Here is a 144,179-nt window from a genome sequence, read left to right as displayed (position 1 = left end):
ACTGGTGCCAAAAAGTTAGACAGATTTGTAAATTACTTCTATTTAGAAATCTTAATCCTTCCAGTACTTATCAGCTGCTGTATGCTTCAGAGGAAGTTTTTTCTTTTTGAATTTATTTTCTGTCTGACCACAGTTCTCTCTGCTGACACCTCTGTTAACAATGGGAATTGTCCAGAGCAGGAGCAAATCCCCATAGCAAACCTCTCCTGCTCTGGACAGTTCCTGACATGGACAGAGGTGTCAGCAGAGATGTTAAAAAAGAAAAGAACATCCTGTGGAACATACAGCAGTTGATAAGTACTGGAAGGATTGAGATTTTTAAATAGAAGTAATTTACAAATCTATCTAAATTTTTTTTCCCCAACAAAGTACCCCTTTAAGATTTCTCCTTGCTGGCAATCAATCAGAATCATGATTGTTTACTTTCAGTGCATGAAAATCTGTTCTGGTCATCTGATCGGCACAAGCTGGTGCAAAGCTTGTCATAAAGATGTGTCCTTACTTTTCTTATCTCTCGTTTGGTAAACAACCTTAATCTCATATGAAAACAATTTAGTATAATATCACAACACGCTATCAAGAACCTAAAAGGGTTAGTTTACGTATCAATCACTGGGTGTCCACACATAGACCAACACAACATACAGTATACATCTGGTGACAGAGTGTCACAAAGTCACGCTGTTGTAAAAAGATGGTAATCTAAAACCATAAAGCTCAGGATTTGTTGAGTTCAGAGATAAATAAAAGGAAATGTATCACCTTGATTTGTTACAGAATTTTTTAGTCACAATTTTAATTTTTGTGACTGTAACTCAGATGCTGATGCATTAAATTCTATAGGAGAGTTTTTAGGCATGCTCAAAGACCTGTCCAGAGGTTGGTGTGAAGGTTTGAAGGGAGCTGTGACCATCACCTATGTTACCTATATAATGGATTTATCTAAGATTAACATTAAAAATCAAACACAGCACTTCATAGGCAGTAAATGTAGACAACATAAGAAAGATAGCATCAGTGGTTAAAACCCCCAATAGGGAAACTGCTCAGCTGAAGTTTTAAAGTGATTTCAAGACTAAGTTGATGTCAACTAACAGCTTGACCTAGCTGATTTTTAATGCTTAAATAAATGTGTATACAGTATTCCTATTTGTTGACAGATGCTTGCCTGTGTTCAAATGTACACAAAGGTATCTAAAGATGCAATGGCTTTTTTCCAGCGTTACAAAAATTCTGCCTTTTTGGAGTTACAAGTAGATTGGTGTCCTAAAATGGTAAAGAAGAAATATGTTTTGTATGAAAAGCAGCAGTAGCTGTAGATAACAGGCTGTGGTAGATTGGTTTTAGTTGTAGAAGCCAGCGGACAGTACCCAGTGGTGGACAAGTGACAGTTGTAGCCTGCAGACAGGAGGCGGTGGTTGGTGGACTGGTGATAGAAATTCAATTTGAGAAAAAACAGACATGGTCGCACATCCACAACATGCACCTTGATCTAATGCTTCTCAGCAACATTTATTAAACTAACAGGTCGTTAGTGTACTTTATAATCATGAAGTGCAAGCCCACTAGCCACGTCACGGCCACCTGTAAGTAGTGGGTCCCTAGCATCCCTAGCATAAAATGGCGCAGCACTGAGTGGCGACTACCACCAGTGCCCACAGGCCCACAGGGGGAACAACCCAACTGGCAGAGCAGCCCCAATGCCACTCAAACCAGTCCCTGTTTGCACTTCATGATAATAAAGTACACTAATGACCTATTAGTTTAATTAATGTTGCTGAGAAGCATTAGATCAAGGTGCATGTTGAGGATCTATACAATCACATTGTGTTTTTTATCCCCTCTTTTTTTTTGTCTTTGCTTGGTCTGCACTCTGCCCCTCCCATTAGCCCAGGCCTATATAATTGGCAGGAAGCTGCATTAGAGCCCTATGCCTGCTGGCAGCCTCCCAGTATCATACTGGGAGCACATGGTGAGTGAGCTTTTTACATCTGTTCCCCCTGGTGCCGTGCTGTTTGGCGTTCGTTGCTGCCCCCGATGCTGTGTCTGTGGGGTGGTGCGGCCCAGGGACTGGCTTCAGTGGATGCCAAGGTGCATGTTGTGGATGTGTGACCATGGCTATTTTTTCTCAAGTTGAATTCGGACTGGTGATATATGTAGCAGTGAACAGTAATAGTTATAGTCAGCAGATAGGCAGTGGTGGACTTGTAGAAATTGTAGAATCCAACGGACAGCAGGCAGTCAAGGGAGACTGGTAATAGTTGTAGTAGTAAGCAGAAAACAGGCAGTAGTGGACTGGTGGTAGTTGTAGTAGCCAGAGAACAGCAGGCAGTTATAAAATAGTGCTAGCTGTAGCCAGTGGACAGCAGGCAGTGATGGTAGTACTATCAAGTCAGTAGCATCAGGCACCAAAAGTTTTAAATTCCTCACTGATTCATACCTGATTTATTTGAGCAAACTTGAGGTTTCTTTCCCCTTGCTGGCAGACAATCTTGTACGCTTAGGCGTGATGACAACGCCGGCCATTCTGAAAACTCTCTCTGATGCTACACTGGAGAGTGGACAAGACATATTTCACATTAATAACTGAGAAAATTCTGGCCAATGGTCTAATCTGGAGACCCAGGTGCCCAGGGAGTCTGGGCTCATGATGTCAGTCAGAAAAAAAAGGCACAGCTTAGGTATGCAGGGCAAGTTTAGCTTAGCGTGGCCCTGGGCAAAATCAAAAGTTGGGCCCCAAAAGTCATAATAGTGCACTAACCACTAACCAGATTTGCAAATTTTTTGGTCACTTCAAATACCATAAAAAATATCTAAAAAGCAATTGAAAAGTCCCATGAAAACAAAAATGGTACAAATCACAGCACAAAAATGACCCTCATACATCCCCATATACAGAAAAATAAGAGTCATAGGGATCAGAATAGTATAATTTTATATTTTTGTATAGTTCTCCCACATTAGGTTAGCAGTATAGTCCCCCCACATTAGGTTGGCAGCATATGTCCCCCACATTAGGTTGGCAGTATAGGTCCCCCACATTAGGTTTTCAGCATAGTTCCCCCATATTAGGTTGGCACTATAGTCCCCCTACATTAGGTTGGCAGTATAGTTTCCCCACATTAGGTTGTAGTTCCCCCACATTAGGTTGGCAGTATAGGTCCCCCCACATAAGGTTGCCAGCATGGTTTCACCACATTAGGCAGAGTATAGTTCCCCCACATTAGGCGCAGTATAGTTCCCTCACATTAGGTGCAGTATAGTTCCCCCACATTAGGCGCAGTATAGTTCCCCCACATTAGGCGAAGTATAGTTCCCCCCCATTAGGTGCAGTATAGTTCCCCCACATTAGGTGCAGTATAGTTTCCCCACATTAGGTACAGTATAGTTCCCCCACATTAGGCGCAGTATAGTTCCCCCACATTAGGCGCAGTATAGTTCCCCCAAATTAGGCGCAGTATAGTTCCCCCACATTAGGCGAAGTATAGTTCCCCCACATTAGGTGCAGTATAGTTCCCCCACATTAGGTGCAGTATAGTTTCCCCACATTAGGTACAGTATAGTTCCCCCACATTAGGCGCAGTATAGTTCCCCCACATTAGGCGCAGTATAGTTCCCCCACATTAGGTGCAGTATAGTTCCCCCACATTAGGTGCAGTATAATTCCCCCACATTTGGTGCAGCATAGTTCCCCCACATTAGGTGCAGTAAAGTTCCCCCACATTAAGTGCAGTATAGTTCCCCAACATTAGGTACAGTATAGTTGCCCCACACTAGGCACAGTATAGTTCCCCCACATTAGGCGCAGTATAGTTTCCCCACATTAGGTTGGCAGTATAGTTTCCCCACATTAGGTTGGCAGTATAGTTCCCCCACATTAGGTTGGCAGTATAGTTCCCCCACATTAGGCACAGTATAGTTCCCCCACATTAGGTGCAGTATAGTTCCCCCACATTAGGTGCAGTATAGTTCCCCCATATTAAGTGCAGTATGGTTCCCCCACATTAGTTGCAGTATAGTTCCCCCACATTAGGTGCAGTATAGTTCCCCCACATTAAGTGCAGTATAGTTCCCCCACATTAAGTGCAGTATAGTTCCCCACATTATATGGTTTCCCCACATTAGGTGCAGTATAGTTCCCCACATAAGGTGCAATATAGTTTCCCCACATTAAGTTGGCAGTATAGTTTCCCCACATTAGGTTGGCAGTGTAGTTCCCCCACATTAGGTTGGCAGTATAGTTCCCCCACATTAGGTTGACAGTATAGTTCCCCCACATTAGGCACATTATAGTTCCCCCACATTAGGTGCAGTATAGTTCCCCCACATTAAGTGCAGTATGGTTCCCCCACATTAGTTGCAGTATAGTTCCCCCACATTAGGGGCAGTATAGTTCCCCCACATTAAGTGCAGTATAGTTCCCCCACATTAGGTGCAGTACAGTTCCCCCACATTAGGTGCAGTATAGTTCCCCCACATTAAGTGCAGTATAGTACCCCCACATTAGGTGCAGTATAGTTCCCCCACATTAGGTGCAGTAGGTGTATCCTGTATATAACTGTCAATATTGGTCCTATATACTGTATCTAGGGAAACTCATAAAGCAACATGTATACATATACAAAAATGAGTTTATACCTACACCATTAATGCATTTTTAAAAACCAACAGTTGTCAGAAGTTGAACTAAATCGATGCAACCGTGGAGGTGTCCCTCTTTCCTTGCCTAGCTGCCATGGAGCTTCGTACAACAAGCTATTGACCTAGTGGGCCATAAAAGACATGTACTGGTCCCGGCCATAGCTTTTACTCCAAATACCTACCATGGTATGCATTGTGCTGCACACCAACAAATGTATGGAGTGGCCAACACTCTCCCCCACTTGATTGTGTAAAGTGGTGGGGATTTTTGGCTATATAAGAGCTACTAGGTATGCCCCACCTGGGCTGAGAACACCCAATTAGTTGCTTAAAGCCTGTGGGGTCAACAAAATAGTACCCCAGAACCTGCACCATTAACAACTTGCCCATATGTAAATTAAGCCAGACTACAATAGGGAGAATACAGGTTTTTTTCTATGACATATATTCTCTGATAGATTGAGAGGAGGATATGACGGAGACTGTGCTGCCATGAACAAGGTTTGGCTGCTAGAAAGATGAGAGGTATTTGGAGGAGAAGCAGGGGAAAAGTTCTTTTCAACTTGTCAGGCATCTTGACTGTCCCACACAGCCTTGTAATAAAAATCTATGGGGGACATTTATCAATGTTGCTTTGGTAAGCGAGTTCTGTAGTAATTTTTTTTTTGCTTTGATTTTGCTTATGTGTTACAACTTTATCATACTATCACAGGAGACTGATAAATTTGGCTCTAATAAGCAAAAAAAAAAAAAAAAAAAAAAAAAACAATATATCACTTTGCAATATCAGTTTTTATCACACATAAGCAAAAAAATTTATATGTGTTTATTACATTTTTCTTTTCCCCCTAAATGTACTAACCCATTTTTTGTGTGCTTTTTTTCCTTGTCATTTCAGATCTGTGTATGTAGAGGACTAAATTGGATTCGGTGGACTATGATGACCAGCAGTTTTTTGGTTTAACCCCTTAGGGAGAAATGAAAAAAAAAAAAAGACACCTTATCTTTATTCTGTAGGTCCATATGGTTACAGGGATACCAAATTTATGTAGGTTTGATTTATTTTACTATTTAAAAAAAAAATTTATAACTACGTGCACCAAAATGAGTAAGTTTAAAATTGTCAAGTTCTGACCACTATAATGGGGCTATATGAGGGCTCATTTTTGGGCTGTGGTCTGTAGTTTTTATCTGTACCATTTTTGTTTTGATGGGACTTTTTGATTGCTTTTTAGTAATATTTTTATTGTATATGAAGTGACCAAAAATGCACAATTTTGGACTTTGGTATTTTTTTACATGTATGCCATCGACCGTGCGGTTTAGCTAACCCTACATTTAATAGTTCGAACATTTATGCACGCGGCAACACATATGATAATTTTTTTCATTATATTATTTTATTAAAAAAAATAGGAAAAGGGGGGGTGATTTTTACTTTTTTAAGGGGGGCTTATTTACATTTATTCTCTTATTTTTTTTAACCACTTTTTTTTTTGCCAACTTAGGGGGCTATACCATGCAATTTTTTTGATTGCATACACTAATCAATGCTATGCCATAGCATAGCATTGATCAGTGTTATCCACACTCTGCTGCTCCAGCCTGGAGTAGTAGATCGCCGATCAGATGACGAGGAAATAGGTGAGGACCTTCCCGTCATCCAGTAAACTGATTATGACATCACTGGTGTTGTGCTGGTGTGGACTTCAAACACACACACACACACACACATATATATATATATATATATATATATATATACAAATGTCATTAATTGCACATACCCTGCAGATGTGAGCTAGTTTGTATCCATGTGCTGTCAGTGGCCGGACGCAGAGACCATTTCCGGCCGGCCGGCCGGAAATGGCCTCGGCGTCTGGCCACTGACAGCACATGCATACAAACTGTCTAAAATCTGCAGGGTATGTGCAATTAATGACATTTGTATATATATATATATATATATATATATATATATATGTGTGTGTTTGAAGTCCACACCAGCACAACACCCCTGAGGAAGTTGCCAGCTTGGAAACGGAACGTGCGGGGTTCTCGGTGGCCCCGTCCTCCCACATATGGCGTACCATTCCTTTCTGCAGTCTGAGATGCTTGCTTCTGACTATAGGATTTCTGATATGCAATTATAGTTATATGTATTCTTAGTGTATGCAGTTGCTTTTGTACTGTATTTTCTATTTTACTAGGGTAATTTGGACTATTGCACTATTTCAGGCATTTGTCACTTTATCTTGGGTATTGCATTAACTACCTAGCCCTTTATAATATATGTCTAAGTACTGTGTTGCATACTCAAATTCAGACTGGAGCAGCTATTATTGTGTGTCTATTACTGGCTCCATTCATAGTGCCTTGAGGACGGGTGTTAATATCAGGTGAGGGGGTTCATGGCCGCTCTCCTGGGTTGTGCTATTGGTTCTTGTGAACCACTATTTTAATGTTTTTAATGTGCTTCTTGTCATTAATTACTGTGTGTGTATTTGATATTTTTTGTATAAGTTTTTTTTCTTCTAATAAAAATTGTAATAGAAGAAAGCTACTATGGAAGCTATTATTGTAAGCTACTATGCTTCAGTGTTGCTTTCTTGTTCTTGACATGTTGCCTTTTATAACTGAGTAGCACCCAGCTGTACATATTAGGTTGAGCCCCCTTACTCTCTTTTTTTTTTTTTTTTTTAAATGCTGTCAAAAGTCATTTTTGTAAGCCAGATCTGACCTGGCTTTGACTTGCGATTTATTTTTGCCTACGTGTGAAATTTGCACTTCATAAATTCCCGACCACTGCAATGTGAAAACTGAAAGTTGCTTAGGTAAGGCTGTTCACTACTTTAGGCGTACCCACAAAAGTGCAATCAGTCATCAGGGACTGCGAAGTCCATTAACCCCTTGCCGCATATGGACATTTATAAACATCCATAAGCGGCTCCCGAGGTATGACGCGCGCTCAGCAGGTGAGTGCGCATCATACCCGGTGGGTCCTGGTTGCTATAAGCAACCAGGACCCACGGCTAATGCCGAACATCGCTGATCGGGCTGATGTCCGGCATTAGCTCTTTAGATGCGGTGATCAAAGTTGATTGCTTCATCTAAAGTGAAAGTAAAAGTTTCCCGGCAGCTCAGTCGGGCTGATCGGGACCATCGCGGTAAAATCACAATGTCGCAATCAGCTAGAATGCAACAAGAGGGTGCCTTACCTGCCTGAAATCCAGGCTTGAGCAATCAACTGCTGATAACACTGATCCCTGCCATTGCATTGCAATGCATTGATCAGTGTATTGAATCAATGTACTGCATATTATAGTTCCCTATGGGAGCTATAACATTGCAAAAAAAAAAAAAGTGGAAAAATGGATCATTTAACCCCTTCCCTAATAAAAATTTGAATCCCCCCGACCCTTTTCCCATTAAAAAAAAATATATAAACATATGTGGTATCGCCGGGTGTGTAAATGTCCGAACTATAAAAGTATATTGTTAATTAAGCCACACGGTCAATGGTGTATGCGCCAAAAAATGCCAAAGTCAAAATAGCGTATTTTGGGTCACTTTTTATACCAAATTTTTTTTAATAAAAAGTGATTAAAAAGTCAGATAAAAAAATGGTGCAGATAAAAACTTCATATCACGGCACAAGAAAAATGAGCCCTCATACCACCCCCTACATGGAAAAATAAAAAAGTCATAGGGGTCAGAAGAGGACAATTTTAAAAGTATACATTTTCCTGAGTTATGATCTTTTTCAGAAGTACGACAAAATCAAACCTATATAAGTAGGGTATCATTTTACCTACAGAATAAATATAAGGTGTCATTTGTACTTAAAAATGTACTGAGTAAAAACGTAAGTCCCCAAAAGTTACAAAATGGTGTGTTTTTTTTCAATTTTGTCGCACAAGGATTTTTTTTTTTTTACATTTATTTGTAGATTTTTGGGTAAAATGACTGATGTCATTACAAAGTAGAATTGATGGCACAAAAAATAAGCCAGCATATGGATTTTTAGGTGCAAAACTGAAAGGGTTATGATTTTTAAAATGTAAGGAGGAAAAAACAAAGTGCAAAAACTGAAAAATGCTTGGTCCTCAAGGGGTTAACACCTGCACTACTGATTGATGATCGAGACTACCAAAAGAAATGGTACGCAATGTGTAATCACCACTCCCTTGATTTAGGCTAAGTTTCCACTTGTTTTTTAATTTTTTCTGGCAGTTTTTGGAAAACTGCCACTGCAATTTTTGAGCCAACGCCAGAAGTGTATTAAAAAGGAATAGGACATATAAAGGAAGGACTTACATTTCTCATCCCTTATGGGTCCACTTCTAACTTTGGCTTGAAAACTGCAGTGGCAGATATCCAAAAACTGCCAGAAAAAAATGCCAAGAGGAAACCTAGCCATAATGTTTCTGACGGTGCAACATCTTGAAATAGCAATACAAGGAATCCAGGCTGAGATTAAAACAATTGAAGACGATTTTAAATGTGTATCCACTATAGAAGCTATAGAAAAGGCACAGAAGGAGATTGAAGATAAGATTACTAAATTGCATGCTTCTATCCTATAAATGAAACTTAGAAAATCCGAGAGAGATGCTCGTGAGTATCAGTTGGACCGTGTCTACACTTGGACGGACGAAAGACGCACAACACGGATGAGGACTTGGAACACACCTAAAACAACGGTAAGTGATAACTACACCTCTGACAGGGATCGGAGTTCCATAGAGAAAGAAAGCACTATATCCAATAGAAGAAATTCTAAAGATTTTTTAGGGGCACGCCCAAAAGAGAGAAACTTTAAAAAAAGAAAAATTAAGATCTAAACCCAGCTGAAGGAAAAACAAGAAGTGTAAAGAAACAGGAGAAAAAGGAGGTGAGCATCTGATTAATATTTCACCTATAGAGCTATCGGACAGTCAAAAAGAAGTAATTGACAAAGGACTGGGCTTTGTGCTGACAAATAGATTTTTTTTTAAAGTTTTGCAGATCATTAAGACTTAAGATGTACTTCTATGATGTTAACAGAGCTAGAGATTTAAGGAATGATCATGGGGTGGATGAAATATCTGAGGCAGCCAATTTGATCCTAATGTGTATAACCCCCTCCTGGAAAGTTTCCAGAAGGTGGTTATTAATGAGGTTTGTGTACAATTGGATAATTTAAAAGGTGTGGGAGTCCCCAATCTTACATTCCCACAAAAAAAAATGCACTCTCTGAGTTAGAAAAAGGGGATAGCGTGGTCATAAAAAAGGCTGATAAAGGTGGGGCTACAGTCCTTTGGGATAAACGTTTGTATTTGCAAGAAGCAGAAAAACAGCTAAAAAATGAGAAGGTGTATAAAATATTGAGGGGAGATCCCACTGTTCAGTTTAAGAAAGAAATTGCTGTATTGTCGGAAGAGGCATTTAATATCCAGCGTGCCCTGATAAATAACTATCTTAGAACCCCAATTTGTACCTACTCCCAAAGGTGCATAAAGATATGGAGTCTCCCCCGGGACGTCCCATTGTCTCCGGGGTTCACTCCATTCTTTAACCCCTTGCCGTCTACGTAGATGGGATCCTACAGAAGGTTGTATGGTGGCTTAAAAACTGTCTCTGTGATACTAATGATTTCCTTGATTGTATAGAAGGTTATTACTGTGGATATTACTGAAGATACTTGGTTATGTACATTGAACATCAAAAGTCTATACACTAATATACCTATCCAAGACTTTGAAGTTCCTTATATTGTGGTGGTGCGAGCATGTTAGGGATACTTAAGAAAGGAGGCGTGTCCTCTGAAATGTTGTTAGTGTTGACGCTGTCTCCTTCATGAGAGGAATGAACCTCGACTGTGCAATGCCCAGAAGCGGGTGAAAAATGTTCCGGCAAGCGAGGAGTGTCTGAGCACCCTGGGTGAAATTTATGTATCGTCTACTTCATTTTTTGATATATGGACTGTGTCTATTTATATGAAGAAATAATACTAAAAATTGCATAATGAAAAAAAATATGGTGTGGTGTGAAGTTATTACTATATTTTCATACCCACAAAAGTCACACAAAAAAACTACTTAGGTGCACATGGGAAATTTTGATTGCCTGGAGTAAGTAAGAAAAAAGCTCTAAATGCAATGATAAGTTTCTCCCATAGGGTCTACACTTTCTTACTTCTTGTTTGCAGAAACGGCACTTTGCCACATTTTCAACATCTAGTAAGATAGAAAAAACATTCCAAATGGCAAAATACTGGACAAGTACACCACAACCTGACTTTAGTCACAACCTGGCTCATTACTTTAGAAGTTTTTTTTTTTCCCTCAGGCCTACAGATACAGCAGCATCTGCTTCACCTGCTCCTGAGCTGATCATTCGAGCAGGCCTACGTCTGGCACGTTTGACAGATGTTCTGGCCCTACCTCCGCTTCACTCTTCTTTACTGACAGTACTGCTATCCTCCTGCTCTGAACACGTCACCTCCTCATCACCTGGTTCCAACATGCTGTTCAAAACTACATCGTCATTATCGATTTCCTCCCCATCATCCCCACCATTCCTTTCAGCATGAACTTCTGAAGTTTGATTATGGGCTCTTTGTTCCACCAACTTCCACTTATCTGCAGACAATAAGAAATCCACTGACACCTAGCTCAACATTATGTCGTCAGACATGTTCTCCTCTTGAGATGACAGAAAAGGAGCCAACCAGTCCATAATGGCCATATTACCCTCCAAAACAGCACAACACCTGAAAGAAATTGACAACTTTTGCTTGCTGATGCTTCTACTACTTTACCCTGTCCTTTCCAACCAATCCTTTATCAGACGTTTTTTTAATTAAGATTTTGAGGTGATTTTTTCTGTTTTGTAATTTGTTACTCAATAACTATCCCAATGGGGGGAAATCTGCCAGTCAACTTTCACAGCTAGAAATACTGCTTTTTATTAAACCCAGATAGATATACTTTGTTTTTACTAAAACCCTGAAAATACAGGTAAAATCCAGATCAGCCCATCAGCGTCCCCCATACTGCCAGTGAGTACCTCTGGTTAGTGCAGGGGGGAGTTCAGTGACAGTTTTCCTTTAAACCTATCCTTATGCTGTCTCCTGATTGGCATGGGAGCTATATTCAAGCAATGATTAGCTAACCTGCGGTCATGTGATCTTGCTGATGAGAGGAATATATTTTTTACTCTTATTTAGTGACTTTAGTTATTTATTTAGTTATATCATGAAAGACAAGCTATAATTATGTAGTGCAACTAACTATAAAACAAAGGCACATTGTTCCATATATACAGATTATTAATAGCACAAATTGTAAGGAAAGGAAAAGGAAACTTTAAAGAAAACTTTTACTGAGCTCTGAACTTGAAGCTTCACAAACAAGCATGCCAGTAAAAAACAGGTATTGAATGGGTTGCTGGGAGATGTAGGCAAAGGGAAGGAAGGATGGCAAAGAATATCAAGCAGCCGAAGAAGACAAGAGATGCAACAGGAGCCATGTATATAAGGTAAAATGGTTTACAAGAAACATATCCAGGTAATGTGGTGACTTTGGAGCTTTTGAGATATATATATATATATATATATATATATATATATATATGACCCTGGAGAAACCCTTAAACCCCTTAAAGGGGTACTCCACCCCAGGACATCTTATCCCCTATCCAAAGTATAGGGGATAAGATACCAGATCGCGGGGGTCCTGCCGCTGGGGATCCCCGGGATCTCGGCTGAAGCACCCCACTTTCATTGCTGCACAGAGCAAACTCACTCTGTGCGTAATGACGGGCAATACAGGGGCTGGAGCATCGTGACGTCACAGCCCCGCCCCTCGTGACCTCACAACCCGCCCCCTCAATACAAGTCTATTGGTGGGGGTGTGACGGCCATCTATGCAATAATAACTCTAAGATGCTTTTACTTATGAATGTGATTCTGAGATAGTTTTTTTGTGACAAATTATACTTTAAGATAGTGGTAACTTTTGATCATGTCTTTGTGAAAAATTTAAAAATGTAATGAAAAAATGTAAAAAATAAGCATCTTTATAAATTTGAAATACTCTGTTTGTAAGGAAAATGATCGTGTCAATAAATGAACTTATTAGAGATGAGCGAATCGAAGCTGACGAATTCGAATTCGTTACGAATTTCATGAAAAATTCAGTTTGCAGCAAATGCGAATATTGCTGCTATTCTATAACGCAAATCAATTCATTAAATTCCATTTAGTGCGGTCCACACTCCAGAGCATCTTAAATGGCAGATCCACATGTGAGGACTTGGATGTCACAGCCCTATATAATCATCAGCCATATTGCAGCCAGTTACTTCATTCATTACACTGCAGAGAGATAGGACAGATAGCCTGTGTGTGTGTTACACAGAAAAGCTTTTTTCAGCAGCATTTCACCTCCTAGTCACATCAGTGTTCTGGTGGACAGAGAGCAGTGCTTTTTTTTCCCACTGAAAATGATTTTTACTGCAGCCAGTAACCTCCCAGACACTTTCTACAGCATTGTATTACAGAGAGGGGCAGAGAGCTGTGTATTGCCTCATACATTTCAACAAGCTGCCTCAACTTCATAAACCTTAGAAGAAGCAGATGTATTTTTCAGCACAATTCTGTGTCTTTGTTCCACAACAACTCATCTTCTGGTTATACTAGTCTATAGATGGTCTGCCCTCATAAGTGTATACCACATACGTACATATAAATCAGGGTCGGCAACCCCTGGCACGCGTGCCACTCATGGCACGCTGGGTGCTTTCAAGTGGCATGAAGGGCTCTGGGCGGAGAGGTGCTCACTCCACTAATGGGGATCAAGGACACTTGTTCCGGATCCCCAGGTGAGCAAGCGCTGCTTTAAGCTGTGTGCGCACACGCATACACAGCTTAAGCCTCTTCTCAGAGGGGTTTTTTCACATTTTTTACACTTTTTGGGGGGAAAATAGGGAAAATGGGACAATTTACATTTTTATTGGGGGAGGGGGTTTTTCACATTTTTTTTACTTCATTTTTTTACTTTTATTTTTACACTCTTATACTCCCCATAGGGGACTATTTATAGCAACCATTCAATTGCTAATGCTGTTCAGTGCTATGTATAGGACGCAGCACTGTTCAGCATTATCGGTCATCTTCTGCTCTTGCCTGTGGGAAGGCAGATCAGTGCAGAAGACTCCCGGAAGGCAGCGGAGCCAGGTGAGGGGACCTCCGTCTGCCGTGCAGGATGATAGGATCACCGCGGCAGCACTGCGGGCGATCCGATCATCCTGTTAAGTGACCGCGATGCTGCAGATGCCGTGATCTGTATTGATCACGGCATCTGAGGTGTTAATGGCGGACATCAGCGGGATCGCGGGTGTCCGCCATTACCGGCGGGTCCCTGGCTGCGATCCACAGCCGGGACCTGCTGCGCATGATGCCGGCATTGCTCCGATGCCTGCGGCTTTGCTCAGGACGTAAATGTACATCCTGGTGCGTTAAGTACCGCATCTCCAGGACGTACATTTACGTCCTGCGTCGTTAAGGGGTTAACATTACCTTCAGTCCCAAATAATAGATGTAGGCGCACGGCACGCTGATAAGCTGCTTAATCTTCTAATACCCGAGTGACTCACTGTGCGCTTGCGCAACAAACATCTGGACTTTGTTTACAAACACCGTGATGACGCTTATTGGTAGTCATGTGATCATCGAGCGCGATCACATGACCATTGCGTCATCACCCAGTAACACGAAGGAGCCCTTCATGATTATACAGCCGCTCCGGAACAAGTATCTCTGTTCCTGGCGGTGTTTCAATTGACGTCACATACAGGTGAGTCTCGGCGGCATTCAGCAAAGCCACTGGCCAATCTCACCGCCACTCATAGGTCCAATCTTGGACTGATTGGCAAGGTATGACCTAGGATGTGTATTTAAGGAGGGATGTTTGAGCACATTAACATGACTTGGGACAATCAGACAGCATTGTCATCTCCAGCCATCTGATTATCTACATTTATTATGAGCTCATCTACTGTCCCCTGATGAGCGGGGTAAGAAACACGTCGGGATGTTTCTGTTAATCTTTACTTGCCATATATGGGGTCCAGATAAGTACTTTTTTTTATCTACACTAGATGATACATTCTATCTGTCTCTGTCTATACATGTGGTTATCATCCACAGGTTTAATGGTGGGATTCTGTTTTTAAATATATACTGTTTTTGGATATGACCTTATTGATTCATCCAATATGATATAGAAATAAATATCACTTACATGTAATATCTTGATATGTAATATTATTGGCTACTCAAGATATATGAAGCTATATCCTAAGAGTTTTATTTGTCTCTGAAACTATAAATCATTAAGTTCGGTACATCAATAACAGAGATAGGGACATTACCTTCACCCTACATCTGAGGGTCATTGATAGAAGGATATTGGTATAATTGCAGAACATCTTCCCTTCTCCCATCCAACCTAGATTAGACAGAACCATCTAGTGATATAGAGAGCATCCTCTCTGTGATATAGACAGGGCTTCAATAGGCCATCACAGGGGTAGGTTCCTGTGCGAGACCGTCCTTATAAGGATGCCCACCCCACCTAGGTTTAGGGGTAGTGCCAGGGACATATTATCAGGGCAAGGAGGTAGAGGCTGTTCATCTATAAGGTCAATCACCCCCCTAGGCCCTTTCCCCCCTTACCAACCTACCTTATCCCCATCCTATCCTTTAGTGCATTATTTGTGCTCCAACTATGGCAAGTCTCCAGATTGGTGGAGCATAATAAAATTACAAATTTATTTTGACAAGCCAAAGTTGCTTTCATATTGGTATTGTGTCTTGATATATCTGGGAATTATCGATCCCAAGATTATTATTTTTAATTCACATTGTTTTTTGGGCAGTCACATATTTTGTTGATACTATCATTATTTTTGATTTTTTGGCTCTTAGTGTAAAAACAAATAAAAGTTATGTTTTAGTGTCCTTTCAGTGATTTCAATTTGGCCGACACTATTTATAGACACTGTCTTCTGTGATTTCTTCTCAGTGTGAGCTGCAGGACCTGTGGCTTTACTGAGAGGAGACCTGTGAACTCTGCCCCGCAGTGCAGGCACCAATGATCTCACTCAAGAGGTGAGGGTGGGTGATGATGGGGAAGAGGTGAGAGGGGGGTGATGATGTGGAGGAGGTGGGGGGAGGTTGTGGAAGAGGTGAGAGGGGGGATGTTGATGTGGAGGAGGTGAGAGGTTGAGAGGTGGGATGATGATGTGGAGGAGGTGAGAGGGGGGTGACGATGTGGAGGGGGTGAGGGGGGTGATTATGTGGAGGAGGTGAGAGGGGGGTGATGATCTGGAGGAGGTGAGAGGGGGTGACAATGTGGATGGGGTAAGGGGGGTGATTATGTGGAGGAAGTGAGAGGGGGGTGATGATGTGGAGTAGGTGAGAGGGGGGTGATTATGTGGAATAGGTGAGAGAGGGTTGATGATGTGGAGGATGTGAGAGGGGGTGATGATGTGGAGGAGGTGATAGGGGAGTGATGATGGGGAGGAGGTGAGGGGGGTTATGATGTGGAAAAGGTGAGGGGGTGATGATGTGGAAGAGGTGAGAGGGGGGTGATGATGTGGAGGAGGTTTGGGTAGGTTGTGGAGGAGGTGAGAGGGGGATGTTGATGTGGAGGAGGTGAGAGGGGGTGATGATGTGGAGGAGGTGAGAGGGGGGGTGATGATGTGGAGGGTCTCAGGAGGGTTATGATGTGGAAGAGGTGAGGGTGGGTAATGATGTGGAAGAGGTGATAAGGGGTGATGATGTGGAGGAGGTGGGGGGGAGGTTGTGGAGGAGGTGAGAGGGGGGATGTTGATGTGGAGGAGGTGAGAGGTGGGGTGATGATGTGGAGGAGGTGAGAGGGGGGGTGACGATGTGGAGGGGGTGAGGGGGTTGATTATGTGGAGGAGGTGAGAGGGGGGTGATGATGTGGACGAGGTGAGAGGGGGGTGATGATGTGGAGGAGATGAGAGGGGGGGTGATTATGTGGAGGAGGTGAGAAGGGGGGTGATGATGTGAAGGAGGTGAGGGGGGGTGATTATGTGGAGTAGGTGATAGGGGGGTGATTATGTGGAGAAGGTGAGAGGGGGGTGATGATGTGGAGGAGGTGAGGGGGGGGTTATGATGTGGAAGAGGTGAGGGGGGGTGATGATGTGGAAGAGGTGAGAGGGGGTGATAATGTGGAAGAGGTGAGAGGGGGTGATGATGTGGAGGAGGTGGGGGTCGATGATGTGGAGGAGGTGAGAGGGGGGATGATGGTGTGTGTGCAGGTGAGAGGGTGGTGATGATGTGGAGGAGGTGAGAGGGTGGTGATGATGTGGAGGAGGGGAGAGGGGGGGTGATGATGTGTGTGCAGGTGAGAGGGTGGTGATGATGTGGAGGAGGTGAGAGGGTGGTGATGATGTGGAGGAGGGGAGAGGGGGGGTGATGATGTGGAGAAGGTGAGAGGGGGCATGATGATGTGGAGGAGGGGAGAGGGGGGTGATGATGTGTGTGCAGGTGAGAGGGAGGTGATGATGTGGAGGAGGTGAGAGGGGGGGTGATGATGTGGAGGAGGTGAGAGGGGGCATGATGATGTGGATGAGGTGAGGGGGGTGCAGGTGAGAGGGGGCGATGATGTGGAGGAGGTGAGGGGTGATGATGTGAAGGAGGTGAAGGGGGTGTAGATGAGAGAAGGGGTGATGATGTGGAGGAAATGTGGGGTGTGTGTGCGGGTGAGGGGGGGGGGGTGATTATGTGGAGGAGCACTGGTTACTTCCCTACCTGGCAACCTAGCCAATTACCTGCTTGGCTACTTCCACACCTGGCAACCTACCTAGTTACCTGTTTGGCTATTGCCCTTCCTGGCAACCTACCTAGTTACCTACCTAGCTACTTCCCTACCTGTCAACCTACCTAGTTACTTGCCTGGCTATTTCCCTACCTGGTTACCTACCTAGTTACTTGCCAGGCTATTTCCCTACCTTTAACCTCCCTAATTACCTGCCTGGCTACTTCCCTACCTGGCTTCCAACCTTACCACTTACCTACCATTTACCTACCTGGCTACCTACTTAGCTACCTAGCTACCTACCTATGAACTTACATGTCTACATAGCTACCTACCTAATTGGCTGCCTACCAACCTAGCTAGCAACCTATATCCAAGGAAAATCGCAGCACACCAAATTATAAAGTTCAGTTCAGCAGAGTTTATTCCATTCCAAACAGTGTTACAGAGCAGGCTACGATTCGTCACTTCTAGTGCAAAGGCGAAGTGACAAAGTGACAAAGGCGAAGACAGGTCACTGAAACGCAGCCTGCTGTGTACCACTGTTTGGAATGGAATAAACTCCACTGAATTCTGCACTTCTGGGGACTGCACTGGAAAAATGCAGAACTAAGATGTTTGTCTTGCAGATGCTGCAGTGATGGGCTTTGGCAGGAAGAAGTTGTCCTGTCGGTCTGAGCCAGATGGAGAACAGAAGGAAAGAGGATGCCGACCATAAAACATGTGAATTGTGAGTCAGTTAATGTAACTGTATTTATATTATTGAGCAACACGACTGGGATCTGTATTATTTGTGTGTGTGTGTGGGGGGGGGGGGGGGTCTGTATTATGGAGGGATCTGATTCTGGGGTCTGTATTATGGTGAGTGGTTCTTCTGGGGTCTGTATTATGGTGGGGTCTGATTCTGGGGTCTGTATTATGGTGGTGTCTGATTCTGAGGTCTGTATTATGGTGGGGTCTGATTCTGGGGTCTCTATTATGGTGGGTGGTGATTCTGGGGTCTGTATTATGGTGGGTGGTGATTCTGGGGTCTGTATTATGGTGGGGTCTGATTCTAGGGTCTGTATTAGGGTGGGTGGTGATTCTGGGGACTGTATTATGGTGGAGGTCTGATTCTAGGGTCTGTATTATGGCGGAGGTCTGATTCTGGGGTCTGTATTATGGTGGGGTCTGATTCTGTATTATGGTGGCGTCTGATATGGTGGGCAGTGATACTGGGGTCTGTATTATGGTGGGTGGTGATTCTGGGGTTTATATTATGGTGGGTGGTGATTCTGGGGTGTGTATTATGGTGGGGTCTGATTCTGGGGTCTGTATTATTGTGGGGTCTGATTCTGGTGTCTGTATATGGGGGGGGGCAGATTCTGGGGTTTGTATTATGGTGGTGTCTGTATTATGGTGGGTGATGATTCTGGGGTGTGTATTATGGTGGGGTCTGATTCTGGGGTCTGTATTATTGTGGGGTCTGATTCTGGTGTCTTTATATGGGGGGGGGGGGTGATTCTGGGGTTTGTATTATGGTGGTGTCTGTATTATGGTGGGTGGTGATTCTTGGGTCTGTATTACGGTGGGTGGTGATTCTGGGGTCTGTATTATGGTGGGGTCTGATTCTGGGGTCTGTATTATGGTGGGATGTGATTCTGGTGTCTGTAGTATGTTGGGTGGTGATTCTGGGGTCTGTATTATGTTGGGTGGTGATTCTGAGGTCTGTATTATGGTGGGTGGTGATTCTGTGGTCTGTATTATGGTGGGCGGTGATTCTGGGGTCTGTATTATGGTGGGGTCTGATTCTAGGATCTGTATTATGATGGGTGGTGATTCTGGGGTATGTATTATGGTGGGTGGTGATTCTGGGGTCTGTATTATGGTGGGTGGTGATTTTGGGATGTGTATTAGTGTGGGGTCTGATTCTGGGGTCTGTATTATGGTGGGGTCTGCTTTAGGGGTCTGTATTATGGTGGGGTCTGATTCTGTGGTCTGTAATGGGGGGTCTGATTCTGGGGTCTGTATTATGGTGGTGTCTGTATTATGGTGGGTGGTAATTCTGGGGGTCTGTATTATGGTGGTTGGTGATTCTGGGGTCTGCATTATGGTGGGTGGTATTCTGGGGTGCGTATTATGGTGGGTGGTGATTCTGGGGTATGTATTATGGTGGGTGGTGATTCTGGGGTATGTATTATGGTGGGTGGTCATTCTGGGGTGTGTATTATGGTGGGTGGTGATTCTGGGGTATGTATTATGGTGGGTGGTGATTCTGGGGGTCTGTATTATAGTGAGGTCGCCTACCCCTGATCTAAGTAGTGTACTATTTTGTAGCTGTTAATCTGTCAAGGGCCTAGATAGTGTGAAAGTCCAGTCAAAAGTAATCACCGGCTGGTGTTTTACTGCAAAACATTTTTTTAAGTGTACTATAGCACATTTTTCTGCCCGCATAAGCGCATACCACATACCTACATCTAAGTAATGTACTATTTTGTACCTGTTAATCTGTCAAGGGCCTACATGCTGTGAAAGGACAGCCAATAGTACACACCTGCTGCTGTTCAGATAAATACTTCTAGACCATGGCTGCTGGGGAGGGGTGGAGTGGCAGGAGCAGTATCAGCTCCATCAGCAGCAGCCTGGGTCTACAGTCGCTGATGAGTAGCTTTCTTCACCTGCATAGTGAAGCAACTCATCAGCAGCAGGTAGACATGGAGCAGGACCTGAACCAGCAGGTGGTGGCATACCTTGACATGGCCATGCCAACAAACCTTGAAGATCCGCTGGACTTCTGGGCAGCCAAACTTGATTTATGGCCGCAACTAGCAAAATTTGCCCTGGAAAAGCTGTCCTGCCCGGTCAGAGCGGGTGTTTAGTGCGGTCGGGGCCATAGTCACCCCAAGGAGAACTCGTCTGTCCACAAAAAATGTGGAGAGACTGACCTTTGTGAAGAGGAATCAGGCATGGATCAGCCAGGATTTCCACCCACCAATGCCAGATGCATCAGAGTACATTGACCATGGTGCCACACCAACACTTCACAAATATGGATAGTGCAAAACATATTTAAGGTGCTGCTCCCCAGTTACAGAAATTCCTCCGCATCAGACCACAAATTGGTATTGAGGATATTCATTAGCTAAAACTTAACTTTTCTTAAGATAAAATATATGAACCCCAATTTTTTTTGATATCCAAGAAAAGGAAAGGTGTGCAAAAAATGTGCCACTACACCACGTATTGATGTGATGCAAAGACCTCTGAAAGGTGGAAGGGAACAGGGTGAAAGCTAAAATGTGAAAGGCTCCATTGTAACCAGTGGGGGGGTAAAAACTTTCCCTGTAAGGCCCCCTTATAAATTACCTTCTTGGCAAGTGTTACTCGCCCTAAAAACAGTGGCCCCACACAGGAACCGCTCCCTATTTTCACCTACAAACACTGCCATTTTCCAGGGTTTCTAGGTGGAAATAGGGAGAGCTTCCTGTGTGGGGCTGCCCTTTTTTAGGGAGAGTAACACTTGCCAAGCAGGGAATTAATAGGGCTAGAGTAGGGCCTTACAGGGGAAGTTTTCACCCCTAACTGCTACAATGGACAATACATTGTTCCCTTCCACCATTTCAAGGAATGTGTTATCTGTCTTAAAAACGGCAGACCCATACAGGAACCTCTCCTTATTTCCACCTAAAAACCCTCGGAACAGGCAGTGTTTGTAGGTGGATATAGGGAGAGGTTCCTGTGTGGGGCTGCCCTTTTTAGGATGAGTAACACTTGCCAAGAAGGGAATTAATAGTGCGAGATTAGGGCCTTACAGGGGAGGTTTTTACCCCCACCGATTCCACTGGACCATACGTTGTTCCCTTCAACCTTTTAGAGGTCTTTGCATCACATTAATTCTTGGTGGTGTAGGTGGCACATGGTGTTTTTTGCACACCTTTCCTTTTGTTAAATAAAAAAATAAAAATTAGGTACATATATTTTATCATAAGAATATTATTAAAAGTTAAGTTTTACATAATGCATATCCTGAATACTTACTAACACTTTTACATAAGAGACCGTTTTCTTCTGTCTACCTGCCTTAGCTACTATTCTGATCCTGCCACCCACATGATGTTACACATCTGATGCCAAGTTCTACTTTTTTCACCCACCTTCGTCACCGGGTATTGGTATTGCCACCCATTGCCCCACTCTTTCACCGGGTCACTTTCAGGACTCCTGATGCTGTTGTTGCCCCCTCCAGACTGTCTCTTTCTACCACCATATGTTCTCCTTATGCTGATGCCATCTCCAGGCTGTCTCATTCTGCCACCATATGTTTTCCTCATGCTGATGCCAGCCCCAGGCTGTCTCATACTGCCACCATACGTTCTTCTCATGCTGATGCCACCTCCAGGCTGTCTCATTCTGTCACCATATGTACTCCTCATGCTGATGCCAGCTCCAGGTTGTCTCATTCTGCCACAATATGTTCTCCTGATGCTGCTGTTGCCCCCTCCAGGCTGTCTCTTTCTACCACCATATATTCTCCTCATGCTTATGACAGCTCCAGGCTGTCTCATTCTGCCACCATATGTTCTCCACATGCTGATGCCACCTCCAGGCTGTCTCATTCTGCCTCCATATGGTCTACTCATGCTTCTGCCACCTCCAGGCTGTGTCATTCAGCCACTATATGGTCTCATCTTGCTCTTGCCAACTTCAGGCTGTTTCATTCAGCCACTATATAGTTTCCTCATGCTTCTGCCACCTCCAGGCTGTGCCATTCAGCCACTATATTGTCTTCTCTTGCTGCCGCCAACTCCAGGCTGTGTCCTTCAGGCACTATAAGGTCTCCTCTTGCTGCCGTCAACTTCAGGCTTTGTCATTCTGCCAGATTATGGTTTGTCTAAGTAACTTTGTACATCCACATGAACATGTGGTAGCTGCATTGCACTATTGGTTGGTGCTAGAATTTTGAGCACTGATGTATTTTTTTTGGTGGATTTTAGTGTATATCCCCCCCCCCCCCCCCACTCAACATGATATGGTTGTTGATCTCTTAGTTTATAATTTTCCGGGAATATTTGGCTCCATGCAGGCCCTGTGTTAATACTATGTTGCATTAGTGGCTAGATTATGGTTTTCTCATGCTGCTTCCACCTCCAGGCAGTGTCACTGTGCCACCATGTGGTCTCCTCATGCTGCTGGCACATTAAATAAAACTTTTTAGGTTCATTGATTTAAGATCTTCGATTTAAATGTTAAAAAATATCTTTAATCTTTCCAATTGTGAGGCCCTATGGTCTCGTCAGGCTGTTGCCACCTCCAGGCTGGGTCATTCAGCCACTATATGGTCTCCTCATGCTGCCACCAACTCCAGGCTGTGTCATTCAGACACTGTATGGTCTCATCTTGCTGCTGCTAACTCCAGGCTTTGTCATTCTGCCACGTTATGGTCTCCTCATGCCTCTTACACCTACAGGCTGTGTCACTGTGCTGCCATGTGGTCTCTTCATGCTGCTGGCACATTTAATAAAACATTTTTGGTTCATCTATTTGAAATCTTTAATTTAAATGTTAAAAAATATCTTTAATCTTTTCATTTGTGAGGCCCTATGGTCTCGTCAGGCTGTTGCTATCTCCAGTCTGGGTCATTCAGCCACTATATGGTATCCTCATGCTGCCGCCACCTCCATGCTGTGTCATTCAGGCACCATATGGTCTCCTTATGCTGCCAACACCACCACGCTGTGCCATTCGGCCACTATATGGTCTCCTCATACTGATGCCACCTCCAGGCTCTGTCATTGTGCCACTCTGCGACAGTGATTCTAAATGCAACGCCTCTAATCTGCATGTCCTACTGAATAAAAGTATTATTTCACTAACACAGCACACTTTCTATGAGTGTTGCGGCAAGGTAAAGTGTTCTACTCTATAGGCCAGAAATATTGTTTAACAAAATATTAATTGATGGACAAATAAAAAAAAAATCGAATCTCAGAATATGGTAATTATTTTTATTAAAAAGTTATTTTGTTTAAGTGCTAAAACATACCAAAAAGGATTAAATGTTAATGGGGTAATTTTTCCCCCCAATTTTATTCTGCTAATAAAACAGACTGCAAATGGGTGAGAAGGTTTTTAACATTTATTAATGAATTAATGGTATAAAATAGATAAATAGATAGATAAATATGTTTAAATAAATAACATTTCAAATTTAAATCCAGAAAGAAATACATGTCTTGGTTTGGTCGTAAAATAGTTTTTTTTTTGTTAAATAAAACTATCACTGACATTCTGGCAGATGTACGCACGTTATTATATGTATTCTGCCTTGGTGTATAAATTAAATATGCATGCAAATAGAATTCTATTTTACATATTGTATGTGGGAATTATTCTCATTATAATAAATCAACTACTTGTTTTTATGATGAAAGAAAATTAGTGCTGCTCATCTCATTCATTTACCTAAATATACGTTATTCAATTGTGGTGGTAATTGATTTTTTATATCCATAAATGTAATAACTGGGTCACTGCACCCAGAAAAATAACAACAAATTGCAGATTCTCATCCTTCATGGATGGAATTGTCAAAATATTCTCATCATTGGAGTAAATTTGTGCCCACAGCAAAGACTGTGGAGTGGAAAGCACCAGTGCCCTGCAAGCTATCAATTAGCCTCAGCAGCGGGAGAAGTCTTGTGTCAACTAGGCATAGCTGCTATCGAATGGACAAAAATAATAACCAATGTATAGTAAGGCTCAATTTACAATATAGTGCATGTTGTGAACATATACTGCACAAATAGTAATCAATGACATAATCCCTGAAATAGTCAGACACACGGGGTAATACTGAACTGGGCATGATAAATGACAGCACTCCAATGTCTGTTTTGAGACCCATTATTTATTAGTGTCATTTTTTGTCATTCTATTATCACTGGAATGAATCTTTAATTGATTTTTATTGCCCAAAAAATGACTTAGTTGTACAATTAAAGGGATACTCTGTATTTAAATTAAAAAATAAAATAAAAGGTTTTAAATAGACTGGTGCCGCAAAGTTATAGAGATTTGTAAATTACTTTCATTTAAAATAAAATAAAAAAAACAAACAAGCATTTAGGTATTTATCAGCTGCTATATGCCCTGGAATAGGAAATGTTGTCTTTACAGTCAGATACTTTGCTCTTTGCTGCCACCACAGTCCATGTCAGGAACTGTCTAGAGAAGTAGCAAATCCCCATAGCAAACCTCTCTTGCTCTGGATGATTCCTGACATGGACAGAGGTGGCAGCAGAGACCACTGTATCTGACTGGAAATTCTACATGTCTACATAGTACTCATACATTTCGACATTGACTGCTAGATTTTATTTTTACTAGTGCAATACACAAAGCAGGACCAAGATCAACAAAGGTCCCTGGGCAAAACATTTGGTGTGGGGGGTGTGGGTTTCTCCCCTGAGCAACAATGTCATATGATACATACACAGTCAAAAGAGGTGCTCTGCTGCTAGATATGTTATTCCCTATTGAAAGGATAGGGGATAACATGCCTGATACCATAGACATGTATGAAGGGGGAGTTACTGCTGTGTTTGCCAGTCATCCGGCACTGCATGGAGTTCGCTTCATGCACCGGATGACTGGGGTGCCGCTGCAGAGATCACGGGGGTCCCCAGCAGTCGGACCCCCACGAGCTCTGCAGCGGCACCCCAGTCATCTGGTGCACAGAGCGAACTCAGCTGTCATGCCCCTTTCATTCACGTCTATGGTTGGAGGCTGATGCCGCAGTGCTGACCCGGCGATCGTTGGGGGTCCCTTTGGATAAGGGATAACATGTATAGGGGCAGAGTACCCCTTGAAGACCACCCCTTATCTAAATTGATTTGTGTGGGGGGTTTTCAGCCCACCATGCCATAGGCACAGCAGCCATTTTCATTAACAAGACAACCCACTTTTGAGTGGTTTTCTCAATGAACTTTTACTGTATGAACAATTATTGGAGGTTTCTTATATATGTGAAAAATTATTATTTTTGTGCAAAATCCAAAAATAAGAATTGTTTGGAGGTGTTTACTTAATCAATTTCTCTGCAGGTGTCCAATATCTCTCTGTCCTGACATCTCACTTAAAGGACCCGTGCTGCTTCATGTTTATTTCCAAGAAAATACTGTATGATCTATTAGCATCATGTCATAGAGAAAGAGGAGCTGAGTAGATTGGTATATGGTTTATAGGGAAAAGATTCAGTTTGACCTGTAACTTGTTGATTTTAGGAGTCCAGTGGGCAGTGTTATTTGTTGATTGACTGATGTCCATCACTGATTGGGACCACACGCTGGACTACTAAGGCCAGAATGATGTTGGGGTACAACTAAAGTTTCTATGTTCTGTGTCTAAGGCCACATGGCATAAAATGTGTGGAATGTCAGCACTGAAAACACGTTCAGATATTCCACACATTTGAAATATCCGGCGGGTGCTTGTAGCGCTCAGAAATGCACCGTCTCATAAACTTGAATGCATTCTGAAATCTGCAAAAAGAATAGACAAGTCTATTCTTTTTGCAGATGCCGGAATATGGATTTCCACAGCAGAAACATCTGCCGCGGAAATTCCACTGTGTGAACAATGCAGCAGAATCCCATTGAAATCAATGGGACTCTGCTGCAACAGAATGTCCATGAGGAACATGCCTGCAGAATTACCCACGAACATTCTGCTGTGTGTACATGGCTTAAAAGCCACTGGAAAGGACGAGGAATTAAAGGCCCTAGGTGACACATGATAAGTTGCCTTTTCCCACCTACTGTATTTATAATTTGGAGATACACATATGAATGTCTTGGGATGTATTAACCCAAATTTAAAGTTATTAACGGGGTACTTCGCTATCCAAAGGATAGGGGATAAAATGTCTGATCGGTGGGTCCCGCTCTCCTGCGTTACGGCCACACCACTTATGACTGTTACGCCGAGCGCTCCGGGTCCCCGCTCCTCCCCGGAGCGCTCGCTTCACTCTCCCCGCTGCAGCGCTCCGGTCACTTCCTCTGACCCGGGGCGCTGCGATTCCGCTGCCAGCCGGGATGCGATTCGCGATGCGGGTAGCGCCCGCTCGCGATGCGCACCCTGGCTCCCGTACCTGACTCGCTCTCCGTCTGTTCTGTCCCGGCGCGCGCGGCCCCGCTCCCTAGGGCGCGCGCGCGCCGGGTCTCTGCGATTTAAAGGGCCACTGCGCCGCTGATTGGCGCAGTGGTTCCAATTAGTGTGTTCACCTGTGCACTTCCCTATATCACCTCACTTCCCCTGCACTCCCTTGCCGGATCTTGTTGCCATTGTGCCAGTGAAAGCGTTCCTTGTGTGTTCCTAGCCTGTGTTCCAGACCTTCTGCCGTTGCCCCTGACTACGATCCTTGCTGCCTGCCCCGACCTTCTGCTACGTCCGACCTTGCTTCTGCCTACTCCCTTGTACCGCGCCTATCTTCAGCAGCCAGAGAGGTGAGCCGTTGCTAGTGGATACGACCTGGTCACTACCGCCGCAGCAAGACCATCCCGCTTTGCGGCGGGCTCTGGTGAAAACCAGTAGTGGCTTAGAACCGGTCCACTAGCACGGTCCACGCCAATCCCTCTCTGGCACAGAGGATCCACTACCTGCCAGCCGGCATCGTGACAGTAGATCCGGCCATGGATCCCGCTGAAGTTCCTCTGCCAGTTGTCGCTGACCTCACCACGGTGGTCGCCCAGCAGTCACAACAGATAGCGCAACAAGGCCAACAGCTGTCTCAACTGACCGTTATGCTACAACAGTTACTACCACAGCTTCAGCAGTCATCTCCTCCGCCAGCTCCTGCACCTCCTCCGCAGCGAGTGGCCGCTCCTGGGCTACGCCTATCCTTGCCGGATAAATTTGATGGGGACTCTAAGTTTTGCCGTGGCTTTCTTTCCCAATGTTCCCTGCATCTGGAGATGATGTCGGACCTGTTTCCCACTGAAAGGTCTAAGGTGGCTTTCGTAGTCAGCCTTCTGTCCGGAAAAGCCCTGTCATGGGCCACACCGCTCTGGGACCGCAATGACCCCGTCACTGCCTCTGTACACTCCTTCTTCTCGGAAATCCGAAGTGTCTTTGAGGAACCTGCCCGAGCCTCTTCTGCTGAGACTGCCCTGTTGAACCTGGTCCAGGGTAATTCTTCCGTTGGCGAGTATGCCGTACAATTCCGTACTCTTGCTTCAGAATTGTCCTGGAATAATGAGGCCCTCTGCGCGACCTTCAAAAAAGGCCTATCCAGCAACATTAAAGATGTTCTGGCCGCACCAGAAATTCCTGCTAATCTACATGAACTTATTCACCTAGCCACTCGCATTGACATGCGTTTTTCCGAAAGGCGTCAGGAACTCCGCCAAGATATGGACTCTGTTCGCACGAGGCGTTTCTTCTCCTCGGCTCCTCTCTCCTCTGGTCCCCTGCAATCTGTTCCTGTGCCTCCCGCCGTGGAGGCTATGCAGGTCGACCGGTCTCGTCTGACACCTCAAGAGAGGACACGACGCCGTATGGAGAACCTCTGCCTGTACTGTGCTAGTACCGAACACTTCCTGAGGGATTGTCCTATCCGTCCTCCCCGCCTGGAAAGACGTACGCTGACTCCGCACAAAGGTGAGACAGTCCTTGATGTCTACTCTGCTTCTCCACGTCTTACTGTGCCTGTGCGGATGTCTGCCTCTGCCTTCTCCTTCTCTACTGTGGCCTTCTTGGACTCTGGATCTGCAGGAAATTTTATTTTGGCCTCTCTCGTCAACAAGTTCAACATCCCGGTGACCAGTCTCGCCAGACCCCTCTACATCAATTGTGTAAATAATGAAAGATTGGACTGTACCATACGTTTCCGCACGGAGCCCCTTCTTATGAGCATCGGATCTCATCACGAGAGGATTGAACTTTTGGTCCTCCCCAATTGCACCTCGGAAATTCTCCTTGGACTTCCCTGGCTTCAACTTCATTCCCCAACCCTGGATTGGTCCACTGGGGAGATCAAGAGTTGGGGGTCCTCTTGTTCCAAGAACTGTCTAAAACCGGTTCCCAGTAACCCTTGCCGTAACTCTGTGGTTCCTCCAGTAACCGGTCTCCCTAAGGCCTATATGGACTTCGCGGATGTTTTCTGCAAAAAACAAGCTGAGACTCTACCTCCTCACAGGCCTTATGATTGTCCTATCGACCTCCTCCCGGGCACTACTCCACCCCGGGGCAGAATTTATCCTCTCTCTGCCCCAGAGACTCTTGCCATGTCTGAATACGTCCAGGAGAATCTAAAAAAGGGCTTTATCCGTAAATCCTCCTCTCCTGCCGGAGCCGGATTTTTCTTTGTGTCCAAAAAAGATGGCTCCCTACGTCCTTGCATTGACTACCGCGGTCTTAATAAAATCACGGTTAAGAACCGCTACCCCTTACCCCTCATCTCTGAACTCTTTGATCGCCTCCAAGGTGCCCACATCTTTACTAAATTGGACTTAAGAGGCGCCTATAACCTCATCCGCATCAGAGAGGGGGATGAGTGGAAAATGGCATTTAACACCAGAGATGGACACTTTGAGTATCTGGTCATGCCCTTTGGCCTGTGCAACGCCCCTGCCGTCTTCCAAGACTTTGTCAATGAAATTTTTCGTGATCTGTTATACTCCTGTGTTGTTGTATATCTGGACGATATCCTAATTTTTTCTGCCAATCTAGAAGAACACCGCCAGCATGTCCGTATGGTTCTTCAGAGACTTCGTGACAATCAACTCTATGCCAAAATTGAGAAATGTCTGTTTGAATGCCAATCTCTTCCTTTTCTAGGATATTTGGTCTCTGGCCAGGGACTACAGATGGATCCAGACAAACTCTCTGCCGTCTTAGATTGGCCACGCCCCTCCGGACTCCGTGCTATCCAACGCTTTTTGGGGTTCGCCAATTATTACAGGCAATTTATTCCACATTTTTCTACCATTGTGGCTCCTATCGTGGCTTTAACCAAAAAAAATGCTGATCCCAAGTCCTGGCCTCCTCAAGCAGAAGACGCCTTTAAACGACTCAAGTCTGCCTTTTCTTCGGCTCCCGTCCTCTCCAGACCTGACCCTTCCAAACGCTTCCTATTGGAGGTTGATGCCTCCTCAGTGGGAGCTGGAGCTGTTCTTCTACAAAAAAATTCCTCCGGGCATGCTGTCACTTGTGGTTTTTTCTCTAGGACCTTCTCTCCAGCGGAGAGGAACTACTCCATCGGGGATCGAGAGCTTCTAGCCATTAAATTAGCACTTGAGGAATGGAGGCATCTGCTGGAGGGATCAAGTTTTCCTGTTATTATCTACACCGACCACAAGAACCTCTCCTATCTCCAGTCTGCCCAACGGCTGAATCCTCGCCAGGCCCGGTGGTCTCTGTTCTTTGCCCGATTTAATTTTGAGATTCACTTTCGTCCTGCCGATAAGAACATTAGGGCCGATGCTCTCTCTCGTTCCTCGGATGCCTCAGAAGTTGAACTCTCTCCGCAACACATCATTCCACCTGACTGCCTGATCTCCACTTCTCCTGCCTCCATCAGGCAGACTCCTCCAGGAAAGACCTTTATTTCTCCACGCCAACGCCTCGGAATCCTCAAATGGGGTTACTCCTCCCATCTCGCAGGTCATGCGGGCATCAAGAAATCTGTGCAACTCATCTCCCGCTTCTATTGGTGGCCGACTCTGGAGACGGATGTTGTGGACTTTGTGCGAGCCTGCACTATCTGTGCCCGGGATAAGACTCCTCGCCAGAAGCCCGCTGGTTTTCTTCATCCTCTGCCTGTCCCCGAACAGCCTTGGTCTCTGATTGGTATGGATTTTATTACTGATTTACCCCCTTCCCGTGGCAACACTGTTATTTGGGTGGTCGTTGATCGATTCTCCAAAATGGCACATTTCATCCCTCTTCCTGGTCTTCCTTCTGCGCCTCAGTTGGCTAAACAATTTTTTGTACACATTTTTCGTCTTCACGGGTTGCCTACGCAGATTGTCTCGGATAGAGGCGTCCAATTCGTGTCTAAGTTCTGGAGGGCTCTCTGTAAACAACTCAAGATTAAATTAAATTTTTCTTCTGCATATCATCCCCAGTCCAATGGACAAGTAGAAAGAATTAACCAGATCTTGGGTGATTATTTGCGACATTTTGTTTCCTCCCGCCAGGATGACTGGGCAGATCTCCTCCCATGGGCCGAATTCTCGTATAACTTCAGGGTCTCTGAATCTTCCTCCAAATCCCCATTTTTCGTGGTGTACGGCCGTCACCCTCTTCCCCCCCTCCCTACTCCCTTGCCCTCTGGTCTGCCCGCTGTGGATGAAATTTCTCGTGACCTTTCCATCATATGGAGAGAGACCCAAAATTCTCTCTTACAGGCTTCATCACGCATGAAGAAGTTCGCGGATAAGAAAAGAAGAGCTCCTCCCATTTTTTCCCCTGGAGACAAGGTATGGCTCTCCGCTAAATATGTCCGCTTCCGTGTCCCTAGCTACAAGTTGGGACCACGCTATCTTGGTCCTTTCAAAATTTTGTGCCAAATTAATCCTGTCTCTTATAAACTTCTTCTTCCTCCTTCTCTTCGTATCCCTAATGCCTTTCACGTCTCTCTTCTCAAACCACTCGTCCTCAACCGTTTTTCTCCCAAATCTGTTCCTCCCACTCCTGTTTCCGGCTCCTCGGACATCTTCTCTGTCAAAGAGATCTTGGCTTCCAAGAAGGTCAGAGGGAAAACTTTTTTTTGGTGGACTGGGAGGGTTGTGGTCCTGAAGAGAGATCCTGGGAACCTGAGGACAACATCCTAGACAAAAGTCTGCTCCTCAGGTTCTCAGGCTCTAAGAAGAGGGGGAGACCCAAGGGGGGGGGGTACTGTTACGCCGAGCGCTCCGGGTCCCCGCTCCTCCCCGGAGCGCTCGCTTCACTCTCCCCGCTGCAGCGCTCCGGTCACTTCCTCTGACCCGGGGCGCTGCGATTCCGCTGCCAGCCGGGATGCGATTCGCGATGCGGGTAGCGCCCGCTCGCGATGCGCACCCCGGCTCCCGTACCTGACTCGCTCTCCGTCTGTTCTGTCCCGGCGCGCGCGGCCCCGCTCCCTAGGGCGCGCGCGCGCCGGGTCTCTGCGATTTAAAGGGCCACTGCGCCGCTGATTGGCGCAGTGGTTCCAATTAGTGTGTTCACCTGTGCACTTCCCTATATCACCTCACTTCCCCTGCACTCCCTTGCCGGATCTTGTTGCCATTGTGCCAGTGAAAGCGTTCCTTGTGTGTTCCTAGCCTGTGTTCCAGACCTTCTGCCGTTGCCCCTGACTACGATCCTTGCTGCCTGCCCCGACCTTCTGCTACGTCCGACCTTGCTTCTGCCTACTCCCTTGTACCGCGCCTATCTTCAGCAGCCAGAGAGGTGAGCCGTTGCTAGTGGATACGACCTGGTCACTACCGCCGCAGCAAGACCATCCCGCTTTGCGGCGGGCTCTGGTGAAAACCAGTAGTGGCTTAGAACCGGTCCACTAGCACGGTCCACGCCAATCCCTCTCTGGCACAGAGGATCCACTACCTGCCAGCCGGCATCGTGACAATGACGATCCATAGAAGACCAATCTATGGAGGGTTAATCCAAGCTATTCACCAAAAGATCACCGCAGTGATCCACTAATTCCCTAAATTCCCATATATTAAAAAGGTATAGCTTTATTGATTTGTATTAATTCACACACTAGATTAAAAGTCAGGGTGTCTCTCTTTCCATATGTGAGATTATCAATGAGTACTGATGTAACTCAATTATTAAGATACTGTATGCACCTGCAGTGTGCCATACAGGTAGGAAGGGACACCACTGTATTTTAAAATGTTTCACCGTTCACACGGCTTTGTCAAGAGGCAATGGGGCAACAGTGAAACATGTCGAGGGGGGCTGCTATTTGATTTTAAAATACAGCGGTGTCCCTTCCTACCTGTATGGCACACTGCAGGTGCATACAGTATCTTAATAATTGAGTTACATCAGTACTCATTGATAATCTCACATATGGAAAGAGAGACACCCTGACTTTTTAATCTAGTGTGTGAATTAATACAAATCAATAAAGTTATACCTTTTTAATATATGGGAAATTAGGGAATTAGTGGATCACTGCGGTGATCTTTTGGTGAATATACACCACTTATAACCTTGCACCACGCCCCCTCCATTCATGTCTAAAGGAGGGGGCGTGTCAGCCAACACGCCCCCTTCCATAGACATAAAGGGAGGGGCATAATGTGACATCAAAAGAGGCATGGCTGAGATGTCACAATAACAGCCTCCGACTCTGAGCATTCTGATCAAAATGTTCAGAAGGCTGGAGCACCAGAGTACCCCTTTAAGGTCACAATCTACTCTTTAGACAGTATGAGCAACAAACTTAAAACAACGTCCTATATAATAAAAAAAAATATATAGTTCAAAAGAAATTCCAAGATATTCTATTCAAACTAAAGTATCAAAAGTGCTCTCAAAAAACATTTACTACTTTCATGTCCTGACACCATCTACCACCTCCATGACCCTGTTACAGTGTACTTTTTCTAAGGTCAACCACAGTTTAAGCTGCTGAGATTTAATGCCATGTGAAAAATATGCATACCAATTAGCATTCCCATTGGACACAAAATGTTTTTTATTTTAATAATGCAGCTTTTTTGCACGCTAAAAGATTGGTGGAGAAAATAAAGGTCTAATCAAGTCAAATATATTTCCTTACTCCACTTAACGCAACTACCAAAAAGTAGAAACAATTGGGAAGATTTATCAATCTGTCTGTAACCCTAATTGTCTGGTTTTTCTCACAGCAACCAATCAATGCTCAACTTTCATATCTTAACGAGCTCCGGCAAAGTGGACGTTGAGCTGTGATTCAACACAAACGAATGTCCAGCACTAGGTATGCGAATAAAATATTTTTGTTTATTGAAGTTGCACAGGACAAACAGGTACAAGTAGTCTTTCTGACGCGTTTCGCGCTTAGATGCGCTTAGTCATAGAATAGTTTCTAAGCGCGAAACGCGTCAGAAAGACTACTTGTACCTGTTTGTCCTGTGCAACTTCAATAAACTAAAAGATTTTATTCGCATACCTAGTGCTGGACATTCGTTTGTGTTGGATCTATTGTGGAAGCCGGGGCGGTGCCGGCGGGTCCGAGACACAGGTGTGCGCACAGCAGGAGTGAGCTGTATCTTGCTTGGATACTTCGTTGAGCTGTGATTGGTCACTGTGAGTAAAACCAGACATTTAGGGTTTCAGGCAGTTTCATAAATCACGGCCAATATCTAAATAAAGCAGAGAAACAGCTTCTAACCTTCACTCCGCTACATATGAATGAAAGGACAAGAGCGTAAAATATGATGGTACCGTTTAACTTAGTGTCACATTGTGTTAATGGAGCCAATATTTTTACACTTTAAAAAGGCAACAGAAAATGGAAAGACTTGTAGGAAGATTATAAGAGCTTTATTGAAAATGGTTTCATAAATCTACACACTGAAAAATGTCCACTATCAAGCCAGCCTTTATTTTTGTGTTTATTAACAGAACATATAGTCATCCTAAAAATAATAAATAGCAACTACTGTAATAAAGTTTCTTATTTGTTTGTGGCATGGACGAACGCAGCTCATAAATATCAAAAATTACTAAAACATTTTAAATGTATCACAAACTACTGGTTGGGCCAACTAGTATAGTTGGGAAAAATATAGTACTATTATTATTTACAATCCTTTGTATAATGAGTACACTACATGAGGCCATTACAAGTGTCTTATTCCCCTGGTGACACTGTATTAGCAGTGAAGCATGTCAAAAGTTTGTTTTTAAAGTAACAGTGACACTTAAAGGGGTACTCCACCCCTAGACATCTTATCCTCTATCCAAAGGATAGGGGATAAGATGTCTGATCACGTGGGTCCCACCGCTGGGGACCCCCGCAATATAGCATGCGGCACCGACCTGTTTCTGCTCCGGAAGAGCTGGAGGGTCTGGGTGCCGACCACCGGAACGGAAGTCCGTGACGGTACACAGTGGCAGAGTCGTGACGTCACGGACTTCCGTTCGGGTGGTCGGGACTTAGACCCTCCAGCGCTTACGGAGCAGAAACAGGTCGGTGCTGCATGCTACATTGCGGGGGTCACCAGCAGCGGGACCCCTGCGATCAGACATCTTATCCCCTCTCCTTTGGATAGGGGATAAGATGTCTAGGGGTGGAGTACCCATTTAAAGTATGATGAAATTAATTTTACTCTACCTGTTAGTGATGGGAGCGTCCTTAAAGGGATAGTCCAGTTTAGGAAAATGTATCCCCTATCCAAAGTATAGGGCATAAGTGTCTGATCACGTGGAGTCCGACCCCTGGGACCCCCACGATCCCCTGCATGGAGCAGTGAAATACACTGCGTATATGCTACGTGTGACCCTGCCCTAACAGTTTTTTCCTTTCTTGTAATGGTCAACTTTTAGAAGGGACAAGTGCACTTTCTTCTCTGTTGCACAGTAAAAATATCTGTACTAAAGTGTGAGGGTCTCAGAGTGATATTACTAATATAGTGTTCAAGGTATTGTCTTTTGTGGCCATCACAGTCACCGTGGGAAAATGTAACAGGTTCCAAACACAGCACACTCACAACAGTGCCTACCCGTTACAGGTTTCATACCAAATAGACAACACTCAGCGATGCCAACACTTACTGTAGGTAGCCACCATAGCACTCAGGGCACATGGACCATACCATCTTCCTAACACCTGCTTCCTTGCCAATAAGATACTTGCATAGTTTTATTTTTGCTCATTCAAAATAGAGGGATCATTAAAGGTCAACTCCAGTCACAGCTCAGGCAGCAGGATCCGAGCTGTCTGAGCTCAAGACTACAGTGAGACTACAGGCCTCCAGTCTAAGGGTTAGGAAGAGGCTCCATAGACTTGCCTGAGACTTTCACAAAGTCTGTAGATTTAAAGGGGTTATCCAGTAATAGAAAAATAGAGCTAATTTCTTTCAAAAAACGCTCCCTGCCTGTCTCCAGGTTGGGTGAGGTTTTGCAGCTCAGTTCCATTGAAGTGAATGGAGCCAAGTTGTAATACCCCACACAACCTGTAGACAGATGTGAAATTAGCTCTGTTTTTCTATTCCAGGATAACCCCTTTAACACCAGTAGTCTAATTTAGTCTTGCTTTAGCCGTGACTAGAGTTTTCCTTTAATTCAAGAAATTGAACACATATATCAAGACACATATGAGGATTTTGGACAGGTATGGCAAATATTAAATGTTTTCTATCTAATTTTATATACCTTTTTTTTATTAAGTTGACCTATAAACATGTTAAAACTATGCAGTCTAAAGTGTCCTATCAAGTGCATCCGATCTGTTTATAGATACTGTAGCATTTTCAATAAACAAACTACCCTGTGATCTCCTGCATGATGCTTCCTGCACCCCCTATGATCTCCCAAACAGCATTTCACCTCTCCTTGTGCATGATGCGGGTTCGGCATGCACCCTCAATTCATCTCTATGGAAGAGCCTGAAATACACGAGCACTGTACTGGAACTTGGGACTTTCAGAAAAGGTATTTATAAGTAAACCTACAGTATACAGTGACCCCCTGACCTACGATGGCCCCGACATACGATCATTTCAACATACGATGGCCTCTCAGAGGCCATCACATGTTGAAGGCAGCATCAACATACGATGCTTTTGTATGTCGGGGCCATCGCATAAACGGCTATCCGGCAGCGCAGACTGCTTCAGCTGCCACCAGATAGCCGTTTACGGTGCCCCATGCGCTCCGGTGATGATCACTTACCTGTCCTCGGGGCTCCGGCGCGTCCTCTTCGGGATCCTCTGCATCGTCAGCGCTCTCCATCGTGGTCATCACGTCGCTGCGCACGCCGTCCCGTCATCCAATAGGAGCGGCGTGCGTAGCGACGTTATGGTGGCTACGGAGAGCGCGGATGCCGGGGAAGCAGAGGCCTTACCGGAGCGTCGGGGACACCTCGGGGACGCGGCGGCAGCGATGGACAGCGACATCCCGGGCAGCGGTGACGAGCAGTGACGGTCCGGAGCGGCGGGGACAGGTGAGTACAACTTCCTCTAACAGTGGTCTACAACCTGCGGACCTCCAGATGTTGCAAAACTACAACACCCAGCATGCCCGGACAGCCGTTGGCTGTCCGGGCATGCTGGGTGTTGTAGTTTTGCAACATCTGGAGGTCCGCAGGTTGTAGACCACTGTCCTATACTTTACATTGCACGGATCCTTCAACATGCGATGGTTTCAACAAACGATGGTCCATTTGGAACAGATTACCATCGTATGTTGAGGGACCACTGTATGTCCATTTATTAGTTATTGGACTGACCTGAGAACGGCACACGTGAGATCCAAGAATTCTTGTGTGAACCAGGCAGTAGCGTCATCCAGACCCTTTTTTCATATTTATAAACCCACTATAAGCAGATATTTTAAGGTTTTATCACACATCCCTTATTGTCTCTTTTCTAGGCCTCAAAGTCTGATTCTTTATTGTAATTATGTCTAATGCATTTAAATGACTCATTCCGAGGCTGTTTCAGTCGACTTTCTTGAAAAATGGCTTAGTGATAATTTAGCCATTTCCGTTCATTAGCAGATTGTCAGTATATTCTACTGTATGGCTTTATCTGACAACGTCCTCAGTTTATGTATCTTAGATTACGACGAACATCATGTGGAGACAAAGCTTTTCACCCACTGATGGCCAATGAAACTCTCCTCTTAGACAACCAGATAAATGTTGGCAAACTAGAAGCAAAGTGAGACTCTATTGTTGTGCCAGTAGTTTGCAAATACAACTTGGACAATTTTCTAGGTATGAAAAGAATTGTATGTTAGAATAAATTCAATACTGTTGAAAATGAAACTCCTTTGTTGTGCCAGCATGGGCATGTCTTTTTACAGAACACAGGAAAGGGTGACACACATATAACTTGGTTCCCACCAGCTACATATAAACTCATCCTATTGCAGTGAAAATATAGTATCATTTTTAACCTCTTAAGGACCAATGACGTTGTGGAACGTTATGGCACCCTGGGCTTTAAGGACCAATGACGTTCCACAACGTCATGGCATTTTCCGGTCCCTGCCGCTCGCCGGGCAGAGATCGGAACCGGATGCCTGCTGAAATGCTTCAGCAGGCATCCAGGGCAAACGCCGAGGGGGGCCATGTAGGCCCCCCATGTCGGCGATCGCCGCAAATCGCAAGGGAAATCGCCCTTGTGATCTGCGGCGATATCGGGCTGATCGGGTCTCTGGGACCCGACCGCCCGGTAATTTTGCATGATCCCGGCTGTCACAGACAGCCAGGACCATGCTAAAGCATAGGAGCGAGGTGGCAAGCCTGCCACCTCCTCCGATCCCTTCGATTCTTCGGTTAGTTAACCGACCAATCGCGGGGGGGGGGGGGGGGGGGGCGGTTACTTCCTCCCGTCCTGCCCGGCCCCTGGAAGTCCGGAGAGGACGGGAGGAAGACCAGAGGACGCGGCGGGGATGGGGGAGTGCTGGGGCCCAGCCCCGGTACTTACCTCGTCCCTGAAGACCCAGATCCCGGCGATGAAGACGGCGGCGGCGACAGGTGAGTTCCTCTTCAGCCGCGGTCGGGCCCTTTACAGCAATGCCATAAAGCGACATGCATTGCTGTATTGGGACCCTGTATATTACAACTCCCAGCATGCCCAGCCAGCCCTTGGTCATCTGGGCATGCTGTGAGTTGCAGTTTTGCAACATCTGGAGGTCCACAGTTTGGAGACCACTGTGCCCTTCCAGATGTTGCAAAACTACACATCCTCAGCATGCCCTTACTGTCCAGGCATGCTGGGAGTTGTAGTTCTGTAACATCTGGCCCTTCAGATGTTGCAGAACTACAACTCCCAGCATGCCTGGACAGTTTTGGCATACTGGGAGTTGTAGTTTTGCAACATCTGGAAGGGCACAGATTGGGAACCACTGTATTAGTGGTCTGCAAACTGTAGTCCTCCAGATGTTGCAAAACTACAACTCCAAGCACGCTGGGAGTTGTAGTTCGGCAACATCTGGCTCTAAAGATGTTGCTGAACTACTAGCTCCAGCATGCCTGAGAATGTTTGGGAGTTGTGGTTTTGCAACAACTGGAGGCACACTGGTTGGGAAACATTGTCTGTTTCCTAACTCAGTGTTTCCCAATCCGTGTGCCTCCAGCTGTTGCAAAACTATAACTACCAGCATGCACTGATGGATTGTGCATGCTGGGAGTTGTAGTTTTGCAACAGCTGGAGATCCCCCCCCCCCTGTGAATGTACAGGGTACACTCACATGGGCAGGGGGCTTACAGTGAGTATCAGGCTGCAAGTTTGCGATGCAGAAAATTTTGCGCGGCAGCTCAAACTCGCAGCGGGAAACTCGTTGTAACCCCCCGCCCGTGTGACTGTACCCTAAAACACTACACTAACACAAAATAAAATAAAAAGTAAAAAACACTACATATACACATACCCCTACACAGCCCCCCTCCCCAATAAAAATGAAAAACGTCTGGTACGCCACTGTTTTCAAAATGGAGCCTCCAGCTGTTGCAAAACAACAACTCCCAGTATTGCCGGACAGCCGTTGACTGTCCAGGCATGCTGGGAGTTTTGCAACAGCTGGAGGCACCCTGTTTGGGAATCACTGGCGTAGAATACCCCTATGTCCACCCCTATGCAAATCCCTAATTCAGGCCTCAAATGCGCATGGCGCTCTCACTTTGGAGCCCTGTCGTATTTCAAGGCAACAGTTTAGGGCCACATATGGGGTATCGCCGTACTCGGGAGAAATTGCCTAACAAATTTTGGGGGGCTTTTTCTCCTTTCACCCCTTATGAAAAGGTGAAGTTGGGGTCTACACCAGCATGTTAGTGTAAAAAAATAAATTTTTTACACTAACATGCTGGTGTTGCCCCATACTTTTCATTTTGACAAGAGGTAAAAGGGAAAAATGCCCCCCAAAATTTGTTATGCAATTTCTCCCGACTACGGAGATATCCCATATGTGGGCGCAAAGTGCTCTGGGCGCGCACAACAAGGCCCAGAAGGGAGAGTGCGCCATGTACATTTGAGGTGATTTGCACAGGGGTGGCTGATTGTTACAGCGGTTTTGACAAACGCAAAAAAACAAAACCCCACATGTGACCCCATTTCGGAAACTACACCCCTCACGGAATGTAATGAGGGGTGCAGTGAGAATTTACACCCCACTGGTGTCTGACAAATCTTTGGAACAGTGGGCTGTGCAAATTAAAAATTTTGTACAGCCCACTGTTCCAAAGATCTGAAAGACACCAGTGGGAGGTAAATGCTCACTGTACCCCTTGTTACGTTCCTCAAGGGGTCTAGTTTTCAAAATGGTATGCCATGTGTTTTTTTTTTTTTTTTTTTGCTGTCCCGGCACCATAGGGGCTTCCTAAATGCAACATGCCCCCCAAGCAAAATTTGCTCTCAAAAAGCCAAATATGACTCCTTCTCTTCTGAGCATTGTAGTTCGCCCGTAGTGCGCTTCAGGTCAACTTATGGGGTACCTCCATACTCAGAAGAGATGGGGTTACAAATTTTGGGGGGTATTTTCTGCTATTATCCCTTGCAAAAATGTGAAATTTGGGGAGGAAACACACATTTTAGTGAAAATTAATTTTTATTTTTTTACGTATGCAAAAGTTGTGAAACCCCTGTGGGGTATTAAGGCTCACTTTATTCCTTGTTACGTTCCCCAAGGGGTCTACTTTCCAAAATGGTATGCCATGTGGGTATTTTTTGCTGTCCTGGCACCATAGGGGCTTCCTAAATGCGACATGCCCCCGAGCAAAATTTGCTCTAAAAAAGCCAAATATCACTCCTTCTCTTCTGAGCATTGTAGTTCGCCCGTAGTGCACTTCAGGTCAACTTATGGGGTACCTCCATACTCAGAAGAGATGGGGTTACATATTTTGGGAGGTATTTTCTGCTATTAACCCTTGCATAAATGTGAAATTTGGGGGGAAACACACATTTTAGTGAAATTTAAATTTTTTTTTTTACATATGCAAAAGTCGGGAAACACCTGTGGGGTATTAAGGCTCACTTTATTCCTTGTTACGTTCCTCAAGGGGTCTAGTTTCCAAAATGGTATGCCATGTGTTTTTTTATTTCCTGTTCTGGCACCATAGAGGCTTCCTAAATGCAACATGCCCCCCAAAAACCATTTCACAAAAACGTACTCTCCAAAATCCCCTTGTCGCTCCTTCTCTTCTGAGCCCTCTACTGCGCCCGCCGAACAATTTACATAGACATATGAGGTATGTGCTTACTCGAGAGAAATTGGGCTACAAATATAAATATACATTTTCTCCTTTTACCCCTTGTAAAAATGTAAAAAAATTGGTCTACAAGAACATGCAAGTGTAAAAAATGAAGATTGTGAATGTTCTCCTTCACTTTGCTGCTATTCCTGTGAAACACCTAAAGGGTTAAAACGCTGACTGAATGTCATTTTGAATACTTTGGGTGCAGTTTTTATAATGGGGTCATTTATGGAGTATTTCTAAGGTGAAGACCCTTCAAATCCACTTCAAACCTTAACTGGTCCCTGAAAAATTGTGATTTTGGAAATTTTGTGAAAAATTGGAAAATTGCTGCTGAACTTTGAAGCCCTCTGGTGTCTTCGAAAAGTAAAAACATGTAAATTTTATGATGCAAACATAAAGTGGAGATATTGTATATGTGAATAAAAAAAATTATTTGGAATATCCATTTCCTTACAAGCAGAGAGCTTCAAAGCTAGAAAAATTCTAAATTTTCAATTTTTTTCATCAAATTTTGGAATTTTTCACTAAGAAACGATGCAAGTATCAACAAAATTTTACCAATAACATAAAGAAGAATATGTCACGAAAAAACAGTCTCGGAATCAGAATGATAACTAAAAGCATTCCAGAGTTATTAATGTTTAAAGTGACAGTGGTCAGATGTTCAAAAAACACTTTGGTCCTAAGGTGTAAAATGGCCTGGTCCTTAAGGGGTTAAAGTAGGGTTGAAACTGAAGTTTCAAATCCCTTGGGCCCATGTTCTCACTCACCAAAATCCAAATGTATGTCATATTTTAGCAGATATCCCAATAAAAAAAAGTTCTATTTATCTAGGATGCTGCTTAAAGGGGTACTCCATCACTAGACATGTTATCCCCTATCTAATGGATAGGGGATAGCATGTCTGATCACAGTGTTCTGGCCGTTAAGGGCCCCCACGATCTCTGCAGCAGCACCCCAGTCATCTGGTGCACGGAGCGAACTCTGCTCTGGGTCAGATGACTGGCGAACACAGCCGCCACACCCCCTCCATTCACATCTATGGGAGGAGGCGTGACAGCTGTGTACTAGCCATCATGCCTCCTTCCCATAGACATGAATGGAGGGGGCGTGATGTCAGAATTAACCGTAACGCTGCAGCACCGGCCCAAAGATTGCATCCCTGTCGGACCTCCCGCAATCAGACTTGCTATCCCCTATCCTTTGGATAGGGGGTAACATGTTTAATGGTGGAGTACCCATTTAAAGGGGTTATACAGGATTAGAAAAATATTGCTTCTTTTTGGCAAAAACAGCACCACTCCAGTCCACAGGTTGTGTGTAGTACTGCAGCTCAGCCCCATTCACTTCAGTGGAGATGAGTTGTAATACCACACACAACCTGTGAACAGAAATGGTGCTGTTTCATTTGGAAAAGAAAAAAGAAAAAAAAAAGGGGGGGTTATCCAGGATTAGAAAAAGAGAGCTGATTTCTTCATAAAACAATGCCACCAGTTGATTGTGGTATTGCAGCTCAGTTTTATTGAATTGAACTAAGCCAAGTTTCAATCCTGGATAAGCCCTTTAATGTCTGACCCCAAGGGGGAGTAACAATAGGATTCACATAACTCCATGGATCAAGTTTTAATGATTAATGCACAGAACTCTATTGGCAGACAGTCCCCAAATATGTGAGGGGAAAACCCATGAAGTAATGGAGGGAAAGTTACTTTGCTTGCTCTGTTTTTTCAATAAAAAGGATAATGCAATATCAAATCAGTTAATACATAAGACTTTACAACAAGTAAGTGGTATGTAATATATTCACAGATGACAACTTTTGTGGTTAAATTGCATCATCAGTTAGATATACACAGGTCTTACCCTTGCAGGTGAGTTTTCTTCTTATCTCTGGTCTCGTGCTTGCTCTTTGTTTGACTTTCTTTTCCTTTCTGTGCAGAAGTGTGTCCATGTAGTGTAGCATCTATTTCCGTTTTGCCTTTGTTTTAGAAACTACTGCTCCCAGCATGCCCTGTAGCCTCTCTCCTCTTTCAGTGCCCTGCCCAACTTGTTTTGCGTTGCCCCCAAGCCCTTTTTGTGGGCGGCTTCTTTTTCTTTCCCCTTTAGCACTCCAATCCCCGCCCTGCTCATTAGTATACTCATTCCACCCTCACTGTCCGCTTCTTACCCCACAGTCCCCACATCAGGGAATGAATTGTCACCAGGGGGAACTGATCATATGTGACCTGCAGGCGCTGCTCTCCTCCCCCCCATTGTCATCTGCAGTCGGCTGTCCCCACATCAAGGAGCTAATCATATGTGACCCGCGGGGACTGCTCTGCTTCCTGCCCCCCCCCATGTCCCCTCCCCCCCCAAAGTGATGTTCCCGCAAGGGTTAAAGGACATCTGTACTAATGAATTTTACATATTCCTGTGCCCAGGCTGCAAAAATAAACAAAATAAACTTTGACTCACCTTCCTGCCGGCTCCTTACATGACAGTGCACTCAGCCTATCACTGACCGAGGCGGGACATCGCTGCGGCCGGTGATACACTGACGGCTCTGTGAAGGTCCTCAGGAAGCAGTATGAGGATTGAAGCAGAGGACCGTGAGGCTGTTACCGTAGCAATGGGGAACACCGGAAGGTGAGTCAAAGTTTATTTTGTTTATTTTTGCAGCCGGCACAGGAATATGAAAAATTTATTAGTGCAGATGTCCTTTAACCCTTGCGGGGACATCGCTTTGGGGGGGGAGGGGGGAAGGGTAGGAAGCAGAGGGGCACCTGCGGGTCACATATGATTAGTTCCCTAATGTGGGGACAGCACGCTGCAGATGACAATTCATCCTCCCGCAACAATTTAATGAATATTCATTACAGGGGTGTGTAAAAGGGGCAAAACCGTTGCACGAGAAAAAAACGCCTGCAGCTCTGACGTCTTGTCCACAACAGTGAACAAACATGGCCTCAGGTGTGGATTTCCTTAACTTAGCAGAAGTGTGGTACCAATGTGACAGAAGATTATAGTTCTTCTCCTGAAAGGTGTTGAGAGATAGATGTCTTCTGAGTGAAAAAAAAGCGACTCTAGTCCAATGAGTCCAAGGACTCCTCCATCTTTCTCTTCCACGCACGAATCACTGTGTTCAATTTCCTTGTATTGTGTTTCTATTTTTATTATTTTTGTGCTGTATCATCACTGCAGTTATTATCCATTTGTCTCCATGATGTCATATTCATTCTGTTGCATTGTTATTATCCCTGTTTTGTGACATTACTTCTTGCATCATTCCTATACTGTAAAATCCATATGTTAAATGCATCTTTGTGTTTCTTGTTTCCACTAAGTAATCACGTTTAACATTAACCTTATGAAACTAGGGGAAAATCTGTTACAAATTTGCGTAAATAGTGACTAGAAAGTGAAGAAGCATTGGCTTTTTATAAACCAGAAAACATTATCACATTTTGGGACTAACAACAGAATTGGCATCCTAGAAAGTGTGCAAAAGTTGACACAAACACCTAATGCACTACTTTTTCACAACAATTAGTATGTATCCCCCAAAAAACTTGCACACTTAACTTGCAAAGAAACAGTTTGCGGTGCTGCTTTAACTGCAATCATTGTGTCTATCGGGTCCTACGCCTATCTGTGTTATTCACTGGTTACTGTCCCTCACAGAGATCTTCTCCTCACACTTGCTGTCTCTAAAATAGCTGCTGAAGCAATGTGCATAGGCTTTTATAGTGGCTTTGACATTACCCCTATGATTGCTTGGTAGAGCTGTTTGCTATGCATTATGGGTCATCTTCCTCCTTCCTTTTTCTGGCATGTCGCTGATGCTATTTTAGAAGGTTCAGTCAAAATGAACTGCCTGAGGCTCAAGTTCACAGCAAACCAATATTTTAACCCCTTAAGGACGCAGCTCATTTTCACCTTAAGGACGCAGCCCTTTTTCGCAATTCTGACCCCTGTCACTTTAAGCATTAATAACTCTAAGATGCTTTTACCGATTATTCTGATTCTGAGAATGTTTTTTCGTGACACATTCTACTTAATGTTAGTGGTAAATTTTCGTCATTACTTGCATCCTTTCTTCATGAAAAATCCCCAAATTTCATGAAAATGTAGAAAATGTTGCATTTTTCGAACTTTGAAACTCTCTGCTTGTAAGGAAAATGAATTTTCAAAATAAATTTTATATTGATTCACAAATACAATATGTCTACTTTATGTTGGTATCATAAAATGGACATATTTTTACTTTTTGAAAAAATTAGAGGGCTTCAAAGTAGAGCAGCAATTTTCAAAATTTTCATGAAAATTGCTAAATCTGAAGGGACAGATGTTACAGAACTACAACTCCCAGCATGCCTGGGAGTTGTAGTTTGGCAACATCTGGAGGGCCACCATTTGGGCACCACTGTAATAGTGGTCTCTAAACTGTGACCCTCCAGATTTTGCAAAACTACAACTCCCAGCATGCCCAGACAGCCTTTGGCTGTCTGGGCATGCTGGGAGTTGCAGTTTGGCAACCACTAGAAGGGCAGCAGTAAAGATCGCTTTACTGCCCCCTTCCTTCCCCCCCCCCACGTCACTTCCCTACCTGCGCCACTGATCTCCGCTGTCTCCACCGATGATCGACGGTCCCCACGACATCTTCTGATCAGGTACCCGCCGCCATCTTCTCCCCCCCCCCATTCTGCCCAACATCCAGGGGTGGGCAGAGCGGAGGGTTTCCATGGCAACCCATAATGCGCTGCCATTGATCAGAATTCATTTCTGACTAAGGGGAAAGGAGGGGAAAGGAGGAGATCGCAGCACTCCTATCCCTCAGGATGATCGAGGCTGTCACTGACAGCCCCGATCATCCCTATTTTCCGGGCGATCAGGTCACCAGAGACACGATCAGCCCGGAATAGCAGAAAATCGCATGTCTGAATTGACATGCGATTTTCTGCGATCGCCGACATGGGGGGTCCCAGGACCCCCCTCTGCGATGTGCCGGGATGCCTGCTGAATGATTTCAGCAGGCATCCTGGTCCGGTCCCCAACCGGCTAGCGGCGGGGACCAGAATTCCCAGGGGCGTATGATTACGCCATATGTCCTTAAGGACTCGGGATGCAGGGCGCATGCATACGCCCTACGTCCTGAAAAGTTTAAAGTATAGATTGTACTCGGGTTCTACAAGTTGGGCTCTCTCATCTTTCCCTTAACTTCAGACTGGACTGAAAGTTTACCTTCCAACAAGACCATGACCCTTTAGCACATAGCCTTGACAAAACAGGAGTGGCTTAGGGATAATTCTGTGAATGTCCTTGAGCGGCCCAGCCAGAGCTCTGACTTGAACTCAATCAAACATCTCTGTAGAGACCTAAAAAGTTCTGAGTAAAGGGTATGAATACTTATATCAATGCAAGACTTTTTCTTTGCAATAAAGTGGTAAAAATTTCTAATATTCTGTCTTCACTTTAGTATTACGGGGTACTGATTGCAGAATGATGGGGAGAGATTTTTTTAACATAAGGCTGCAACATAGCAAAATGTAAAAAAAAATAAAAAAGTAAAAGGGTCTGAATGCATTTTATATTAGGTGGCGATTCATATTTATGGACAGAATGATATTTCAACACAGTTCTGTGGTTTTGTAATTTAAAATGTATTCTTCACGGTTGTCTACTGCTTGCAGTCAATGATTTCTTTACACGTAACTAAACAATAAAAAAAAAGAGGAGAAATTAGTTCAAGGGCAAAACCATACTTACAGCTGCAGAAAAGTAGAAATGAAAACGTGTGCTATAAAACTTGCCATTAACATTAATATGTACACATAAACATTCCTCATACTCTTTTATTATGCGTACAATATGTTAAAAGATCATTAAGTTGAAACCCTAAGTTGCTTTATATAATAGAGAAACTAATAAGTTTTATACCTATAAGAGCAGAGGCTTAGTGAGTTTTGTTGGATGGCTGGAATACAAATGGTAAGTAATTGTCTGAAACAGGGCTACCATCTTGAAACAAACAGAACTGCTAGAAACCAATGCCCAGCTTGTTCCTCTTTAAAGGGGTACTCCGCTCCCAGACATATTATCCCCTATCCAAAGGATAGGCTATCTGATCATGGGAGTCCGGCCACTGGGACCCCCGTGATCTCTGTGCTGGCACCCCAGGGCTCTGTACATTATGTTCAGAACACTGGGTTTGGGCGGCCATGGTCGTGACAGCACGCCCCCTACATTCACGTCTATGGAAGGAGCTGTCACGCCCCCTCACATATAAACCAATTTATGGGGGTTTGGTGTGACATCACAGCCGCCCGCGCAAAGCGTTGTAAACATTATGTTCAGAATGCTGGGTGTTGCACAGAGATAGCAAGGGGCCCAAGAAGCCGAACCCCCACAATCAGACATCTTATCCCCTATCCTTTGGATAAGGGATAAGATGTCTAGGGGCGGAGTACCCCTTTAAGGCCATTTGTCCATCTTTACTGAGCTAAATTCCGACAGCAGAGAGATCCATCACTTATACCACAGGAAACAAAATTAAAAATTATCAAAACCTAAACCAAGGGATCAGATTCCAAACCCTTGCTTTAGACACATAAATTAGGTTCACTAAATCAAATCCTACACAGTACGCCTATCTATCAGAACCCCCAAAATTTTAAGATCTCAGACCATATCCATCCCCTTAATTATCAGTCTTAAGACCTGGCAAAAAAAATTCAGACCCCAGCATCAGAGCCTTGTGAGCTAGGATAGGCTCCACAGAGAACACCCCAATGCCTGCATGATAGTGAGGGTGGCTAGTTAGAGACCTGTTCCCTCTTATTTGGGCAATATAGAACAGGGCAAAACAGAGCAGTATGAGTCCATATCTGCATGGATTTATGACGAACCTGTCAAACTAACCTGATCAGCTTTTATGAGGAGCTGAGCTCAAAACTGGACAAGGAAGAATCACTCAATGCCGTATATCCTGATTTCTCCAAAGCATTTGATATACGGTGCCACATAAAAGGTTGGTACATAATATGAGAATGCTTGGGCGGGGGGAGAATGTGTGTGAGTGGGTAAGTAACTGGTAAAGGGTGGTTATTAAAGGTACATACTCTGAAGGGGTGACAGTTACTAGTGGTGTACCACAGTGGTCAGTTTTAGGTTCTATTCTTTTTAATATATTCATAAATGACCTTGTAGAAGGATTATATAGTAAAGTAGCAATCTTTGCAGATGATACTAAACTCTGTAAAGTGGCTAACACAATAGAGGACAGTGCACTGTTACAAATGTCACGCCCCCTCCCATAGGCTTGCATTGAGAGGGCGGAGCGTGACGTCACATGGGGGCAGGGCCATGATGTCACAATGCTCTGGCCCCCGTGATCGCCAGTAAAGATGAGCGAACTTTTCAAAAATTTGATTTGGCCGATTCGCTGAATTTTCCGAAAAAGTTTGTTTCGTTTCAAATTTTTTTGCGGAAAATCTATATTAAAAAAGGCTATTTCTAGCCTACATACAGCCTCTATAAGGGTATAGAGCACTTTGCTGTGTTCTAAAACGCATATAGAGTGTGCTGGGTTAGTGAAATAATACTGTTATTCAGAATAACATGCAGATTACTGGCCTCGCTTTTAGAATCACTGCCGCACAGCAGCACAATTACAGAGCCTGGTGGTGGCATCAGTGTCAAGAGACCATATAGTGACTGAATGACACAGCATGGAGGTGTTGGCAGCATGAGGACACCATATAGTGGCTGAATGACACAGCATGGACAGGTTGTCAGCATGAGGAGACCATATAGTGGCTGAATGGCACAGCGTGGATGTGTTGGCAGCATGGGAACACCATAAACTGGCTGAATGGCACAGTGTGGAGGTGTTGGCAGCATGAGGACACCATATAGTGGCTGAATGACACAGCTTGGATGAAGCTGAAGCATGAGGACACCATATAGTGGCTGAATGGCAGAGCGTGGAGGTGTTGGCAGCATGAGGACACCATATAGTGGCTGAATGACACAGCGTGGATGTGTTGGCAGCATGAGGACCCCATATAGTGGCTGAATGACACATCGTGGATGTGTTGGAAGCATGAGGACACCATATAGTGGCTCAATGGCACAGTGTGGAGGTGTTAGCAGCATGAGGACACCATATAGTGGCTGAATGACACAGCGTGGATGCGTTGGCAGCATGAGGACACCATATAGTGGCTTAATGACACAGCATGGATGTGTTGGAAGCATGAGGACACCATATAGTCGCTGAATGGCACAGTGTGGAGGTGTAGGCAGCATGAGGACACCATATAGTGGCTGAATGACACAGCGTGGAGGTGTTGGCAGCATGAGGACACCATATAGTGGGTGAATGGCACAGCGTGGAGGTGTTGGCAGCATGAGGAGACCATATAGTGGCTGAATGGCACAGCATGGAGGTGTTGGAAGCATGAGGACACCATATAGTGGCTGAATGACACAGCGTGGAGGTGTTGGCAGCATGAGGAGACCATATAGTGGCTGAATGGCACAGTGTGGAGGTGTTGGCAGCATGAGGACACCATACAGTGGATGAATGGCACAGCCCGGAGTTGCAAGCAGCACGAGTAGGCACTAGGCCTTCACAATCCCTAAGTTTAAAAAAAGAAAGGTAAACTGAAGATTTTGGATAGCGGGTGCTACCTATGAGAAAATTTGAAATTCCCAGACCCAGGCCCAACAGTGGCATCAGTAATCCATATATTGCCTGAATGACACAGCCTGGAGTTGCCTGATGCACGAGTACACACCAGGGCTTCACAATCCCCCCAAAAAAACACCACAATTTTACAAATTTTTGGTAAAGATTTTGGAAAGCGGGTGCTACCTTTGAGAAAATTTGAAATTCCCAGACCCAGGCCCAACAGTGGCATCAGTAACCCATATATTGCCTGAATGACACAGCCTGGAGTTGCCTCATGCACGAGTACACACCAGGGCTTCACAATCCCCCCAAAAAGCACCACAATTTTAGAAATTTTTTTAAAAGATTTTGAATAGCGGGTGCTACCTATGAGAAAATGTGAAATTCCCAGACCCAGGCCCAACAGCGGCATCAGTAACCCATATATTGCCTGAATGACACAGCCTGGAGTTGCCTGATGCACGAGTACACACCAGGGCTTCACAATCCCCCCAAAAACACCACAATTTTACAATTTTTTGGTAAAGATTTTTGAAAGCGGGTGCTACCTTTAAGAAAATTTGAAATTCCCAGACCCAGGCCCAACAGGGTTATCAGTAACCCATATATTGCCTGAATGACACAGCCTGGAGTTGCCTGATGCACGAGTACACACCAGGGCTTCACAATCCCCCCCAAAAACACCACAATTTTAGAATTTTTTAAAAAAGATTTTGGATAGCGGGTGCTACCTATGAGAAAATGTGAAATTCCCAGACCCAGGCCCAACAGCGGCATCAGTAACCCATATATTGCCTGAATGACACAGCCTGGAGTTGGCTGATTCACGAGTACACAGTGGGGCTTCACAATTCCCCCCCAAAAAACCCACAATTTTAGAAATTTTTGAAAAAGATTTTGGATAGCGGGTGCTACCTATGAGAAAATTTGAAATTTCCAGACCCAGGCTCAACAGCGGCATCAGTAAACCATATATTGGCTGAATGACACAGCCTGGAGTTGACTGATTCATGAGTACACAATAGGGCTTCACAATCCCCCCAAAAAACACAACATTTTTCGAAATTTTTGAAAAAGATTTTGGATAGCGGGTGCTACCTATGAGAAAATTTGAAATTCCCAGACCCAGGCCCAACAGCGGCATCAGTAACCCATATATTGCCTGAATGACACAGCCTGGAGTTGCTTGATGCACGAGTACACACTAGGGCTTCACAATCCCCCTCAAAAAGCACCACAATTTTAGAAATTTTTGAAAAAGATTTTGGATAGCGGGTGCTACCTATGAGAAAATGTTAACTTACCAGACCCAGGCCCCACCACAGCAGCTTCAGTAACCCATATATTGTCTCAAGCACACAGCCTGGAGTTGGCTGATGCACCAGTACACACAGGGCTTCACAATCCCCACCAAAATCAACAAAATTGTATTTTTTTTTTAAATGTATACCTTTGTGTAAAAAAAAGCGCATATCCAACAGTTCAGAAGACTCTATAATGGTGGACCAACCAAAGACTTTCTTCTTAAAAATAACAATGTTTGAAATAAAAAATAAAAAATTATGACATATGTGTGTAAGTGCATCTGTCTCCAAAAGATCAGATCACCAAAGGAGTTTTTTTGCCAAAAATGATTAAGCAGGGTTAATCCCTCTCCGTATTTTTTTTTTAAATTTTCATTAAAAAATCACACGCAACAAGCGTTCCGTTGTGTAACGGTTAGCATTCTGCAAAATTCAATTTTATTACTGATAAAATTATGAGTAAATTTAAAAATAACACTACCCAAGAGTGTTTAATTACCCCATACATTGCACCAGGAACAGTCAGGAGTAGACCTCAGCAGTAACCAAGAGGCTTTAATAACCCCTTACATTGCACAATAATTGCGAGATCGAGCAATAACAGGTGTGTTATGGCCTCAGATGTCTGGGCTGCACTAGCGCTCCACTGAACGGATTAATGTGTCTCTATCTTTCACCGACAGGTGCGGGTAACCCACTACCTCTCTGAAAGGTAATCTGCCTCGAAGCAGGTGGTCTCCCCCGGGCACGTTTGTCTCCTGAATTTTCACTACTGCCACAACCCGCTGACTGCCAACCGTGCTACCGCCTTGCTGACTCAGGGGCAACCTGCAACTCTCTTCTCCTGATGATGATTAAGCCCCTTCTGCACCCGGCCCCAGTTGGCGATAGGGATAATTTTTGCCAGGAAAGAAGAATCACAACTAAGTGTGGGTCATAAGCTAGGGTTCATTAAGTCCCTGCCCCTTGTACATACTGCATGTCTCTACTAACAATTGGATGGTTTTGTGAGGTCCTCGGATCGGTCCCGGCGGGGTAGGAGAAGGCCCTGGCAGAGCCCCGAGAATTTAACGATCATTGTTGAAATTTGCATTAAGCATGTATTTAGCTACTGCTAAACTTCAAAAAATTATAGGCCCAAGGCCTGAGGCGCCAGGGAAGCAAGTATTTCCTGAAAGACACAGAATGATTCTGGAGCAGTCATTCGCAGTACCCAAGAGGATTTCATAACCCCTTACATTTAAAGATCAATGTTGACATTTGCATTAAGCATGTGTTTAGCTATTGCTAAACTTCAAAAAATTATAGGCCCAAGGCCTGAGGCACCAGGGAGGCAAGTAATTCCTGAAAGACACAGAATGATTCTAGAGCAGTCATTCGCGGTACCCAAGAGGGTTTCATGACCCCTTACATTTAAAGATCAATGTTGACATTTGCATTAAGCATGTATTTAGCTACTGCTAAACTTCAAAAAATGATAGGCCCAAGGCCTGAGGCACCAGGGAGGCAAGTAGTTCCTGAAAGACACAGAATGATTCTAGAGCAGTCATTCGCAGTACCCAAGAGGGTTTCATAACTCCTTAGATTTAAAGATCAATGTTGACATTTGCATTACGCATGTATTTAGCTACTGCTAAACTTCAAAAAATTATAGGCCTAAGGCCAGAAGCATCAGTTTCCCACATATTAGGAGCATAGTTGTCCCCCAGATTAGGTAGCATAGATGTCCCCCAGATTAGGAGCATAGATGTCCCCCAGATTAGGAGCATACTTGTCCCCCAGATTAGGCAGCATAGATGTCCTCCAGATTAGGAGCATAGATGTCCCCCAGATTAGGAGAATACTTGTCCCCCAGATTAGGCATCATAGTTGTCCCCCAGATTAGGCAGCATAGATGTCCCCCAGATTAGGCAGCATAGATGTCCCCCAGATTAGGCAGCATAGATGTCCCCCAGATTAGGAGCATACTTGTCCCCCAGATTAGGCAGCATAGATGTCCCCCAGATTAGGAGCATAGTTGTCCCCCAGATTAGGCAGCATAGATGTCCCCCAGATTAGGGGCATAGTTGTCCCCAAGATTAGGCAGCATAGAAGTCCCCCAGATTAGGCAGCATAGATGTCCCCCAGATTAGGCAGCATAGATGTCCCCCAGATTAGGAGCATACTTGTCCCCCAGATTAGGCAGCATAGATGTCCCCCAGATTAGGAGCATAGATGTCCCCCAGATTAGGAGCATACTTGTCCCCCAGATTAGGCATCATAGATGTCCCCCAGATTAGGCAGCATAGATGTCCCCCAGATTAGGCAGCATAGATGTCCCCCAGATTAGGCAGCATAGATATCCCCCAGATTAGGAGCATACTTGTCCCCCAGATTAGGCAGCATAGATGTCCCCCAGATTAGGCAGCATAGATGTCCCCCAGATTAGGCAGCATAGATGTCCCCCAGATTAGGAGCATACTTGTTCCCCAGATTAGGCAGCATAGATGTCCCCCAGATTAGGCAGCATATTTGTCCCCCAGTCAGCGAGGGCCGGTCAGAGCCAATCAAAGGGCCGTATATGGCAAGCGGGCCATACAATGCCCAGGTCTGCCCCAGAGGGTTTCATAACCAACCATAATTAAGAAATTTTTGTTGTAGGAGCATGGTCAAACTACTCCGAGCCATCTGGCATTGGTGGCTGGAAATCCTGGCTGATCCATCCCTGATTCATCTTGACAAACGTCAGTCTCTCCACATTTTTAGTGGACAGACGAGATCGCCTTGGGGTGACTATGGCCCCGGCCGCACTAAACACCCGCTCTGATGGCACACTACTGGCTGGGCGGGACAGCTTTTCCAGGGCAAACGCTGCTAGTTATGGCCATAAATGAAGTTTGGCTGCCCAGAAGTTCAGCGGATCTTCAATGGTTGTTGGCAGGGTCATGTCAAGGTATGCCACCACCTGCTGGTTCAGGTCCTGCTCCATGTCTACCTGCTGCTGATGAGTTTCTTCACTATGCGGGTGAAGAAAGCTACTCATCAGCGACTGTAGACTCAGGCTGCTGCTGATTGAGCTGGTACTGCTCCTGCCACCCCTCCCCTCCCCAGCAGCCGTGGCAGTGGAAGGTGAGCGCAGAGGGCCCCCCGAGTCAGACCTGCGAGTGGATGGACCATGTGGCCGATAGGCATCAGCCAACTGACTACGTAGAAACTCTCTGTAGTAGGTCAGTTTGTCCTCCCTCTCAGTGGGTGTAAAAAAGGCCCCCATTTTGGGACGGTAGCGAGGGTCTAATAAGGTGGAGATCCAGAAGTCATCCCGCTTACGAATTTTGACAATTCGGGGGTCACTACGCAAGCAACTGAGCATGCATCGTGCCATTTGCGCCAGTTACTCGGAGGGACTACCTGCCTCCATCTCCACTGCATACTGCCACGGTGTGTCTGGGTCCTCTGTCTCAACTTCCTCATAACCCTCTAGCTCCTCTGGCTGCTCCTGCTCCTCCTCCTCCTCATCCAACCTAAACTGTGCTCGCTCTGCCCCTCATCATCCTCCTCCTCCAGTTCAGCCCCCACAGGGCCCATGTAGCCTTGAGATATAGGCGCAACGTCTCCATTGTTGTGACCAGCCATGGTTTCAATCATTTGTTGTAGGAAATGCAGGAGTGAAATTACGTCGTTCATGGCGTAATCTAGGCGACTTACAAATAATGTGGCTTCCTCAAAGGGCCTCAGCAAACGGGAGGTGTCCCGTATGAGCTGCCACTGGTTCACATTGAAGTTACACAGGGGAGTACTCCTATCTGCTTGGATCATCAAGAAATCGGTGATGGTTTTTCTTTGTTAGTATAGTCTGTTCAACATATGGAGGGTGGAATTCCAACGTATGGCAACGTCACAAATAAGACTATGTTGTGGGATACCTTTCTGACGCTGCAGCTCAAGGAAGGTGTGCTTGGCGGTGTACGAGTGGCTGAAGTGCATGCACAGTTTCCTTGCCATTTTCAGGATGTTTTGCAAATGGGGTGAAGACTTGAGGAAGCGCTTGACAACCAGATTCAACACGTGTGCCATGCAGGGCGCATGTTTCACACTTCCTTGTCGCAGCACGGACACAATGTTCTTCCCGTTGTGGGTCACCATGGTTCCCATTTCCAGATTTCGTGGAGTAAGCCATACTCGGATTTCTTTACAAATGAACTAGCAGTTCCTCCCCTGTGTGACTCCGTTCGCCAAAGCAAACCATGTGAAGAACAGCTTGACACCGCCGTGCCCTACATACATGATACGATGAAGGACCACCGAGATTTGGCCATGCAGTGGAGGCCGAGGACACGGTGGAGGATGAGAAGGCGGCGTTGCACACTGTAAGAGGACCAACTGCCTGTGAGCGAGAGCGTGGAGGAGGAAGCGGTGTGACCTGTCCAAGTTGCTGTTGTGGCTGTGCAGGAACCACATTTACCCAGTGAGCCATAAAAGACAAGTATTGTCCCTGCCCGTAGTTACAGCTCCACACGTCGGCGCTGCCGTGCACTTTTGAACACACCGACAGGCTCAAGGACTGGCCCATCTTCTCTTGTACAAACTTATGCAGGGCTGGTATTGGTTGGTTCTTCGCAAAGAAATGACGGCTTGGGACTCTCCACTAGTGTTGAGCGGCATAGGCCATATTCGAATTCGCGAATATTCGCGAATATATGGACGAATATTCGTCATATATTCGCGAATATTCGAACATTCTCGTTTTATTTTCGCATATGCGAAACTTCACGTATGCGAAAATTAACATATGTGAAAATTAGCATATGCGGAAGTTAGCATATGCGAATTTTCGCATATGCGAATTTTCGCACGCCAGTCTCACACAGTAGTATTAGAGCCTTCTTTACACCACACAAGCTGGAAGCAGAGAGGGGTGATCACTGTGATGTGTACTGTGAAAAAAAAAAAAAAAAAAAACGAATATTCGTAATTACGAATATATAGCGCTATATTCGCGAAATTCGCGAATTCGCGAATATGCGATATTCGCGAATAATATTCGAATTGCGAATATTCGCGAGCAACACTACTCTCCACCTCAGCTCTGCACAAGCCATCAATTCTCTGAAAGGTGCAGAGTTCACCACTTGAAAAGGGAGGGACTGCAACACCAGCAACTTGGACAGGAGCACATTCAACTTCTGCACCATTGGATGAGTGGGCGCATACTGTTGTTTCTTGGACATGGCTTCGCCGATGGATTGTTGGCGGAATGGCTGACTAAAAGCGGGAGAAGCAGGAGCGACAGAAGGAGGGTTTGACACAAAGCTCCCTTCGGCTGAGGTGGTGGAGCCATGGCTGGATGAATCAGGGAGCGGATGGCCACTGGGTGATGCAGCAGGTTGGACCACTACATTGGTGCCATGGTTCTACCAGGCCGCTTTATGGTGGCAAAGCATGTGTTGACGTAGGGCCATGGTGCCGACATTGGGACCCTGGCCACGCTTCACCTTCTGCCGACAGATCTTGCATGTGGCTACGTGAACCTCCTCCGGATGCCTTATGAAAAACTTCCACACCGCCGAGTAGCGAATTTTCCCACCCGCAGTCTGCACTAATGGACTGCTACTGGTGCCGTCTCCAGGATCCCCTGTTCCACTACCTCCCGGAAAGGTAGGCTGCCGCGAATCAGGTGGTCTCCCCCGGCACGTTTGGCTTCTGAATTTCCACTCCTGCCACCACGCTGACTGGCAACCGTGCTACCGCCTTGCTGCCTCAAGGGCAACCTGCAACTCTCTTCTCCTGATGATGATGAAGCCCCTTCTGCACCCGGCTCCCAATTGCGATCGGCTTCATCATCATCAACAGTTGTGTGCACGTCACTGATGTCCTCCTCAGGTTCCCCAACAGTGTCTGCTTCAGGACCCTGAACACTTGCAACACCGCCTCCCACGTCACTCTCCGCATCACTACTTGGCCGCCTAGTGGAGCAAGCAGCGCATGTCTCCTCCCCTTCTTGGCTGTCCAGTAGCTGACTGTGCTCTATTAGATCATCCTCAGTAAATAGTGGAGCTGAACCAACAGCTTAAGAAACTTCTTTAGGAGAGGGAACAGCATAGAACAAAGGCAATGGGAGGACAGGGACTGCTCCCGGGCCATGCCAACTGAGGGTTGTGTCTGAGGAACCCACCGACTGTTGACTGGGGGAGTCAGATGTCACTTGTGATGATGTGGATGAGCGTGTTAACCAATCCACGACAGCAGATGGGTTGCTGGTGGAGACACGACCGCTGGCTGATAAAGGGAGCTCAGGCCTCTTGCTGCGACTCCTGCTGCCACTCGCCCCAAGTCTGCTGCCAACTCTGCCTGAAGTATTTAGGCCTCTGCCACTCCTCTGTGCATGTCCTGGCACTTCTCTGCCTGACATACTTAGTGCGTTTATGGGGGTATTACAATATGCTACACTACTCTTTAAACAGTATTTGTCTAGAACAGCAGCAGATGATTACTTATGGCTGTCCTTTCACAGTATGTAGGCCCTTTACAGATTAACAGGTTAAAGATGGTACACTACTTAAATGTACCTATGCGGTATGCACTGATGAGGGCAGTAATGTGCCTAACTATACGCAGAAAAAAAACCTCTGTATTTTTGTAAAACACCAGCCGGTGGATACTATTGTTTGGACTTTTTGACGGTATGGAGCACCTTTACAGCTTAACAGGTGCTAAATGGTACAATACTTGGATGTACTTATGTGCTATGCACTGATGAGGGCAGTAATATGCCTAACTATTAGCAGAAAAAACTCTGTATTTTTGTAAAACACCAGCCGGTGGATACTATGGTTTGGACTTTGACCGTATGGAGCACCTTGACAGCTTAACAGGTACTAAATGGTGCAATACTTGGATGTACCTATGCTGTATGCACTGATGAGGGCAGTAATATGCCTAAATATTAGCAGAAAAAACTCTGTATTTTTGAAAAACACCAGCCGGTGGATACTATGGTTTGGACTTTGACGATATGGAGCACCTTGACAGCTTAACAGGTACTAAATGGTACAATACTTGGATGTACCTATGCGCTATGCACTGATGAGGGCAGTAATATGCCTAACTATTAGCAGAAAAAAAAATCCCTGTATTTTTGTAAAACACCAGCCGGTGGATACTATGGTTTGTACTTTGACAGTATGGAGCACCTGGACCGCTTAACAGGTACTAAATGGTACAATACTTGCATGTACCTATGCGGTATGCACTGATGAGGGCAGTTATATATGCATAACTATACGCAGAAAAAAACTATTTAAAAAAAAGACAGTGAATAGTATTGTTTGGACTTGCACAGTATGTAGCCAGCCCCTTGACAGATGAACTTCAAGGGATTAAACCCTAAATTGCACTCTGTCACACAATTCTGAGCAGCAGATGATTTGTGGAGCAAATAAAAATAAACTCAATTGGGCTGAACAATGAGGACATGATAAGATGCTTCAGAAAGTTCAGGCAGCTTGGAGATCTGTATGAGGAAGCTGACAGCTATCTGCCCCTCTCTGCTGCAATGCTCAATAATGTGAATAGGAGGTTTAGCTATCAATGATCCTTCTCAGAGTAACAGCACAGCACTCTGCACTCCTGTCTTTTCCTAATGCTGATGTGACTAGCAGTTGCAGTGTAACGCTGTGGTATGAGCTATTCACACACACACAGTCCCGTCCTCTCCATCTGAGTGCATAGATGAAATGAAGAGAGGCAAGATGGCCGCCGATTATATAGGGCCTGTGACATCACAGGGGTCAGTGAACACTGATAGGCTGCATCTCACATGTGATTCAGGGTCAGCCCGCCTACCTTCATTCCCGCCACTGTTTCCCACCCTCCCATAATCCCCTGCCCCATGTACTGACATGTGGATCCGCCATCTTAGCTCTCCAATAGCCTGGAATGCTGTAAAATGGAGTTTAATGAAGCGATTCACGCGATAGAATCGCGGCGATATTCGTATTCGTTGCGAATCGAATATTTCATGAAATTCGGAACGAATTTGGGTTCGTCAACTTCGATTCGCTCATCTCTAATCGCCAGTAATCAGACCCGGAGCGAATATGCTCCGGGGACTGATTATAACGGGGTGCTGCGTGCAAGATCACGGGGGTCCCCAGTGGCGGGACCCCCGCAATCAGGCATGTTATCCCCTATCCTTTTGATAGAATAGGGGATAAGATGTCTTAGCACTGGAGCACCCCTTTAACTTGATAGTTGATAGATTAACTTGATAGATTCTGGTCTTTTTTCAACCTTAAAGGGGTTGTGCGCTGCCCTAATTTTAGGAGCTCCGCTCACAGCGTCCGAAAGTTCATTACTCCGAACGCTGTGTGCGGGCTTCTGTGTTTGCAGCCACTGGGCATGACGTCACACCCGGCCCCTCGCCCGCCCCCTCGTGACGTCTCGCCCGCCCCCTCGGTCGCACCCCCTTCCCATAGACTTTCGTTGAGGGGGCGGGCGAGACGTCACGAGGGGATGGGCGACACGTCGTGAGGGGTCGGGTGTGACGTCACGCCCGGTGGCTGCGAACAAGGAAGCCTGCACACAGCGTTCGGAGTAATGAACTTCCGGACGCTGTGAGCGGAGCTCCGAAAGTCAGGGCAGCGCACAACCCCTTTAAGAACTATGCAACTATGAGTGCAGCGAGAGGATAAAAGGGACTGTGCAGCTAAAACTGTACAACCACAGAGTTCTCTTTGTGATCAGGCAGAGCAGTTCAAAAGTGCTCTGTCCAATCATAAAGGGATTGCTCAGGGAGTTTGCTCTGCACCAAACTATCCCTGAGTACGTGTAGTTTTTGAGCTGTAAAGCCAAGTCTGCAATGTAGCCTCGAACAGACAGTGGTGTCCAGCAGGGTTGCACAGACCCCACTTAACTACTAAGGCTGGGTTTGGGTTCCAACAACCATTTTGGATTGCCCTAGGTAAAGGAGAGTTTAGCTATGACTTTAAACAATGTTATATTAGAAATATAATATAAATAAAGTCTATAAGGTACATTTGTAGTCAGGATAAACATCCAGCACAGTTCTGCCACCAATCTAATGCCTTAAGGGGTCTCCAGACTGACCCATGAAGTCAGCTATTGGGATAACAAGTATCTAAAGCAGTGGTCTCCAAACTGTGGCCAACCAGCTGTTGCAAAACTCCCAGCAGGCCCCGGACAGCCATTGGGCATCCTAGCTTATGATGGGATCTGCTGGGAATTGTAGTTTGGCAAAAGCCGGAGGTTCACAGTTTGAAAACCACTGAACAAAACAGTTGTATTTTTATATTTTCACCCACAAATTCATAGCTATCTCATGTCTGTGCTTACATTCGGTAGGTCAACTAACTTAATGGTGCCACATTGGAGGTAAAAAGAAGGTCATGGAATGTGTGGCATATTAATGTGGGGAATATGATAAACCGTCTTTAATGTTTTATGCGGTTTTCTCTTTTTAGATTTAATGGATAATTCTGATCATCTGATTAGCAGCAGCTTTCTCTAGTTTTGCAGATCAAAGATGAGAATCATGCAAATTTCACAAACCACATCTAGAATAATTTACACACAATATGGAGAATAATTTATGCTCGCTGGGGAACCGGGCTGATCACAACATATTTCTGTGTTAAAATGCTATTAACTAGACATATAATGTAACTTGAAGGGGTTTCACACCATAGTAAGTTATGGCATCTTATCTGACTTGTCTTCATTCCGCATTTCCTTTGAAATTAAGAAGGAGCCTGAAACACAGAAATTCATCTGCCCATGATATTCATATTTAACCCCTTAATGTCTAGGCCAATTGGGTTTTCGTTTTATCATCCGCCTCTTCTAGGTCTTGATTCCCACATAGTATTTTGGTGAGTATTTTTAACCAAATTCAAAAGTGGAACAACACAACAAAACTATCATGGAAAGATTAACTTTTTCTGTGTTTGAAACTCCTGGTTTTGGTTAAAAAATACTAAGCAAAATAGTCACCAAATACTATTTGTGAATCCAGTCTCAGAGCCATAACTCACATAGAGAGGGCTTATTTTTTTACAGGACTAATTGTGCTTTGTAAAAGTGACATGTTATCTGTCATTTTGGGCAGGGATGAGTACAGCCCTGAGCTCACCCGCAGCCACTTTCCCAGCCTACTTAAGTATCAATCCTAAGAACGGATCCTCAACTAGATGGCAGTGCTTGTTCTCAGTAAGTTTCGGGGCATAACAAGGTCTAAAACAATAATAAAAAAAAAAAACACACACAATACAGATGTCAGGAAACAAAGAATTAGCAGGCAAGTGCAAGTAAAAAAAAAGGCAAGGAATAAACAGACAAACAAATAGAGAGTTGTCCAATAAGCTAGGGCCGAATCAAGATAGCAGCAACAGAGCCAAATCACTAAGCAGAAAATAAACATGTCACAGACCGAGAAAAGACTTTACAGGATTGGTCAAGCTAACTTAAAGAGAAGTATCTTTAAATCACTTTATTTTGACCACTATAACTTTTCTTTTTTGCCTACAGAGCTAGATGAAAGCCCATTTTATGCACTGTTTTTAGTACTTTTTAGTAATAGTACTTTTCTTATACCTTTCTATTCCATTGAAGCTGTTTTGTGTCTGGCAAGTGGAAAAGTTGCAATGGCTTTTTCCAAGCGTTCCAAAAATTTACCCTTAAAGGCTAAAATATCCCTTTCATACAAGTAATGCTGGTAAAAAAAAGAATAGTAAAAAAGACATTTTTGCATTTAGTGAAAGCCACAAAATGTAAGTCAGTACAATCTGAACTACAGTGTAGAAAGAATGAATATGAAATTTAGCAGGTATGTTTCCAATGGATTGCGAGCTATATAGTTCCCTTGTGCTAAAGAAGAGCAGCTGTGAAGCTGTATAGTTATGAAACACCCATTGTGATCATGTTTGCCTTTATCTATCAATCTTATTATGCCAGTAATTGTATTGAATTATATTGAATTTCTTCTTGATACAAATGACTTGCATACTAAACCAAATAAGCCTTACTGATAGGAAAACCATTTGGATTTCATTTAGATAAAGTTGCGTGGTCTTGGGAAACCGATTTATTATAGCCAAGGAAGTCCAAGACAATCCGTCCAAGTGAAATGTTCCGTTATTACATCTTGCGATGTTTCAGCATAGAAGCCATTCTGAAGCAATATTAAAGAAAGGCTTCTGTGCTGAAACAAGTGTAATAGAGGAACACTTCATTTGGATGTGCTTTCTTGAACTTTTTCTTCTTCTTCTTCGGCTTTGGAGTATATTGACTTGTATCTGGTCTGGTGAGGCATGTATGGCATACTATGGCTTTACATGCAACATGCATATTTTTAACATTATTTATTATCATGATTTATATGGTTTAAAAAATCTTTTACACCATTTTTTATTTTTTTTTGAATTAAGGCAATAAACAACACTTAGTAGCCCTGGACTGAAATACAGGCCACATTAGACCACTCTTTTGTGGTGGTGTTAGACTAAACCAGTATGTCAGTAGTCCAGCTTTGTATTAAAAATCTAAGATGCCGGAAACGATGTAAAGCTTCAAAGAACTTTAAATAGACCTCAATGTTTTCCTTCACTAAATGCTGTGTTTCTTTTATTAGATAGATTTGGGGATAGCTGTGCTATCGGAAAAATGCCGGGATGAAGAGGCGCAATCCGCTTGAACTTATGACGATACAAGTATGGTATTGTGCAAAGATCCCTTCATTCAGCCAGCATCAGACGTATTTCGGGACCGCACATCCCTTTCTCAATGAAAAATTGGCTTTGCCAATTTCTCATTGAGAAAGGGATGTGCGGTACCGGAACGCGTAAGATGAGAAACCTACTGTACAGTAAGTACGTAAGATGAGAAACCTACTGTACAGTAAGTACGTAAGATGAGAAACCTACTGTACTGTAAGTTTAGCATTACTCCTCCATTATTGACCTTATCTAAATCCCTGGTGCATTTGGATATCTTAACATACCACATTGCTGTGTTGGGTTTACACATTCACGATAACCATGGCTACATATGTACATGCCATTTATTTTAAGCTAATATAAAAGACGCATTGCAATACAAAGTGTTCCCAGTTCACTCAGTTATCCCATACCCATAGGATGAGGATTACAAGATAATTGGTAGAAGTCTAACTGCTAGGAACCCCACCGATCACAAAAAAATCTCTCCTCTCTCTCCACACATGCATAACCAGGACTCTATTCTCTATAGGGATTCTAAACATTGCCCACTTAATGTACTGAATAATGTTTAATTCAATGAGTTTTGTACATTTAGTTCAATGAATGCAATTGTTTAGTTGTTGGCCTTTAAATCGGTCAATTATAGCTCAATATCCTGTAACAAATGAATGAATTGCCAAGATACCTAGCAGTATCTCAGCTATTTACGCTGAAGCAGTCATGGATTCCCATAACTTGTGCCCCTACCCTCTCCTCCAACCTCCCAAAGCACTTCCCTGTCAAGCTGTTTCTGAAGTAAATACTACCTTTCTGTGCTAGCATTGACAAGGAGATGTTACCGTTCCCTCTGTCAAAGAGCTGTGTTCCTACACTTTGTCCAGCCATTGCTGACGGCATCAGTGTAGAGACAAGGCAAACAAGAACAATCATAAATCAGTTTGGGCTACATTTACATTTTTTTGTATACCGTCTGTGAAATAGGAGTATGTGTTTATAGAAAATGAACAGCTATGAGGTTCTCCATAAATCCAGTGACTCACAAGTGACATCTTCTCTGACAAAACCCAGAAGAAACACATATCTAAAACCAATCCCCCTAGACTCCCTAAACTGTTACAGCCCAGACCCACCCAAACAAATACAGACCTCAGGACAGACCCCCCAAAAAATAAAAAATAAAAAACTACCTAAGCGTACCGAATCAATTCACTCTGCAGACCAAACCTCCTAAAGTATATACAAACATCAAACTAGAACCCCTAAAATACAGATAACAAAAAGATATAGACCCCAAGACAGACCTTAGACACACTTACACACAGGGCTCACATTCTCTTTTGTAAAGCTTTGCTGCTCTGCTGTCTGTTTTTTCAGGATCTGGTCCTTCTACCATAATCCTGCAGACATTTGCTTCTGGGCAAATCATTTTACACATCGTTTTGTCTTCAGAGATCATAGTATGTCACAGTTTTGTCAGTTTTGTCACTATTTATATCAAATCTTTGGGCACCTTCGCGTGTGATAGTGCCCCTAGGGGCTTCTGACCTCGGTAGGCCTCCTAAATTACAGCACTGAGAAGGTTTATCAGAAAAAGAAAACAAAGGTGCGCTCCTAGTGTAGAGGTTTTAGGTAAGCGAGTGCCCCCAAAGGGTATGTAGTCTACTTACCAGAGATTGTTCTGCTGCGGGCACAACACCGTGAACTGCATGTAGAATCGTAGTAGAATTGGAGGTCAGCTGGCCACGGCGTCCTTCTCAAGTGGCTCTAGGTCACTTTAGTAATCAATAGACATCAGGTGGACAGGATCCAGGAAAACTGGACTTTACCAGATGCTTCTCCTCACAGAAATGACAGTCCAGACCCTGCTTGATGGGTTCAGGAACAGTGAATAAAATTGACTGTTCCTGTACCCATCAAGCATGCTCTAGACTGTCATTTCTGTGAGGAGAAGCGCCTGGTAAATTCCTGTTTTTCTGGATCCTATTAGCCTGATGTCTATTAATCTTGTATAAACATACATCTTCTATGGTGAAAATGCTTTTTGTGTTTACACATTTTATAACTGTACTTATTAATATGTTTTTATATCATATTTTGATATTAAATCTTCACCAAATTCTTCTCTATTTTAGCACAGGAAATGAGTTAAAGGGGTGCTCCCGTGGAAAACTTTTTTTTAAATCAACTGGTACCAGAAAGTTATACAGATTTGTAAATTACATCTATTAAAAAATCTTAATCCTTCCAGTACTGGTTATGGGCTATTTACTACAGAGGAAATGCTTTTCTTTTTGGATTTCTCTGACGTCAAGACCAGACCATAGTGCTCTCTGCTGACATCTCTGTCCATTTTTGGAACTATCCAGAGTAGGAGAAAATCCCCATAGCAAACATATTCTGCTTTAGACAGTTCCTAAAATGGATTGTAGAGGTCAGCAGAGAGCACTGTGGTCATGACAGAGAAATCCAAAAAGAAAAGCATTTCCTCTGTAGTATACAGCCCATAAAATGTATTGTAAGGATTAAGATTTTTTAATAGAAGTAATTTACAAATCTGTTTAACTTTCTAGCACCAGTTGTTTAAAAAAAAAAAAAAGAAAAGTTTTCCACGGGAGTACCCCTTTAATCCCTCCAGTACTTATTAGCTGATGTATGCTCCAGAGGAAGTTCTTTTCTTTTTGAATTTACTTTCTGTCTGACCACAGTGATCTCTGCTCACACCCCTGTCCATGTCAGAAACTGTCAGAAGCTAGAAGTAGCTAGAAGTAGCTTCTACTGAGGAAAGGGTCGTTGAAACGCATCTAAAAGTCTGCATTTAACTCATCAATAACGCACCACTGCTTTTGGAGACATCTAATAGTGAAAACCGCAAGTCCGACATTTGTTGTTTACAACAGCCGCAGTCTCCATCTTTTCAGCCCACCTTTCTGCCATTGACGTCAGATGCCAAGAAACTCCACGAGGTCCAGTCATCAGGAGTCTGTCAGCTGTGTTTCTCCTAACATAGAGGCATCCACCAGGTCTGCGGCAGGCAGACCAGCCGCAGAAGTGAACGCCAGCGCCTGTACTAAGCGCACACAGATCCCAATTCAGACGGGTGCTTGCCGGCACCAGTTTCTTTGGAGCGATCTATCTGTTAACTTCATCTGGCTGGTAAATATACATTCATCCTTAGTGTCTAACTCATGTACTCAGGTCTATATACCCATATTGCTTAAGTTTGCGGATTGTGAAAGTTCCATCTTCTGAACTTACAAATGCTGGACTAAAAATTATATTATACAACATTGCACACAGTGGTGTGATTTTAAACCTATTATTCATTTACATTTTGTGATATGTATTACATTTACCTCCTCACAAGGGCCCTGTGAAAGGACGTTTATTATTCATACAATTTCTGGTATATGCATTTTAATAAATTTCTTCATCATATATTTGAAGCACGGTTCTTTTGCATTCAACATGTATCTGTTTATCTGATATCGGCCTTGAGGTTTATGGTTACAATTTTTTCTACTTTCTACTTCTAATTTAACTTTCTTTCACCAGTTGATTTAATATAAATTGTTTTCTACTGGAGTACCCCTTTAAAGGGATATTCCAGTGGAAAAATATTTTTTTGCCCTAATCAACTGGTGCCAGAAAGTTAAACAGATTTGTAAATTATTTCTATAAAAAATCTTAATCTTTCCAGTACTTATCAGCTGCTGTATGCTGCAGAAAAAGTTGTGTAGTTATTTTCTGTCTGACTGCTCTCTGCTGACACCTCTGTCCATGTCAGGAACTGCCCAGAGCAGGAGAGGTTTGCTATGGGGATTTGTTCCTACGCTGGACATTTCCTGACACAGACAGAAGTGTCAGCAGAGAGCACTGTGGTCAAAGAAAATAACTATATAACTTCCTCTGGCGCATACAGCAGCTGATAAGTACTGGAAGGATTAAGATTTTTAAATAGAAGTAATTTAAAAATCTGTTTCACTTTATGGCACCAGTTGATTTAAAAAAAAAAATGTGTTTTCCACCAGAGAACCCCCTTTAAAGCCTTTTAAAAGAAGTCCAAGACATGTATTAAATGCACTGGAAATCTAGTTTAGCCTTAGATTAGAATGGAAATCTTACCCCGAGCTGTGTATAACATAAAGTGTGACACACATAGTACATACCACGCTCAGGCGTAAAAATCACAGTCTCCAGTAAATCTAACATATTTTACAGCACTTGCTTTCTGGGGCACTGTTTGTTTTATTTTATAATTATTGTGTTTTGTCATATCAGAACAAGCTGTAACTCAGTGTGACATGACCAGTATTCCCTAAAGCTTTCCTTTGTGTACCATGCTGATGAATGACACTGAATGTGCCACAAGAGAAAGCGTAGATTTCAAGAACATGTCTTATTGATGGTATGGAAGAATAGATGAACTCTTAATCTGCCGGCAAGGACTTGACAAATATGAAAGGATTAACTCAGTAAGCACGACGGGCAATTAAACTCGTTACAGCTGAAAGGAAAAAAAAAGCATAATTTGAGGACATTTCCACTAGTTGTAATGTCCGCTGTGACATAGTCACTACTGCATGGAGAAGAAAATGTAAGGTTTTCTAGTTACAGCAACAAAATGTGTGTGTTGGCCATAAAACTGAGTACTGTGTCAGGTTGGTTTCCTGCAAGAACTGGAACAAGGGTCTTGTTGCTGACGTGGGAAGAAAAGTATGAGCCACCATTCCGCCAGTGCAGGCCAGATCTTTTATTATCAAGTAAGTCCAATTATGCAGTAGGTGTGCATTTCTTTAAAAAAGGTGTTCAGGTTTCAATACTAATATTATTGATGGCATTTCCTCCATATTCAGCAGATAAAATAGGTATTGAACACATCACCATTTTTCTCACTTGATATATTTCCAAAGATGCTATTGACCTGAATTTTTAACCAGATGTTGGCAACAACCCAAGTAGATCATACATACAAAGAAACAAAAACAAATAAACTCAGAAATTAAGCAATGTACATGTTGTGGTCAGGTCATGTAGGGCAGGGAAGAAGTGTGCCCTAACTTTCTCTAAAGCCGCTTTACCTGACTACCCACAAAGCCCGCCTAAGCGGTGAATCACCACTTGGAGCCAGTCTATACACTGCGCTAATGTGCTGGGGCATTAGAGTCAAAATAACAAACAAACTGTGCAAGGTCAGGGTACACATCATACAGAGAAATTAATGGAAAAAGAGTTCCTCTCAATGATGGCGCTGGTCATTGAGAGGAACTCTTTTTCCATTCATTTCTCCGTATGCCTTGCTACCAGTGAGACTGACGTCACCCCGGGAAGTTCCTCGTGGCAGCTGTCCGGCTTCTCATTCACTTCAGACGCCACTGCAGGTGTTGTGCTCTGAGCGCAACACCCAAGGGTAAGGGCCCATCTTTTGTTTCACCCTGATTTATCTCCTCAAACGGTCCTCACTAGGGGCGCACCTCTTGTGTTTTTTATTCCTCTGCATAAGGGTACACGTCAAGAACACGAGGGGTTGACGCAATAACCAACAAACAAAACTAATGACCTAATACACAACAGGAATGCTAAATAGCAACAAACAGAAATATCAAAGCAAGATATAGCATACTGACAATCAGTTCAGGAACCAGATACAAGATAAATGGTAGATTTGGTAAAATTAACAAGACTGAATAACAGGATAAATATAATACAGCTAAACAGGACCAGGATATGCAGGGGATGAACAGGTGAACTGATGTCAGACACCATACAGGTCAGGATTTCTAGAACACAATTTACACTAGATAGATACAAGAAAAACTTCAAAAGCCAAACTCCAAAACATGGAGGAATACGGGTCAAGATTCTAAACAGGAATGACTGACTACAAGAACTTAACAGGACTGATAACAGAATATAATCTAAACACGAGTCTAAACAAGGTATACTAAATATATACAAAGCATAACACTAAAACCCTGAGAAAAGTACAAACATAACAAGGCTAAAATAAAGATACACGAACACAGGATAAGAAGCCATGGCTGAACTCAGGATACATGTGCACAGACTAAGGTGTTATGTGAAACATAGTGCAAACAGCAGACAGAAATTCCAGCAGATCTGTGGTCTAAATAACCCCACTTGGGAGCCTATTGGCAGGAAACATTAACACTATCTTGACCAAAGCACACAACATGCAAAAACTGGTCAAACAGGAAAAGCAGGTGTGAATACACATCAACACAGAAAAACATGGAATACAAACATTAAAGCATAATAATGGGAAATGACACAGGGAAAAAGTATTGAACACATGAAGAAAGAGAGGGACAAAAAGGGATGGAAAGCCAAAACAAACTGAAATCTATTCATTAATAGCAATCCATCCCCTTGTCAGTGCAAAGTAATATCAGCTTGTTCAGCCCCAACTGATGGCCTACAAAAAAGTGTTTAGGTGTATCACAAGACACATCTCATGATGGGTAAAAGCAAAGAGCTGTCTCAAGACCTCACATTTCAAAGCTTCTGAATGTTCCAGTGAGCACTGTTGGGGCCATAATATGGAAGTGGAAAGACAATTATTTAGCCATAAATTTTCCTCAACCAGGTGCTCCTAACAAAATTTCTGACAGTAGAGTGAAATTAATAACCAGTAGAGTTGTCCAAGGACACTTGTGGAGAGCTCCAAAAATACCTGCAATTAGCAAGTACTGTTAGTGAGAAATACTTTTTTTTAACTGCTCTAGGTAATCAATTACCCGGTTATTCTTCAGCCAGCAGCAGTATCTTCCATTCACTTAAAGTGGCCATTTCTAGTTACTTGAACATGACCTGAGCTGCAGTAACATCGCCTCACCACTAGAGGATATGCAAATACTACACCACTGCAAACAACAACAAAAAAGGGATGCAGGTACCTTGCAACTGCACATGCATTGAAAAAAAAAAAGTCAGAAAGAAAGGACAAACAACCACAAATAAATTCAGGAAAAAATATTGTTAGTAGATGGAATGACCAGACAATGACAATTAAAAAAACAGACAGACATAAAAATAGAGCAAAGTAGGCCTACCCTCCAAGGTATCCCTACCCTCCAAATTCTGACCACAATAGGTCCAGGGCTCTACCAGTATACAGTAAGGCTGAGGCCTGTATAGAATAAAAGACTAGATAACAATGCTTCAAAAAAACAGAGATAGGTAAGTAACCTCTACCTAAATATCCCAAAGATACAAGCTGTATGTCAAGTGTCGAGCGTCTGGCATTAATAAAAATAACATAAAGTAAATAGTATTTAGCACCAGTCCACTGCTATACGTCTTCTTCTCCTCCATACTTAATTGCCTTCTTATTGAGGATACTGTAATAAAACCTCACAGTTTTTTCCCTTACAATATTTTTATGGGAACCAAATATATTAACCCCTTAAGGACGTAGCCCATTTTGACCTTAAGGACGCAGCCGTTTTTTGAAAATCTGACCACTATCACTTTAAGCATTAATAACTCTGGGATGCTTTAACTTATGAATTTGATTCTGAGTTTGTTTTTTGTGACATATTCTACTTTATGTTATTGGTAAATTTTTGTCGATACTTGCATCATTTCTTGGTGAAAAAAAAAAAATGTCATGAAAAATTTGAAAATTTTGCATTTTTCGAACTTTGAAGCTCTCTGCTTGTAAGGAAAGTGGACATTCCAAAAAAATGATATGTTGATTAACATATACAATATGTCTAGATTGTGTTTGCATCATAATGTTGACATGTTTTTACTTTTTGAAGACATTATATGGCTTTTTAGTTAAACAGCAATTTTTAAATTTTTCATGAAAATTTCAAAATCTGAATTTTTCAGGGACCAGTTCAGTTTCGAAGTGAATTTGAGGGTCTTTATGTAATAAATACCATATAATGGACCCTATTATGAAAACTGCACCCCTTAAAGTATTCAAAATGACATTCAAAAGTGGAGAAGAAAATTAAAAATCTTTATTTTTTTACACTAACATGTTCTTGTAAACCCGCTTTTTTCCTTTTACAAGGGGTAATAGGTAAAAAATTCCCCCAAAATGTGTAACTTTATTTCTCTTGAGTAAGGAAATACCTCATATGTGGATGTAAAGTGCTCTGCGGGGGCTCAGAAGGGAAGGAGGGACAATTGGATTTTGGAGAGCGAATTTTGCTGAAATTGTTTTTGGGGGGCTTGTCAGCAAAAAAAAAAAAAAAACACATGGCACACTATTTGGGAAATTACATGCCTCAAGGAACGTAACAAGGGGGTATAGTGAGCCGTAACACCCCACAGGTGTTTGACAAATTTTCACTATAGTTGGACGTAAAAATTAAAAATTTAATTTTTGTTCACTAAAATGCTGGTGCAACCCCAAATTTTTCATTTTTACAAGGGGTAATAGATAAAAATATCCCCAAAAATTTGTAGCTACATTTCTCTCGAGTATGGAAATACCTCATATGTGGATACAAAGTGCTCTGTGGGTGCACTAGAGGGCTCAAAAGGGAAGGAGCGACAATGTTATTTTGGAGAGCAAATTTTGCTGAAATGGTTGTTGGGGGGCATGTCGCATTAAGGAAGTTCCCATGGTGCCATTACAGCAAAAAAAAATAAAAAAACACATGGCAAACTATTTTGGAAACTACATCCCTCAAGGAATGTAACAAGGGGTATAGTGAGCCTTAACACCCCACAGGTGATTGACACATTTTTGCTAAAGTTGGACGTGAGAATGAAAAAGTTTATTTTTTTTTCACAAAAATTCTGGTGTTATCCCACATTTTTCATTTTTACAAGGGGTAATAGGTGAAAAAGCCCCCCAAAATTTGTAACACAATTTTTTCTTAGTATGGAATTACCCCATATGTGGATGTAAAGTGCTCTTCAGGTGAATTACAATGGGAGGGGTCTCAGGACCCCCCTGGGCGATATGTCGGGATGGCTGCTAATAGATATCAGCAGTCATCCCATTCCTATCACGAACAAGAAATGCAGCACCGTAAATGTACGGTAGCAGTGCCATACATTTATGTTGCTCGTCGTTAAGGGGTTAAATAGTTATTAGAGATGAATGAATTTTTGAAAAATTTGATTCGGTTGGTTCGATCCAATTTCTTTTGCAGCAAATCCCTATTAACAATGTCTATTTCAAGGCTACAGAGAGCCTCAATAGGGGTGTAGAACACTTTGCCTTGCCATAACACGCATAGGAGGTGTGCTGGGTTGAAATAATACTGTTATTCAGTATGAAATGCAGATTACAGGCTTCACTATTAGAATCACTGCCGCAGAGCGTCTGGATGTGGCAGCAGGGTTGGGAAACCATGTGACGTCACAATTGAAGAGATTAACGAGTTTAAGGTGCCTCAAGCAGCAGGAGATGCAATGACACAGTCTGGAGGTGGTGGCAGTGGCATCATGAAAGAGTGGCATAATGAGCCTGGAGGTGGCATCAGCATGAGGAGACCATATAGTGGCAGAATGACAAAGCCTTGAGGTTGCATCAGCATGAGGAGACCATATGGTGGCAGCATGACACAGCCTGGAGGTGGCATCAGCATCAGAACATATGGTGGAAGAATGACACAGCCTAGAGGTGTCATCAGCATAGGGGGAACATATGGTGGCAGAATGACACAGCCTAAAGGTGGCATCAGCAAGAGGAGAACATATGGTGGCAGAATGACACAACCTGAAGGTGGTGGCAGCATGAGGAGAACATATTGTGGCAGAATGACACAGCCTGGAGGTGGAGGCAGCATAAGTAAACCATATAGTGCCAAAATGACACAGCCTGGAGGTGGCATCAGCATGTGGAGAACATATGGTGGCACAATGTCAAAGCCTGGAGGTGGCGGCAGCAAGAGGAGAACATATGATGGTAGAATGACACAGCCTGAAGGTGGCATCAGCATGAGGAGAACATATGGTGGCAGAATAACACAACCTGGAGGTGGCGGCAGCATGAGGAAACCATATAGTGGAGAATGACACAGGCTGGAGGTGGCATCAGCATGAGGAGAACATATGGTAGCAGAATTAAACAGCCTGGAGGTGGCGGTAGCATGAGGAGAACATATGATGGCAGAAGGACAGCCTGGAGGTCGCGGCAGCATGAGGAGACCATATAGTGGCAGAGTAGCACAGCCTTGAGGTGGCATCAGCGGCATCAGAAGTCCCGATAGTGACCCGGTGACAGAGTGGGGTGGTGGGTGGCAATACCTGTACCCACTGATGAAGGTGGATGAAAGAAGGAACACTTGGCATCAGATGTGTGGCATCAGGCGGGTGGCAGGATCAGAATAGTAGCTGAGGCAGGTAGGCAGAAGAAAATGGTCTCTTTTGTCAAAGTGTTGGTGTGTACAAGTAAGTATTGAGGATATGCATTACGTAAAACTTAACTTTTAATATTATTCTTAGGATAAAATATATGGACCCAAAATATTTTTTAAATCAAACAAAAGGAATGGTGCAAAAAATACCATGGGCCACCTACACCACCAAGTATTGATGTGATGCAAAAACCTCTAAAAGGTGCACGATAACATCTATGGTCCATTGTAACATGTGTGGGTAAAAACTTCCCATGTAAGGCCCTACTCGCGCCCTATTAATTCCCTTCATGGCAAGTGTTACCCTAAAAAGGGTAGCCCCACAAAGGAACCTCTCCCTATTTTCACCTAAAATCCCTGCCATTTCCCAGGGTTTTTAGGTGGAAATAGGGAGAGGTTTCTGTGTGGAGCCATCCTTTTTAGGGCGAGTAACACTTGCCAAGAAGGGAATTAATAGGTCGAGAGTAGGGCCTTACAGGGGAAGTTTTTACCCCCAACTGTTACAATGGACCATATGTTGTTTCCTTCCACTTTTTAGAGGTCTTTGCATCACATCAATACTTGGTGGTGTAGGTGGCACATGGTGTTTTTTGCACACCTTTCCTTTTTGTCGATATCAAAAAAAATTTGGGTCCATATATTTTATCCTAAGAAAAGTTAAGTTTTAACTAATGCATATTCTTGCTTACTTGTGGTCTGATGTGGAAGAATGTCTGTAACTGGGGAGCAGCACATTAAATATTTTTAGCTGTATCCATATTTGGGAGGTGTTGGCGTGGCACCATGGTCAATCTACTTTGATGCATCAGGCATTGTTGGGTGGAAATCCTGGCTGATCCAAGCCTGATTCATTTTAACAAAGGTCAGTCTCTCCACATTTATGGTGGACAGGCGAGTTCTCCTTGGGGTTACTATTGCCCCCGCCGCACTAAACACCCGCTCTGATAGTACACTACTGGCCAGGCAGGACAGCTTTTCAAGGGCAAAGTCTTCTAGTTTTGGCCACAAATCCAGTTTTTCTGCCCAGAAGTTCAGCGGATCTTCAATGTGTTTTGGCAGGGTCATGTCAAGGTATGCCACCACCTGCTGGTTCAGGTCCTGCTCAAGGTCTACCTGCTGCTGATGAGTTGCTTTATTATGCGGGTGAAGAAAGCTACTCATCAGCGACTGTAGTTTCAGGCTGATGAATCTGGCACTGCTCCTGCCACCCCACCCCTCCCCAGCAGCCATGGCAGTGGAACATGAGCGCAGAGGGCCCCCCAAGTCAGAAATGCAAGAGGATGGGCGATGGGGTAGATAGGCATCGGCCAACTGACTACATAGGATGTCTTTGTAGTAGGTCAGTTTGTCCTCCCTCTTAGTGGGTGTAAAAATGGCCCCCATTTTGTGCAGGTAGCTAGGGTCAAACAAAGTGGAGAGCCAAAAGTCATCCCACTGCCAAATGGTGACAATTGGGCGGTCAAGTAAGCAAGTGAGCATGCATCATGCCATTTGTGCAAATGACTTGGAGGGACACCCTGCCTCCATCTCCACTGCATACTGCCACGGTGTGTCTGGGTCCTCTGTCTCTTCTTCCTCATAACTCTGTAGCTCCTCTGGCTGCTCCTGCTCCTCCTCTCTTGTCAGATGACTATAAAAACCACCCATTTCGCTACACATTGCCAGTGCTTCACTGTCCTCCTCCCCCCTCTTCCAGTTCAGCCCCCACAGGGCTCATGTGGCCATGAGATGTAGGTGCCGCATCTCTAGTGCCCTGACCAGCCATCATTCCCACCATCTGTTGTAGGAAATGAAGCAGTAGAATGATGTCGTTCATCCTGTAATTCTGGCGACTGACTAATAATGTGGCTTCCTCAATAGGCCTGAGCAAATTGCAGGTGTCACATAAATGAGCTACCACTGGTTGAGATCGAAGTTACACAGGGGAGCACCTCTATCCACTTGGATCATCAAGAAATCGTTGATGGCCTTTCTCTGTTCGTATTGTTGGTCCAACATATGGAGGGTGGAATTCCAACAGGTGGAAATGTCACATATCAAACTATGTTGGGGGATAGCATTCTAACGCTGCAGCTCAAGGAGGGTGTGCTTTGCAGTGTACGAGTGGCTGAATTGCATGCAAAGTTTCCTTCCCATTTTTAGAATGTCTTGCAGATGGGGGAACAGCTTGACAACCAGATTGAACAAACTGGGCGCATGGCTCAGGCTTTCTTGATGCAGCGCAGACAAGATGTTCTTCCCGTTGTTGGTCACCATGGTTTTTATTTCCAGTTTTCGTGGATTTCCCGCAGCGTGACCCGGCCAAGTTGCTTGTGTGGCTGTGCAGTAACCACATTCACCCAGTGGGCCGTAAAGGACATGTATTGTCCCTGACCATAGATACACCACCTTCTGTTCCACATATTTGTGTAGGGCTGGTACTGCCTTCTTCGCAAAGAAAGGATGGCTTGGAACTCTCCACCTTCACTCTCCCATCAGTTCTCTGAAAGGTGCAGAGTCCACCACTTGAAAAGGGATGGACTGTTGCACCAGAAGCTTGGACAGGAGCACATTTAGCTTCTGCGCCATTGGATGAGTGGGCGCATACTGCTGTCTCTTGGACATCACATCACTGAAGGATTGCTGCCGGAATGATTGATGAGAAGTAGCAGGAGCATCTGGAGCGACAGAAGATGTGTATAACAGACAGCTCCCTTCGGCTGAGGTAGTGGAGCCTTGGCTGGCTGAAAGAGGGAGTGGCGTGCCACTGGGTGATGAAGCAGGTTGGACCACCGCATCGGTGCCACGGTTCTCCCAAGCCGCTTTATGGTGATGCTGCATATGTTCACCTTCTGCTGACACATCTTGCATGTGGCCATGTTAACATCCTCCGGATGCTTGATAAAAAAAAACTGCCACACCGCTGAGTAGTTGATCTTCCCCCTGACAGTCCGCACTGACTGACTGCTACTGCTGCCAACTCCAGGAACCCCTGTCCCACTACTTCCCTGTAGGCTGCCGCAAAGAAGGTGGTCTACCCCGGGCACGTTTGGCTCCAGACTTCCCACTGCTGCCACCATGCTGACTCCCAACCATGCTACCACCTTTCTGGCTCAACTGCTGCCTCACAGCCAACCTGCCACACTCTTCACCTGATTATGATGAAGCCCCTTCTGCACCCAGCTCCCAAGTGCGATCGGCGTCATCATCATCGAGTTGTATCTGCACATCACTGATGTCCTCCTCAGGTTCCTCAACGGTGTCTGTTTTAGGAGCCTGAATGCTTGCAACACCACCTCCCACGCCACTCTCCTCATCACTTCTTGCCCGCCTGGTGGAGGAAGCAGCAAATGTCTCCTCCACTTCTTGGCCCAGTGAAGCAGTACAGAGTCGCTGTGTAGTACACCCAAAAGTGTATTTTTTCTCTCTCTCTCCCCTGTCACTGCTTGTCTGCAGTGATTTGGGCTTGTGGTGAATCGCTGATGTAAAGCTTTTTTTCTCTGGAAAACACACACTGTCGGCTCTCTCTCTGCTAAAAATTATGAAATGCCTGTCTGTAGCAATGGCTGCTGATTATATAAGGCTGTAACATCACAGGGGCTGGCAGGCTAAATAGTGGAGCTGAACCCAAAGCATACAATACTTCTATGGAGGAGGGAACAGCATAGGAGGTAATTAGATGACAGGGCCTGCTCCCGGGCCTTGCCAACTGAGGGTTGTGTCTGAGGAACTCCCCGACTCTTGACTTGGTGTGTCAGATGTCACTTGGGTTGAAGTGGATGACTGAGTTAACCAATCAATGAGGGCAGATGGGTTGCTGGTCGAGACATGACGATTAGCTGATACCCAGAGCTCAGGCCTCTCGTTGCGATTCCTGCTGCCATGCGTCCCTAGTCTGCTGCGACCTCTGCCACTCCTCTTTGCATGTCCTGGCACTTCTCTGCCTGACATACTTATACACCAGTTACACTTATGAGAGGACACTACGCTTACAACTGTATTAGACTACAAAAGCAGGTTGCAGGTTTAGTTGGCCTTTTAGAGTAACTAGGCCCTTATGACTTTAACAGGAACAAAAACCGTACACCACCCAGGTGTACCTGCAGGTTACACTTATGTGAGGAGGGCAATACACTCCACTACGCTTAAAACTGTATTAGGCTACAAAAGCAGGTCTGTAAGTTTGACTGGCCTTTCAGAGTAACTAGGCCCTATGAATTTAACAGGAAAAAAAAACGTACACCACCCAGGTGTACGTGCAGGTTACACTTATGTGAGGAGGACAATACGCTCCACTACGCTTACAACTGTATTAGGCTACAAAAGCAGGTGTGTAAGTTTGGCTGGCCTTTCAGAATAATTTGCCCAAATGAGTTTAACAGAAAAAAAAATCGTACACCACCTAGGTGTATGTACAGGTTATACTTATGAGAGGAGGACAATACGCTCCCCTATGTTTTCCACCGTGTTAGGCTACAAAAAGCAGGTGTGTAGGTTTGGCTGGCCTTTTAGAGTAACTAGGTCCTTATGACTTTAACAGGAACAAAATCATACACCACCTAGGTGTACGTACAGGTTACGCTTATGAGAGGACAATACGCTCCACTATGCATACAACCTGTATTAGGCACTAAAAGCAGGTGACTATGGCTTCTAGTGCTCACCCTAACTGGCCGCTTGTAGTACACCCCAGTGAAGCAGTACAGAGTCGCTGTGTAGTACACCCAAAAGTGTATTTTTTCTCTCTCTCTCTGTCACTGCTTGTCTGCATGTAAAGCTTTTTTTTCTCTGGAAAACACACACTGTCGGCTCTCTCTCTGCTAAAAATTATGAAATGCCTGTCTGTAGCAATGGCTGCTGATTATATAAGAATGCAACATCACAGGGGCTGGCTGGCTGCTGATAGGCTGCATCCTGCATGTGATTCAGGGTCATCCCTCCCTCACATTTTCCCAGAATTCCTTCTCCCATTTCCTCACACGTGGATCTGCCATTTTATCCTCTCAGCCTGCAGAAAAGGGAGTCCATGGAGCGATTCGTTAAAACGAATCGCGGTGATATTCTGATTCGCTACAAATGGAAATATTTATGAAATTCGTTACAGATTTGCATTTGTCATATTCGATTCGCTCATCTCTAATAGTTATGCCAACATCTCTATACCCATTCAGAAGACATAAAACTTCTTTAGAACTTTTTTTTATTTTTATTATTATTCTCTTACATGAAGGAAACTTTAATTCCAGGGATTCCATCAAGTGGTTTTGACTTTTATGATCACATTTGAAATTTATGCAGTTCTGCGCTCCTTACACCCTGTAATAATTTCTGAGTGATATACGCATCCCAGCTGAAGTCAGATGCAGCACTCAGTTGGGTTAGTAAACCTGTGACAAATGATATTCTGTATCTTTTCCCAGTAATTGCTCTTTCAGAGCTAATAAATTAATGTGTTTGTTTAAGCAGATTCCAGAAGCCTACCCATCATTCTGGGAATGTATCATCTTCAATGCAGGGCGAGTTATAGTATTATTAATTTTCATGACAGTATATAAGCTTCAATAGAAATATAAAAGCAATGAGAGTTTGGTTGTCGGATTAAATCATTATTGGTAAAATTGCACTCTGCATAGTTTGAAAAATCATTGAGCCATACAATACAGCAGCTACTGGAAAGGTGAACTAAGGTAAGACCTTAAAGGGGTACTATACACCTAGACATCTTATCCCTTATCCAAAGATAGAGGATAAGATCGTTTAGAGCATCGGGTCCAGCACCGGAGGCTCATGATGTCATGGTCATGCCCCCTCAATGCAAGTCTATGGGAGGGGGCGTGATGGCACATGGTGCCAGAGTCGTGACGTCACAGACTTCCATTCCAGTGGTCGGGACCCAGACCCTCCCCTAGACTTGCATTTAGAGGGCATGGCCGTGACGTGACAAGTGGGGCGTGACTGTGACGTCAGGAGCCTCCGCCCCACATTGCCAGTTATCTAGCACAGAGCTAAGTTTGCTCCGTACACAGGATGTCTGCGGTGCCACAGCCAAGATCCTTTGGATAGGGGATAAGATGTCTAGGGACAAAGTACCCCTTTAAAGTAAATGTCCATCCTAGAACAACCTTGAACATCATTTTTTCTTCTAAATAGATCTAAAAATGTTGTGATGGTTGATGGTTGGTCAGAGCTGCATACGTATTAAATGTAGTTGTTATTTCAGATGACTCTTCCAGGATAAGCTACCAAGTGTGTACTTGTGGAGTAGCACTATGTCTGGCAAATTTTTGACTTGTTTATGACATTTGACATCAAATTTCTGATCTGCAATTTTCATCTCTAGTTTTAAGTCATTTTGATCTAGTGGGCAGAGCCTAGTCTCTATGATGTCTCCCATATACTGCACACACAGAGAACAGAGTATCCTGTTCTTCTGTTTCTATACACACTCTAAGAAGCAGCAGCAGCATGAAGGACATTATAGAGCAATAGAAGGCAGCTTAACCTGCAAATAAAGCCCAAGAGTGAAATCTATTACTTATACTTGTCTCTTTGCAGTCTTTACTTCCCCTATAACTTCACTATATACTCTGAAATAAGGATTCTGCCTTTCCAAACATTTGTATTAGTTTCTTTCTGCATCCATATTAAATGGGCAAGATAAAAAAAAAAAAACTTTGATATGTTGTACAACATGCAAAACCAATAGGTTTTGCAATTGCTTTCATTAGAAAATTTTGTAACAGACAGGGCTGTACATGAGCAGCTTCTGGCATCATATTGTTGCCAGGTAAATAAGATGACCCTGTCTACCACTTCATCTCCAACCATTGCTTGCAAATCTCACTAGGACCTTCAGCTTTAAGGGGTTCTCCAGTGCTCCAGCGTTCTGAACATTTTGTTGAGAACACTCAGAGCCGGAGGCCGTGATCATGACATCATGACCATGCCCCCTCGTGACATCTCTAACTTAAATCGATGTTTTTATATATATATATATATATATATATATATATATATATATATATATATTTATTTATTTTTTTTTACTTTATTATTATTCCATACCAAAAAAGACAGTTATAAATTTACATCCATTCCATATAACAACTGCATATATTCATAAAATCCTACAATCCTATATATATATATATATATATATATATATATATATACCCCCCGTCACCCCTCCCAACCTTTCCCTGCCTGGCACCCCTTCAAGTTCATTATAGCACTTGTCTTAATTATTCTATATTGCCCATAAACTCTTGATTTTTTCCTCCTTTTTACTCCCCGAAAAGTGTATTATCTCATATTTCTCAACTTTTTGTACAAAACCTTCCCATTCTTCCACTTTAGGTTTAGCAGGAGCAAACCAGTATCGCAGTATAATAATTTTTGCCAGATTCAGTAATTTGAAGACCTGATCTCTATATTCCAACTCTCCCTGGTTCAGACCTAATACTGTTGTCTTAAAGGGTACCTCTCATCAAAAAAACTTTTGATATATTATAGATTAATGTATGCAGAATAACTTTACAATTGCATGTTATTAAAAAATATGCTTCTTTCTATTTAATTTTCCACTTTGAAGAAATTACCACTAGGGGTCTCCCTACCAGTCCTGGCAGCAAGCATTTCAGACACATGCTGGAGTCCTAAACACTACGAGCTGCCAGTCTGCTTTGTTCACAAAGGAGAACACTCAGAGCTGCCAGCCTGCTTTGTTCACAGCCTGTTCTGCTGTGAACAAAGCAGGCTGGCAGCTCTGAGTGTTTAGGACTCCAGCATGAGTCAGAAATGCTTGCTGACAGGACTGATCGGGAAAAATTCAATAGAAAGAAGCATATTTTTCATTAACATGCTTGTTACGCCGAGCGCTCCGGGTCCCCGCTCCTCCCCGGAGCGCTCGCTTCTCTCTCTCCGCTGCAGCGCTCCGGTCACGTCCTCTGACCCGGGGCGCTGCGATCCCGCTGCCAGCCGGGATGCGATTCGCGATGCGGGTAGCGCCCGCTCGCGATGCGCACCCCGGCTCCCCTACCTGACTCGCTCCCCGTCTGTTCTGTCCCGGCGCGCGCGGCCCCGCTCCCTAGGGCGCGCGCGCGCCGGGTCTCTGCGATTTAAAGGGCCACTGCGCCGCTGATTGGCGCAGTGGTTCCAATTAGGGTAATCACCTGTGCACTTCCCTATATTACCTCACTTCCCTTGCACTCCCTTGCCGGATCTTGTTGCCTTAGTGCCAGTGAAAGCGTTCCTTGTGTGTTCCTTGCCTGTGTTTCCAGACCTTCTGCCGTTGCCCCTGACTACGATCCTTGCTGCCTGCCCCGACCTTCTGCTACGTCCGACCTTGCTTCTGCCTACTCCCTTGTACCGCGCCTATCTTCAGCAGCCAGAGAGGTGAGCCGTTGCTAGTGGATACGACCTGGTCACTACCGCCGCAGCAAGACCATCCCGCTTTGCGGCGGGCTCTGGTGAAAACCAGTAGTGGCTTAGAACCGGTCCACTAGCACGGTCCACGCCAATCCCTCTCTGGCACAGAGGATCCACTACCTGCCAGCCGGCATCGTGACAATAGATCCGGCCATGGATCCCGCTGAAGTTCCTCTGCCAGTTGTCGCTGACCTCACCACGGTGGTCGCCCAGCAGTCACAACAGATAGCGCAACAAGGCCAACAGCTGTCTCAACTGACCGTTATGCTACAACAGTTACTACCACAGCTTCAGCAGTCATCTCCTCCGCCAGCTCCTGCACCTCCTCCGCAGCGAGTGGCCGCTCCTGGGATACGCTTATCCTTGCCGGATAAATTTGATGGGGACTCTAAGTTTTGCCGTGGCTTTCTTTCCCAATGTTCCCTGCATCTGGAGATTATGTCGGACCTGTTTCCCACTGAAAGGTCTAAGGTGGCTTTCGTAGTCAGTCTTCTGTCCGGAAAAGCCCTGTCATGGGCCACACCGCTCTGGGACCGCAATGACCCCGTCACTGCCTCTGTACACTCCTTCTTCTCGGAAATCCGAAGTGTCTTTGAGGAACCTGCCCGAGCCTCTTCTGCTGAGACTGCCCTGTTGAACCTGGTCCAGGGTAATTCTTCCGTTGGCGAGTATGCCGTACAATTCCGTACACTTGCTTCAGAATTGTCCTGGAATAATGAGGCCCTCTGCGCGACCTTCAAAAAAGGCCTATCCAGCAACATTAAAGATGTTCTGGCCGCACGAGAAATTCCTGCTAATCTACATGAACTTATTCACCTAGCCACTCGCATTGACATGCGTTTTTCTGAAAGGCGTCAGGAACTCCACCAAGATATGGACTCTGTTCGCACAAGGCGTTTCGTCTCCTCGGCTCCTCTCTCCTCTGGTCCCCTGCAATCTGTTCCCGTGCCTCCCGCCGTGGAGGCTATGCAGGTCGACCGGTCTCGCCTGACACCTCAAGAGAGGACACGACGCCGTATGGAGAACCTCTGCCTGTACTGTGCTAGTACCGAACACTTCCTGAGGGATTGTCCTATCCGTCCTCCCCGCCTGGAAAGACGTACGCTGACTCCGCACAAAGGCGAGACAGTCCTTGATGTCTACTCTGCTTCTCCACGTCTTACTGTGCCGGTGCGGATGTCTGCCTCTGCCTTCTCCTTCTCTACAGTGGCCTTCTTGGACTCTGGATCTGCAGGAAATTTTATTTTGGCCTCTCTCGTCAACAGGTTCAACATCCCGGTGACCAGTCTCGCCAGACCCCTCTACATCAATTGTGTAAATAATGAAAGATTGGACTGTACCATACGTTTCCGCACGGAGCCCCTTCTTATGAGCATCGGATCTCATCATGAGAGGATTGAACTTTTGGTCCTCCCCAATTGCACCTCGGAAATTCTCCTTGGACTTCCCTGGCTTCAACTTCATTCCCCAACCCTGGATTGGTCCACTGGGGAGATCAAGAGTTGGGGGTCCTCTTGTTCCAAGAACTGTCTAAAACCGGTTCCCAGTAACCCTTGCCGTAACTCTGTGGTTCCTCCAGTAACCGGTCTCCCTAAGGCCTATATGGACTTCGCGGATGTTTTCTGCAAAAAACAAGCTGAGACTCTACCTCCTCACAGGCCTTATGATTGCCCTATCGACCTCCTCCCGGGCACTACTCCACCCCGGGGCAGAATTTATCCTCTCTCTGCCCCAGAGACTCTTGCCATGTCCGAATACGTCCAGGAGAATCTAAAAAAGGGCTTTATCCGTAAATCCTCCTCTCCTGCCGGAGCCGGATTTTTCTTTGTGTCCAAAAAAGATGGCTCCCTACGTCCTTGCATTGACTACCGCGGTCTTAATAAAATCACGGTTAAGAACCGCTACCCCTTACCCCTCATCTCTGAACTCTTTGATCGCCTCCAAGGTGCCCACATCTTCACTAAATTGGACTTAAGAGGCGCCTATAACCTCATCCGCATCAGAGAGGGGGACGAGTGGAAAACGGCATTTAACACCAGAGATGGACACTTTGAGTATCTGGTCATGCCCTTTGGACTGTGCAATGCCCCTGCCGTCTTCCAAGACTTTGTCAATGAAATTTTTCGTGATCTGTTATACTCCTGTGTTGTTGTATATCTGGACGATATCCTAATTTTTTCTGCCAATCTAGAAGAACACCGCCAGCATGTCCGTATGGTTCTTCAGAGACTTCGTGACAACCAACTCTATGCCAAAATTGAGAAATGTCTGTTTGAATGCCAATCTCTTCCTTTTCTAGGATATTTGGTCTCTGGCCAGGGACTACAGATGGATCCAGACAAACTCTCTGCCGTCTTAGATTGGCCACGCCCCTCCGGACTCCGTGCTATCCAACGCTTTTTGGGGTTCGCCAATTATTACAGGCAATTTATTCCACATTTTTCTACCATTGTGGCTCCTATCGTGGCTTTAACCAAAAAAAATGCTGATCCCAAGTCCTGGCCTCCTCAAGCAGAAGACGCCTTTAAACGACTCAAGTCTGCCTTTTCTTCGGCTCCCGTGCTCTCCAGACCTGACCCTTCCAAACCCTTCCTATTGGAGGTTGATGCCTCCTCAGTGGGAGCTGGAGCTGTTCTTCTACAAAAAAATTCTTCCGGGCATGCTGTCACTTGTGGTTTTTTCTCTAGGACCTTCTCTCCAGCGGAGAGGAACTACTCCATCGGGGATCGAGAGCTTCTAGCCATTAAATTAGCACTTGAGGAATGGAGGCATCTGCTGGAGGGATCAAGATTTCCTGTTATTATCTACACCGACCACAAGAACCTCTCCTACCTCCAGTCTGCCCAACGGCTGAATCCTCGCCAGGCCCGGTGGTCTCTGTTCTTTGCCCGATTTAATTTTGAGATTCACTTTCGTCCTGCCGATAAGAACATTAGGGCCGATGCTCTCTCTCGTTCCTCGGATGCCTCAGAAGTTGATCTCCCTCCGCAACACATCATTCCACCTGACTGCCTGATCTCCACTTCTCCTGCCTCCATCAGGCAGACTCCTCCAGGAAAGACCTTTGTTTCTCCACGCCAACGCCTCGGAATCCTCAAATGGGGTCACTCCTCCCATCTCGCAGGTCATGCGGGCATCAAGAAATCTGTGCAACTCATCTCCCGCTTCTATTGGTGGCCGACTCTGGAGACGGATGTTGGGGACTTTGTGCGAGCCTGCACTATCTGTGCCCGGGATAAGACTCCTCGCCAGAAGCCCGCTGGTTTTCTTCATCCTCTGCCTGTCCCCGAACAGCCTTGGTCTCTGATTGGTATGGATTTTATTACTGATTTACCCCCTTCCCGTGGCAACACTGTTATTTGGGTGGTCGTTGATCGATTCTCCAAAATGGCACATTTCATCCCTCTTCCTGGTCTTCCTTCTGCGCCTCAGTTGGCTAAACAATTTTTTGTACACATTTTTCGTCTTCACGGGTTGCCTACGCAGATTGTCTCGGATAGAGGTGTCCAATTCGTGTCTAAATTCTGGAGGGCTCTCTGTAAACAACTCAAGATTAAATTAAATTTTTCCTCTGCATATCATCCCCAGTCCAATGGACAAGTAGAAAGAATTAACCAGATCTTGGGTGATTATTTGCGACATTTTGTTTCCTCCCGCCAGGATGACTGGGCAGATCTCCTTCCATGGGCCGAATTCTCGTATAACTTCAGGGTCTCTGAATCTTCCTCCAAATCCCCATTTTTCGTGGTGTACGGCCGTCACCCTCTTCCCCCCCTCCCTACCCCCTTGCCCTCTGGTCTGCCCGCTGTGGATGAAATTTCTCGTGACCTTTCCATTATATGGAGAGAGACCCAAAATTCTCTCTTACAGGCTTCTTCACGCATGAAGAGGTTCGCGGATAAGAAAAGAAGAGCTCCCCCCGTTTTTTCCCCTGGAGACAAGGTATGGCTGTTACGCCGAGCGCTCCGGGTCCCCGCTCCTCCCCGGAGCGCTCGCTTCTCTCTCTCTGCTGCAGCGCTCCGGTCACGTCCTCTGACCCGGGGCGCTGCGATCCCGCTGCCAGCCGGGATGCGATTCGCGATGCGGGTAGCGCCCGCTCGCGATGCGCACCCCGGCTCCCCTACCTGACTCGCTCCCCGTCTGTTCTGTCCCGGCGCGCGCGGCCCCGCTCCCTAGGGCGCGCGCGCGCCGGGTCTCTGCGATTTAAAGGGCCACTGCGCCGCTGATTGGCGCAGTGGTTCCAATTAGGGTAATCACCTGTGCACTTCCCTATATTACCTCACTTCCCTTGCACTCCCTTGCCGGATCTTGTTGCACTTGTGCCTAGTGAAAGCGTTCCCTTGTCTGTTCCTAGTCCGTGTTCCTGACCTCCTGCCGTTGCCCCTGACTACGATCCTTGCCGCCTGCCCCCGACCTTCTGCTACGTCCGACCTTGCTTCTGCCTACTCCCTTGTACCGCGCCTATCTTCTGTATCTTCAGCAGCCAGAGAGGTGAGCCGTTGCTAGTGGATACGACCTGGTCACTACCGCCGCAGCAAGACCATCCCGCTTTGCGGCGGGCTCTGGTGAAAACCTGTAGTGGCTTAGAACCGGTCCACTAGCACGGTCCTCGCTATCCCTCTCTGGCACAGAGGATCCACCTCCTGCCAGCCGGCATCGTGACAATGGCTCTCCGCTAAATATGTCCGCTTCCGTGTCCCTAGCTACAAGTTGGGACCACGCTATCTTGGTCCTTTCAAAATTTTGTGTCAAATTAATCCTGTCTCTTATAAACTTCTTCTTCCTCCTTCTCTTCGTATCCCTAATGCCTTTCACGTCTCTCTTCTCAAACCACTCATCCTCAACCGTTTTTCTCCCAAATCTGTTCCTCCCACTCCTGTTTCCGGCTCCTCGGACGTCTTCTCGGTCAAGGAAATCTTAGCTGCCAAAAAGGTCAGAGGAAAAAATTTTTTTTTAGTGGACTGGGAGGGTTGTGGCCCTGAAGAGAGATCCTGGGAACCTGAGGACAACATCCTAGACAAAAGTCTGCTCCTCAGGTTCTCAGGCTCTAAGAAGAGGGGGAGACCCAAGGGGGGGGGTACTGTTACGCCGAGCGCTCCGGGTCCCCGCTCCTCCCCGGAGCGCTCGCTTCTCTCTCTCCGCTGCAGCGCTCCGGTCACGTCCTCTGACCCGGGGCGCTGCGATCCCGCTGCCAGCCGGGATGCGATTCGCGATGCGGGTAGCGCCCGCTCGCGATGCGCACCCCGGCTCCCCTACCTGACTCGCTCCCCGTCTGTTCTGTCCCGGCGCGCGCGGCCCCGCTCCCTAGGGCGCGCGCGCGCCGGGTCTCTGCGATTTAAAGGGCCACTGCGCCGCTGATTGGCGCAGTGGTTCCAATTAGGGTAATCACCTGTGCACTTCCCTATATTACCTCACTTCCCTTGCACTCCCTTGCCGGATCTTGTTGCCTTAGTGCCAGTGAAAGCGTTCCTTGTGTGTTCCTTGCCTGTGTTTCCAGACCTTCTGCCGTTGCCCCTGACTACGATCCTTGCTGCCTGCCCCGACCTTCTGCTACGTCCGACCTTGCTTCTGCCTACTCCCTTGTACCGCGCCTATCTTCAGCAGCCAGAGAGGTGAGCCGTTGCTAGTGGATACGACCTGGTCACTACCGCCGCAGCAAGACCATCCCGCTTTGCGGCGGGCTCTGGTGAAAACCAGTAGTGGCTTAGAACCGGTCCACTAGCACGGTCCACGCCAATCCCTCTCTGGCACAGAGGATCCACTACCTGCCAGCCGGCATCGTGACAATGCTATTGGAAAGTTATTCAACATTCATTAATCTAAAATATATCAAAAGTTTATTTGATGAGAGGTACCCTTTAAATTGAATTTGGATTTCCATGCCATACTTTTTTTTAAAACCTCCTTCCAAATTTTTTTAACTTTATAACAGCTCCAAATCATGTGTGTGAATTCCGCATTTTCCATTTGACATTTAGGACAAGTGTTCTCCCTACACCCCATCTTATTCAATAAAACTGGTGTATAATATAGACGATGCACGCTCTTGAATTGTGTAAATCTATTTTATATTTACTGATGACTTTCTAATATTTCTGAATATTTCCCTCCACTCCTCTTCTTGAATTTCCCCTAAATCCTTCTTTCCAGTGTTTTTTTTACATTTTGGCTCTTGTAAAGTGTTTCTCTTATTAGTAATCTTTGTATCTTCCTCAGGAGTTTTTTTCCCCCCTTAGAACTCATTAACACCTCCCTAACTTCTTGTGTTTCAATTAATAACCTATCCTTTTTATTTTCCATCCTAATCACATTAGACACTTGAATATACAAAAATGTATCTTTTTCATCCCCAAAAATATATACCCAAGCCAATTCTTTCCGTCCCTCTAACCTGCCTTCCTTCACTATGTGTTTAACTCTATTAATACCTTTTTCCTTTTTTCTCCCATATTTGATAAGGTTTTTTTCTAGTTCTGGTAGATATGCATTATCCCAAACTGGGGAAAAACCATAACTCCCTTTACTATCAATCAACTTCCTTAATCCTATCCACGTGTTATTAAGTGGATGAAGTGTAACTATATTTTTTACTAAGAAAGTTCATATCAGCTCACCCTTTGCAGGAGGCGCATGGACTGGCGTGGACTACGCCCAGATAATAGTAGAAAGGAAGATGTCCAGCTCTCAATCCGTAACAGATCTTTATTTAGAATCCACAAAAAGACATACAGGTACACGGAGACGTGTGTCGCGTGTTTAAGGCTTGGTGATACAAGCCGAAACGCGTCACACGTCTCCGTGTACCTGTATGTCTCTTTGTGGATTCTAAATAAAGATCTGTTCCCGAGTTGAGCGCTGGACGTCTTCCTTTCTACTATATTTTTTACTTTATTATTATTATTTTTTATTCTTCCACTTTCCATTATCTCAAAAACATTAACCCCCCTTATACCTATTCTGTTTAACTGTTTAACACCTCTTTCAACATTTCTTGTTCTTGTGTAATATATGTTACATCGATGTTAAAGGCAATTATGTCTTAACCAGAAATAGTACAGAAATAGCATAACAACACTGACATTGTTAACAAAGTATATTCCAATCCTGACTTTTTGAACACTAGGATGTATTGCGTCAAGTAGAGAATGGACTATTGACGTTAATAGTTGGCTACGCCATGTCTGCATCAGTAGTATAGCAGCACTCTAGCGTCATTACTAATTGGAACCTTTCACACTATAATTGTTGCTTAGGTCGTTACACCAGGACTTCACTTCGCCTGATTCAGCCACTCGATGCTAAAATCAAAGATAGTAGTTACGTTTGCAGGCTCCGGAGATTACACAATCTTCCAATCACATTGACAAGGCATTACAGTTAAGACACTTTCATTCTTTTATCCACTGCAGCCCATACTCCAGTACCTATAATGTAGCACATTTCAGAAAAATACACACTTCTGCAAAGAAAATTGCTATTCTGGGAGCTCTTTGCTTGTTTAAAGTATAAAGTTAGCCTTTAATATTTTGATCACTTTTCCCTGCTCTCCTTTTTGAGGATTAAATCAAGACAGATACAATTTGTACTTCTATCATCATAATCACATTTCTAAAATGATGTGTTCGTCATTCCAATTTGATATAACCAGGGCCATCGTAACAAGATAATATGTTGCTGTTGTTATGACAACAAGAATAATGTTCGTCATATTCACCTAAACCCCAACAACCATGTTGCTATACTTCACTTATCATCTATAAAAAAAAAAACATTTATACCAATGTCTGTAAATGGAAAGAAAAATAAATAAATGCTGTATATACAGTTTCTTACATAATTATTATATCTTTTTCTGTGACAACACTGAAGAAATGACCCTCTGCTACAATGTAAAGTAATGAATGCACAGCCTGTATAACAGTGTTTATTGTTGTGCCCCCTTTAAATAACCCATTAAACAACCCCTAAGTAGAAATATCCAAATTGGGCCTAATTACCCATTTTCCCTCCCCGGTGTGATGTGACACCATTAGTGTTATAAGGTCTCAGGTGTAAATAGAGAGCAGGTGTCTTAAAAGTTTGTGTAATTGCTCTCACACTCTCTAATACTGGTCTGGTCACTGTAAGTTCAATATGGCATCAATGACAACCAATTCTCTGAGGATCTGAAAAAAGTATTGTAGCTCAACATTAAGATGGCCTAAACTATAAGAAGATTACAAAGACCCTTTAAATTGAGCTGCAGCATGGTGGACAAGACCATATAGCAGTTTTACAAGTATCACTCAGAATAGGCCCTGTCATAGTCGATTAATCCCTTGGGGACAGAGCCCATTATAACCCTAAGGACGGGAGCATTTCATTTTTTGCAAATCTGACCACTGTCCCTTTAAGCATTAATAACTCTGGGATGCTTTTACTTATAAATTTGATTCCGAGATTGTTTTTTCGTGACATATTCTAATTTATGTTAGTGGTAAATTTTCGTCGATACTTGCATCATTTCTTGGTGTAAAATTCTAAAATTTCATGAAAAATGTGAAGATTTAGCATTTTTCTAACTTTGAAGCGCTCTGCTTGTAAGGAAAATAGACATTCCAAATAAATTATATATTGATTCACATATACAATATGTCTACTTTATGTTTCCATCATAAAGTTGACATCTTATCACTTTTGTAAAACATCAGAGGGCTTCAAAGTTCAGCAGCAATTTTCCAATTTTTCGCAAAATGTTCAAAATCAGAATTTTTCATGGACCATTTCAGGTTTGAAGTGGATTTGAAGGGTCATCTGGTTAGAAATACCCCATAAATGACCCCATTGTAAAAACTGCACCCCTCAAAGTATTCAAAATGACATTCAGTAAGTGTGTTAACCCTTTAGGTGTTTCACAGGAATAGCAGCAAAGTGAAGGAGAATATTCAAAATCTTCATTTTTTACACTGGCATGTTCTTGTAGACCCAGTTTTTGAATTTTTACAAGGGGTAAATGGAAAAAAATTCTCTCAAAATTTGTAACCCAATTTCTCTTTAGTAAGAAAATACCTCATATGTGTATGTCAAGTGTTCGGCGGGTGCACTAGAGGGCTCATAAGCGAAGGAGCAACAATGGGATTTTGAGTGAGTTTTTCTGAAATGGTTTTTGGGGGGCATGTCCCATTTAGGAAGCCCCTATGGTGCCAGGGCAGCAACCCCCCCGCTACATCGCACACTATTATGGAAACTACACCCCTCAAGGAATGTAACAAGGGATACGGTGAGCCTTAACACCCCACAGGTGTTTGACAACTTTTTGTTAAAGTTGGATGTGTAAATGAAGAAAAAAAATGTTTTCACTAAAATGCTGGTTTTTCCCCAAATTTTACTTTTTTACAAGGGGTAATAGGAGAAAATGCCCCCCCAAAATTTGTAACTCCATTTCTTCTGAGTATGGAAATACCCCATGTTTGGACGTCAAGTGCTCTGCGAGCGAACTACAATGCTCAGAAGAGAAGGAGCGTCATTGAGCTTTTAGAGAGATAATTTTTTTGGAGTGGAAGTCAGGGGCCATGTGCAGTTACAAAGCCCCCCGTGGTGCCAGAACAGTGGACCCCCCCACATGTAACCCCAGTTTGGAAACAACATCCCTCACGGAATGTAATAAGGGGTACAGTGAGCATTTACATCCCACTGGCATTTGACAGATCTTTGGAACAGTGGGCTGTGCAAACAAAAAAATTTAATTTTTCATTTTCACGGATCACTGTTCCAAAAATCTGTCAGACACTTGTGGGGCGTAAATTCTCACTGTACCCCTTGTTACATTCCGTGAGGGGTGTAGCTTTCAAAATGGGGTCACATGTGGGTATTTATTTTTTTGGGTTTATGTCAGAACCGCTGTAAAATCAGCCACCCCCGTGCAAATCACCAATTTAGGCCTCAAATGTACATGGTGCGCTCTCACTCCTGAGCCTTGTTGTGCGCCCGCAGAGCATTTTACATCCACATATGGGGTATTTCCATATTCAGGAGAAATTGCGTTACAGATTTTGGGGGTCTTTTTTTCCTTTTACCTCTTGTGAAAATAAAAAGTAAAGGGCAACACCAGCATGTTAGTGTAAATATTTATTTTTTACACTAACAGGCTGGTGTCGACCCCAACTTTTCCTTTTCATAAGGAGTAAAAGGAGAAAAAGCCCCCAAAATTTGTAGTGCAATTTCTCTCGAGTACGGAAATACCCCATATGTGGCCCTAAACTTTTTCCTTGAAATACGACAGGGCTCCGAAGTGAGGGAGCACCATGCACATTTGAGGACTAAATTAGGAATTGCATAGGGGTGGACATATGGGTATTCTACACCAGTTATTCCCAAACAGGGTGCCTCCAGCTGTTTCTAAAATCCCAGCATGCCTGGACAGTCAGTGGCTGTCCAGAAATGCGTGGAGTTGTTGTTGTATTGCAACAGCTGGAGGCTCCGTTTTGGAAACACTGCCGTACAATACATTTTTCATTTTTAATATGGGGGGACAGTGTAAGGGGTGTATATGTAGTGTTTTAGTCTTTATTATGTGTTAGTTTAGTGTAGTGTAGTGTTTTTAGGGTACATTCACACTGGCGTGTTACGGTGAGTTTCCCGCTAGGAATTTGCGCTGCGGCGAAAAATTTGCCGCAGCTCATACTTGAAGCAGGAAACTTACTGTAAACCCGCCCGTGTGAATGTACCCTGTACGTTCATATGGGGGAGGGCAAACCTCCAGCTGTTTCAAAACTACAACTCCCAGCATGTACTGACAGACCGTGCATGCTGGGAGTTGTAGTTTTGAAACAGCTGGAGGCACACTAGTTGGAAAACCTTCAGTTAGGTTCTGTTACCTAACTCAGTATTTTCCAACCAGTGTGCCTCCAGCTGTTGCAAAACTACAACTCCTAGCATGCACGGTCTGTCAGTACATGCTGGGAGTTGTAGTTTTGCAACAGCTGGAGGCACACTGGTTGGAAAACCTTCAGTTAGGTTCTGTTATCTAACTCAGTATTTTCCAACCAGTGTGCCTCCAGCTGTTGCAAAACTACAACTCCCAGCATGCACGGTCTGTCAGTACATGCTGGAAGTTGTAGTTTTGCAACAGCTGGAGGCACACTGGTTGGAAAACCTTCAGTTAGCTTCTGTTACCTAACTCAGTATTTTCAAACCAGTGTGCCTCCAGCTGTTGCAAAACTACAATTCCCAGCATGTACTGATCACAGAAGGGCATGCTGGGAGATGTAGTTATGCAACAGCTGGAGGTACGTAATTACAACTCCCATCATGCCGAGACAGCTGTTTACTGTTTGGGCTTGCAGCGATTTGCAGTTTTGCAGCATCTGGAGTGCTACAATTTAGAGACCACTGAACAGTGATCTCCAAACTGTGGACCTCCAGATGTTGCAAAACTACAACTCCCAGCATGCCCAGACAACAAACAGCTGTGTGGGTATGCTAGGAGTTGTAGTTTTGCAAGATCTAGAGGGCAGTATAGAGATCACTGTGCAGTGGTCTCTAAACTGTAGACCTCCAGCTGTTGCAAAACTACAAATTCCAGCATGCCCACACAGCAAACAGCTGTCTGGGCATGCTGGGAGTTGTAATTTTGCAACATCTGGAGGGCTACAGACTAGAGACCACTATAGTGGTCTCAGACTGTAGCCCTCTAGATGTTGCTAGGCAACTTACCGGCTTCCGTCGCATCCAGGGAGCCATACTCTTCTGCCGCACGCCACCTGCAGATCTCCGTCGCCGCCCGCCGATCACCGTCGCTCCGCAGCCTCCGGACGGGTAAGTGATCTTCGGTGCCACTCCTCTTCGTTTTCCCCGTTCTGGCCCTCCTATTGTGGGTGGGCAGGACGGGGAAAACAAAAGTAAACCCCCCCCCACCCCCGATCTGCTATTGGTGGTCGCGTCTAGACCACCAATAGCAGGGATTGGAGGGGTGGCACCCCTGACACCTCACTCCTATCGCTTCAGGGGGATCGTAGTTGTCTTAGACACCCACGATCCCCCTTATATTCCGGGTCACCGGGTCACCATAGACCCGTAATGACCCGGAATCGGCGCAAATCGCAAGTGTGAATTCACTTGCGATTTGCGCCGATCGTCGACATGGGGGGGTCTAATGACCCCCCTGGGCATTTGCACGGGGGGCCTGCTGATAGATATCAGCAGTCACCCCGGTCCGGTCCCCGCCCGGCGCGCGGCGGGGACCGAAATTCCCACGAGCGTGTGGATATGCCCTTCGTCCTTAAGTACCAGGACGCAAGGGCGTATGCATACGCCCTTCGTCCCCAACAGGTTAAAGGGGTACTCCGGTGAAAACCTTTTTTCTTTTAAATCAACTGGTGGCAGAAAGTTAAACATATTTGTAAATTACTTCTATTAAAAAATCTTAATCCTTCCAGTACTTATTAGCTGCTGAATGCCACAGAGAAAATTCCTTTCTTTTTGGAACACTGATGACATCACGAGCACAGTGCTCGCTGCTGACATCTCTGTCCATTTTAGCAACCAAGCATAGCAGCTGTATGCTAAGGGCAGCATGGTGGCTCAGTGGTTAGCACTGCTGCCATGCAGTGCTGGGGACTTGGGTTCAAATCCCACTAAGGACAACAATAAATAAAGCATTATTATTATTATAATAACATCAGCAAAGAGAACTGTGCTCTTGATGTCATCAGAGAGCATTCCAAAAAGAAAATAATTTCCTCTGTAGTATTCAGCAGCTAACAAGTACAGGAAGGGTTAAGATTTTTTAATAGAAGTAATTTACATATATGTTTACATTTCTGCCACCAGTTGATTTAAAAGAAAAAATGTTTTCACCGGAGTACCCCTTTAAAGTGGTTGAGTACCCATGCTCATGGTCATATACAGAGGTTGTCTTTGGGAAATACAGAGGTTGTCTTCGGAAATAGCCGTTTGAGTGCTGCTAGCATTGCTGCAGAGATTGAAAAGTAGGGGTCAGCCTGCCATGATCTGGGCCTTCATAAGTGCTGCTTGGGAGCTATAGTTCATTGAGGGAACCATGAATGCCAACATGTACTGTGACATACTGAAGCAGAGCATGATCCCCTCCCAGTATTTCAACATGATAATGTCCCCAAACACACCTCCAAGATGATTACTGCCTTGCTAAAGAAGCTGAGAGTTTAAGGGGAACTTTGGCCCTAAGACATCTTAACCCCTATCCAAAGGATAGGGGATAAGATGTCAGATCACGGGGGTCCTGCCGCTGGAGACCACTGCTTTCTCGCATGCAGCACCCACCTCGGAGTCTGCTGGGTCATGACTATGGGGCCAGAGTATTAGGTGCAAGTCTATGGGAGGGGGCATCTATTATAGAGGGCGTCTATAATACCTCGCAGCCTGAAATCTCATTTTCACACCTTGGGGAAATCAAGGAAAACAGAGGCATTCAACCTATGTCTGACTCTCTAAAAGTCGTCTTTTCTTATTTTATATATATTTGCTGCTACTTTGTTCAGTAAACGACGCTGAAGGGAAAACTAAGATTTCTTCAAGAAGAAATAGAATTTCTTTAAATGTAAATGTATTTATTTAATCTGTTTAGAATAGACTTGACGATGAATATATAGCTTGTAAATTAGGCACTATTACACATTATATATAGATATGGGCAGAATCTGTAAAATACTTTTGGCAAAATGACTCAGTAATATTAACAGCTACCACGAAGCACAAGTGATGTCACACAAAAAAGTGGAGCCTTTCATTTGTTTGCCAAATGCACTGATGTATTCTAAAATGTTGTTATCTGTTCCAAAACTTTTCCTTTATAAATTTTGTTCAGAAAACAATATAAAATAATAATTTTTTTGTAAAATAAATGAGCTTACATTACTGAATTCTAGGCTATAACAGTTACAAAGTATTGTAACGTTCAGATGATATATGTGCAGATATTTATCAGAAGACTGCCTTTCTCGTTACTTTAGATCTTTCTACTTGAAACAAAATAATTAACCAAAGTTTATGCTGAATAAACATAATGGCCGACATTTATCATTGTCTTTAGACTGTTTTTTGTGTCTACAAAAGGCGCAAAAAAGACACAAGCAGGGTTTATTTGCACCTTTTTTGCACCTTTTGGTTTACACATTTCTGCTGATTTTGAGTAGCAATCCACTGATTTTGGCAATACACATGATATAGAAGGGTTTTATGAACTGCGCCTTTTTGTTGAAAAGGCGCAAAAAAGGCGCAAAGCCACTGAAAAGTCCCTAAAACTACACCAACCCAGACTTAGCTTAGCTTTTTGGTGTATGTGAAGAGAGAAATTTCAGAAAATGTGACCTGCACAAAATGTATCAAATACTCTTAATAAATTTGGTTCTTCTACTCATTACCAGCACAAAAAAAGGTTAGAAAAATGCTTCACTTACACGTACAATGATAAATGCCGGCCAATGGCCGGCATTTATCATTGTAGGTGTAAGTGAAGCATTTTTTTAATACCTTTTTTTGTGTGCTGGTAACATGTAGGAGAACCAAATTTATTAAATGGTCATAGAGCATTTCATAAATTTTGTGCAGGTCCAAATTTCCTGAAATTTCTCTCTTCACATACACCAAAAAGCTAAGCTAAGTCTGGGCTGGTGTAGTTTTAGAGACTTTTCGGTGGCTTTGTGCCTTTTTTGTGCCTTTTTACAAAAAGGCGCAGTTCATAAATCCCTTCTATATCATGTGTATTGCCAAAATCAGTGGATTGCAACTCAAAATCAGCAGAAATGTGTAAACCAAAAGGTGCAAAAAAGGCGCAAATAAACCCTGCTTGCGCCTTTTTTGCGCCTTTTTTTAGACACAAAAAACAGTCTAAAGACAATGATAAATGTCGGCCAATACACTTCTAACATTCTCTGTTTTCTCAGTTTTCTGTCTCATCAACCCTTTCTATAGCTATACACAATATTTACAAAGTGGGGGAAAGAGCAGAAGAGAGCAAAAATTATGATATCAAGTGATAACATAGATAGAAATGTTAAGTCTCTTTCAAATTGCCGTTGGGCTCCGCTACATTAAACTCCCTCAGCAATGCTGTCGAAACAATGGGAGTAAAGCGGAGAAAAAGAATCACTATTGTTTTCTCCGCTAAACACAAGTAAACTACCAGATCCCCGACAGATCCCATTTAAGACAACAGAATCCGTCTGGGCTTGGTGGTGACCTGGTAGAGTCGGTTTTGCTCAAATAAATTTTGGGGCCAGAATGGTATGGAGCATAATGGCAATGTGAACCTAACTTTATTGTACAATGCAATGTGTAACACAGGTGGTTGGCAGGCTCCAGCGCATCCCACTGTGCAGCTCAGCCAGACTGCACACACAGCTCCTCTTCTTCGCTGCAGGCTCTGGACTTGTTCCCATGGACTGTTGCAGCCCCAGGTGCACCCTGTAGGGGCTGTACGTGTGCTGTCACTTTAAGGGTCTGTGCGCGTTCCTGATTCTGCTCCCTCTCGAATTCCTGCAATGCAGCTTGTTTACATGCGAAGGTTCTGCTGCTGTTCTAATCTGCTGTGGACCCTCGGTACCTGCCTGCTTCTCCAGTATTTGACTTGGATTGTTGACCATTTCTCTGCCTTTTAGCAAGCTCATTACACCTAGCTGTACCTGTGCTATTCAACTCTACTGTTCTTATAGCATCAGCTCTGCAAGTCAATGGCCCTCATTTACTATTCTAAACCCGACTTGTTTTGTCGGGTTTTTTTGGCGCATCTTTGTCTGCGACATGTCGCAGACATCGTGCGCCAGTCTGTGATACGATGCAACATTTTTTCCCGACGAACACGATGTGGATTCTCCCAAACCCGAAAAAGGGGCGTAACCCGACATTTCTGAGCTTTCCCACGTATTTATAAAGGTTTCCAACCCGAATTTGTTGAATTGTTGTGGATTTTTTCCCGACAACTCAGAGGAGTTGGAAACCAAAACCAACAAAACCCACGTGCGACAAACAGGATGCGACATAATAATAAATACCAGGGGAAAAAAGCAGTGGGGTAAGAAAGCAAGATAGACTTACAACCCGATTTTCTAAGTAAATGAGGTCCAATCTTGTATGATCCGACTCTGATGCTGTGTATATTCCATCTAGCGACAGGTGTGACTTCGGTCGGCTCATTTTTGTCCCCTATCCGGTTTTGTGACCAGACTGAAAACTGTGGTCCAGCTGGGATACGGGAGCGCCCAGTTGTCACATCTCCCAGCCGGATCCGGTCACTGTATTGAACAGTCATGGTGTGAATGCACCCTAACCCCCTTTGTCTGTTGCTGAAAACATGATTTTTTTTATATTCTTTGAGATACACATAACAGGGGAGATTTATCAAAACCTGTCCAGAGGAAAAGTTGCTGAGTTGCCCAGAGCAACCAATCAGATCACTTCTTTCATTTTTTACAGGCCTTTTCAAACATGAAAGAAGTGATCTGATTGGTTGCTATGAGCAACTCAGCAACTTTTCCACTAGACAGGTTTTACTAAATCTCCCCCAACATGTTTAGCCTAATATCTTGCTATTGTGAGTGTCTGGGAAGCACTGGACAGAATTTGTAGAAAAGGGTACTCAGATGATAAGTGAGTCTGGGCATTAACCCCTCTAGCCCTTGCTAGATGATGGCCCAAGAGCTAGCAAAAATAATACAGTAACATAGTTTGTAAGGTGGAAAAAAAAGCCAAGAGTCCATCGAGTTTAAAGGGGTATTCCAGGAAAAAACTTTATTTTTATTTTTTATGTCAACTGGCTCCAGAAAGTTAAACAGATTTGTAAATTACTTCTATTAAAAAATCTTAATCCTTCCAATAATTATCAGCTGCTGAAGTTGAGTTGTTTTCTGTCTTGCAATAGTGCTCTCTGCTGACATCTCTGCTTGTCTCGAGAACTGCACAGAGTAGAAGAGGTTTGCTATGGGGATCTGCTTCTAAACTGGGCGGTTCCCGAGACACGTGTCATCAGAGAGCACTTAGACAGAAAAGAACAACTCAACTTCAGAAGCTCATAAGTACTGAAAGGATTAATATTTTTTTTAATAGAAGTAATTTACAAATCTGTTTAACTTTCTGGAGCCTGTTGATATAAAGAAAAAAGTTTTTTCCTGGATAACCCCTTTAACTTAAACCAACCTTACTGTGATGAAGGAAACCCCCCCCCCCCCCCCTCCATGAGACTGATGCCTATTGCCACATGACAGAGGAAAATTTTCCTCCTGACTCCAATATGGCAATTAAATGGGCACTGTCATGAAATCAAAAAATTGATATGTTGTAGTATTTAAGTACTACAACATATCTCTGATATACTTTAATTAAACCAGTTTAAAATCACTTTTAAATTCGGCGGGGGGGTCGCCCTTCTTGTGGCCAAATGCAAACGGCAGTGACGTCACTACAGAATTTCGACTCATCAATCAAACAGGCGAGAGCGAGCACGCTGATAGCAGGGGCTGCGAGCATTGGCCAGCTCCACTGGCCTCGCGCGCAGCTTCGCCCGCCTCCGTTACCCTGTCCGGAGGCAGCGCGCGCACTCATTGCTGCGCTGTTCCTCCGGATGGGTAAGTCTTATCTGAGGTCTTATAATACTTTGCAAACAAGTTTGCCAACTACAACTCCCAGCATGCCATGATTGCCATTAGCTGTCAGGCCATGCTGAGAATTGTTGTACACTCATGGAAGATGTATATATATATATATATATATATATAAGGCGCCCTATTAGGAAATATATCATGGCAGGAATATATAGTAGAATACACACACACACATATATATATATATATATATATATATATACGTGTGTGTTTGTATATATGTGTGTGTGTGTTTGTATGTATATGTATTCTCCTATATATTATTGCCATGATATTTTTCCTAATAGGACGCCTAATGATGTTTCCCAACTACAACTCCCAGCATTCAGGGATAGCCAATAGTTGTCGGGACATGCAGAAATTTTTTATTGTGAAACAGCTGGAGACACACTGTAAGTAAAACACTCTGGGCATGGATATAAAACATAGTATATATCCATGGCATGAGTGTTTTCAAAACCGTGTGTCTCCAGCTGTTTGAAATTACAACTTCATGCATGACATCACAGCTATTGTCTATCACTGAATTCTGGGAGTTGTAGTTGGGAAAGAGCGTTAGGCGCACTATTAGGTAATATATCATGGCAGGAATATATAGTAGAAATATATATATATATATATATATATATATATATATATATATATATATATATATACGTATTCTTCTATTTATTCCTGCCATGATATATTACCTAATAGTGCGCCTAATGCTGTTTCACAACTACAACTCCCAGCATTCAGTGATAGACAATAGTTGTCGGGGCATGCAGGGCTGCAGGTCACATCTACTCCATTATCTGTGCTCAGAAAGTTATCACTGTGTTATCTGTGGTGTTACATAGGACTGCAGGTCACATCTACTCAATTATCTGTACTCAGAGAGTTATCACTGTGTTATCTGTGGTGTTACATAGGACTGCAGGCCACATCTACTCCATTATCTGTACTCAGAGAGTTATCACTGTGTTATCTGTGGTGTTACATAGGACTGCAGGTCACATCTATACATTATCTGTACTCAGAGAGTTATCACTGTGTTATCTGTGGTGTTACATAGGACTGCAGGTCTCATCAACTACATTATCTGTACACAGAGAGTTATCACTGTGTTATATGTGGTGTTACATAGGACTGCAGGTCACATCTACTCCATTATCTGTGCTCAGAGTTATCACTGTGTTATCTGTGGTGTTACATAGGACTGCAGGTCACATCTACTACATTATCTGTACTCAGAGAGTTATCACTGTGTTATCTGTGGTGTTACATAGGACTGCAGGTCACATCTACTACATTATATGTGTTTTGGCTGGAAGTATAGGTGTGTGACTGGTCGCGTGTGGGAGCTCTGGTGGCTGGGGATGGAGGGGGGGGAGGGATGTTGTCGAGTTGGGGGGGGGGGGGGGGGCAAAATGGAGCTTTGCTTGTGTAGGCAGAAATCCTTGCACCGGCCCTGGCTGTAGACACACAGATAAACACTCATGTGCAATCATCAGGGGGCCTCCAGCTGTTGCAAAACTACAACTGCAAGCATGCCCGTCCAGCCAGCAGCTTTCAGATCATGCTGGGAGTTGTAGTTTTGCAGCAGCTGGAGGTGCCCTGTTTGAGAAAGTGTCATGTGTAATCAAGAGGGTGACTCCCGATGCTGCAAAATAACAACTCACAGAACTCTGTGAAAGCTGATGGCTGTACTGACATGCTGGGAGTTGTAGTTTTGCTGCAGCTGGAGGCACCATGAAAATGTTTCTCAAACAGTGTGCCTACAGCTGTTGAAGAACTACAACTCCCAGTATGCCAATACAGCTGTCAGGGCATGCTTGCTGTTGTAGTTTTTCAGCAGCTGGAGGCACACTGTTTGAGAAACACTCATGTGTAATTATTAGGGTGGGTGCCTCCATCTAACGCAAAACTACAACTCCCAGCATGACCATACAGTCATCAGCTTTTAGGGCATACTGGGAGTTGTAGTTTTGCAGCAGCTGGAGGCTTCCTGATTACACATGAATATTTCTCAAACAATGTGCCTCCAGCTGCTGCAAAACTACAACAGCAAGCATGACCTGACAGCTGTATGGGCATACTGGAAGTTGTAGTTTTTCAACAGCTGTAGGCATATTAGAAATACTTTAGAAATATTTTAGAAAGACTGATGAATAATCATCAGGGTGCCTCCAGTTGTTGCAAAACTACTACTACAAGCATGCCCTGACAGCTAAATACTGTCTGTGCATGCTGGTAGTTGTAGTTTAGAAACAGCTGTAGGCACACTGATGATTATTCATCAGTATTTATAAAACAAATGTGCCTACAGCTGATTCTAAACTATTTAGGGGCGTAATTAAGATCATTGGTGGGGTTTCTAAAGTTTTTCATTGTATTGCCAATTATTTAGAATAGCTACCATTATTGTATTCGGTCCTGGGTCTCGGCTGTAATATCGTACACGGCAGGCCGGCGATGCTCCTCTACTCCTCCTCCCTGGATAGCACATGCACAAGTAAACAGGGAGGAGGAGACCCCGGAGCTGTCTGCAGTGCTATTGGCAGATCATCTATGCACGCTCCCAACAGGAGCGCTGCATAGACAATCTGAGGGCGGAAGCAGGTGCCCAGCAAGGCGTCAGTGATGTCGCGCCTGTTGGGAAGCTTGATAGAGCAGATTTAGAAGCACTAAATCTGCTCTATTAAAGCGATTTAAAAAATTGTTGAAGCCAGGTAGGGGGTTAGGGCTAGATTACTACTAGGTAGGGACATATTAGATCAAGGGTCCTCAAACTACGGCCCACGGGCCACATGCGTCCCGCCGAGGACATTTATCCGGCCTGCTGTTGCCTAAGGACATCCCTGTGTCCCGAAAGATGTTTTCGGGACACAGGGATGTGCTCTCGGAGGCCCCATGTTTACTTTAAAAATGCAACGACTGCCGGCAGGTAGCGCACGCAGGGACGTCACTGACATTCCCTCCGGTCCCGGGACCTACTGCTATGGCCAGCACGGAGGGTTGGTGGTCGGAGCACTGAAGTGGGGCAGTACACAGGCATACAGCCTCCAGCCATACACTGTATGGCTGGAGGCTGTATGTCTATGGGGGAACATACTGCACCTAATGTGGGGAGCTATACTGCACCTAATGTGGGGAACTATACTACACCTAATGTGGGAACTATACTACACCTAATGTGGGGAACTATACTGCACCTAATGTGGGAGAACTGTACTTCACCTAATGTGGGGAGGGGGAACTGTACTGCACCTAATGTGGGGAGGGGGAACTGTACTGTACCTAATGTGGGGGGAACTGTACTGCACCTAATTTGGGGGACTATATTGCCTACTAAATGTGGAGGAGCTACAACCTAATTTGGGGGGAACTATACTGCCAACCTAATGTGGGGGAACTACAACCTAATGTGGGGGGAACTATACTGCCAACCTAATGTGGGGGAACTACAACCTAATTTGGGGGGAACTATACTGCCAACCCTAATGTGGGGGAACTACAACCTAATGTGGGGGGAACTATACTGCACCTAATGTGGGGGAACTATACTGCACCTAATGTGGGGAAACTGTACTGCACCTAATGTGAGGGGAACTATACTGCCAACTAAATGTGGGGGAACTACAACCTAATGTGGGGGAAACTATACTGCCAACCTAATGTGGGGGAACTACAACCTAATGTGGGGGGAACTATACTGCCAACCTAATGTGGGGGAACTACAACCTAATTTGGGGGGAACTATACCGCCAACCCTAATGTGGGGGGAACTACAACCTAATGTGTGGGGATCTATACTGCCAACCTAATGTGGGGGGAACTATACTGCCAACCTAATGTGGGGGAACTATACTGCCAATTAAATGTGGGGGAACTACAACCTAATGTGGGGGAACTAGATTGCCAACCTAATGTGAGGGAACTATACTGCTAACCTAATGTGGGGGGGGGGGGGGGAACTATACTGCCAACCTAATGTGGGGGGGGGAACTATACTGCCAACCCTAATGTGGGGGAACTAGAACCTAATGTGGGGGGATCTATACTGCCAACCTAATGTGGGGGGAACTATACTGCCAACCTAATGTGGGGGAACTATACTGCCAACCCTAATGTGGGTGAACTATGCTGCCTACATAATGTGGGGGGAACTGTGCTGTGTACTTAACTCCTTGGGGACGGAGAGCGTACCTATACGCCCTCATCCCCCTCCCTTTCTATAAAGCGGGTCGGGCCCGGCCTCTAACAACGGCCTGGACCCGTGGCTAATAGCGTGCGTCACTGATCGCGGTGCCGCGCGCTATTAACCCTTTAGTCTAAAGTGAAACTAAAGCACTGCCGGTTACATCAGGGAGCTGTTTGGGATCGCCGCAGCGAAATCGCGGCATCCCGAACAGCTTACAGGACAGCCGGAGGGTCCCTACCTGCCTCCTTGCTGTCTGATCGCCGAATGACTGCTCAGTGCCTGAGATCCAGACATGAGCAGTCAAGCGGCAGAATCATTCATCAGTGGTTTCCTATGAGAAACCATTGATCAATGTAAAAGATCAGTGTGTGCAGTGTTATAGTCCCCTATGGGAGCTATAACATTGCAAAAAAAAAAAGTGAATAAAGATCATTTAACCCCTTCCCTAATAAAAGTTTGAATCGCCCCCCTTTTGCCAATAAAAAAAAAACTGTGTTAATAAAAATTAAAATAAACATATGTGGTATCGCCATGTGCGGAAATGTCCGAATTATAAGAAATATACCGTTATTAATTAAACCGCACGGTCAATGGCGTGCACGCAAAAAAATTCCAAAGTCCAAAATAGCGTATTTTTTGGTCACTTTTTATGTCATGAAAAAAAGTCTGATCAATACATAAATTGTACAGCTAAAAACTTCAGATCACGGCGTGAAAAAATGAGCCCTCATACCACCCCATAAGCGGAAAAATAAAAAAGTTATAGGGGTCAGATGATGACAATTTTAAACGTATACATTTTCCTGCATGTAGTTATGATTTTTTCCAGAAGTGCGACAAAATCAAACCTATATAAGTAGGGTATCATTTTAATCGTATGGACCTACAGAATAAAGATAAGGTGTCATTTTACCGAAAAATGTACTGCGTAGAAACGGAAGCCCCCAAAATTTACAAAATTGTATTTTTTCTTCAATTTTGTTGCACAATGATTTTTTTTTCCGTTTCGCCGTAGATTTTTGGGTAAAATGACTGACGTCATTACAAAGTAGAATTGGTGACGCAAAAAAATAAGCCATCATATGGATTTTTAGCTGAAAAATTGAAAGGGTTATGATTTTTAAAGGGTAAGGAGGAAAAAACTAAAGGGCAAAAACTGGAAAACCCTCCGTCCCCAAGGGGTAGTCCACTAATAAGATATATAAGTGTGCATAGGAATTTGTTTATGTTTTTTTTTATTTATTTTTTATCTATAGTCCGGCCCTCCAACGGTCTGAGGGACCGTGAACTGGCCCCCCGTTTAAAAAGTTTGAGGACCCCTGTATTAGATTATACACTACTTGGTGGGAGCTACCCTTTAATGTATTTTTTAGAATCAATTCTAGGTTTCTGTTTCTTTAGACTTCACCTTGTTCTTACAGGACACAAATACACAAGTAAACTGCATTTAATTTGTATTTGATTGTAAGAAGTAAAAAGACATTTTAGTTACGATTCAATAGAATATCATAGAATATGATAGAAAATAACATTTTTAGCGGTGGCCTTTAAGTGTATGTGGAATCTTCATTTTCTCTTTTGCACAATATCATCATAATTTACATTGTCATAGAAACGCCTAAGAAATGGATTATCAAAGATGTTAGCATTCAAGGCCGGGAAAACTTTTGTGACTGTAGAAGGTCAAGAGGCATCAGACTCATAAATTTCATTTATGCTTTTCAAATTCTTTCATTTATGCCAAAGTGAAAGAAAGGCATCTGCCCAGAATAATAACATTGTGAATATATGACACAAAAATGTTTTGACATAAAAAAAAAATGTATTTTGGAGATTGGTATTATGGGCAATGAATGCTACAATTATCCTTCTATAGCAAATATCAGGGAACATTAGTGTTAGAGATTTTAGCAATCTGCCTGAAGAAATGTAAGAACTGCAAGTAATAGCTGTGCCATTCATATAATAATTCCCCCATGTTAGCACTTACCGTATTTTTCTCCCTATAGGACGCACAGGCATATAAGACGCACCCAATTTTAAAGGTGCAAAATCTAGAAAAAAAAAATTCTGAACCCAGCAGTGATCTTCAACCTGCGGACCTCCAGATGTTGCAAAACTACAACTCCCAGCATGCCCGGACAGCCAACGGCTGTCCGGGCATGCTGGGAGTTGTAGTTTTGCAACATCTGGAAGTCCGCAGGTTGAAGACCACTGGTGTAGGAGGTAATACTCACGTGCCCCCGCCGCTCCGGACCCGTCACCAATCGTCACCACTATCCTGGATGTCGCTCTGTCGCTGTGTCCCCGTGGTGTCCCCGACACTCCGGACGTCTTCTTCCCCGGGATCCACGCTCTCCGTCACCGTCATCACGTTGCCGTCATCATGTCGCTACGCACGCCGCTCCTATTGGATGACGTGACGACATGATGACGTCGAAGGAGAGCCCCGGCCATGCAGGGGATCCCGGCACGGAGCAGACACCGAGGAGGCAGGTAAGGTCCCTCCCGGTGCAGCCGGGTTAGTGTCACTTTCGCTTCAGACGCGGCGGTCAGCTTTGATCGCCGCATCTGAAGGGTTAATACAGGGCATCACCGCGATCGGTGATGTCCTGTATTAACCGCGGGTCCCGGCCGTTGATGGCCGCAGGGACCGCGGCGATAGGACAGGGTTTTAATGTGTATTCGCTGTATAAGACGCACCAACTTTTCCCCCCCAATTTTGGGGAAGAAAAAGTGCGTCTTATACGGTGAAAAATACGGTAACTTAGAGAAGAGAAGCTTATTGGTTGTATGGCAGAGTTCGTGCCACTGTATGAAGCCCCTGTACGGCATTGTAATATGGTGCAATGCTTCTAGGGGAAAATACTTCCAAAATCGGGCATCTAACGGAATATACTATATTTGTTCATACAAAATCTAAAATAAAGTGGCATACAAAAGTACAGTAGGGGTTTATAGGGTGAAGTATTAGAGTCTTAGCATTTTGGTGATTCCAAAAGTATTATCAGATTCAATTTGAGGTCTTGCAAGGAGTTGGTCTCAAAGGGTATTCCAACATCATACATGTTACTCCTCCTCCCATAGACATAAATGGAGGGGCATGGCCGTGACGTCACGTCCCCGTCTCCGAGGCAGTGCCCGGCACAGAATGCCGGGGGCTGCCCTGAGATTGCGGGGGTCCCCAGCAGCGGGCCCCCTGCGATCATACAACTTATCCACTATCCTTTGGATAGGGGATGAGATGTATAAAGCCAGAATACCCCTTTAATGGAGCTGTAGCCTATATAGATGACTGTGGACTATGGAGTATTGTTCATCCAATTAAATTTCATGGACAGTTTGGAAATATCACAAATAGTACAGTGTCCTGTGCATCTTCTTCCTGCACTTCCTGCTTTGGTCTGCTCGTAGCAGCAATCCATTGCTACGAGCAGACAAACAGTGATCTGCATGCGCAGCATACTCATAGACATGGCAGCCACACTTGGCCTAGCTCAGGAAGCAGGGGGAGCGACCACAATGTCTGTAAGTATGCTGCATATGTGCAGATCACTCTGTGTCTGCTTGTAGCTGTGGATTGCTGTTACGGGGAGACCAAAGCAGGACGCATGGGCAGTAGCACATCCTCAGTGTCAAATACGCTGGGGATGCGCTACATGTGACCCTACCCTAAAGAGGTTTTATGGGGAGCATTTAAGATAGAGTACAGTGGTCCCTCAACATACGATGGTAATCTGTTCCAAATGGACCATCGTTTGTTGAAACCATCGTATGTTGAGGTATCCATGCAATGTAAAGTATAGGACAGTGGTCTACAAGCTGCGGACCTCCAGATGTTGCAAAATGCAACACCCAGCATGCCCGGACAGCCAATGACTGTCCGGGCATGCTGGGAGTTGTAGTTTTGCAACATCTGGAGGTCCGCAGGTTGAAGACCACTGGTATTGGAGGTTATACTCACGTGTCCCCGCCGCTCTGGACCGTCACCACTCGCCACCGCTGCCCTGGATGTCGCCTTCCATCGCTGTCGCCGCGTCCCCGGGGTGTCCCCGACGCTCCGGCATGGCCTCTGCTTCCCCGGCATCTTCACTCTCCGTCGCCACCATCACATCGCTACGCACGCCGCTCCTATTGGATGACGGGATCCCGAAGAGGAGGCGCTGGAACCCCAAGGACAGGTAAGTGATCGTCAGCGGACCACACAGGGCACCGTAAACGGCTATCCGGTGGCAGCTGAAGCAGTCTGCGCTGCCGGATAGCCGTTTATGCGATGGCCCCGAAATACAAAAGCATCGTATGTTGATGCTGCCTTTAACATGTGATGGCCTCTGAGAGGTGATCATATGCTGAAATGATCGTATGTCGGGGCCATCATAGGTTGAGGGATCACTGTATTACCTCTTCTGTTCCCCAAGGCTCCAATTCGACCCCTGGGACATGCAATGTTTAATAGCAGCATGATATCGCTGTAACATGGGCAACATCATGCAGCTATTGCAAGTTGCATGACGGTGTTGACTTTGCGACATGTGCTGTTTTGTGAATTGATATCTGCCCTCTGTTGTCTCAGATGTGGAGCTCTGTGAAGCAGAAAAGATAATCCACAGTAGATATAAAAATATCTATTGTGGATCATATGGAGTTGGGAGACTCCTACTACATGCCATTATCCCCTATGTGTGAAGCCGCTATTGACTATAGCAGAAGAGAGAACATTTTTCTGAACAGCTCCTTGAAGGCTGTCTGTGATGCTTACAATCCAGTTTACCACCATGCAACTTGTTAATCTGCTGTATTAAAATTGAATTGGATAAGCAATAGTTGTCCTTGGATTTACTTGTTACATATTTGGCTGCAGTACAGCTTTGTCTGGCTGTGTTTTATATAAAAAGTGAAAACAATCATTCCATATAAACACTGTTTACCAGTACACAGGAGGAGAGTATATTACCTTCAGTTGACTGCGTCCATTCACAAGTACGATCAAAGCATTCGAGTAAAAGAGGGAATAAGTTGTAGTAAAAAACTTTAAAGACATTAATGAGGTTTCTGGAAATTTTGTATTTTCCCTAAAAAAAGAACAACTCTTGGGTTCAGCTGTAATATAACACATTGTTACCGTATATACTCTAGTATAAGCCGACCCGAATATAAGCCGAGGCCCCTAATTTCACCCCAAAACCCAGGAAAAGTTATTGACTCGATTTTAAGCCTAGGGTAGGAAATACATCATCCCCCCCATGTAATCATCCAGACCCCCGTCATCATCCCCCCCCCCCTCATCATCACCCCCTGTCAATCCCTTCATCAGCAGTCTTCAACCTGCGGACCTCCAGATGTTGGGAGTTGTAGTTTTGAAACCTCTGGAGGTCTGCAGGTTGAAGACCACTGCGGCCATCGTCATCATTCAGCCCCCCCTTTAGTTTTCTACTCACCTCTTCTGGGTGGGAAGGAAGGGTGAGCTGGTCCAGGCCATCTATGCTGCAGGGACCGTCCGGTGGGGAGGATTAGTCATTCCAGGCTGTCAATTTTCACCGTGGGGGCCCTCTTCTCCGCGCTCCGGGCCAAGCCCCATTCATGCGCGTCCCTGTGCGTTATCGTCAAGGCAACGTCACTAGTCTGGGGCCTGGCCCGGAGCGCGGAGAAGAGGGCCCCCCCGGTGAAAATGGACAGCTCGCAACGACTAATCCCCCCCAACGGACGGTCCCTGCAGCATAGATGGCCCGGACCAGCTCACCCTTCCTTCCCACGAGGGGAGGTGAGTAGAAAACTAAAGGGGGTGTCTGGATGATGACAAAGGCCCGCGCAGTGGTCTTCAACCTGCTGACCTCCAGAGGTTTCAAAACTACAACTCCCAGCATGCCCGGCCAGCCGATGGCTGTCCGGGCATGCTGGGAGTTGTAGTTTTGCAACATCTGGAGGTCCGCAGGTTGAAGACCACTGAGAAGAGATTGACAGGCGGAGAGTTCACTTGAGTATAAGCCGAGGGGGGGGGGGGGGGGGGCATTTTCAGCACGAAAAAATCGTGCTGAAAAACTTGGCTTGTACTTGAGTATATACGGTACTTCAATAGACCATCAGTGTTTGATTGAAAGGGTCCATTCAAAATACAGAATTTTGTCAATGCAGTCTGAGTAAAATTCTACTGAAAGGCTGTTCATTTTTTCAGTGGAGCCCAGAATCTAGAATTTCCATGCAGGAATTATGTCATGTGCTCGGTGCAGCAAAATCCTCGTGAAAACAATTTGAGGCTGATGCACCCAAATCTTGAAGCAGAATGTCCCAGCAGAAATCCACTTAGAAGTTCCGTTGTGTGAATGGGCCCAAAGGCTGCTTGGAAATTCTGCTGAAGCAGAATCCCATTGATTTCAAAGAAAGAATCTCTGCAGCACGTGTTTCTACTACGGAAATACTGATTTCGGTATCTGCAGAAACTAGTAACTTTTTCCTTTTTCCTGCGGATTCCACTCGGACATTTCTGCCAGGATTATTCTTGGCTTCCAGAAATTGACATGTCAAAGTTTGAAGAAGAAAATGATCCTGGTTCGGACCTACCATTGACATTAGTGGGGCTTTGATTCTAGAAAGACTCCAAGCAGAATTTCCTCATGGAAATTCTACTTGAATTTGCTTTAGATTAGGCCAAACTCACACTTGTGAAACTCCCGACGGAAAACTGTCCCAATAGAAGACAGCAATGTCTTCTGAGGGAAATTTTTGATCGGAATTTTGGTCGGAAAATGATGGAAAAAGGTAATGGAAACAACTAGGGCTGAGCTCCTTCTCTCTGAGGACTCCATAAAAGCTGTATGGTCTGTCTCTAAGGTACATATGTCCCTGCATGAGGTAAGAAATGGTAAGAAATACCATATGACACAGCCAACAGGAACTCTGCACAGTGACCCCCCAACCTACGATGGCCCCGACATACGATCATTTCAGCATATGATCACCTCTCAGAGGCCATCGCATGTTGAAGGCAGCATCAACATACGATGCTTTTGTATGTCGGGGCCATCGCATAAACGGCTATCCGGCAGCACAGACTGCTTCAGCTGCCACTGGATAGCCGTTTACGGTGCCCCGTGTGCTCCGGTGATGATCACTTACCTGTCCTCGGGGCTCCGGCGCGTCCTCTTCAGGATCCCCTGCATCGCCAGTGCTCTACATCGTCGTCATCATGTCGCTACGCACGCCGTCCCGTCATCCAATAGGAGAGGCGTGCGTAACAACGTGATGGCGGCGAAGGAGAGCGAGGATGCCGGGGAAGCAGAGGCCTTGCCGGAGCGTCGGGGACACCACGGGGACGCGGCGACAGCGATGGAAGGCGACATTCAGGACAGCGGTGACAAGCGGTGACGGTCCGGAGCGGCGGGGACACGTGAGTATAGCCTCCAAAACCAGTGTCCTCAACCTGCGAACCTCCAGATGTTGCAAAACTACAACTCTCAGCATGCCCGGACAGCCAACGGCTGTCCGGGCATGCTGGGTGTTGTAGTTTTGCAACATCTGGAGGTCCACATGGTGTAGACCACAGTCCTATACTTTACATTGTACGGATCCCTCAACATACGATGGTTTCAACAAACGATGGTCCATTTGGAACGGATTACCATCGTATGTTGAGGGACCACTGTACTGACCTAGAACAACAAAAACGTTTGTCACAACTGACCAGCGGTTATATTTGCCTACAAAGGCCATAATAACTGTGTCTCCAGGGTAAAGCCATGTACAGTTATGCCGCCTTGCACATTACTAATTGGCACCTGCTGTCTTGTAAGAGAGCAAAGGATTCTATATTCAGCCACTGGGACATGAAATGAATGGAGGAATAAAGATTTGATTCTTTTTTTAATGTTTTTCTGCTGCAGTAGGTTGAATTGTAGGTCTATATTTAATATTGCTGCTATAGCAGGCTGCATCTGTGCCTCACTCTCTGACTGGGGGGTATATGTGGAAGTTGATCCTCGCTGTACAACAGTATTGTAGTACGTTATGTTTTGTTGGTTGGTAATATCTTACTAGGGCACCAAAATACCTTGTCCCAGCTCTGATAACAGGTAAATAGTAACTAAGACATTAGTATCTCTTTGGAGTAATTCTTGAACCACAACTGATTGTTGTAATAAACTACAAAACAAAGTCACTGTTTTATTGTGGAATTTTCTCTATACTCTCTGTAATACTACTAATAGCTATGTACCGTATTTTTCGCCGTATAAGACGCACTTTTTCTTCCCCAAAACTGGGGGGGGGGGGGGGGGGGGTTGGAAGTTGGTGCGTCTTAGAAGGCAAATACACATTAAAACCCTGTCATATTGCGGCTGTCCCTGCGGCCATCAACGCCCGGGACCCGCGGCTAATACAGGACATCGCCGATTGCGGTGATGCCCTGCATTAACCCTTCAGACTCAGCGATCAAAGCTGACCACCGCGTCTGAAGGGAAAGTGACACTAACCCGGCTGCTCAGTCGGGCTGTTTGGGACCGCCGCGGTGAAATTGCGGTGTCCCGAACAGCTTACAGAACACCGGGAGGGACCTTACCTGCCTCCTCGGTGTCCGCTCGGTGAATGACTGCTCCGTGCCGGGATCCCCTGCATGGCCGGCGCTCTCTTTCGTCATCGTGACGTCGTCGTGCACGCTGTCCCGTAATCAAATAGGAACGGCGTGCATAGTGACGTGCTGGCGGCGACGAGGAGCGAGGATCCCGAGCAGCAGAGACAGCCAACGGCTGTCCGGGCATGCTGGGAGTTGTAGTTTTGCAACATCTGGAGGTCCGCAGGTTGAAGATCACTGTCCTATACTTTACATTGTATTTGGTTCAGAATCTTTTTTTTCTAGATTTTCCTCATTTAAAATTGGGTGCATCTTGTATGCAATAGAATCAATCTACCCTTGCTTTCCCACACAATGGTGAGCTGCAATTTTTTGTGGACGGACAGACGGACAGCACTGCTACCTCTTCTCTGCACTGAGCAGCTGTGCTTTGCCTAGTGATCACATGACTTGTGTGGACACCCTGCTATTGGCCCATTACTCAACCCGGCTTCCTAGTTTGCTATGCAATGTCCGCCATCATGGATACTGTTTATTTACATTCTGTACAACCATTAGTGTTGAGCGGCATAGGCCATATTCGAATTCGCCATATTTCGCGAATATATGGAGGAATATTCGTCATATATTCACTAAATTCGCATATTCGTAAAATTTGCGGTTTATTTTCGCATATGCGAAAATCCGCGTATGCGCAAATTAGCATATGCGAAAATTAACATAAAACAAAATTAGTATAAGCTAATTTTCGCATATGCGAAAATTAGCATATGCAAATCTTCGCATATGCGAACATTCACACGCCAGTCTCACACAGTAGTATTTGAGCCTTCTTTACACCACACAAGCTGGAAGCAGAGAGGGGTGATCACTGTTATGTGTACTGTGAAAAAAAAAATTACAAAAAAAACAAACAAACATTCGTAATTACGAATATATAGTGCTATATTCGCGAATATTCGCGAATTCGCGAATATGCGATATTCGCGAATAACATTCCAATTGCAAACATTCGCGAGCAACACTAACAACCATCCCCGCCCTGCCCCCTAATGATAAAATGTTAGCGCCTGATCACTAATGAACTTTGAATGCATTATTGTGTAAAAATATTGTATAACCTGTACACTTGTGTATGACATCTATAGGTCTCTGAATTTGCACGTAGCACCTTTTTTTTATTATGATATTACCTCTATTTAATGCATCTAATTATCTGTGTGTGATGTTGCATAAATAGCACTCCTGTGGTCATTTCCTTTATGCTTGAAAAAGGCTGCATGGGTAACTGAAACATTGCACTTCTTTATATTTGAAAATGGAATAAAACCACCTGTTTTTGTGAGTGCTGCATCCGTCTTTGTTTTTGAAACTGCATTTGGGCCTAGACCAGCGCCATCTGCACTGCGTGTACTGCACCACCTTACTTTTGAGACTTGATGTGCTGCTCTTCCCACAGATATATAGATAGATAGATATATAGCTAGATAGATACAGCATATATATATATATATATATATATATACATATATATATATATATATATATATATATATATATATATATGGACTTGAGAAAGGTGATGTGAGACCACAGAAACGTTGTCCTATTTCTAGCTGGAATAAATCACTTTTTCGTACCTTGGGGTGCTGCAGCCGTTCCTTTTGTCTGCATTTATGGGCCCAGGACCAGGGTCCCTGAGACTGCTGGCACCCACATACTTGAATCCTTCTTTTTGAGAGTGCTGCTTCTCCCCCCTCTTTTGTATCTAGATACAGTATATAGATATAAGATAGATAGATCGATAGTAGATAGATACAGTATATAGATATATAGATATAAGATAGATAGACAGAAATTAGATAGATAAATAGATAGATACAGTAGATAGATAGATGGATGAATAGATAGATAGATAGATAAATAGATATCCAAGTAAAGGATCGCAGCACACACGGATATTCAAATAAAGTGCAGAGTTTATTGCATCCTCACACAACAAAAAAGTGAGACAATTCTGAGGTCTCTCCCCTCCTTTTTAAAGCATGAGAGAGGTGAGAGGTGAGAGACCTCAGAAACGTCACGCTTTTTTGTTGTGTGAGGATGCAATAAACTCTGCACTTTATTTGAATATCCGTGTGTGCTGCGATCCTTTCCTTGGATTGATGCTAGATTTCCTGACCAGGAACCCGATGATGGCGTTCACCTAATGGGGGAGATTTATCAAAACCTGTCCAGAGGAAATGTTGTCCAGTTGCCCATAGCAACCAATCAGATCGCTTCTTTCATTTTTAACAAGGCCTCTGCAAAGTGAAAGAAGCGATCTGATTGGTTGCTATGGGCAACTGGGCAACTTTTACTCTGGACAGGTTTTGATAAATCTCCCCCAATATGTTTATACTCCAGCGGATGTGCTGCTTGTTTGGACTTTTAGATAGATAGATAGCAAATAAAGAAGTAATCCGCAGCACTCCAATATAAGGTGCAAAAGGTGTTGGATTTATTAGCCTGACGGCTATGCCGTCAGGCTAATAAATCCATCACCTTTTGCACCTTATATTGGAGTGCTGCGGATTACTTCTTTATTTACTGTCTATTTCTGGCCCGTTACCTGGGACAACGGACCGCCGGCACCCACACCTACCTCCTTGTTTTGGTTGTGCTGCTTCATTTCTACGCTTAGATAGATAGATAGGAAATAGATAGATAGATAGATAGATAGGAAATAAATAGATAGAAAAAAAATAACAGAAGAGCAGCACAACCAAAAATCAGGAAGGAAAAATAGCTGGGTGCAGACAACTAGTTGGCCTAGGTCACAGGCCCAAATCCAGGTAAATAGCAAAAGATAGTTGCAGCACTCCAAAAAATGGTGAAAAAAAGATAAGGTAGCTGTATTCCACATACAAAAACAAGAGCAACATTTCGGTTGCCTGTGCAGACTTTTTCAAGCATGTCAAGTGACCAAAGTGGGAGGTTTAAATACAGCATCCAAACAATTAAGTGTACATACAGTGAAATTGCAATTAATACATAAATACATAATTTAATATAATATAAAGTGCATATATAATAAAGTGCATCATATATGAGACGAATACATTCATCAAGATAATAGTGCAGAGATGGTACAGTGCAAAAGTGAAGATCGCATGAAAAAGGTGCAGAAACAGCTTAATTAGCAAGAAGTACTTAAGCGGGGGGCAGGGGTCACTGCAGGACACTCGCCGGAATGACGTGCAGTCTCCATATTTACATCAGCATTCGGTGAGTGTCCCGCCGTGACTCCTGCTTTGTGTGCTGTATTTAAACCACCCACTTTGGTCACTTGACATGCTTGAAAAAGCTGTACAGGTTGCTTGTTTTTGTATATGGAATAAAGCAATTTTTTATCCATTTTTTGGAGTGCTGCAACTATATTTTGCTATTTATCTAGATAGATAGATTACACAGAATCATTTTGTATGATTACAAAGTTATATGATTAGAAATATTTGATCATTTTTATTTAGCTTTTCTACCTCTGTCTTACATTTCCAGGTAAACACTGTGGGGGGAATTTATCAAGGGATTTACACAGTTTTTGTTTCATATATTTGTCGCAAAAATGTTGCATGTGCGACTTTTAGTGGTTCGCCGGCCTGCACGATTTCTCACTGAACAAATGTCTTACATGAGATCTGCTTTTTACTTTGCAGTGGTCAGTGATAATAGACTCAGCTCAGCCTTCAATTACACAAAAAACCTACACCAGAACAGACCTGACTTACAAAAAGTTGTGCGGGTGGAAAAAGTCACACAAAAGTTGCAGAGAAGGGGACTATACAAAGAGATGTTCTAAAGTGAAATTTCACAAAAATGTGTATTTGCCCATTATTTATCATAGGTCCTGCACCATTTAATAAATTTGGTGCATGTACACTCCAACTACACCAACAAAACCTGGGTATAAGATCAGTGCACCTACAATTCACCCCCCCCCCCCCCCCCCGATCCGATGAGTATGGTGCAGTTTCTTCATCAACATGTTCCCTGATCTCTGTCTCTCTCCGCAATGTTCTCTTTGACAGAACTCGGCTCAGCTCTTCAGTAATTCAAGAGTCACTCTTCTTTACCATAATGTTCCTCAGAGCTGTTTACAGATACTAACCAAATAATGTGCCCATCGGCTTATCACTGCGTTGTGTATGCACAGCCTATGCTCAGTGAACTCACTACAGAATCTGTTATCTATTAATATGACATTCATTATTATCACCTGCAAATGTCCTCATGTAGATATATTTATTTCTCCTTATCTAATGTCTTCTTCAGCCTGACGGGTCCATTGCACTGTCCAAAGTCTTAAACATTAAAGGAGTAGTATAGGAGTAGTGAAGTGAAAAATAACTTATCCCCTATCCCAAGCATAGGGGATAAGTTATAGATTGCAGGCAGGGGGGGTTCCGACTGCTAGGACCCCCTGCGATCTCCTGAACAGGGCCCCGACAGTCTGCCAGAAGCAGCCGTTCTGACTGGAAGTCACGCCCGACACGCCCCCTCCATGTATCTCTATGGGATACATGGAGGGGGCTTGTCGGCCGCCACTCCGTGTATGCCCCTTCCAGCAGACTGCCGGAGCCCCATTCAAGAAATTGCAGGGGGTCCCAGTGGTCAGACCCCCCGCGATCTTGGATAGGGGGTAAGTTATTTTTTCACTACAGAACTTCTTCAAAGTACAGCCAAGTAATAATTAATTAATACACACTTTAAAGGGTTACTCCACCCCTAGACATCTTATCCCCTATCCAAAGGATAGGGGATAAGATGTCAGATCGCCGCGGTCCAGCTCTGTGTGTGTAATGACGGGCGATACAGGGGACGGAGCAGTGTGACATCATGGCTCCGCCCCTCGTGACATCACGGCCCGTCCCCTTAATGCAAGTCTATGGCAGGGGGTGGGACGACCGCCATGCCCCCTCCCATAGACTTGTATTGAAAGGGGCGGGCCGTGACATTACGAGGGGCGGAGCCTTGATGTAACGATGCTTCGGCCCATATATTGCCCGTCATTACGTGCAGAGCGAACTCGCTCTGTGCTGTAATGATAACGTGGTGCCGCAGCGGGGATCCCAGGGCTCCCCAGCAGCGGGACTGCGGCAATCTGACATCTTATCCCCTATACTTTGGATAGGGGATAAGATGTCTAGGGGCGGAGCCTGGATTTGCATACATGGACATTACTACTGTAGTGGAAAAACATTGCTTATAATTTATCATTTTAGTTATATTATTCAGTTTATTTGTTTATGACAATATAGGACTGTCTGCTTTTTATTAACCCTATATTATCACATAACAGGACCTAGCTATTGCTAGGCATGAAACATCAAAATGCTTACATTTTGCCATTGGTACACTATTGTTACCGAAATTGTCCTCTTACATTGAATGCTCACCTTTGAGTATCATTCTTTGCTAAATATGTCCAAATCTTTATATGCAAAGCTGTTTCTAATCTCAATAGAATTTAGACCCTTGGTTTGACTTGGTCATTCAGTTGGTCATTTCTTTTAGCCCTTTGTATTTGCGATCCAATAAACTAAACAGTGGCTTGTAAGGTCTGCTGGGAAGACATCATACAGAGAGACACCTGGTGATGGGGAGAACTGGGGGACCAGGCAGCTATGAAAAATATAAAAACTGTTTATTGACAGTTCATGTAAATGGACTTCAGGAGAGGGTTAACTCTTGGGGGGGGCATTAAACATGCCTACAATCGGTGAAAAATGTTTAAAAAAATCACATACATTTTTTCACCAAAAAAAATGAGACTGACTGGGCCGGGCTTGCTACAGAGGAGAGGTGGTTTCGCGAACAGGGCGTGGTCACAATCATAAGCTGTATTTAAATTGTCTGCTATCTCAAAGTTGGTAGAGATTTTATCAAGAGCGCACAACCAGCCTCAGACATAAAAGCATTTATGTAGCGGAGTATGCCTTTACATAAGTCCAGCATGCCCATGCGGTGGCGAGAGATTTATTTATACAGTTGTATGACACGCCAGTCTTGGTAAATTCGAAACCCTAGTGCTGCAGGAAGGGAAAAGAAAAAAAAGGATAAATTAGCAATTACATTTTTTAATTCAATGTGACCAGATATTTTTTATATAAAGATATATATATATATATATATATATATATATATATATATATATATATATATATATATTCTTATTTCTTTTAGTATAAACATCCCCTTCCCCACTCAAAGAGAAATTTTAAAGAAATTGAGACAATGTATGAATAGTACTTGACTTCCAGTGCTGAGAAAGCAATTTTCTGGCTGAGAATAATATATGACCTGCTGCAATCTTATGATTAGAGTTAATAGGTAAGTTATCTAAGAAGCCAAGAATACAAATCCCCGGGTCCATAGGTTCTTCAAAATCATTTACATTTTTAATAAAACCCAGAATAGAGTTCCAATACTCTTCCAAACAAATACAATTCCATAGCATATGCATAATATTGGCTTCAGGCCATAAACACAGAGGACAATTTGAATCTTCTTTACCCTATAGTGGCTAAATGACACAACGGGAAGGTGGAGGCAGCATGAGGAGAACATATAGTGGCTGGATGACACAGCCAGGAGTTGGCGGGAGCATGAGGAGACCACATAGGTATTGAATGACACAACCTGGAGGTGGCAGAAGCATGATGAGACCATATATTGGCTAAATGACACAGCCTGGAGGTGGCTGCAGCATGAGAAGACCATATAGTGGCTTATTGACACAGCCTGGAGGTGGCGGCAGCATGAGGAGAACATATAGTGGCTGAATGACACAGCCTGGAGGTGGTGGAAGGATGAGTAGATCGCATAGTGGCTGAATGACATAGCCTGGAGTTGGCGGGAGCATGAGGAGGTCATATAGTGGCTGAATAAAACAGCCTGGAGTTGGTGGCAGCATGAGGAGAACATATAGTGGCTTAATGACGCAGTCTGGATTTGATGGCAGCATGAGGAGACCATATAGTGGCTGAATGAAAAAGCATGGAGTTGGCGGCAGCATGATGAGAACATATAGTGGCTGAATAACACAGCCTGGAGGTGGCGGCATCATAATGAGAACATATAGTGGCTGAATGATACAGCCTGGAGTTGGCGGCAGCATGAGGAGACCATAAAGTGGCTTAATGACACAGCCTGGAGGTGGCGGCAGCATGAGGAGAACATATAGTGGCTGACTGACACAGCCTGGAGGTGGAGACAGCATGAGGAGAACATATAGTGGCTGAATGACACAACCTGGTGGTAGTGGAAGCATGAGTAGACCATATAGTAGCTGAATGACATAGCCTGGAGTTGGTGGCAGCATGAGGAAATCATATAGTGGCTGAATAACACAGCGTGGAGATGGCAGAAGCATGAGGAAACCATATAGTGGCTGAATGACACAGCCTGGAGTTGGCGGCAGCATCATGAGACCATATTGTGGCTGACTAACACAGCACGGAATTGGCGGCAGCATGAGGAGGACATATAGTGGCTGAATGACACAGCCTGGAGTTGGTGGCAGCATGAGGAGACCATAAAGTGGCTGCATGACACAGCCTGGAGTTGGTGGCAGCAGGAGGAGATCATATAATGGCTGAATAACACAGCGTAGAGATGGCGGAAGCATGAGGAAACCATATAGTGGCTGAATGACACAGCCTGGAGTTGGCGGCAGCATCATGAGACCATAGAGTGGCTGACTAACACAGCACGGAATTGGCAGCAGCATGAGTAGGACATGTAGTGGCTGAATGACACAGCCTGGAGTTGGTGGCAGCATGAGGAAACGATAAAGTGGCTGCATGACACAGCCTGGAGTTGGCGGCAGCATGAGGAGAACATATAGTGGCTGAATGACACAGCCTGGAGCAGTGGGGTAACAAGAAATTTGGGGGCCCCCCTGCGAGATTTTTTGAGGGGGCCATTAAGCTCCTCCCCCACAAGGTATGCCACGCCAATATACCCCACCCATCACAAATTACTCCGCCCATACTGATATGTACTGCCATAGGCATTTTCTATGGACTTATGAAGAGCATCTGTAGGTAATTCTTACATTTGTTTTTGCCCCCGAGAAGCAGCGAAGCGGCACGTCACGTGACCATCTCCCAGACAGCCATTGCGGTACTGGCTGCCTGGGGATGAGTGATGGCGGCGAACATAAAAAGGTAGCAAAAGGGGCGAGCTGCTTTTGGGCCCCCAGGAATTACTGGGCCCGGGGCAGCTGCCCCTTTTGCCCTGCGTTAAAGACGGGCCTGGGCACACAATTCTTTCATGGGGCCGGGGCTAAGGGGCCCCAGCCTAGACAGGGCCCCCCGTACCGCGGGGGCTGCGGGGGCCCCCGCTACGTCACTGGCCTGGAGGTGGTGGCAGCATGATGAGACCATATAGTGGCTTAATGACACAGCCTGGAGTTGGCGGCAGCATGAGGAGAACATATAGGGGGAGATTTATCAAAAGCTGTCCAGAGGAAAAGTTGCCCAGTTGCCCATAACAACCAATTAGATCGCCCCTTTCATTTTTCAGAGGCCTTGTTAAAAATGAAAAAGCAAGCTGATTGGTTGCTATTGGCAACTGGGCAACTTTTCCTCTGGACAGCTTTTGATAAATCTCCCCCATAGTGGCTGAATGAGACAACGTGGAGTTGCTGGCAGCATGAGGAGACTATATAGTGGCTGAATGACAAAGCGTGGAGTTGGCAGCAGCATAAGGAGAACATATAATGGCAGACTGACTCAGCCTGGAGGTGGCGGAAGCATGAGGAGGCCATATATTGGCTGAATGACATAGCGTGGAGTTGGCAGTAGCACGAGGAGACAATATAGTGGCTGAATGACACAGCCTGGAGGTGGCAGCATCATGATGAGAACATATAGTGGCTGAATGACACAGCCTGGAGTTGGCTGCAGCACGAGAAGACCATATAGTGGCTTACTGACACAGCCTGGAGGTGGCGGCTGCATGAGGAGGTCATATAGTGGCTGAATAACAGCGTGGAGGTGGCGGAAGCATGAGGAGACCATATAGTGGCTGAATGACACTGCCCGGAGTTGGCGGCAGCATGAGGAGAACATATAGTGGCTTAATGACACAGTCTGGAGTTGGCGGCAGCACTACGAGACTATATAGTGGCTGAATGAAACAGCATGGAGTTGGCATTAGCATGAGGAGACCATATAGTGGCTGAATGACACTGCCCGGAGTTGGCGGCAGCATGAGGAGAACATATAGTGGCTTAATGACACAGTCTGGAGTTGGCGGCAGCACTACGAGACTATATAGTGGCTGAATGAAACAGCATGGAGTTGGCATTAGCATGAGGAGAACATATAGTGGCTGAATGACACAGCCTGGAGGTGGCGGCATCATGATGAGAACATATAGTGGCTGAATGACACAGCCTGGAGTTGGCGGCAGCATGAGAAGACCATATAGTGTCTTAATGACACAGCCTGGAGGTGGTGGCAGCATGAGGAGGTCATATAGTGGCTGAATAACACAGCGTGGAGGTGGTGGAAGCATGATGAGACCATATAGTGGCTGAATGACACAGCCTGGAGTTGGCGGCAGCATGAGGAGAACATATAGTGGCTCTAATGACACAGTCTGGAGTTGGCGGCAGCACGAGGAGACCATATAGTGGCTGAATGAAACAGCATGGAGTTGGCATTAGCATGAGGAGAACATGTAGTGGCTGAATGACGCAGCCTGGAGTTGGCGGCAGCATGAGGAGAACATATAGTGGCTGAATCACACAGTGTGGAGGTGTTGGCAGCATGAGGAGAACATATAGTGGCTGAATGACACAGCCTGGAGTTGGCGGCAGCATCTTGAGACCATAGAGTAGCTGACTAACACAGCATGGAGTTGGCGGCAGCATGAGGAGAACATATAGCGGTTGAATGACACAGTGTGGAGGTGTTGGCAGCATGAGGAGAACATATAGTGGCTGAATGATACATCCTGGAGTTGGTGGCAGCATCATGAGACCATATAGTGGCTGACTAACACAGCATGGAATTGGAAGCAGCATGAGGAGAACATATAGTGGCTGAATGACAAAGCCTGGAGGTGGCTGCAGCATGATGAGACCATATAGTGGCTGAATGACACAGCCTGGAGTTGGCGGCAGCATGAGGAGAACATATAGAGGCTGAATGTCACAGCCTGGAGTTGGTGGCAGCATCACAAGACCATATAGTGGCTGACTAACACAGTATGGAATTGGCGGCAGCATGAGGAGAACATATAGTGGCTGAATGACACAGCCTGGAGTTGGCGGCAGCATCTTGAGACCATAGAGTAGCTGACTAACACAGCATGGAGTTGGCGGCAGCATGAGGAGAACATATAGCGGTTGAATGACACAGTGTGGAGGTGTTGGCAGCATGAGGAGAACATATAGTGGCTGAATGATACATCCTGGAGTTGGTGGCAGCATCATTAGACCATATAGTGGCTGACTAACACAGCATGGAATTGGAAGCAGCATGAGGAGAACATATAGTGGCTGAATGACAAAGCCTGGAGGTGGCTGCAGCATGATGAGACCATATAGTGGCTGAATGACACAGCCTGGAGTTGGCGGCAGCATGAGGAGAACATATAGAGGCTGAATGTCACAGCCTGGAGTTGGTGGCAGCATCACGAGACCATATAGTGGCTGACTAACACAGCATGGAATTGGCGGCAGCATGAGGAGAACATATAGTGGCTGAATGACACAGCCTGGAGTTGGCGGCAGCATGAGGCGACCATATAGTGGCTGCATGACACAGCCTGGAGGTGGCGGCAGCATGATGAGACCATATAGTGGCTGAATGACACAGCCTGGAGGTTGCGGCAGCATGAGGAGAACATATAGGGGGAGATTTATCAAAAGCTGTCCAGAGGAAAAGTTGCCCAGTTGCCCATAGCAACCAATCAGATCGCCTCTTTCATTTTGCAGAGGCATTGTTAAAAATTAAAGAATCAAGCTGATTGGTTGCTATGGGCAACTGGGCAACTGGGCAACTTTTCCTCTGGACAGGTTTTGATAAATCTCCCCATAGTGGCTGAATAACACAGCCTAGAAGTGACAGAAGCATGAGGAGACCATATATTGTCTGAATGACACAACATGGAGGTGGCGACCGCATGAGGAGAACATATTGTGGCTGAATGACGTAGACTGGAGTTGGCAGCAGCATGAGGAGACCATATAGAGGCTTAATGATACAGCCTGGAGTTGGCAGCAGCATGAGGAGAACATATAGTGGCTGAATAACACAGCCTGGAGGTGGCGGCAGCATGAGGAGACCATATAGTGGTTTAATGACACAGCCTGGAGATGGTAGCATCATGAAGAGAACACATGGTGGCAGTGATAAGGATGGTCCGAGGGGAGGCTTTCAAATGTGATTGACTGTGCTGCTAGATATTTTGCTAAGTTTCGACATAAGAAAATATACACTCTTTCTTAGCATACTCGTAGTTGCCCCAAAGAGTTCTGTTTAATACAGGAAGTACATTTAGTTTTTACATTGGACAAAGATGGAGGTTAAGTTATGACATCAGAATTGACATGTTACTTTTTGACTGGTTGTTTGATTATTGTGTCCATATATATTAGCATATCTAGTGTCCATTAATTTCTTGGCAGACGTTTCTCTGCTGGGAAATTCCAAGGTTCTCTGTTCGTCAAATATTTTTTCTTTCTACTCCTGCATGGAGTCATCCCAAGGCCTTCATTTTGCAACCCTATGTATATTGGTTAAAGGGTAGGTAACAGATATTTTTTTCCAGCAGCAATGGCATATTAGTATAAGTATATTGATCAGTCATTAGAAACATTAGGGTCATCCCTATCAGCAGTTTGAGACAGCATTGAGGTGGCCTCAGCATGAGGAGAACATATGGTGGCAGAATGAGACAGCATGGAGGTGGCAGCAGCAGCATTAGGAGTTCTGAAAGTGACCTGGTGACAGGGTAGTGCAGTGGGTGGCAATACCAGCAGCCGGTGAGGAAGGTGGGTTAAAAGTGGCATCAGGTGGCAGGATCAGAATAGTAGCTGAGGCAGGTAGGCAGAAGAAAACTGTCTCTTTTGAGTATATTTATTACGTAAATCTTAACTTTTAATAATATTCTTAGGATAAAATATATGGACCCAAATTTTGTTTTCACATCAAACAAAAGGAAAGGTGCAAAAAACACTATGTGCCACCTATACGACCAAGTATTGTTGTGATGCAAAGACCTTTAAAAGGTGGAAGTGAACCCTGTAAGGCCCTACTCTCGCATTATTAATTCCCTTCTTGGCAAGTGTTACTCGCCCTAAAAAGGGCGGCCCTACACAGGAACCTCTGCCTATTGCCACCGACAAACTTTGTCATTTCCCAGGGTTTTTAGGTGGAAATAGGGATAGGTTCCTGTGTGGGGCTGCCCTTTTTAAGATGAGTAACACTTTCCTCCAAAAGGTGGAAGGGAACAATGTATTGTCCATTGTAGCAGGTGGGAAAAAAACTTCGCCTGTAAGGCCCTACCTCGCCTTATTATTTCCCTTCTTGGCAATTATTACTCACCCTAAAAAGGGCGGCCCTACACAGGAAACTCTCTTTTTCCACCTAAAATCCCTGGGAAACGGCAGTGTTTGTAGGAGGAAATATGGAGAGGTTCCTGTGTGGGGCTGCCCTTTTTAGGGCGAATAACACATGCCAAGAAGGGAATTAATAATTCCCACCGGTTACAATGGACCATATGTTGTTCCCTTCCACCTTTTAGAGGTCTTTGCATCACATCAATACTTGGTGGTGTAGGTGCACATGGTGTTTTTTTGCACCTTTCCTTTTGTTTGATTTAAAAAAAAAATTGGGTACATATATTTTATCCTAAGAATATTATTAAAAGTTACATTTTACGTAATGTATATCCTCAATACATACTTGTGGTCTGATGCGGAAGAATGTCTGTAACTGGGGAGCAGCTCTTTAAATATGTTTTGCACTATCCATATTTGTGAAGTGTTGGTGTTGCACTATGGTCAATCTACTCTGATGCATCAGACATTGGGTGGAAATGCTGGCTTATCCATGCCTGATTTATCTTCACAAAGGTCAGTCTCTCCACATTTTTCGTGGTCAGATGAGTTCTCCTTGGGGTGACTATGGCCCCAGCCGCACTAAACACCCACATTGATGGCACACTACTGGCCAGGCCGGACAGCTTTTCCAGGGCAAACTCTGCTAGTTGCGGCCACAAATCCAATTTGGCTGTCCAGAAGTCCAGCGGATCTTCAAGGTGTGTTGGCATGGTCATGTCAAAGTATGCCACCACCTGCTGGTTCAGGTCCTGCTCCAGGTGTACCTTCTGCTGATGAGTTGCTTCACTATGCAGGTGAAGAAAGCTACTCATCAGCGACTGTTGTCTGAGGTTGCTGCTGATGGAGCTGGTACTGCTCCTGCCACCCCACCTCTCCCCAGCAGCCATGGCAGTGGAAGGTGAACGCAGAGGGCCCCGAGTCAGACCTGCGAGAGGATAGACAATGGCGCATATAGGCATCAGCCAACTGACTATGTAGGCTGTATCTGTAATAGGCCAGATTGTCCTTCCTCTCGGTGGATGTAAAAAATGGACCCATTTTGTGCCGGTAGTGAGGGTCCAATAAGGTACACACCGACAGGCTCAAGGACTGGCCAACCCTCTGTTCCACATAATTGTGCAAGGCTGATCCTGCCTTCTTCACAAAGAAATGACGGCTTGGGCCTCTGAAACCTCGGCTCAGCACAAGCCATCATTTCTCTGAAAGGTGCAGAGTCCACCACTTGAAAAGGGAGGGACTGCAGCATCAGCAACTTGGACAGGAGCACATTCAGCTTCTGCGCCGTTGGATAAGTGGGTGCATACTGTTGTCTCTTGGACATGGCTTCGCCGATGGATTGCTGGTGGAATGACTAACTCGAAGTAGGAGAAGCAGGAGCATCTGGAGTGACATAAGATGGGTATGACACGGCTTCCTTCGGCTTAGGTGGTGGAGCCTTGGCTGGCTGAAACAGGGAGCGGAGTGCCACTGGGAGATGCAGCAGGCTGGACATTGGAGTCACGGTACTCCCAGGTTGCTTTATTGTGACACTGCATGTGTTGAGGCATATCTGTGGTGCCAACATTGGGACACTGGCCACGCTTCACCTTCTGTCGTCACATCTTGCATGTGGCCATGTTAACCTCCTGTGGATGCTTGATGAAAAACTGCAACACCGCCGAGTGGCTGATTTTCCCACCAACAGTAAACACTCATTGACTGCTACTGCCACCGACTCCAGGAACTCCTCTTTCACTATCTCCCAGGAAGGTTGGCTACCATGAAGCAGGTGGTCTACCCAGGGCACGTTTTGCTCCAACTTTCCACTTCTTCCACCATGCTGACTGCCAACCATGCTACCACCTTCCTGGCTCAGTTGCTGCCTCATGGGCAAAAAGCAACCCTCTTCTCCTGATGATGATTAAGCCCCTTCTGCACTCAGCTCCAAAGTGCGATCAGCTTCATCATTATCGTGTTGTGTCTGCACGTCACTGATGTCCTCCTCAGGTTCCTCAACAGTGTCTTCTTCAGGAACCTGAATGCTGGCAACACCACCTCCCACGCCACTCCCCTCCCCTCAACACTACTTGCCCTCCTAGCGGAAGAAGCAGCGGATGTCTCCTCCACTTCTTAGCTGAGTAGAAGCTGCTGACTGTCCTCACTAAATAGTGGAGCTGAACCCACGGATTAAGATACTTCTGTGGGGGAGGGAACAGCATAGGAGAGAGGCAATGGGAGGACAGGGACTGCTCCAGGGCCATGCCACCTGAGGAATGTGTCTGAGGAACCCACTGGCTGTTGACTTGGGGAATCAGATGTCACTTGTGACAAAGTGGACCACCATGTTAACCAATTGATGATAGCAGATGGGTTGCTGGTCAAGACACAACAGCTAGCTGATACCTGGAGCTTAGGTTTCTCACTGCGACTCCCGCTATCACAGATGCAACACATTTTGCTGCAGGAAAGCAGCTTCATCAAGCATGACAGGAAATAGGTATTTTATAGGAGTGGTAGTTTGTTACGTCGGTACAAGGAAGGGAGAGGGAACATTTGGAATAAGTAATGTGATATAACAGTTACAGGAGAAACATATCAAAAACATGTATCAAAAACATATGTGAACAAATATAAAACAATTTAATAAAAATACAAAAAGTTATGAATTGTATTTACTCTGAGTGTAATGCATACATGCTTGCACACATGTGAAAATAGGCGTGCATGCATATATGCAAATGCATGCAAATCTATAACGATATAGTCACTAATACATACATGAGAAGTGCATCCATAGCGTGGAAAAAATAAAATACAATGGGATGAATAAAATACATAAAGACTAAACATACAAACAAAAAAGAAACAAATTGTACACAAACTGATTAAGCAGATGTAAAAATGGAAAAATATGTAGACCAAACAGGTAATAGTGGAAATAATGAAAAAAAGAATAAAAGAGAGAAAAAAAGAAAATGAATAAAATAATAAAAGGTGTAAATATAGGATGTAAATGTAGAAGTGATATGTACATATATTTGATCCAGTGTATCTGAGTGTAGGGAGTAGTTTAGCAAAAGTGAAAAGTAAAGATAATGTCAGCAATAATCGAGATATTGTGGTGGTCATATTGCAACTATAAAGGCATCTGCAGAGCATGAAAAATGTATGTATGGAACAGAGGGTTATGATTATGGCATATGCAGAGCATGTAAAATGTATATATGGAACAGAGGGTTATAGTAATGTGATAAAAAAAATTATTCCTATTGTGCATGGTAATGTAATCAAAACATTTTTAAGTAAAATTATTCCTATCGTGCAAACCATGTAGACTATGCGGTCCCAGTAAGTACGGCCTGCGAATGATTATCGAACATTTTCGATGGTCTCATTTAGACCATGCGGTACTAATGTGGATAATTTGAATATCCAAATAGATTCACGATTAATTAAACATTGAAACCGATTAGGTCTATTGTCAGGTATTGTTTAGAGAATAGTAGATAGTAAAAGAATAAAGAAGATATATCATTTTTATGGATAATAGAAAAGTACAGAGAGACGCTATGTAATATAAAGTTATTTTTAATGTTAGATCTGTGATTAGACATGCGGGAGCGCACAATTTGAATATTGCGCCCCACATATTGTAGGTGACAACTGCAGGATAACAGATAGATAGCAAACTGTTTATCGCAATTTAACGATTGGTTAATAGAGCAAAAAATGTTGGTAAATTTATTTATTTATTTATTTATTTTTAAATCAACTGGTGCTAGAAAGTTAAACAGATTTGTAAATTACTTCTATTAATAAAGCTTAGTCCTTCCAGTACTTATTAGCTTCTGAATACTACAGAGGAAATTATTTTCTTTTTGGAACACAGAGCTCTCTGTGACATTGCTGACCATTTTAGGAACTGTCCAGAGCAGCATATGTTTTATATGGGGATTTTCTCCTACTCTGGACAGTTCTTATAATGGACAGAGGTGTCAGCAGAGAGCACTGTTTCCCAAAAAGAAAAAAATGTTTTCTGTAGTATTCAGCAGCTAATAAGTACTGGAAGGATTAAGATTTTTTAATAGAAGTAATTTACAAATCTGTTTAAATTTCTGGCACCAGTTGATAAAAAAAAAATAGTTTTCCACCAGAGTACCCCTTTAACATCAACAGATTTAAAGTGAGTTTTAGTGTAAATATGACCCGCTCTATTTAAATCTCCAGGGGGTAAAAAATGTATGCTGTCAGTGGAAAAATTAAGAGTGAATTGTAAACCCCATTTATTAGAATTGAGATGGGTGATGAAATCACGAGCCTGTGATTCAGAACCTGTCCATAAAATAAACAGGTCATCTATATAGTGACGAAAAAATATAATATAATGGGAATAAATCAGAGTCTGTGCTATGTGAACGGTTTTGAAGGACCCCATGAATAAATTGGCGTATCTAGGGGCGAAGCGCGTCCCCATAGCACAGTGCCGTTAAAGGAAAATATATTATGAGTGAGAATAAAAGAAATCGACTGTAAAAGAAATGAAGCTTGATCGGGGTGTAGGGAGGGATCCCTAAAGAAGAGTTCTTCAATCACGCTCAGGCCTAGGTCGGTATTAATATTAGAGTATAAAGATCATACATCTAAAATAAGAATAGCAAAAGTAGAGGGTAAATTGAAATTTTGAAGTTCTGAGATTAATTGGGTAGAATCTTTTAAATAAGTGGGTAACTGTAAAACATAAGGCTGTAAAAAAGATCAACCAAATGTGACAAATTGGCAGTAATGGATGAAATACCCAAAATAATAGGACAACCGGGGGGATTAACAGAACATTTGTGAAGTTTTGTTAAATAATAAAAATTGGGAAGGGAATAATGTTTAATAGTGAGAATAGATAACTCTTTTTTATTAAATAAACATTTGATAGAAGCTTCATTGATCATACTGATATAGGCCTGATGGTATTCACGTGAGGGGTCCGTATGTACTGTAGAATTTTATAATAGTCTTTGTCAGACAAGATTCTAAGTGATTCGAGAATGTAATCCTCCTGATTTAAAATAGCCACTCCCACCGTTACCTCCCCTTTATTCGCATGGCGGATGACAATTTTTTCATTATTCTGTAGTGTTTTTATAGCATTCCTTTCTGCGGCCATGAGATTATCAGTATATCTGAAATTAATGCAGTTAAGGTTTATGTTGCTAAACTCAGACATTACAACCAAATAAAATGTATGTAAAAAGGACCTCGATGGTGAAGTGGATAAAAGGAAGATGGAGGTTTTACCTCTACAGGTTTAATATTTACTACAGGGATGGAAAAATCGAGTGCCATACTATTTGCTTGATTGTCAGGCTGAGGTGGTGAATTCAACCTCTGATTATTATCTAATATGGTGGAATGTCTCGCTAAGGTAAGTTTTCCAATGTATTGATTTAAATCAAGAAAGAGCTGAAATTCATTGGGGTTAGCCATCGGACAAAAAGATAAAACTTTAGATAAGAGACATATTTCATTTTCTGAAAGTAAATAGGAAGAAAAGATTGAAAAGTTTTCTTTTTAAGTTGTTCCAGAAGGAACTGAGTTGTGTCTTCGTGATTTGCCACCTCTGCAGCCTCTGGTCACTCTTTTCTTTTTAGAGGGGGTTTGGTGAGAGGTGTTCTTGTGAGCGGTGGGAAATAATGTGTGATCGGTTGGTGAGACATCTGGGAAACTGTATGCAGTGAAGACACAGTGTGAACAAGAGATGGATGGTAGTCTAAAAAAGAAATGTCAGATATGGGTGAGGGACAAAGAGTGATGGATGACATATGTGTGATTGCAGAAAATAGGGATTGTCCAGCGCTGAACTTGCGGTTAAAAGCTTGTTCTTTATTTAGAAAAATACACAGAAGACACTTGACAGAGGATAACGGCTGACGCGTTTCACACAAAAGTGCTTAATCGTAGACTAACGAGTTATACGAATCACGCAAGTTGAAATACATGTACGCCAGGTCACATGACCTGATACGTCACCTTATGCTAAAATACAAGAAACAATGTGGAAAACCCGGAAAAGCTAGAAAAACATGGGAAATACAATAGGGGTATCGGGAGACGTGTCATCGCACACCGGTGGGTGGTTTAACTGGTTAAAAAAGTATGAAAATTACAAAAATTACTGGGGATGTTGGGAGCAGATTTCTCCCTGTTTTTCATCTCCGGTATAGCCAGTCTCCTGGATAAGTGTCGAGCTTTGCTTCGTTTGGCCATACAACTGTTGCCAGTGGTTACCACCTATCCGGTGCGATGTTCACATCTTGTTCTGTTCTTGAGTCTTCTCAAGGAGGTGATGGACAATGGATAATAATACTTGATGTTCAAGAAAAGACGTAGACACTAAAAAAAACAATAGTACATAAATTAGTCTCATATGCGGGTTAATGTGAGTTTATCATACAGGTTTAATTCTGGATACATTTCAATGAACTTGGTTTTGTTTTGTTTTTATTTGTTATTTGTTATATTTTTTATTTTACTTTATTTTAATTATTTTATTTTATTTTAATTTAATATTTTAATATTTTGTTTTATTAACTTTAATTCATATATTCCAAAAATCCAAGCATAGTCCTGAACTCATCATATCTCCATGCCAATTGTTCTGTTACTATGTATTGTTAGTATGTTGTCTCATTTATTTATTTAGGAAATTATTACATGCATGTCATAATCATGTCCAATCTTTTGTTCATTCCCCTCGGATATCTAGTGTCCAAAACAAAGATCCAATATGTTTCACGATTGTAAAGCTTCCTTTTCAGATCACCCCCTCTGGGACCCAGTCTGACCCTCTCTAGTCCTGTTAGTTTCAATGTGCTTGTGTTGCCTGCATGTGTTTCCCAAAAGTGTCTGGATAACATGGATATATTAATACCAATGTTGCTACTATCCGATACATGTTTTCTAAATCTTGTTTTTAACATATTGCCCGTGCAACCCACATATTGTAGGTTGCTTTGGGTACAAGTAGCTACATAAACCACATTTTTTGTGTTGCAGTTAATGTAGCTCTGGATAGTATGTATTTTTCCTGTATAGCATGATATAACCTGTTTGGTGATATCCATGCAATTAGGCATTTACTGTGACCACATTTGTAGTTACCTGTGGATTTAAGCCATGTTTTTTTATGTTGATTCTCTGTGTTTCTATTGTCACTAGAGAATAGGCTCGGTGATAAGGTTACTCCAAGTGAGGGACCTTTCTTTGACACCACAGCTATCCCATCTGATATGATATCTTTCAGAATGGGATCTGTTTCTAACACTGGAATGTATTTCTCAATAATGTGTTTGATTTTACCGAACTGCATACTATACGGTGTGACAAAGAAAGGTTTCTTTTTATTTTTATTTTTGTTGTTATTTTTTATTCTTAGTGCCTGTATTCCCTGCGTTTGTTTGGGAATTAAATTCTTCATTGGCAGTTTCATTTCTCCTGGAAAATTTTACTAACTCCGTCCTGCTGATGCCCTCCACTTTGTTATGAGCCCTTTCAAGAACCGGGGGAAATATCCCCGGTCATTGAATCTGTCTATTAATTCTTTGTTGGCCGTTTTCAGGAGACTGTCATTTGAACCGGCACATTTCCCCAAAGGGGATATTTTGTAGAACATGTTTGGGGTGGCAGGAGGACGCCAGCAGGACGGAATTGGTAGCTGTTTCTTTTCTGTATGGGATAATCTCAATCTGCGATTCTACCCCACTAACGGTAATATCCAGAAAATTTGCTTTGCTACCTCCAAAATAGTGGGTGAAGCGCAGATTGAGGTTATTGGAGCTGATGTAGTGGACAAATTCCCTAAACCTATCTTCTGATCCCTTCCATATCAGTAGCAGATCATCTATGATTCTGCCGACCCAGTGTATTTGTTTGAAGCATGGGTTACTGAGATTAAACAAATAGATTTGCTCCCAATGAAACATAAATATGTTTGCGAAAGAGGGTGAATACTTCGCCCCCATGGAAGCTCCCCTGGTCTGAAGAAAAAACACGCCATCAAACATAAAATAATTGTGTTTTAACAAAAAATCAGTGGCCATGATAATAAATTCCTTCAGACCAGGGGATTATGTGCTATATCGTTCCAAATGAAGGGATCGAAGGGTAAAAGCCCACTACATCGCATGTTGCCCAGGAAAAATCAGATTTCCATTGTATTTTCTCCAGGATACCAATCACATGTTTGGTGTCCTGGATGAACGTAGGGGTTAGGGTAGTGAGGGGTTGCAGATAGTGGTCAACCCACTCCCCAAGTCGTTCCAAGAGGGACCCTATACCGGCCACAATGGGCCTGAGGGGAGGTGGGAAAAAAAAAAACCTTGTGGAGCTTGGGGAGTGAGTGGAACTCACTTGGGTTAAGGACGAACAAAAATTCCTCAAGTTTACTATCCAGTGCCCCCAGTGACACCCCTTCTTTCAATAATTTCTTAAGACCCTCCTGAAAGGCTTTTGTCGGGTTGCCACTGAGTTTACGATATGTACTGCTGTCTGCGAGGATTTCCTCATTTAGTTTTTTATACAACCCGGCGTCTAGGACTATAATGTTACCTCCTTTGTCGGAGTTGCGGACAACAATATTGTTGTTGTCCCCCAGCTCTTTCAAGGCTGTCCTCTCTGTTTTACTCAGGTTGTTGTAACCCGTGGCAACTGATGTTTTATCATGCAGTTTAACAAGATCTCTCTCCACCAATTCCTGGAATCTATCCAGGGCCTCCGTGCGGGAGGCCACGGGATAGAATCCAGGATTGGAGGAGGTAAATGGGGTACACAATGTATCACACTCCTTAGCATTTTCTTTTTCTAAACTCATCAAGTGCAGCATTACATTTTGGTCTATGAAATTATTACAGACACATGTTGGAGTGTCTGTAGAGAAAAGAAAAGAAAGGACCGACGGACGGTGCCTCGTGTATTTACCCTCAATAGATCGGGTGGTGGGTCAACCCCACGGGGCTTATAGATGACCGCTCACCTTGAGATCTATGCAGAAAAGCATACCACCCACGATATAATCGGGGTACTGTAGTGCGAGTCGCTGCTATGCCGATGGGTTGCAGGAGGAAACAAGTCGTCCTGGGAGTCAATATTAGAAGTAGAGCAGGAAAAAACCCTCAGGTATGGCGCTGTAGACTCTTGTAGACAGATGAGACGGATGCCAAAGGTAATAGGAAAGTCCTCAGCAGGACATTTTATAAAAAAAAAAAAACAATAAAATGGACAAGATTACGCGTTTCGAGGATCCCGCCCTTCCTCAGATCAGACCTGTTGGAGTGGAAAGTACAGAGGTAACAGTAGGCATTATTTCATCCTGTACATTATAGAAGTACATCTATGTAACGTAAGACCGTGAGCTAGCTTATTGACATCTAAAAGAGTATAAAATAAATTAAACTTACAGGATGGTACAAAGTTAAGTCCTTTGCTGAGAAGTTTGATTTGGGCTTCCGAAAGCACACATGCCGATAGAATCGTTACTGGGCACCTCTTGGGGTCAAGAGGGACCTGAGGGGATAGCGTCTTTCTTCTATGTCTTCTGCCCGCTCTTCGTGTGCCTGGGCTCTTTTCTTTTGTCTTTGCCAGTTTTTTGACAGAGTGCCCCCTTGAGGAGTTGTTGTATTAGAGCTGGTTGCCGAATTTTCAGTAGCTGTATTTCTGTTCCTACTAGTATTGCCCCCTTCTTGTGAGCTTTCTGGATCTGAAAAGCTGACACCTCTTGTTGGCTTGGATTTGGTTCTACGTCTAGAGTCCTCCTCCTGAATACAGGCACTAAGAATAAAAATAACAACAAAAATAAAAAGAAACCTTTCTTTGTCACACCGTATAGTATGCAGTTCGGTAAAATCAAACACATTATTGAGAAATACATTCCAGTGTTAGAAACAGATCCCATTCTGAAAGAAATCATATCAGATGGGATAGCTGTGGTGTCAAAGAAAGGTCCCACACTTGGAGTAACCTTATCACCTAGCCAAGTCTCTAGTGATAATAGAAACACAGAGAATCAACAAAAAAAAACATGGCTTAAATCCACAGGCAACTACAAATGTGGTCACAGTAAATGCCTAATTGCATGGATATCACCAAACAGGTTATATCATGCTATACAGGAAAAATTCATACTATCCAGAGCTACATTAACTGCAACACAAAAAATGTGGTTTATGTAGCTACTTGTACCCAAAGCAACCTACAATATGTGGGTTGCACGGGCAATACTTTAAAAACAAGATTTAGAAAACATGTATCGGATAGTAGCAACATTGGTATTAATATATCCATGTTATCCAGACACTTTCAGGAAACACATGCAGGCAACACAAGCACATTGAAACTAACAGGACTAGAGAGGGTCAGACTGGGTCCCAGAGGGGGTGATCTGAAAAGGAAGCTTTACAATCGTGAAACATATTGGATCTTTGTTTTGGACACTAGATATCCGAGGGGAATGAACAAAAGATTGGACATGATTATGACATGCATGTTATAATTTCCTAAATAAATAAATGAGACAACATACTAACAATACATAGTAACAGAACAATTGGCATGGAGATATGATGAGTTCAGGACTATGCTTGGATTTTTGGAATATATGAATTAAAGTTAATAAAACAACATTTTAAAATATTAAAATAAAATAATTAAGATAATGTAAAAGAAAAAATATAACAAATAACAAATAAAACAAAAATAAAAACAAAACCAAGTTAATTGAAATGTATCCAGAATTAAACCTGTATGATAAACTCACATTAACCCGCATATGAGACTAATTTATGTACTATTGTGTTTTTTTGTGTCTACATCTTTTCTTGAACATCAAGTATTATTATCCATTGTCCATCACCTCCTTGAGAAGACTCAAGAACAGAACAAGATGTGAACATTGCATCGGATGTGTGGTAACCACTGGCAACAGTCGTATGGCCAAACGAAGCAAAGCTCAACACTTATCCAGGAGACTGGCCATACCAGAGATGAAAAACAGGGAGAAATCTACTCCCAACATCCCCAGTAATTTTTGTAATTTTTATACTTTTTTAACTAGTGTAGTTAAACCACCCACCGGTGTGCGATGACACGTCTCCCGATACCCCTATTGTATTTCCCATGTTTTTCTAGCTTTTCCGGGTTTTCCACATTGTTTCTTGTATTTTAGCATAAGGTGACGTATCAGGTCATGTGACCTGGCGTACATGTATTTCAACTTGTGTGATTCGTATAACTCGTTAGTCTACGATTAAGCACTTTTGTGTGAAACGCATCAGACATTATCCTCTGTCAAGTGTCTTCTGTGTATTTTTCTAAATAAAGAACAAGCTTTTAACCGCAAGTTCAGCGCTGGACAATCCCTATTTTCTGCAACAATACGAAGCCGAGGGTGGGACCGGCATGTCCGTGCGCAGGTGTAGCGGATTTGGATGGTGTATAGAGCGACACAGGATCTTGCTACGACATATGTGTGATATTATGGCTGTCTGCAGGAGATGCAAGTGAGGAACGTTGAGTTGTGAGGAAGGAAGTGTTGATACTGGGTGAATTGTGAGTGTATGTAGTGGTAGAAAGTTTGGATGGGTCCGGAATAGAGGATAGTAGCAGAGGAGGTAGTAAAGGACAGATCATATTATGATTGAACAGAAAAGCAGAAAGATCAGGTGCAGTAGTGGTAAGAGAGGAAGAGTGTGAGCAAGACAAATTAATATTCATGGAAGAATCAATAATAGCACCTGTTTGATGCACCCTAGTTTTTTGTAAGGGAAGAGTTACTTTGAGACACGGCATGTGGCAGATTCATGTCGTGATTGTAAGGAATACTAGATGTCTCAAAAGGAGTGGCTGCAGATCTGACCAAATTAGATGGAACAGATCAATGTTGTGTTAGAGAATGAGATTTATCAGTACTGTCTGCAGTTGTAAAAGTTTTTTTCACAATACAAGGAGATCATTTTTCTTGATTTTGCTGTAGTGGATGTGTATTGCAGGTGAAATTTTTTTATCACCTTCGTATTAATAATATTGTGTTTTCTTTGAGGAGTAAAATATTGGTTAGGTCTAGGATGGTAACGTGTAGGGTTCCCTACATTGTTCTCACCAGGAGGTACATTTTGTGTGCCGGTGCCCCTAGGGTAAGAAACATTTTTCGGCCATTTATGAATTTGTCCGAAGGCATAATCCTGCTTGTCTCTATTTTATTTGTGCATTTTCTTATTGATGGTGTCAATCTCCAGCCGATGTAATCGATTGAAAATGGCACCATCAATTTTCTTGTATTCAGATGTGGAGCAATATTTATGTAATGCATGTTTAACAGTGATAGCCTGTTGCATGTATTTGGCTGCCACTGCTTTTCTTTTGAATACTAAGCGAGTCATTAACCCGTGTGAACATTTTTCAGTGTACTCCTCTGTGCACGTCCTGGCACTTCTCTGCCTGACATACTTAGTGCGTAAATAAGGGGAGTACAATGCGCTCCACTATGCTTAAAACAGTATTTGTGTACAACACCAGTAGGTGTGTACTTTTGGCTGGCCTTTCACAGTATCTAGTCCCTTATCACTTTAACAGGAACAAAATAGTACACCACTTAGATGTACGTATGTGGTATGCACTTATGAGGGGAGGACAATGCGCTCCAGTATGCTGAAAACCATATTTGTGTACAACACCAGCTGGTGAGTACTTTTGGCTGGCCTTTCACAGTATCTAGGCCCTTAAGAAGTTACCAGGAACACAATAGTACACCACTTAGATGTATGTATGTGGTATGCACTTATGAGGGGAGGACAATGTGCTCCAGTACACTTAAAACAGTATTTGTGTACAACACCAGCTGGTGTGTATTTTTGGCTGGCCTTTCACAGTATCTTGGCCCTGAAGACTTTAACAGGAAAAAAATAGTACCCTACTTAGATGTACATATGTGGTATCCACTTATGAGGGGAAGACAATGCACTCCAGTACGCTTAAAACTGTATTTGTGTACAACCCCAGCAGGTGAGTACTTTTGGCTGGCCTTTCACAGTATCTGGGCCGTTAAGTCTTTAACAGAAACAAAATAGTACTCCACTTAGATGTACTAATGTGGTATGCACTTATATGGGGAGGACAACATATGTGGTATGCACTTATATGGGGAGGACAATGCACTACAATACGCTTAAAAAGTATTTGTGTAAAACACCAGCAGTACACACCAGTGCTGCAGCACACAGTCTCTGTGTACTACGCCCAAAATTGCACTTTCTCTCTCAATCCCACGCCCTTCCCTATCAATGCATCTAGGCAGGATTTGGGCTTGAGCTGAATCACTGCTGTTCTTTGCAACACACTGTGCAACACACTGCTCTTTGTCCCTCTCTGTAGTAGAACTCTATAGTGACTGGGAGGTGAATCGCTGCTGTAAAAAATGCTTTTCTGTGCCACACACAGCACTGCCTGTCCCTCTCTATCTCCCTACAATAAAAGGCTGAATTAACTGGCTGCAAGATGTCAAATTTTTCCTAAAAATCGTCACAAATTCGGATTTTTCAGATTCGATTCGCTCCTCCCTAGCTAGGACTTTCATGCCAGAGAATACTTTGTCTTTGTAGAGGGCATGTTTGTTAAATAAGTCTCAGCCTTATATTATTGGAATCAGATGCTATTGCTGTAGTAAATCTCACATTCTGACATAACAGCCTGCGTCCTCCCAAACAATGAATACCAATTCCATTCTCAATGCATTATTTCTATTCCAAGCAATGGAAGATTGAGATTTCAGACTGAATCCAAATTTATGGGGCATGCGAAAGCTCTGCCTCTCAACCAAGTCATTCAGGAGTGTCCTTGAGAAAAGGTGAAGTGTGGGGGGTGTTCATTAGATTTGTGGATATTTTGAAATAAATATATATATATATATATATATATATATATATATATATATATATACACACACATTAAGAGAGGGAACAGTAGAGTATTTTAATGGGAGTAAGGGAATAGTGAAATATTGAATAGTATATATTAGTTTTAATGTTTGACTAATTTTTGCTCAGGAAACTCCAAAGTAAATAGACATAGCAAAGATGAAATTATAATATGAATACAATAAGGGAGATTTATCAAAACCTGTCCAGAGGAAAAGTTGCTGAGTTGCCAATAGCAACCAATCAGATCGCTTCTTTCATTTTGCAGAGGCCTTGTTAAAAATGAAAGAAACAATCTGATTGGTTGCTATGGGCAACTTTTTCTCTGGACAGTTTTGATAAATCTCCCCCATTAATTAGTTTAGCAGGAATGGGTTACCTGCTACTTCTAAAACTCTATGACAAATTTAGCTGTACTATATTTGTGGCTTGGATACTATATTGTATCAGGACGTTCATCATGTTATCTACACATAGAATAACAAATCTTTGCTTGCATTATGTAAATAGATATTTGCTTACACTAGAGGCTTAAAATTTGTCTTGATCATGTCCAAGTAACATTGTGACTCTAAACCAACTGTGCACCTACCGTATATACCCGAATATAAGCCAAGGCCCCTAATTTCACCCCAAAAACCCAGGAAAAGTTATTGACTCGACTAAAAGCCTAGGGTGGGAAATACATCATCCCCCCCATGTCATCATCCCCCCAATGTCATCATCCCCCCCTGTCATCATCCCCCCCTGTCATCATTCCCCCTGTCATCATCCCCCTGTCATCATCCAGACCCCCGTCATTAACACCCCCGTCATTACAACCCCCGTCATCATCACCCCATCATCATCACTCTGTCATCATCCCACCCCTTCATCATCACCGCCTGTCAATCCCCTCAGTGGTCTTCAACCTGCGGACCTCCAGATGTTTCAAAACTACAACTCCCAGCATGCCCGGACAGCCATCAGCTGTCCGGGCATGCTGGGAGTTGTAGTTTTGAAACATCTGGAGGTCCGCAGGTTGAAGACCACTGCGCGGGCCTTTGTCATCATCCAGACCCACCCCTTTAGTTTTCTACTCACCTCCCATCAGTGGGAAGGAAGGGTGAGCTGGTCCAGGCCATTTATGCTGCAGGGATCGTCCGGTGGAGAGGGTTAGTCGTTCTGGGCTGTACATTTTCACCGGGAGCGCCTCTTCTCCGCTCGCTCCGGGCCAGCCCCACACTAGTGATTTTGCCTTGACGACGACACAGGGACTTTCATGCGCATGGACGTCCCTATGCGTCGTCGTCAAGGCAACATCACTAGTCCGGGGCAGGCCCGGAGCGAGCAGAGAAGTGGACCTCCCGGTGAAAATGTACAGCCCGGAACGACTAATCCTCCCCACCGGACGGTCCCTGCAGCATAGATGGCTCGGACCAGCTCACCCTTCCTTCCCACTGAGGGGAGGTGAGTAGAAAACTAAAGGGGGGGGGGGTCTGGATGATGACGAAGGCCCGCACAGTGGTCTTCAACCTGCAGACTTCCAGATGTTTCAAAACTACAACTCCCAGCATGCCCGGACAGCCGATGGCTGTCCGGGCATGCTGGGAGATGTAGTTTTGCAACATCTGGAAGTCCACAGGTTGAAGATCACTGATGAAAGGATTGACAGGCGGAGAGTTCACTCGAGTATAAGCCGAAGGGGGGGGCGTTTTCAGCACGAAAAATAGGCTTATACTCGAGTATATACAGTATGTGAGATAGACATGCTCTAAAAAGGACTTTTTATTCTTTAGATGTTTAAGAAAGTCTCTACTCACTCATAGCAAGTAGACATCTTAAAAATGGTGAAAACTGGAGCACAAATTTATTGGAAAGAAACAGAACACAGCAGCAGCACCATAATATTTATTTTTATACATTTTTCTCTTTCTTTTTTTTCTTTCTGTCTATTCTATTTTTTTCATTTCTCTCTATTTCTGCTTCCTTTCTTTCTTGCCTTTTACCTTCTTTTCTTTCTGTGTTTCATTGACAAACTCTCTGGAATAGGTAAAACAAAAAATAACATAATTATGCCCTTTTTAAATAAGAATTTGAATAATTTGGATACTATTTAAAGTAACATAAATTAACCGCCTAACTGCCTCTGTGTGATATTCTTAGTAGTGAGTCATTTTACTTGGTATGTAAATGCATGCATAATAAATCCGAGTTTAGCTTGACAACTTGTAAGCAGATGTTACTTAGTCATTTCATGCTTCAAAAATGAGTGAATTCACCTATTATTATTCAGGATCTGTTATAAGATTTGTTTTTTTTCCTATAGTTGTTCTATCAAGCAAACAGTTTCCGACAGTGTTCAAAAACAGAATGGTTATTAAATTCTTCTCTGTACAGTTCCTTCTCTGGTAATGAATACACGACATGTGGATGTTAAAGGACCTGGGAGTGCTTTATAGATCGATAATTACATATGAGATAGATAGATATGGGAGGGATAGATAATTAGATATGAGTTTGGCCCCTTTCACACTACATAATTTACTCCGTTTTCGAAGTTCCGTCAGAAAATCGGCAGTAAAACGGCAGTTACAAAATCCTATACGGCCGTTAGAAAATCCCATTATAGTCTATGGGATTTTTCTAATAGCCGTTTTAACCCGTTATAGCCCGTTATTAATAATGGCCGTTATTTTGTTACAGAAGATAGTAACGGGAGAAATAGTTAATGAACTATTTCTCCCGTTACTATCTTCCGTCACAAAATAACAGCCGTTATTAATAACGGGTTAAAATGGCTGTTAGAAAAATCCCATAGACTATAATGGGATTTTCTAACGGACGTATAGGATTTTGTAACTGCCGTTTTACTGCCGATTTCCTGACGGAACTTCGAAAACAGAGTAATTATGTAGTGTGAAAGGGGCGATAGATAGATAGGCACTGCCCATTCACCATACTGTGCTGCCCATCTTTCTATAACTAGATAGGAAGAACCAGGTGGAGCAGCACTCACAAGTATAGAGTAAATGGGGTGCAGGCTGTGGTCAGGTCCCGGTCCTCGGACCCCAGATAAATGCAGCAAACAGGTAGATGCAGCAGCACTCCGGAGTAGTGAAAATAGTGACTTTTATTTATCACCAAAATACAGCGACGTTTCAATCACCTCTCATGGCCGTCATCAAGCCTTGATGACGGCCACGAGAGGTGGTTGAAACATTGCTGTATTTTGGTGATAAATAAAAGTCACTATTTTCTCTATAACTAGATAGATATGAGATAGATAGAATGATTGATTAGATATGACAAAGATAGATAAATAAATAGATAAATATGAGATAAATAGATATGAGAGAGATCATAAACTGGAGCAGAAGAAAACAAAAGCCCCCTGCAATCTATCAGCACCATCGGTCACATCATTTACTATAGTGCAGACACAAATAACAGATAACAGATACCAAACCATACAAACAAAGCACTATACATGTAACTATTTGATTGGAGCCTGCGTAATACACTCTTAATGGAACCATGATGTATAAACACGTCATGAAGCAACTTCTGCTGGAGCATACAGCAGTTGATAAGTACTGGAAGGATTAAGATTTTTAAATAGAAGTAATTTACAAATCTGTTTAATTTACCGTATTTTTTTGCCATATAAGACGCTCCGGCATATAAGACGCACCCCATTTTAAAGGAGGAAAATCTAGAAGAAAAAAAAAAGATTCTGAACCAAATACTGTAGTAAAATATTTTATATCAGTATAGTTTCCCCACAATAGTTGGCAGTATAGTTCCCCCACAATGGTAGGCAGCTCCCCCCCCCACAATGGTTGGCAGTACAGTTCCCCCACAATAGTTGGCAGTATAGTTCCCCCACAATGGTAGGCAGCTCCCTCCCACCATGGTTGGCAGTATAGTTCCCCCACAATAGTTGGCAGTATAGTTCCCCCACAATGGTAAGCAGATTCCCCCCCCCCTCCACAATGGTTGGCAGTATAGTTCTCCCACAATAGTTGGCAGTATAGTTCCCCCACAATGGTAGGCAGCTCGCCCCCCCCCCCCCCACAATGGTTGGCAGTATAGTTCCCCCACAATAGTTGGCAGCATAGTTCCCCCACAATAGTTGGCAGTATTGTTCCCCCACAATGGTAGTCAGCTCCCCCCGCCCCCCCCCACAATGGTTGGCAGTATAGTTTCCCCACAATAGTTGGCAGGATAGTTCCCCCACAATGGTAGGCAGCTCCCACCCACAGACATACAGCTTCCAGCCATATACAGTGTACGGCTGGAGGCTGTATTTCAGTGTGCTGCCCCCACAGTGTTCCAGTCACCGCTCCTCTGGCCCGGTGTCACAATCTACTGCTATGGCCTATGGACCATAGCAGTAGGTTCCGGGACCGGAGGAGCGGTGACCGGAACACTGAAGATTACGCGGCGCCGGTCACTCACCAGGCCCCGGCCGGCGCACGTCTTCCTCCGGTCCTCCTGTCCTCCAGCGCCTCTATGGTTGTACGCAAGGGACGTCACTGAGGTCCTGTGCGTACAACCATAGAGAGGCGGAGGATCGCAGGAAGACCGGAGGAGGAACGGAGGAGGACGTGCATCCGCCAGGGAATGGTTAGTGACCCGCTGACAAAGTTATGTCCCGAAAAGATTTTTCGGGACACAGGGATGTCCGGCATAGGAAAACCTATGATTATCTGCCCGGGCCGGCTCCTGTGTGCGGCTGCAGGCGGGGGCCGGCCAGAGCAGGTAAAAACTAATTCATGTATACTAAAAACCATGGTGCCTCCAGCTGTTGTGAAACTACAACTACCAGCATGCCCGGACAGCCTTTGCCGGTCCGGGCATGCTGGGAGTTGTACTTTCACAACAGCTGGAGGCACCCTGGTTTTTAGTATACAGTTATTAGTAATTCACCTGCCCTGTGCCCGGAACTGTATGTTCCAGGCGTAGGATAATAAACATAGCTGGTGTGAGGTGAAAAATTCACCGGCGGTCATGAGGCTGCTGTGGGCGGAGAGCGGGTAATCAGCGCTGTACCGCACCGCCGCAGCCTCTGTACTTACCGCTGACTTCCCGCTCTCGTCCGCAGTAACCTCGGGCGTATATTCGTTTTGGGGAAGAAAAAGTGCATCTTATATGGCGAAAAATACGGTACTTTGACCTCCAAAATGTTCAATTTTTTACAAATATGGGACTGTATGAGGGCTCATATTTTTTTGCAATGATCTGTAATTTTTATCATTCTTGTGTAGTGTTGACCTTTTCTTTTTTTTATCACTTTTTATTCCATTTTTTCTGGGGTGTGATGTGACCAAAAATCAGCAATTTGGAATTTGGTATGCTTTATACATTTACGCCGTTCACTGTTTGGCATCATTTACAACATTATATTTTAATAGTTTCGACATTTCTGCACTCATTCATTTATTTTATTTGTAAAATGGGAAAATTCGGGAGATTACAATTTTTATTGGGGTAGTGCTTATTCACATTGTTAAAAACGTTTTATTTCTTAAAAAAAAAAAAAAAATTAAGTCCCCAAGGGGACTATTGATAGCAATCTTTTGATGCTATGTATTGGCATAGAAATTACCAGTGATATCGTCGATTTACTTGCTCAGCCTGCCAGAAGGCAGACCATCCAGCCCTGGCTCCCACCTTGACTTATTATACGCCTGCGATCATGCTGCAACTGGTCAGATGAATCTCAAACAGCTCCCCTAAAGCTTTAGATGCCATGATCAGTATTGATCACGGCATCTAAAGGTTTAATGATGGCCATCAGCATGAACTCTGATGTCCACTATTAGCGGTGGGTCCCCAGCTGCTGATAGCAGCCGAGTCCTATGATTGTGGATGAGCAAATCCAATCTGACGAATCCGAATTTGTTATTCTATCGCGTGAATTGCTTCATTAAACTCCATTTAGCGTGGTGCAGGCTCCAGGGCATCTAAAATGGCAGATCCACATGTGAGGACATG

At 44.1% G+C, this 144,179-nt stretch overlaps 2 long non-coding RNA genes across 4 annotated transcripts; both read right to left on the bottom strand.

The window, feature by feature from the left end:
- Nucleotides 1-46,293: 46,293 nt before the first annotated feature.
- Nucleotides 46,294-113,901, bottom strand: LOC130291688 (uncharacterized). 2 transcript variants are annotated; one of them, XR_008848002.1, is made up of 3 exons: nt 113,854-113,901; nt 113,288-113,415; nt 46,294-46,539 (listed from the first exon to the last, which is right to left on the bottom strand). It is a non-coding gene; the product is annotated as an uncharacterized LOC130291688 (long non-coding RNA). The 2 variants fall into 2 exon arrangements; XR_008848001.1 differs by having other exon boundaries at nt 113,830-113,899.
- A 16,205-nt stretch (nt 113,902-130,106) lies between these two features.
- LOC130291600 (uncharacterized) lies at nt 130,107-139,417 on the bottom strand. Of its 2 annotated transcripts, none has more exons than XR_008847977.1 (3): nt 139,284-139,417; nt 133,692-134,061; nt 130,107-130,629 (listed from the first exon to the last, which is right to left on the bottom strand). It is a non-coding gene; the product is annotated as an uncharacterized LOC130291600 (long non-coding RNA). The 2 variants fall into 2 exon arrangements; XR_008847976.1 differs by lacking the exon at nt 130,107-130,629 and adding an exon at nt 133,462-133,557.
- Between the last annotated feature and the right edge of the window lie 4,762 nt (nt 139,418-144,179).

This window comes from Hyla sarda, chromosome 9 (genome assembly GCF_029499605.1).
Source record: "Hyla sarda isolate aHylSar1 chromosome 9, aHylSar1.hap1, whole genome shotgun sequence".
Lineage (NCBI taxonomy): Eukaryota > Metazoa > Chordata > Amphibia > Anura > Hylidae > Hyla > Hyla sarda.
Note: the sequence above shows the minus strand (reverse complement) of the source record. Positions and strands in the feature narration are given on the sequence as shown.